Source organism: Amia ocellicauda, chromosome 6 (assembly GCF_036373705.1).
Source record: "Amia ocellicauda isolate fAmiCal2 chromosome 6, fAmiCal2.hap1, whole genome shotgun sequence".
In the NCBI taxonomy this organism is placed as follows: domain Eukaryota; kingdom Metazoa; phylum Chordata; class Actinopteri; order Amiiformes; family Amiidae; genus Amia; species Amia ocellicauda.
Window position 1 is genome coordinate 46566407 of NC_089855.1, and position 143846 is coordinate 46710252.

At 44.3% G+C, this 143846-nt stretch overlaps 8 protein-coding genes across 16 annotated transcripts in view; 5 read left to right on the plus strand and 3 right to left on the minus strand.

The window, feature by feature from the left end:
- Positions 1 to 7781: 7781 nt before the first annotated feature.
- ccdc134 (coiled-coil domain containing 134) lies at positions 7782 to 15962 on the minus strand. Its single transcript, XM_066707318.1, has 7 exons — positions 15768 to 15962; positions 14681 to 14803; positions 14287 to 14408; positions 10649 to 10733; positions 10347 to 10528; positions 10175 to 10246; positions 7782 to 9867 (listed from the first exon to the last, which is right to left on the minus strand). Exons 2-7 carry the CDS (start codon positions 14772 to 14774, stop codon positions 9742 to 9744), a joined length of 681 nt encoding a protein of 226 aa, XP_066563415.1. The 5' UTR covers positions 14775 to 14803; positions 15768 to 15962; the 3' UTR covers positions 7782 to 9741.
- Positions 15488 to 34920, minus strand: mei1 (meiotic double-stranded break formation protein 1). Its single transcript, XM_066707641.1, has 33 exons — positions 34655 to 34920; positions 33200 to 33323; positions 32793 to 32843; positions 32483 to 32556; positions 31840 to 31957; positions 30296 to 30328; positions 29995 to 30219; positions 29674 to 29810; positions 29382 to 29496; positions 28796 to 28912; positions 28304 to 28403; positions 27985 to 28119; positions 27503 to 27623; positions 26760 to 26839; positions 26247 to 26388; positions 25505 to 25616; positions 25280 to 25340; positions 24304 to 24324; positions 23931 to 24006; positions 23595 to 23797; positions 22610 to 22757; positions 22122 to 22442; positions 21619 to 21790; positions 20158 to 20262; positions 19937 to 20047; positions 19541 to 19743; positions 18776 to 18860; positions 18106 to 18284; positions 17766 to 17847; positions 17477 to 17583; positions 17214 to 17345; positions 16568 to 16683; positions 15488 to 15527 (listed from the first exon to the last, which is right to left on the minus strand). The coding sequence occupies exons 1-33, from the start codon at positions 34868 to 34870 to the stop codon at positions 15488 to 15490; spliced, it is 4062 nt and encodes a 1353-aa protein (XP_066563738.1). The 5' UTR covers positions 34871 to 34920.
- A 2478-nt stretch (positions 34921 to 37398) lies between these two features.
- On the plus strand, positions 37399 to 56023 carry LOC136751584 (ankyrin repeat and fibronectin type-III domain-containing protein 1). Of its 2 annotated transcripts, XM_066707306.1 has the most exons (18): positions 37399 to 37666; positions 40411 to 40627; positions 43198 to 43417; positions 44082 to 44285; positions 44494 to 44607; positions 44735 to 44832; positions 46168 to 46258; positions 46863 to 46970; positions 48106 to 48205; positions 48654 to 48783; positions 49399 to 49518; positions 49710 to 49925; positions 50118 to 50284; positions 50599 to 50749; positions 51104 to 51263; positions 51444 to 51610; positions 51910 to 52096; positions 52187 to 56023. In XM_066707306.1, the coding sequence occupies exons 2-18, from the start codon at positions 40466 to 40468 to the stop codon at positions 53134 to 53136; spliced, it is 3345 nt and encodes a 1114-aa protein (XP_066563403.1). In that variant the 5' UTR covers positions 37399 to 37666; positions 40411 to 40465; the 3' UTR covers positions 53137 to 56023. The 2 variants fall into 2 exon arrangements, with proteins under 2 accessions (XP_066563403.1, XP_066563404.1); XM_066707307.1 differs by lacking the exon at positions 40411 to 40627.
- A 561-nt stretch (positions 56024 to 56584) lies between these two features.
- Positions 56585 to 59610, plus strand: LOC136751593 (barrier-to-autointegration factor). Of its 2 annotated transcripts, none has more exons than XM_066707319.1 (3): positions 56585 to 56740; positions 58336 to 58482; positions 59330 to 59610. In XM_066707319.1, exons 2-3 carry the CDS (start codon positions 58357 to 58359, stop codon positions 59474 to 59476), a joined length of 273 nt encoding a protein of 90 aa, XP_066563416.1. In that variant the 5' UTR covers positions 56585 to 56740; positions 58336 to 58356; the 3' UTR covers positions 59477 to 59610. The 2 variants fall into 2 exon arrangements, with proteins under 2 accessions (XP_066563416.1, XP_066563417.1); XM_066707320.1 differs by having other exon boundaries at positions 56601 to 56740; positions 58333 to 58482.
- A 12456-nt stretch (positions 59611 to 72066) lies between these two features.
- Positions 72067 to 89853, minus strand: LOC136751585 (GTPase IMAP family member 2). 4 transcript variants are annotated; one of them, XM_066707309.1, is made up of 3 exons: positions 89730 to 89853; positions 83340 to 83443; positions 72067 to 73946 (listed from the first exon to the last, which is right to left on the minus strand). In XM_066707309.1, the coding sequence occupies exons 2-3, from the start codon at positions 83389 to 83391 to the stop codon at positions 72337 to 72339; spliced, it is 1662 nt and encodes a 553-aa protein (XP_066563406.1). In that variant the 5' UTR covers positions 83392 to 83443; positions 89730 to 89853; the 3' UTR covers positions 72067 to 72336. The 4 variants fall into 4 exon arrangements, with proteins under 4 accessions (XP_066563406.1, XP_066563405.1, XP_066563407.1 ...); XM_066707308.1 differs by having other exon boundaries at positions 89726 to 89853; XM_066707310.1 differs by lacking the exon at positions 83340 to 83443 and having other exon boundaries at positions 89726 to 89853.
- Positions 89854 to 118569: 28716 nt separating this feature from the next.
- On the plus strand, positions 118570 to 121876 carry LOC136751890 (uncharacterized). Its single transcript, XM_066707642.1, has 2 exons — positions 118570 to 118684; positions 120024 to 121876. Exons 1-2 carry the CDS (start codon positions 118666 to 118668, stop codon positions 121874 to 121876), a joined length of 1872 nt encoding a protein of 623 aa, XP_066563739.1. The 5' UTR covers positions 118570 to 118665.
- A 4730-nt stretch (positions 121877 to 126606) lies between these two features.
- srebf2 (sterol regulatory element binding transcription factor 2) lies at positions 126607 to 140695 on the plus strand. Of its 4 annotated transcripts, none has more exons than XM_066707301.1 (19): positions 126607 to 126946; positions 128948 to 129622; positions 129764 to 129945; positions 131068 to 131229; positions 131394 to 131657; positions 131814 to 131928; positions 132238 to 132395; positions 132570 to 132774; positions 134631 to 134803; positions 134905 to 135157; positions 135537 to 135706; positions 135836 to 136007; positions 136102 to 136213; positions 136377 to 136486; positions 136582 to 136714; positions 136889 to 137060; positions 137800 to 137976; positions 138221 to 138332; positions 139000 to 140695. In XM_066707301.1, exons 1-19 carry the CDS (start codon positions 126859 to 126861, stop codon positions 139218 to 139220), a joined length of 3654 nt encoding a protein of 1217 aa, XP_066563398.1. In that variant the 5' UTR covers positions 126607 to 126858; the 3' UTR covers positions 139221 to 140695. The 4 variants fall into 4 exon arrangements, with proteins under 4 accessions (XP_066563398.1, XP_066563399.1, XP_066563400.1 ...); XM_066707302.1 differs by having other exon boundaries at positions 136585 to 136714; XM_066707303.1 differs by having other exon boundaries at positions 131068 to 131223.
- A 3140-nt stretch (positions 140696 to 143835) lies between these two features.
- Positions 143836 to 143846, plus strand: part of nol12 (nucleolar protein 12) — a 6853-nt gene continuing 6842 nt past the window's right edge. The window contains exon 1 of the mRNA XM_066707316.1: positions 143836 to 143846. This exon is cut by the window's right edge and continues 161 nt beyond it. The gene's annotated coding sequence lies outside the window, so the exon portion shown is untranslated.

The window sequence follows — 143846 nt, forward strand, 5'->3', positions numbered from 1 at the left end:
GTCACCCATGAAGCCATTCCTGTCAGAGATGAAGCAGCCGTCCTGAGTGCAGGACATCCCGGGCTGCTCTGGACTGGTGTGCAGGGTTGTGCCTCACTCGCCTAAGACAGAGCTGTGCAGCCGGTTTCGTTCTGGCAAGACTCTCTTGCAGCCGGTCACGCAATATGACGAGCATTCGCCTTTCCACTCCCGGCTCCATTAGTTCCTGTATTGGTTGGCTCTGATGTTGTTCGTCTTGCTCATGCACACAGGTAAACGTGACGCAGGGGAAGCACAAAGTGAAGGGGCCGTGACTGCAGTCTGAGACCGAGCTGTCTGCATGTGTACATGGAGAGCCCGCAGTCAAAGAAATCAAACAAGCAGAACCCAGACACATACAAGAAAGAAAACAACAAGCATCGAAAATCAGCATCGACTGAAACCGATATGTTTAGGAAACTTGATTTATGATTGCTTGTTTTGTTCGTCCCAGTATCTCTGTCTCCAAAAAGAGAATCTCGAAAGGAGTCCTATCCCCTCGGACTGGGTTCAAATACTGTAAATATGATGAATATCTGGTAGAAATATATGTTGGATGATAATTGAATTGTTTGTTTATGATGTTGCGTTTGAAATGATCCTTTTTTATTTTTGTCTATTTCTACCAGTGCATGGTGAATGATGGCTTCTAACGCAACCCCATAATTACCCAATCATAGGAAGTGGACGAGCATTTCTTTTTTAAATACTGCAATATAGACCATAGGATAAATAGTGTCCAGATTTGATTCAATAACCTTTGAACAACATTAATTTACTGCGTATATTTTCCTTGTGTTCCCTTGTTGATTCAACGTGTGTCTTTGCATTGCGATGCCGTCGCAGTTTGTTGAAACTGTCGACCAACAGTGACATCAATTGGAATAGATGGTTGCTTATTCCATCTGGATGTTTGAAATATGATCCAAGACACCACAAATATCATTATGACCAATGTCAGTTCCGACAAAGTGCTCAATTTGTGAAAAAGGACAGTTCGTTTTCAATGAGTGACGATTTTCTCTGCATGTCTTGGAGAGCAGCCAGTTGTCACATTCTGAAAATCAGTATTTTTGCCAACATTTCTGATATGAACATGGCAATCATACATTGAACATCATACATAAGTTCATAGGTGATGCTCTCATATGAGGGCTGCTTATGCCTCCTGGTGCATCACACTGGTGCAGCAGCTCCTTGCACACGCAGCACCAGTGTCCTCTCAGGCACAATAGTATGAGACTTGAATGCAGGTCAAGTTTACACTACGATGTCGTGTCAGATTGAACAAGTGTTTTAAGGTGTCTAGCATTTTCTCTTCAAGTAATATGTAACAGTATTTGTGAAGGCAGTTCAAAAGTGCTTCATTTTAAAATAGTCAATTAACAGCCAGAGAAGGTCAGTGAAAAAGAAACCCGGGTAAACCAACTCTCAGCTGTACAGTTGATTTGTCCAAATGGTGTATACAGTGAGGGAAAAAAGTATTTGATCCCCTGCTGATTTTGTACAGTCTCCCTCGGTCTGGGGCTCCATGCAAGATCTCACCTCGTAGAGTTTCAATGATCATGAGAACGGTGAGGAATCAGCCCAGAACTACACGGGAGGATCTTGTTAATGATCTCAAGGCAGCTGGGACCATAGTCACCAAGAAAACAACTGGTAACACACTACGCCGTGAAGGACTGAAATCCTGCAGCACCCGCAAGGTCCCCCTGCTCAAGAAAGCACATGTACAGGCCCGTCTGAAGTTTGCCAATGAACATCTGAATGATTCAGAGGAGAACTGGGTGAAAGTGTTGTGGTCAGATGAGACCAAAATCGAGCTCTTTGGCATCAACTCAACTCGCCGTGTTTGGAGGAGGAGGAATGCTGCCTATGATCTGCAAAGAGGAGTGGGACAAAATCCCTCCTGAGATGTGTGCAAACCTGGTGGCCAACTACAAGAAACGTCTGACCTCTGTGATTGCCAACAAGGGTTTTGCCACCAAGTACTAAGTCGAAGGGGTCAAATACTTATTTCCCTCATTAACATGCAAATCAATTTATAACTTTTTTGAAATGCGTTTTTCTGGATTTTTTTGTTGTTATTCTGTCTCTCACTGTTCAAATACACCTACCATTAAAATTATAGACTGATCATTTCTTTGTCAGTGGGCAAACGTACAACATCAGCAGGGGATCAAATACTTTTTTCCCTCACTGTAGGTGTTGGACAATGCTGAGCGACTGGGAGCTGAGGGAGGTGAGAGAGAGGGCACTGGGTTTTGAGGAATGTGGAATAACAGATACATGGCCAAGTTGGAGAAGTGACAGGTGCCAGCCAATGGGACTGAATCTCAATAGGAAAGATAAAATAAAGCTGTACTCTTCAAGCATTCCAAGATTAAAATCATTGCATTTTATTAGGCAAAAAGAAAAAGAAACCCACCAGCGTTTCAGCTAGGAAGCCTTCATCAGAACATGAACATAACGCACAGATGAAGACTTCCTAGCCGAAACAGTGCTTTAAAAGTTATTGGGTCACACATTCCAATAATGGGCACCAATTCTAAATGTATTGATGAAAGAATACATACCTTGTGCAGTACTGCTGTTAACAGGGCTCTACGCTTACTTTTTTCCTAAGGAGCACTGTGCCCATAAATTGAAAAAAATAGGGGCACAGTCCAAAATTTCTGGGCCCACTAAAAAAAAAAAAAAAAAAAAAATTGTGACACATCATCATAAATGCTTCATATTTAATGCTATATTGAAAAACAAATATAACCATGTGCAAGACATTTAAATACAGTGCTGTACAGTCGTTTCTAGGCATAATCGACATAAGCAACCGCTTAGGGCCCCGGCCGCTAATAGAGGGCCCTCAGCAACCCCCCTCTCCGCCCCCCCCACAAAAAGGCTAGAAACGACGCTGTGTATAGTGGAGCCTCGTGGGGTGCAGTGGCTAAAACCACAAGGGGCGACTGTAGCGAAGTGGGGCCCGGGGGTGCACACGGGTCATATAGGGCACTTCGGGCATGGGAAAGAAAATGGGCACCCCTGCCCCTCCACTGACCCCCCAGCACACCCCATGGTAGATACATGCACACACAGCAGCGCCGTTGCAAACTCAAAACGAAACTCAAACATTTTCCATTTGTTTTTTCATTTATGATTTATATTTATATTTTGAATTGAATGTGTATGGCACTAGTCTGATCATATAATATAATGTGCCACAGCTGTGTGGCGCGCCCTACACATCTAAAGAAATGTCTTAATCACTTTTTGGAAAAAAGTTTAAGGATCTCTGTTAGTTACAAGTTTTAAAATGATCTTTTCAGACTTTTTATTGCTTGCTCTCCTTTACTGGCTAACCTAGCGGCTTGTTTTCTTGCTTATTTTGCTGTGTCTGTGTGTACTGCACTGCTGTATTGCATCTGTGTCCTGTGTGTGTCTGCTCGGGCTGTTACTTGAGTGTAGCGTGTGGGTATAATAAATAATGTGTTAATAATGTGGTTGAGGAGGTAAAGAAACGGGAAAGGCCGAGTACTTTGTGCAGGTTAAACGGATGCAATGTGCCGTGCTTGACGGACAGCTTTTCGGATCCAGAGGCATCAGTCTCTGCGGGCTCTCAGCAGCAAACTGTCCTCGCCGGCATTCAGTGTGAAGGGCTGCTGTGCTTTGCACGGCTGTGGCTGCTGCCCAACTGGTAGACCCAACTAACATTGTATTGGATTTGAATGAACGCATTTCCCGCGCTGTGGCGGAGTACTGTATTGCATCTGTACGCGTGTTTTAATGACGAGGCGCTAACGCAATTAGTAGCTGATTGGATGTCGTGCCTAATGAGCCGCCGCAACACTGGGGCATGAACGTCATTCACGGGACTTGTAGTTTTCGTTGCCTTCTCGGGTAATTGCCACAATCCAGGACCGAACTACATTTCCCACGTTTGGTACCGTAATAACGATTCGTTTAAAATATCGTTATTATCATAATCATGTCAATGTAGTATTTCCTTCAAGTTCAAATATTGTATTTCACATTCACACAACATTATTTTTACACTGTAGAGCCCTGTGTTAATCACATGTATAAAGGTGAGGGTCAGGATTAGGTTTGGGGTCAGAGTTTATACATGTGATCAACATCAGAGCTCAGTGGAAGTGCACGAGGCATTCATGTGCTATTCCTGTGGGATTCATACATCCAGGGATACGTCAGGGATTCTGACTTCACACAAATCTTTTGGATCAGTAAAACACTTTTCAGTGGCATCAGGCCACGTGTCCCCCCAAATAATTTATATTGTTGTTTTTTATTACAAAACTATGTAGAAACATTTCAGAAATGGTGATTTCTTTTAGATGATCGATCGGCCTTAATCAGCGCATGCGCGTCATCGAGTGCGTACCTGGAGCCGCCGGTATTTAAATTGCACTTTGTGTTGAACCTGCCGCCTCGTTCACATCACACACACTGTACAACACGTTGATTATTACAACAGGTTTGTAAAAAATCCCATTTGTAATTACCTCCCTCCACTCTGTTAAGGATGCATTTATATTTTTTGTAAATTAAAATGTACCAGTTTGTATATCAGATTGAGAACATGACCACTTCAAATCCAATGTACTTTGATGTAGGTATGACTTGTGACGCCGAGTGGCTCCCAGCAACCTCATGTGGACAGTAATGGCACACATAATTCCCACAACTACAATAGAGCTCCATACAGGTCTGACAGATCAGCTGCAAGAAAGCAGATTTTATTATGATGATGATGATGATGATTATTATTATTATTATTATTATTATTATTATTTCTTGGCAGATGCCCTTATCCAGGGCGACTTACAACATGAGTGCAAAACAAAGTGCAGAATTACAGTTAAGTAAAGGCAACAATCATTACAAATTCAATTTACATAAAACATAGCAATTCAAAATACATTTTACAAATTCCAATTTACAATTTACTTGAATATCTCAAGACTTAATTGTCTGCATAGTGTAGTTGATAGATGGGTCAATGACCCTGACCATCACAACCGTTAACCAATCGACTACGCACCACCCTCCCAGGATTAATTAGGCAGATCCGCCCAAAATGGAGAACAATTACAAAGTATTAATTATCGGAGAAACGATTTGTTTACATCGTGTACTTCCTGGTTTTGGAAATTCAATGCGCAGTGCAGTACATGGGGCTGGAGTTGCCCAATGGAGAGGATGTTACTGTGTGTGTCATAGAGATCTGCTCATTATATTAGCCAATCCAAAATCCCTGTCTCGGGCAGCTGGAATAGATCAGACACTGAGCAGAGCCAGAGAGGAGGGAGGGAGATTTATAATTCAGTTTCTTTTCTTTCTTTTTTTTAACTTTAATACACATTGTCCACTCACATACTGTCTTATAAGTACATTGTACGTGAAACATTAGATTAGCAGAGGTAGTCTGAAACAATAGATAAACAATATGCATTTGCTTATTTGATATCGGCTAGAATTCAAAAGTAGTAAAATGGGAAAATGGGCTCAGTCCTCTGAAGGTTAATATAGCTAACGATAGCTAATGTTACAAAAAAATGTATTCTGACAATTTGAATGAAAATCCTTAGAAAAAAAATAGAGAGTGCTCATTTCAGTTGGCTTGGATGAAGGACTCTGACTTTATGCAATGGATACGTTTGGACAAAGATTACTGTAGAAATGCTTACTGTGTGTGGTGCAGAAAGTTAGATCTACAGTGGTTCTCAAAAGTATTCACCCCCTTGGACTTTTCCACAATTTATTGAAATCAGAATGGATTTAATCAGGAATGTTTGCCACTGATCAACACAGTCCATAATGTCGAAGTGTGAAATATAGTCTGCAAATTGTTCTAAATTATTTACAAATACAAAACAGAAATAACCCCATGTTGGCTGCTCACATTGTTACACACTCCCCCCCACGCTGAGCAGGCACAGCCATTGCTGCACGGTGGCCGATGATGCGCCTTCCACGTCAACTCCTCCTGATCCTGCCTGTCCATAAAGGCGTGTTCCTACGGAGTGACCCCTGCATGGAGCTCAGGTATTCCCTGCAAAGGAAATCTGGACAATATCAGACCAGCAGCAGAGTGATTCGCTGTCAACGGCACTGTATCTGTGCAGCGCAGAACACAATGCTGTCAATCATATGACACTCACGGGCACAAACTGATATCGCACCTCCTTCGCCTGCTCAGAGTTTCTCTCCAGTAGATCACGGTGTCCCTGTGTCATCCTCACTTGGTTCGGTCCCCTCTTTCATTTGTGCCTCAGTTTCCCACAGTCTGATCGCATTGTGAACCAACACTATGTCCACTATTGCAGTCTCTTGTTTTGTCATCAGCAGAGGGTCTCCTGTCCACTCTGTAAACATACAGGATAGACAGTCCGCAGCTTGACATACAGGGCTATGAGTTCCATTTGATACAAACATGAAGAATATACCCACACTTCATTTCAGCATCACTTCCATACTGTATGATACTGCACTGTAAGTGTCTGTAGAGAGCGCAGCTGAGGACTGAATGGCTCAAAGCCTCCACCTCCAACCCACGGCTGATGACCTGATCTACGAGTTGCACTGATTTAATTAGAAATACTGGGTCCTCTTCTCTTGCTCTTCCCTATATCTTCCTCTCTGCGCTGCATGGGGGTCCAGTGTCCTCCAGCAACGGAGAGTTAATCTGTGGGCTCTTTTATTCGTGCTCAAGCTCTGACGGGTGAGTGACAGGTCAGCAGGGTGGGGGTGCACAGTGAGGCGTGACTGAGCTCCACTGGGAATGAGAGCTGTGTTTTCCATACGAACACCGGAGATTTCATTTTGAAAACTGTGCTGAAGGTAGAGCTGTGTGGGTTTTATTGGCCACAGAGTGCAGTGCAGATGCAGTGTGAGTGAATAGAGCGCAGTGAGCCTGGGGTTCTGCAGACGGGTTTAGGGTTCAGACACGTTTAGAGCTTTTGTTCTTTGTGTCTGTAGCTTCAGAGTGTAAACAACTGAGAAAAACTGAAATAATGATGAAGTGTGTTTCTGTCTGAAATAGTCATCACCTTTCAAACAAAGAAATATTACTGAATCAACTCTGAGCCTGTATAATAATAATAATAATAATAATAATAATAATGTCAATAATAATAACCAGTTGGAACATCAGTAATACAGTAGGGTATAGAGTTATAACATTTTTATACCTTTAGCTCCATTACTCTGAGAAAGTATGAGCTCGTTTGGTGATTTTTTCATCTGTCATCTTTCATCTTCCATCTGTCTGCTGTGATTTCACACCATTCTTATATCTTTAGCACTAACGTGCAGGCGCAATATTGCTTCAAAAACAAGGAGGCAGATGCTACCATTGACCCCATTCCCAGGATCAGCTGTAACAGTAGCCAGGGTCAAATGTAACATAAAAACTCAGACTTTCATCTTTAATTTGAGGGTAATTACAGCTGGGTTTCTTCCACACAATTTGGATGTAATTAAATTAAATATGAAAGTCTACACTTAAAGCACATCTTGATTGCTTCCTTTCAAATCCATTGTGGTGGCATACAGAGCCACAATGATGAAAATTGTGTCAGTGTCCAAATACTTATGGACCTAACTGTAAATATTTGCCAGAATCTGTATGAAATAATATTGAAGATGTTCAATAATAATAATACATTTCTAAAGTACAGAGATTTGCTGTGTATCTGGAATCAAATGAGTGAACAAATCAGGGAGAAAACACAAGCAATCACACTGCATTGTCATTTAAACATTATTTAATAAGATTTGTTTCTTTCTGCTTTAAATTCAAGTAAAACAATACAATCCCACAAAGTACATTGTATATAGTTTTGTATTTAAATAACAGTCGAGGTTACAAAACAATCCTGTTATTACCTTCCTTTACTGTCCCCTTTAAAAAATAAATTTAAAAAAGAACTGTTTGTGTATCAGTGAGAACAGGAACACTTAAAATAAAGCCCAGCACCCCTTTGAAGATATCAATGACTTGTGATGCCGAGTGGCTCCCAGCGATCTCTTGTGGACAGACAAAGCAATGGCACACACAAGCCCCACAACTACAATACTGCTCCTGTAATACAGATTTAAAACCCTGTGAAACACAAATAAGCAGACCTGTGCACTTGTAGCTGTCAGATCAGCTGCAGGAAAATGTGTTTTACTCATTTAAAATGTTATGATGGGGGAAATAATACGAAAGAGAAAATCGATTCTGAGTAACTCTGACACACTCATCTCGGTCCGGTCCAGTCAGGTTAAGATTTTGACAAAGGTTTTTCTCACCTGTGAGTGAAGTCACACAGACAGACAGAGGGACGGGTATACTGAGAGGTGGACAGAAAAACTGACAGAGACTGACAGACAGCAGCCTACAGGAGACCCCCTGCAGCACCAATACCAGCTGACATTTTTAAAGTGATTCCAGTCACACTGATGAGGGTATAAACACGCGTCAGGCAGTGAAACCCCAAGAGCCACAGATTGCAAACACATTAGCAACCAGTTAAAAGATACAGAAACCTCACGGCTTATTTTTGGGCCTGGAGGGACATTTAATTGATCCACTTCATTGCTGTTAATTAGAAAGTCACAGTTCTGTATTTTAATTCTAACTGCATACAAATAAATAATTGAAACCAGATGCTGGTGGTAGAATGTGACCAAGCAGCAGGAATTCTGGCATTAAAGTGAAAAAAAAAGAAAAAAAGATACAAGTTTGTCTGTTAAACAATTGAAGTGCAGTCGTCCTGTAAGTGTGGCCTTGGGTTTGAGGTAAACACTGCCCTCTAGAGGCGACTGAGGGAAGCGACGCTGCTGCTATTGATGTGGTAAGATCAGTGTGTTCAGTGCAGCTGCCCCAGTTATATTCACTGCAACCTCCAACCCAGATTAATTCAGTCTCCCTGTCCCCCAGCTTCATACACACACTGTCCCTCTGTCCCCCAGCTTCATACACACACTGTCCCTCTGTCCCCCTGCTTCACACACACACTGTCCCTCTGTCCCCCAGCTTCACACTGTCCCCTTGTCCCCCCTGATTCACCCACACGGTCCCTCTGTCCCCCTACTTCACACACATTGTCCCTCTGTCCCCCAGCTTCATACACACACACTGTCCCTCTGTCCCCCTGCTTCACACACACACTGTCCCTCTGTCCCCCAGCTTCACACTGTCCCCTTGTCCCCCCTGATTCACCCACACGGTCCCTCTGTCCCCCTACTTCACACACATTGTCCCTCTGTTCCCCAGCTTCACACACAAGCTGTCCCTCTGTGCCCTCTGCTCCTTCACTGTGCTGAAGAGACTACAGTACAGCCCCTGCAGGACTCTACACTGTGTACTGGACAGCTCTCCTTCTCTCCCAATCCTTCCCTCCCTCCCTCCCTGTCCTAGTCCCTTACATGTTTTGCTTCACCTCCCACTCCCCCCCTTCCCTTCCCTCTTTCCCAGTCCCTGTGGAATTCTTTATAACCATACCCCCCCTCTATTCCCAAGCACTATGAACATCACCCAGCACCGCTCCCCTCCCCCTCTCCATCCCTCAGAGCCCCTACACAGTACCCTGTACCTCTGTTCCCCCTCTCCCCTAGTTCCCCTCCCAGTTTACTATACCCCATCCCTGTAGACTACCCCCTGCCCCCTGCCCCTATGCACCCCCCACCACACTCCTTTTCCCTCCTCCTCGTCTCTGTGTGCTATAGCTCAGAGCGGGAGCGGGAGATGCGTGGCCCCTTCCTGATCTCTTTCCTCTTCTCTTCTTTCCTCCGTCGCTTCTCCTCCTCCCTCAGCACCTTCTGGAACGCCTCTGCTGTGTGCAGCACCTGGGGGCAGAAAGAGAGAATGAGAGAGTGAGCGAGAGAGGGAGAGGCATGGAGAGAGTGGAAAGGAGGTGGAGAAAAAGGGGTAAAGGGTGGACAGAAGGATAGAAAGAGAGATTAGGGATGTTTATCTGTCTATCTCCACACCCTGGCACACACTATTGTGGGAGCGTTTTCTCTTCACAGCAGTTCAGACCAGCCTGTTCACTGTGAGCGTCTCTCCAGCTCTGGGCTCTCAGCTGATCTCATAAAAGGACCTGCGTTACTGCGCTGATGATGATGATGGCTGTGATGAAGAGTGTTTACTCACGTCATCTCTCTCGGTGCGGTAGGGGTTGATGAAGTCGGCAGATTTCTCTGTGATGCCCAACTCCTGCGCCATCTGAGAGGCGAAAGAATGAGAGAGAAGACGGGTTTAGAAACACAGCAGCTAATTAAAAAGGCAATTTTCCCCAGCCTCCGTCCAGTCTCCCCAGTCTGACCAGTGTGAGGACGTGTTGGTGCGCCCCCCCGGTGAAGACGCCGGTCTGGTTGCAGAAGCTCAGGCCCCAGCGCAGCAGCAGGCTCCACTGCGCGTTGCTGTCATAGTAGTGATGCACGATGCGCGGGAACCGCAGCGCCACGTCACCGAAGAAAGCCGTGTTCTCCACCACATGGGAGTACGCTGGAGAGAGAGGGGGAGAGAGTGAGAGGGGAATGGTTAATACAGATATGCTGACCACAGCATTGCACTGAGAGAGAGGGAGGGATAGAGAGCTGTGTGTGTGGGGGGTTGGTGTCTGACCTTCCTTGAGCTTGTCATCCAGGGGGAAGGGGTCGTCCGGCTGCAGGTTGGCGGCGACGAGGACGGCCCGGGAGTCCTCCAGCACCTGCAGCACAGCAGCCATGTACACTCAGCACAGCACACACACACATATACATACAACCCGCCCCCCCCGTCTTTATTACACACCTAGAGAGCAGGGAGCCTGTACAGTGTGAGTAAAGTGTACATAGTGTGCAGTGTGTAAGTAAAGTGTACAGTGAGTGTGAACAGTGTTACTGTATAAATAGTGTACAGCGTGTATTTAGTGTACAGTGCATGAGTGTACCTTGAACAGGCCCTTGAGCATGATGACATATTGTGTCTGTAAAGTGTTACGGTGTATAGTGTACAGCGTGTATATATTGTAGTGTTAGTGTGTATATGGTGTACAGTGTGCATATAGTGTAGTGTTAGTGTGTAGTGTACAGCATGTATATAGTGTACAGTGTTAGTGTGTATATATAGTGTACAGCGTGTATACAGTGTGTATATAGTGTACAGTGTTAGTGTGTATATGGTGTACAGTGTGCATATAGTGTAGTGTAGTGTTAGTGTGTAGTGTACAGCATGTATATAGTGTACAGTGTTAGTGTGTATATATAGTGTACAGCGTGTATACAGTGTGTATATAGTGTACAGTATATATAGTGTAGTGTTAGTGTGTATATAGTGTAGTGTAGTGTATATAGTGTACAGCGTGTATATAGTGTACAGTGTTAGTGTGTATATATAGTGTACAGCATGTATACAGTGTGTATATAGTGTACAGTATATATAGTGTAGTGTTAGTGTGTATATAGTGTACAGCGTGTATATAGTGTACAGTGTTAGTGTGTATATATATAGTGTACAGCGTGTATACAGTGTGTATATAGTGTACAGTATATATATTGTAGTGTTAGTGTGTATATAGTGTAGTGTAGTGTATATAGTGTACAGCGTGTATATAGTGTAGTGTTAGTGTGTATATATAGTGTACAGCATGTATACAGTGTGTATATAGTGTACAGTATATATAGTGTAGTGTTAGTGTGTATATAGTGTAGTGTAGTGTATATAGTGTACAGCGTGTATATAGTGTACAGTGTTAGTGTGTATATAGTGTACAGCATGTATACAGTGTGTATATAGTGTACAGTATATATAGTGTAGTGTTAGTGTGTATATAGTGTAGTGTAGTGTATATAGTGTACAGCGTGTATATAGTGTACAGTGTTAGTGTGTATATATAGTGTACAGCATGTATACAGTGTGTATATAGTGTACAGTATATAGTGTAGTGTTAGTGTGTATATAGTGTAGTGTAGTGTATATAGTGTACAGCGTGTATATAGTGTACAGTGTGTATATAGTGTACAGCATGTATACAGTGTGTATATAGTGTACAGTATATATAGTGTAGTGTTAGTGTGTATATAGTGTACAGTGTTAGTGTGTATATAGTGTACAGTGTGCATATAGTGTACAGTGTTAGTGTGTATATATAGTGTACAGCGTGTATACAGTGTGTATATAGTGTACAGTATATATAGTGTAGTGTTAGTGTGTATATAGTGTAGTGTTAGTGTGTATATAGTGTACAGTGTTAGTGTGTATATAGTGTACAGCATGTATACAGTGTGTATATAGTGTACAGTATATATAGTGTAGTGTTAGTGTGTATATAGTGTACAGCGTGTATATAGTGTACAGTGTTAGTGTGTATATAGTGTACAGCATGTATACAGTGTGTATATAGTGTACAGTATATATAGTGTAGTGTTAGTGTGTATATAGTGTAGTGTATATAGTGTACAGCGTGTATATAGTGTACAGTGTTAGTGTGTATATAGTGTACAGCATGTATACAGTGTGTATATAGTGTACAGTATATATAGTGTAGTGTTAGTGTGTATATAGTGTAGTGTAGTGTATATAGTGTACAGCGTGTATATAGTGTACAGTATTAGTGTGTATATAGTGTACAGCATGTATACAGTGTGTATATAGTGTACAGTATATATAGTGTAGTGTTAGTGTGTATATAGTGTAGTGTATATAGTGTACAGCGTGTATATAGTGTACAGTGTTAGTGTGTATATAGTGTACAGCATGTATACTGCGTGTATATAGTCTACAGTATATATAGTGTAGTGTTAGTGTGTATATAGTGTAGGGTAGTGTGTATATAGTGTACAGCGTGTATATAGTGTACAGTGTTAGTGTGTATATAGTGTACAGCATGTATACAGCGTGTATATAGTGTACAGTATATATAGTGTAGTGTTAGTGTGTATATAGTGTAGGGTAGTGTATATAGTGTACAGCGTGTATATAGTGTACAGTGTTAGTGTGTATATAGTGTACAGCATGTATACAGCGTGTATATAGTGTACAGTATATATAGTGTAGTGTTAGTGTGTATATAGTGCACAGCGTGTATACAGTGTGTATATAGTGTACAGTATATATAGAGTAGTGTTAGTGTGTATATAGTGTACAGTGTCTATTGTACAGTGTTAGTGTGTATATAGTGTACAGTGTCTGTAAAGTGTTAGTGTGTATATAGTGTACAGTGTGTGGACAGTGAGTATATAATGTACAGTATTAGTGTATATAGTGTAGTGTTTGTAAAGTATTACAGCGAGTATTTAGTGTACAGTGTTAGTGTGTACCGTGTGTAGTGTACAGTGTTAGTGTATATAGTGTAGTGTTACAGTATGTGTACAGTGTGTATTTAGTGTACAGTGAGTATATAGTGTACAGTATGAGTGTGTATATAGTGTAGTGTCTGTAAAGTGTTACAGTGGGTATTTAGTGTACAGTGTGTGTACAGTGTTAGTGTGTACCATGTAGTGTACAGTGTTAGTGTATATAGTGTAGTGTTACAGTATGTGTACAGTGTGAATTTAGTGTACAGTGTTAGTGTGTATATAGCGTACAGTGTGTATTTAATGTACAGTGTGTGTAGTGTTAGTGTGTACTGTGCGTACTGTTAGTGTGTATAGTGTACAGTGTTAGTGTGTGTACAGTATTTAGTGGTGTGTGCACAGTGTGTATTGTACAGTGTTAGTGTATATAGTGTACAGTGTGTGTACAGTGTTAGTGTGTACCATGTAGTGTACAGTGTTAGTGTATATAGTGTAGTGTTACAGTATGTGTACAGTGTGAATTTAGTGTACAGTGTTAGTGTGTATATAGCGTACAGTGTGTATTTAATGTACAGTGTGTGTAGTGTTAGTGTGTACTGTGCGTACTGTTAGTGTGTATAGTGTACAGTGTTAGTGTGTGTACAGTATTTAGTGGTGTGTGCACAGTGTGTATTGTACAGTGTTAGTGTATATAGTGTACAGTGTGTTCAGTGTACAGTGTGCGTACAGGGAGTATATAGTGTACAGTATGAGTATGTACATAGTGTACAGTGTCTGTAAAGTGTTAGTGTGTATTTAGTGTAGTGTGTATATAGTGTACAGTGTGTTCAGTGTACAGTGTGCGTACAGGGAGTATAGTGTACAGTATGAGTATGTACATAGTGTACAGTGTCTGTAAAGTGTTAGTGTGTATTTAGTGTAGTGTGTATTGTACAGTGTTAGTGTGTATATAGTGTACAGTGTGTATTTAATGTACAGTGAGTATACCTTGAACAGGCCCTTGAGCATGATGTCAATTATCTTGTACTGCTGGTTGATGTCGTTCAGCTCCACCAGGTTCTTCAGCGCCGTCAGCTGGTCCTTCCGCTTCGTCTCGAACAGACGCTTATCTGATAGGCTGGGGTAAGGACAACACTGACACACACACACATATTGTACACTCCGTCAGTGTGTCAGTCTATCAGTGCATAAGTAAGTGGTCAGTCTAATATACAGTATTACAGTGCATCAGTGTGTCAGTCTGTTAGTCAGTCAATATATAACAATGGATTCAGTGTAACAGTGTGTCAGTCAGTGTTGCAGTGCATCAGTCGATCAGTCAGTGTAGCAGTCTGTCAGTGTAGCGGGTGTATCAGGCAGGCAGGCAGGTCCAGCAGGATACAGATCTCCAGGTTGGAGTCGTGTCTGTGTGGGTCTGAGGAGAGCGACGGCCCCGCCAGGCCCAGCAGCACGGCGCACACACACAGCACGGCCATCAGGGGGCGCCACAGAGCTCACGAGAACACTGACACATCGACAGAGATCAAACAAAAAACATGAACTTCACTGGGAACACTGGTCAGCATTGTGCACTTCAATATCGCAGTAGTCTCAGCCCTGGATGTGTATCATATCAAATCATGTTAGATTATAATAGCATGATACATTGTATTAATTATATCATACAGTGTCAGATATACTAGATCCTACAGCTATTGGTAAAGCCAGGTTGTATATTAGATTGTGCTATGGGAGCCCTAACATAGAAATATATGAACTCAAAGCAGTGGGAAGATAACAGATGTCTCTCAGGCGGAGACTCGCAGTTACTGAGCCAGGGACAGCCCGGCTGGGGGCAACATGCACAGCACTGCAATACCCAGACAGCCTGGCCGGCCATAGCGGGGTGTGTGACAGATGCCCAGCTGTGTCCAGCGGCTCCAATACCTGATCACTCACCCGACACGACTTGGGACTTGACTTCCCAACACCCCACATTCGCTCACAAGTCGTATTCATGTATTACTATTATTCATGATCTGGCCCTTTACTTTTAATACATCAATGTGAGATCAATCAGAAAAAAACAACCACCGCGTCCAGCGCTGGAGCAGCCCGCACGCAATGCAGGCGCAGGCAGCCCTGCGGGTTTGATCGCATCTCGGTGGAGCTCTGACACCGGAGCAGCCCCCCTCTCCCCCTCTCCCCCTCAGCGCAGTCCCCGGGGATCCCGCGGCTCGGTGCCGTGGCTGTGGGCATCGTGCACAAGGTGCACAGGCACACCTGCTGCGCTAACCCTGATCAACAGGACTCCACATATAATCCGGGTAATAATGTGTACCAGACGCTCGCAGTTCTGCCACGGTCTGCCCATTGCGCTGCCCTGCACGCTGTCATGCAATGGATGCTGCTGTAATGCGGTGCGCGTCCGGGAGCGACGCACAGCCCATCGGACACCTGTGTGTCACAGCAGCGGACCGGCCACTCACCTTAACAGACACTCAATACCGAACAGCAGAGCTGAACACCGCCAACATCCACCTCCAGCGAGGCACGACGTCACTGTGCCGCACGCTGTGTTATAACGCCTGAGCGCGGTATTAAATGGGTATTTCGGGTGTTAATCCCCGTGCTGCGCCGCAGACGGAAGGACAGCTCACTCGCGGAGCGGTGACGCGGCGGACAGCACACGGGGAGCCGGTGCGCAACCAAATGCGTCCCCAGGAAACAATCTCTTTCAGTGCCAAATCTGATACCTTAGATCTCCAACTAGAATGATGAATGCGCAAGCGAATAAACTCTTCTATTGATTTGTATTGCAACAAACACCTTCCAATAGTAATACATATCTGTACTCTGTTGTGGGGCAGCTGGTTATCTTAGAACAAATGAGAGTTATTATTGTATTTAAAGAACAATACAAGAAAATCCAGCTCATTAATGGGGCAACTCATAAAATGTCTGTCAGTGTATCAGTCAGTCAGTGTGTAAGTCTGTCAGTCAATTATATTTGATTCCACTGGTCGCTGTAACTGAGTGTCCAACGGCCTCTACAGTTCTCTTCAGTGTCCACCAATCTTCATCTCAAAGTCAGATGGACAGACAGACACTCCCCCAACACAGCTGTCAGAGAGGGCTAAGGAAATACAGGGGGATGATGTTGCTGCATTGATGAAGACACACAGACAGGCAGACAGAGTGGAGACAGTAAGACAGACAGTGACAGACTGGAGACAGTAAGACAGTGACAGACTGGAGACAGTAAGACAGACAGTGACAGTGTGGATACAGTAAGCTCCAGTGCTGGGTCTCAGGGAGGGGGCGGCTCTGCAGTCTCTCCTGCAGGCTCTGGGCTGCCTGCCTCTCTTTCACACTGGGAGGCTGATGGGCTCCAGAGCTCTGCAGCTGGACACACATACAGTTACACACTCACTCTCTCACACACACATTGTTACTATTATATACAATACCAGTCAAAAGTTTTAGAACACCTCCATTTTCCAGTTTTTATTGAAATTTACGCATTTTAATGTCTCAATGTACTAATTTAAAGCATAGCACAAATAAACAATTGGAGATAAAAACGAAATCATTGAATCGTTGTGTTTAACAAAATGTAACCCCTTAAACTGACAAATCCCTCTAGTACCCTTAAAAGGGCACCAAACCCTCTGATGTGAAACCAAAACCAAAACTTGGTAACCAAAACTTTTTTTAACCTCTGGCAGTTTACTGATTACATTTGTACCATTTCAGGTTATTCACTGGACTTTAAGTTCAATAAAAACTGGGAAAATGGGGGTATTCTAAAACTTTTGGCTTTTCAGACACGAACTACACAGATACACACACACACACACACACACACACACACACACGCTCTCACTGTCATCACAGTGTCCACATCTCGCCCTGCTCAGTGCCCAGAGCTGTACCTGTACCAGGAGGACAGTGAGAGCCCGTGCAGTACCCTCTCCCAGCTCCCTGACGTCCCTCCTCTCTGCCGCCTGCAGCACCTGGGCCAGATCAGGCTCCCAGACCACGGTCCTGCTGCCATACCGTACCAGCTGGGGCAGGGGAAGAAATACACATGTAATGCAAAATAAATAGTGCAGGAGGGACAGCTCTTATTGAAGACTAGCGAGGACACAGGGAGCGCAGGAGGGACAGCTCGTATTGAAGAGGCACAGGGAGTCACCAGTGTGAGCAGCGTCAGCAGGGCGGGGTGCAGCAGGCTGTCGTCCCCGGGGCTCTGCAGGGTGTAGAGCAGGAACCGCGTCCAGGGCTGGGACACTGTGTGCAGGGCTGGGGGGAGAGGAACACACACAGACATCCTTCAGTGCAAACTTATCAGGCAGTATAGTGTTCATGTAGCGTGTGTGTGGTGTGTATGTAGTGTGTGTGTAGTGTGTGTGTGCAGTGTGTATAGTGTGTGTGTGTGTAGTGTGTGTGTGTATTGTGTGTAGTGTGTGTAGTATGTGTGTCACCTGTGGGGGGGCTCTTCCGGTGCAGGAAGCCCAGCAGGGAGGCCAGGCAGCTCACAGCAGCACCGAGCAACAGCTCCTGCCTCTGAGAGAGAGAGAGAGAGGGAGGGAGGGGGAGAGAGAGTACCTTAATGTGTATATTATCACATTTTACCAAACAGTACAGTATATTATACAGTACTATAGTGCAGTGCAGTATAGTATAGTATAGCATAGTATAGTATAGTATCTTTAATAGATCAGTAAAGGACACCTGTTGCTACTTTGTAGAAAGCTGACGGTGTGAGCTTTGATGTAACCTGCGCCGGCCTGGGGTCCGAGCCCCCTGTGTGGAGTGACTGACCTGCAGCAGCAGGCCGTGCAGGGCGGTGAGGAGACGGCGCCCCCTGTGGGAGCCCAGGGGGAGCAGCGCGGCCTCCGTCCTGCCCAGGACCCGCTGAGCGCTTGGGGACGGCGGGGGGGACAGCAGGGGGGACCGCAGGTCCTGGTCCAGCAGCGTGTGCAAGAGCCGGAGACAAGAGGCTGCAGAGACGCAGGGGGACAGACAGTGGACACGGGCCTGCAGCTCTGAGGACAGAGCGCTGTGTAGTGCAGGCCTCCAGTGAGCATGAGATGAGCAGGAGAACCCGTGGTGAAGCACAGAGAGGCCAGTAGTGTAGTACAGTTATAGTACAGTACAGTATAGTATAGTGTAGACCAGTGCAGTACTTTAAAGTGTGATGTAGTATAGTGTACTTTAGTATAGTATATAGAATAGCATGGTATACTATTGTAAAGTGTATTGCACTATAGCACAGTACAGTGTAGTATATTGTCATGTATAGTAGTATAGCACAGTACAGTGTAGTATAGTGTCATGTATAGTAGTATAGCACAGTACAGTGTAGTATAGTGTCATGTATTGTAGTATAGCACAGTACAGTGTAGTATAGTGTCATGTATTGTAGTATAGCGCAGTACAGTATAGCACAGTATGATCTGATTAACGATGCAGATCATATTCCTGCTCATACCCAGAAGCAGGTTGTCTGTCTGCTGTTTCCTGAAGCTGAGCAGATGGAGAGGCTTGTCCAGACTGAGAGAGATACTCCTGTGCACCTGGGAGAGAGGGGGTGGGGAACAATGATTTCAGTCACAGTGAGCCAGGCCACAGACACAGTGAAGAGGACACACTGAGTCAGGCCACAGACACAGTGAAGTGGACACACTGAGTCAGGCCACAGACACAGTGAAGAGGACACACTGAGCCAGGCCAGAGACACAGTGAAGAGGACACACTGAGCCAGGCCACAAAGACAGTGAAGAGGACACACTGAGCCAGGCCACAGACACAGTGAAGAGGACACACTGAGCCAGGACACAGACACAGTGAAGAGGACACACTGAGCCAGGCCAGAGACACAGTGAAGAGGACACACTGAGTCAGGCCACAGACACAGTGAAGAGGACACACTGAGCCAGGCCAGAGACACAGTGAAGAGGACACACTGAGCCAGGCCAGAGACACAGTGAAGAGGACACACTGAGCCAGGCCAGAGACACAGTGAAGAGGACACACTGAGCCAGGCCAGAGACACAGTGAAGAGGACACACTGAGCCAGGCCAGAGACACAGTGAAGAGGACACACTGAGCCAGGCCAGAGACACAGTGAAGAGGACACTGAGCCAGGCCAGAGACACAGTGAAGAGGACACTGAGCCAGGCCAGAGACACAGTGAAGAGGACACTGAGCCAGGCCACAGACACCAGTGTGGTGCACAGGCTGGAGAGGACAGTACCTGGGCAGAGTGGCGGCGCTGCAGCTTGAGCAGGGAGGCCAGCAGCAGCCAGGCACAGCACAGCTGGGTGGAGGGAGAGCAGAGCGGGGCTGGGGGGTGGGAGGAGAGCGGGGCCAGAGGACAGGGGCGGGCAGCAGGGGGCAGCTCCAGCACGGCCTGCAGCAGCAGCATCAGAGCCGTGTTGCACAGAAGCATGGACACGGCTGGAGAGAGGGAGAGATTGCAGCTGACCAAGGCAAGTTATGACAAAAGGACATGTGTCTGTGTATCTGTGTGCATCTCTCTGAGTATCTCTGTGTAGTGTCTCTCTCTCAGCTGTGTGTGTGTGACCTGTGTGTGTGTCAGTCACCTCTGTTGGCGCAATGCTGAGTGTGTGTGTGTGTATTTGTATGTCACCTCTGTTGGCGCAGGGCTCAGGGGACAGAGCCAGGCTGCAGTACAGGTAGTTGAGCGCAGGCTGCAGGGCCTCAGAGTGGGATGGCTTCAGCCTGACAGCCAGGTTAGCCACTGCACACAGAGCAGCACGGAGCTGTGAGACACCACTCTCCACAACACAACAACAACAGTACTAACAGCAGTATGAGGTGCTGAGTGCCGTGGCGCTGTGAGCCGCTCACCGTGGTACAGCAGTCTGAAGTCAGTGTCGTCCATCTCTCTCTCCGCAGAGCCACTGCTCTGGACCACACACAGCAGCTGCAGCACCAGGGGCAGGGCACTGAGCGCTGAGAGAGAGAAGGAAAGGTAGAGGGAGAAAGAGATGTTAATACAGATGTATGACTGGACACCACCATATGTTAACACTGCCCTGAGAGACAGACACCAAATGACACAGAGAGAGACGGTGTAACAGAGAAACAGTTTGACAGTGAGAAACAAAGGAGGAAGTGAAACAGTTAAATGGCAAAAATTGAAGTTTCTTGGAAAACGAACAAGATGTGGCAAATGTTCTAAATGAGTATTTCACAGAGGTTTTTACTAAAGAAAAAACAGATGACATGCCACAAGTTAACAATCAATCCAGTCAAACCCTAAGAGAGATCAGGATAAATGAGGAGGAGGTACTAAAGGGACTAGCAGAATTAAAAACCAACAAATCACCTGGGCCAGATGGGATATTTCCAACAGTACTTAAAGAAATGAGGGAAATTATTTATAGGCTGCTAACTCAAATATTCCAAATGACACTTAGAACAGGGGATGTGCCAACTGACTGGAAGACAGCAAATGTCATTCCAATCCACAAGAAAGGGGACAAAACTGAGCCAGGAAATTACAGACCAATCAGTCTCACATGCATTACTTGTAAAATGTATGAAAAAATTATTAGACAGAAAATAGAGGAGCATCTTAATGAAAACCATATTCTTGGAGATAGTCAACATGGGTTTAGACGAGGCAGATCATGTCTGATCATGTCAGGGACTTTGAATAGCCGATATTCAGGGGTGGGCCGACACCTGGCAGATGTAATTCAATGTGGTATTATATGCAGGTAATACAAATGTCCACTATAATTACACTATGGGAGGAATATAACTTTCTATATATATCTACAGTGGCTCTCAAAAGTATTCACCCCCCTTGGACTTTTCCACATGTCATTGTGTAACAACAGGATTTAATCAGGAGTAAGGTCAAAGTGAGAAATATAATCTGCAAATTTTTCTAAATGGGGTGAATACTTTTGAGAGCCATTGTATATACAGAATAAAATAGGCATTCAAGACAGAAAACAGGAGACACTTCTTTACACAGAGAGTAGTCACAATCTGGAACAAACTCCCCAGTGATGTGGTTGAAGCTGAAAATTTGGGAACATTTGAAAATAGACTGGATAGGATCCTTGGATCACTTAGTTACACCAAATGAGCACAATGGCCTCCTCTCATCTGTAAACTTTCTTATGTTCTTATGTAACAGTCTGACAGAGAGACAGACAGAGAGAGCTCATTGTCTTGTGTTTGTGTGCTCAATTGTGATGACAGCCAACCTATTGTCACACACACTATGACAGTATAAGGACACAGAGACAGTGCAGCAGCTCCTGTGTGGGGTCAGAGGTCAGAGGTCAGAGCTACCTCCCAGGCTCTGAGTCTCCTTCTCAATGGCGAAACGCTGCAGAATCTGGAGCAGCTGGGGTCGCAGGAGGTCAGAGGTCACGGGGTTGCAGCGGTCGTGACCCTGCAGGTAGGCCCGCAGCACCAGCAGTGCATTGTGGGCCAGCTGAGCCTCTCCGGTACAGAGGACACCCTGGAAACAGACAGGAGACAGGAAGCAGACAGCAGGAAGCAGCACACATCAGCCACAGAGACAAGCCGGATATAATGTGTTCTCTAAAGCGCTCCGTCTCAATTTTCTCACTCTTTCTCTCTCTCATCCCTTTCTTCCATCCCTCTCTCACTGTCACCTCATTCCTTCTCTTCTCATCCCCTCGGCCCCCCTGTCCACTTCTCTTACCTTGCCTATCTACTCTCAACACACACATGCTCTCCTCCTTTCTCCCTCTCCTCTTTTTCCCCTCCCTCTCTCCTTCTCCTTCGCTCTGTCCCTCTCCCTCCCTCCCTCCCTCCCTCCCTCTCACCAGCACAGTGAGCACTGCAGTGGGGCTGCTGTCCAGCACAGAGAGCAGCGCTGTCACACGGGGGCCGTGTTGCTGCTGCTGCTGCTGCGGTTCTGGCTGCCGTGGCGGTTTTGTCTCGGTGGGGTCCGGTTCGGCCTTGGGCGGCCCAGTTCTGGTGGCAGGTTCGGGGAGGCGGGCCAGCCAGCACTCCAGGAATGGCAGCCCGAAGCGGTCACTCAGCTCTGGGTACAGGAACAGGAAGTGCAGGACGGCGGGGTGGGGGGAGAACAGGGAGACAATGGGAGACACAGACAGGGCCTGGCAGACTCTGTGCACTGGAGCCTGTGGGGGGGCAAGAGACACACAATCACACATGAACCAATCAGAATGAATCAATCAGCCCCAGCCCCCCCACACTGTGCCCTGCACCCTGAACAAATATGACTGCGTAGCGCAGGGCAGTGCAGTAGTAGTGCAGTAGTAGTGCAGTAGCAGTGCAGGACAGGTACCCGGTCCAGGTGGGGGCTCCGGTCCTGGCTGACTGCCAGCAGGTAGAGAGCAGCCCTGAGCACGCCTGTGGGGGGGCGGTCTCCCTGCTCCTGCACTGAGCACAGCAGTGACACCACTGCCTGGAACAGAGCCGGCCCCGGGACTAGCCTGCAGAGAGAGAGGGAGAGGGAGGGATATTTACAAATGTACTGAATTACAGTATAATACAATGAGATAAACTGACACTGTGTGTGTTCAGTGTGCACTGTATAATGTACAGTGTGCAGTATTCAGTGTGGTGTGCACTGTTGTGTAGTGTGCACTGTATAATGTGTAGTGTAAGTACTCAGTGTACAGTGTGCAGTGTGTGTACAGTGTGTGTGCAGTATTCAGTGTACAGTGTGCAGTGTGTGTGCAGTATTCAGTGTACAGTGTGCAGTATTCAGTGTACAGTGTGCAGTGTGTGTGCAGTATTCAGTGTACAGTGCGCAGTATTCAGTGTACAGTGTGTGTGCAGTATTCAGTGTACAGTGTGCAGTATGTGTGCAGTATTCAGTGTAGTGTGCAGTGTGTGCAGTATTCAGTGTACAGTGTGCAGTGTGTGTGCAGTATTAAGTGTACAGTGTGCAGTGTGTGTGCAGTATTCAGTGTACAGTGTGCAGTATTCAGTGTACAGTGTGTGTGCAGTATTCAGTGTACAGTGCGCAGTGTGTGCAGTATTCAGTGTACAGTGCGCACTATTCAGTGTACAGTGTGCAGTGTGTGCAGTATTCAGTGTGCAGTGTGTGTGCAGTATTCAGTGTACAGTGTACAGTGTACAGTGCACAGTATTCAGTGTACAGTGTGCAGTGTGTGTGCAGTATTCAGTGTACAGTGTGCAGTGTGTGCAGTATTCAGTGTACAGTGTGTGTGCAGTATTCAGTGTACAGTGCGCAGTGTGTGCAGTATTCAGCGTACAGTGCGCAGTGTGTGCAGTATTCAGTGTACAGTGCGCAGTAGCCTGACCTGTCATGGTGCTGATGAGACAAGCACAGCAGCGTGATCAGGCTGTACTGAGTGGCCCTCAGCCCTCCCTGCCCGGGGGTGGGCTCCTCTCCCAGCAGGGCCGGCCACTCGGACAGCCGGGCGCTCAGACCAGGAACACCGGCCCTCAACACACTGCACACGTCAGCAAGGTCTGCAGAGACACACACACACACACACACACACTGACTTGCTGTCCACACACACTCCCTCACTGTAGACACACAGCTCCTCACACTGACTGTGAGACTGACTGAGGTACTGGTATATAGAGCTGTGTTCAGTGTAACCCCCCTCACCGTGTTGAGTGGCCTCTGCAGTGTCCAGGGTGTCCAGCAGACACAGACTCATCCTCTGCAGGAACTCAGAGCAGGTAGCATTCAGGAGGGGATTCCTGGACTCACACAGAGAGCAGAGACACAGTGTTCATAACACACAGAGAGCAGAGGGACACAGTAGCCCAGTTTCCATAACACAGAGAGCAGAGGGACTCAGTAGCCCAGTGTCCATAACACACAGAGAGCAGAGGGACACAGTAGCCCAGTGTCCATAACACACAGACAACAGACAGACACAGTACCACAGTGTCCATAACACACAGAGAGCACAGACAAAGTAAAAGTGTCCATAACACACAGAGAGCAGAGAGACACAGTGTCCATAACACACAGAGATAACAGAGACACAGTACCATACAGTGTCCACTAACACACTGAAACACAAAGAGACACACTAACACTGACACACAGAGAATACTACTGGTGACACCCCCAGTGTCCAGTTCCCACAGTTTCCACACCCAGAGGGAATGGGCTCCAGTCAGTCAGGTGGGTGAGCAACACAATCGAGAGACCCAGAGCAGCTGTCAGACTGTCTCTTCCACAGACATACTGTCTTTCAGATGAATGTGATGCTGTGTCATGAATCTGTACTTGAGTATTGTCTTTCAGTTTGATGAAACACACTGATTCAGCCCCACAAGAGAAAAAACTACTGATTCCACTGTATGGTAATGCAGTCATTGGACCAGCAGGGGGGCTAAAGATGTGTACATATTATAATTTTTTACCCAGGGTCAAAAACATAAATGTTGTAAATGAGTTCATATGGAATTATTCTCCCATTAAATGAGCTAGATTGAGTGCAGTGATCACTGTTTTAATGTATTTTAATGAGGAGATCTATGATTTTCAGATTTTCAACTTCAAGGCTTGTTATGAAATCTAGCTGTAGGTGTTAAATCCTATGACACAAATAATGTAGTTGTTATGACAAATAAATAAAACAAGTTTGATCTATAAACATACACACATTAAATTAAGCTTTCAAGATAAACATTACAATTAATCCAGTGACAATATATATATATATATTAATTTCACATTGAGTAACTTACAGCTGCAGTACACATAAAACTACCCACACAAGCACACGTGCACACGCACGCACACACACACAGACACACACACACACACAGACACACAGACACACACATACACACACAGCCACACACACACAACACACACAGACACAGACACACACACACACACAGACACACACACAGACACACACACACACACACACAGACACAGACACACACACACACACACACGCACGCACACACGCACGCACACACGCACACAGACACACACACACTGTGTACCCACCTCTCCCCAGCACAGAAGGCAGACTTCAGCTCCAGAGTCAGCCTGTAGAAGCAGGACGAGGCTGCGGATCAAATCCAGACGGGCAGTCAGAGTCGTAGGAGCAGCTCTGGAGCCTCCAGTCTCTCTCACTGCGCCTCATCAGCCTCCCAACATCATCACACAACTCTCAGCCTCTCTCTCACACACCCTCAGCAGCCCTGTGTCAGGCAGCCCAGCCCCACTCACCCAGTTTGGTGGAGAACTGGGGCATCATACTGGGAGTCAGGGTGTACTGACAGCTCAGGATGGCGTAGAAGACCTGCAGCACGGCTGGGCTGAGCCCTCTCTCACACAGCTTCTGCAAAACACACAGACCTCCTTCAGTCCTTAATTGGTTAATTGGACCCATCATGATATACAAACACCTCTGAAGCAGTGTAACCCCCCGGTGTGGTGAGGGTTTACAGAAGCCTCCTGCGCATATAGGCGATTTATATGTTCATGATATATATGATGAGGTTTAATTTCTACTATATATTCAAACTAAACTAGACTCACAGACTACAATTTATTTGAACCCCGTGTAAATATCCCTGTGTATTTTAAATACACAAATATAAGGATCTCATTCTGGTGTATGCAAACTATAAGCACCACACATTTCCACCACAGATTAATACTATGGGTTTGTGCTGAAAGGGTAACCGGGGCTACAGTCGTCACATGACACACTTCTCAACTGCATTACAGCACACTGTAAAATACAACGACTGTAGTGTGAAGTGTGGGTGTGAAGCAGGACGTCACCCGATACAGCGCAGAGCCTTTCATAGTCAGTGTTACAGGAAGAGAGCCTCTGTGGAGCTTCAGTGCAGTTAAAGTTGCCCAGGCACAGATGTGCAGTGCTGAGAGCAGGGCTGGGGGGCAGTGCTGAGAGCAGGGCTGGGGTGCAGTGCTGAGAGCTGCGGAGCTGCGGCGCTGCGCTCACCGTGACCGTGGGGATGCAGACCGAGTCACAGATGTGCAGCAGGCCCAGGCTGAAGGAGGCCAGGCTCTCCTCGCCCGGCCGGTCCGGGGCCGTGAAGGCGTTGTCCTGCAGACCGGGCTCACTGGCACACTGGGCCGCCAGCCTAGGGACACGCACACGGGCATACGGATTCATTCAGCAGTTCAATTGGGGTTATTTTTCGGATTGGGATGGTTCAAGAAAAATGCCACAATAAAATGAGAATGTGACCGGCTCAGTTTTATTAAAGGCTAGAACTGACATGGAAGAGAATGGTTTTCAGTAATGCAGTAAAACGTTGCACTGAAATTAAGCTTGGTGATCAGATTAGTTTGAGGTTCAGGGTCAGGGGCCACAGTGAGCGCATGTTGAGGTTTATGTTTCTACTGAGCCGACTGGAGTGGCTGTGGATCTCTACAGGCCGGGCCTGACATTGTGGTGGCCAGTGTGGTTCTGTGCTGCGCTGTATGCACACTGTGTAGCGCCATGCTGTACCTGCAGGCTGTGTGGAGTGTGACCAGGGCCTGGAGCAGAAACCTCCCCCCTCTGGAGGCCTGGCTGCTGGGCTCTGCCTCCTAGGACATAGAGGCGCAACATCAGGATGTCACATTACTACAGACAGTGACAAGCTTCCACAAGCAATGATATGTAAGAATAATAAATACAGCTGCCAGCAGCAGTGTAGGGGCCACACATATCTGTATGGATATGGCACATGGTAATGCTAGGTTAAACATAAAAATAATAACTGATGTGTGATTTATGATGAGTCTAAATATAATATGTAAAGTGGCAGTAGGTGTAATTTGATTTGCATAGAGGTTTCAGAGAAGATGCTTGAATACTGTGTAATGAATCCAATATGGCCACCAGACCATAGAGCTCCATCGTGAGTTTCTGTTCAGTGGTTTTCATTTTATGCTCATTTGTAAAACAAATGCAGAAAAGGTGCCACTGTAGGTCAGTTGCAGCGGATCCTGTACCAAAAAGATTTAGAGGGAGAGAAGATTGTTACATTTAACAAAAATAAACTTTTTTTTCCCACTGTAAATATATCTGTGTCTAATGTGTGTCTAATCCTGGTGTGTGAAGGTGTCTCTTACTGTATAAGGGGTCATGTAGCACAGTTTGTGTAGCTCAGCTTCGCAGGCCTCTCACCCACACAGCTCCAGATGGCATGTCTTATACAATGAGAGACACCGGTCACTGATAGTGCAGTAGCAGCAGTGGAGAGAGACACTCACGGCTCTGCGTTGTGCTCCTGCAGTCACTAGGGGCAGATCCTTACACCTGTCCATCGCCGCCTCCAACACACCCTGCAGAGCCCTGTACTGCACCGGGCTGGACAGGTGATTCAGCCTGGGGTCAGAGAGAGAGACAGAGTGAGACAGAGGGACAGAGAGAATGAGACAAGACAGAGAGGGGCACAGACCGAGACAGAAAAAAAGACAGAAACACGGAGAGACAGAGATAGATGAAGGAACAGAGAGACTGGGAGAGTAAAAGAAAGAAACACAGCAAGAGAGAGAGAGACAGTGAGATGCATCGAGACAGAGAGAAAAAGGGAGACAGACAGAGACAGGAACAGAGACAGATACTTACAAAACTTCAGAGTCTTCAGGAAAAAATGAAGATTATGAGGAAGCAAAGCAGAGCAAAGGGAAGGAGATGCGCTCAGGATCACACTCGGGACACAGGGCCGCCGGTCTGGCACACCCACCTGAGCAGAGCCGAGGCAGCGCAGGCCGCCTGGGTCGCCACCTGCAGGCAGGGAATGCTGAGGCCCAGCTGCACCGCCTCTGCCACCTCCCTGAAGCCACTGGCACTGGAGAACAGCTGGATACCCACCGGCTGCCTGGGGGAGAGTTGGGCTGTCATCAGTGCAGTGACACAGAGAGAGAGAGAGAGAGAGAGAGAGAGAGAGAGAGAGAGAGAGGGGAGGGATACAGAACGAGAGAGAGAGACTGTTGCCTGTGTCACACAGAGAGAGAGGGAGGGAGGGATACAAAACGAGAGAGTCACACAGACTGCCCCCCCACCTGTGCAGGACCTCAGTGAGCAGCTGCAGCCCCTGTCTCTGCACCTCCTGGTTACTGCGCCTCAGAGCCTCCTTCACACTGCGCACCAGGGACTCCAGCCCTGACCCAGCAATCATCACCATCACAAGCACAATCACAATAACAATAATAATAATGGTTTCTGAGCCTCAGAGCCTCCTGCACACCAGGGACTTATAATTATTGCATTAATAATAATAATAATAATAATAATAATGATAATGATAATAATAATAATAATAATAGTAATAGTAATAATAATAATTAGTAATAATGAATAATAATACTAAATATTAATAATTAATAATAATATTTAGTAACATTAATAGTAATAATAGTAATAATTAGTAAGTGCTGTGTAGAAAAGTGACAATATCTTGATTTTGTGGAGACCACAATTTAACAGCTGCTGCTACTACTACACTACTACTACTATCAGTACTACACGGGTGGTGAGCGGAGGTGCAGTCTGACCGTAGACCGCGTGGCACTTGGTGAAGAACAGCGTCTCCTGGGTCAGTAGCAGCAGACAGGAGTACACTGAGCACAGCAGCATCTCACTGGCACAGCACACCCGCTCAAACAGGAACTCTACAGAGATACAGCACACTGACACACTGAGCACAGCACACTGACACACTGACACACTGAGCACAGCACACTGACACACTGACACACTGAGCACAGCATACTGACACACTGAGCACAGCAGCATCTCACTGGCACAGCACTCCCACTCAAACAGGAACTCTACAGAGATACAGCACACTGACACACTGACACACTGAGCACAGCACACTGACACACTGACACACTGACACACTGAGCACAGCACACTGACACACTGACACACTGAGCACAGCACACTGACACACTGAGCACAGCAGCATCTCACTGGCACAGCACACCCGCTCAAACAGGAACTCTACAGAGATACAGCACACTGACACACTGAGCACAGCACACTGACACACTGAGCATAGCATACTGACACACTGACACACAGAGCGACAGACATGCAGCACCTCACTGACACTGTGTGCCAGTGTCTCTGTCTCACCGGGTATGTCTGCCTGTATGAGCTGGGTGCCGTACTGGCTGGGCGAGTGCTGCAGTATGGCCACCATGCACTGAGAGCTGGCCATCTGCAGAGACTCGTCCCCACTGAGCAACAGCTGCAGGACACACATATGGACAGAGATAGGAAGACAGTCAAATGGACAAACACAAAAACAAAGACAGATGCACGAAGACATGTAGACAAACATGAGCAGTATTTCATAATAATTCCCAATAATAACAATAATAGTAATGATGATGAGGAGGAGGAGGAGGAGTGCCAACAGCGGTACCTTCTTCAGGGCGAGGGGCAGGGAGCAGCCGGGCAGCGTGAGCTCGGTGCTGCAGTCGTGGTCGGACTCGGCGCAGAGCTCGGGGCTCATCAGCACAGACACAGCCTCACTGCAGCGCAGCAACTGCCTCAGAAACCCTGACACAGCACAGTACAACACAGCAGAGTACAGCACAGTACAGTACAACACAGCAGAGTACAGCACAGTACAGTACAACAGAGCACAGCACAGTATAGTACAACATAGCATAGCACAGCACAACACAACACAACACAGCAGAGTACAACACAGTACAACATGGTACATACAGCCCAGTCCCGCCTAGCTCTCCTCCTCCCTCACCCAGGCAGTTGAGGAGCAGTTGTGCGCTGTGTCCGTGGGACAGTGTGGAGAGCAGCAGCCGGCAGAGTCTGTGTGTGAGGGGGGGGGGCAGCCTGGCCACGGCGGGGGGGCAGCTCCACAGCCGGCACAGCACATACACCACAGCCCCCTTCAGGGCCTCGTCTGGGAAGAGCAGCCCCGCGCACACACGCTCAAGCAGGGACCCTACAACACAACACAACACTGACACACATCCTTGCACACGGGCACTCCAGCAGGGAAACTACAACACAGCACTGACACTTATCCTCGCACACGTGCTCCAGCAGGGACCCTGAAGCACAACACAACACAACATTGACACAGATCCTCGCACACGCGCTCCAGCAGGGAAATTACAACACAACACAACACTGGCACACTGCACAACACTGACACACAGCCCTGCACATACACACTCCAGCAGGGACCCTACACCACAACACAATACTGATGTATTGCACTGACACACAACACAGACACACACTAACTCCTTTATTCTACTTAACACTAGATATCGATGAAACAGTTCACGCACACTGACTGAAAACACACAGCACTATGACATCCTGGCTGCGCTGCCCCTGCTGGACACTGCTGCCCTCAGTGCTCTGGTCACTCAGCAAAACCAAGGGGGTTTGGCCCACTGCCAGCACAGGGAGCTTTTAAAAGAGACTGATAATAAAGCTGTTGAGGGTTTATTATTTTAGCACACATTGTTCCAGAGGAGCAGCCGTCCTGCCCCGCTGTAATCTGTCCCAGCACTGGGCCGTGTGTACAACTCTGTGCATTCCCTCAGCAGGGCCTTGTGATGCGACAGCAGCACAACACTTTAACTCCAAACACGCCACTGTGTCACACACACACACACACACACACACATACCGTTTATATATACACACAAATGTACACTCAGACACTCAGTAACGCATATACAAATGCACAACCACACAATAGTCCTCACTCACTCTCACACATGCACACTCACTCTCAAATACAATCTTTTGAGCTCAACAAACAAACACCCTCCCTCACAAACACACTTACTCTCACAATCACACACACTCTCTCACAGACTCTCACTCTCTCTCTCACACACACACACACACACACACATGCATACTCACTTTCATATACTTTCACAATCTCACTCACTCTCTCTCACACACACACACACCCTCCCTCACAAACACACTTACTCACTCTCACAATCACACACACTCTCTCACACATACACACACTCTCTCACACACACACATGCACACTCATTTTCATATACACTTTCACAATCTCACTCACTCTCTCTCACACACACACACACACTCTCTCACACACTCCTGCACATGGCTCTGGCTGAGGACGCCTGACTTCCTGCTCCAGGTTTAATTCCCCTGGGAACAGGGCTGAGATCCCAGTGCTGAGGCCCCCTGCGCTGCTGTAACCCCCACTGTGGGCAGCTAATACTGTAATCCACCGCACACGGGACCCTCCCTGCAGCTTAATAAGAGAGAGAGGGAGGAGGAGAGGGAGAGAGAGGGGGATGGGAAGAGAGAGGGAGAAGGAGAAAGAGAGAGAGACAGAGAGGGAGAGAGGAAGACAGGGAGAGAGAGGTGGGGAGGCCAGGGCTCAGGGACCTGTGAGGTGGGTGGAGAGGCCCTGCAGACTCACTCCTTCAAATCATTAATTAATTCATTCATTCATTAATCCATCCATCCATCCATTCATCTACACGGCACTCTTTCAGTAAGCCTTCCGCAGCTCTGGGTAAAAGTGCATAGAAATGGCCGCCCTGAGCTGCACACTCACCGTGATGAGCGACCAGCATCTCAGAAAGCATCTCGGCCACCGTCGGCACCGTGTCCAGCAGCCTCCCCAGCAGGATGAAGGAGGGCAGGCAGCTTCTCAGACTGGCCTGACTGCACAGCTATATGGAGCACAACGCAAACAAAATAAAAACAACACAAACACACAGGTACTCAATACACACAGACAGACACAGAGGACAGGGCCGCAGAGTCACTGGACAGTGTGTCTTCTGAAGCAGCTGCACTCTGTATAAAGATATCAAACACGCACAAGTCTTTACCTAGATGCCCAACTTCAAACCACTGTCGAAGACCCACAATGTGACCAGTTCATTACTTTTCATTGCATTACAGTTTAATGACTTTATAATTTCTCCAGACCACTGTTTTCTCCCCATAGCCTCATTTGATTTTCTTTCAAGATTTTAAATTTTCCTGACTGACAAACAAAGGCAGTCTGGCTTTTCTCTGTGAGTTTCTTGACAATTTTCCCCAGAGTGCTAAATAGTCCTGCTATGTCTCAGGGTGTTGTCCCTAGGCCACACTGACCCCTGGTCCACACTGACCCCTGCTGAGCCACACTGACCCCTAGTCCACACTGACCCCTGGTCGACACTGACCCCTGGGCCGTAGGGCTCCCTCACCTGCCTCTCATTCTCCTTCAGAAGGTACTGCAGGAACTCATCATTCTTCAGCTCCAACACCAGCTGCAGCAGCACTGCAACATACACACAGACACGTGCACACACACAAGCACATATATACAAACACACAGACACAGAGAGATACACAGAAACAGCCACAGCCACACACACCCACAGTGCGATATGAGTATTATATGTTTATTGTTTATTAATCTTTCAGCATTATTAGAGGTTGTTAAAAACAGTTATATATGTGATGCACTGCAGCGTAATACCATGTGTCACAGGAAGCCATGCCGTTTTTCCCTACCTTGAATCGCCTGCTCCAGCGTGGCCGTGTCCTCCACCGTGTGCAACATGCCTGGACAGAACGACAGAGGCCCAGCTGTTAACAGCAGCTCTGTGTTGAACTGGCCACCCACAGCCCGGTCTGTGTGGACATAAAGAGTCGCCTCTGCCTGCCTGTCAGCCTGTCCCTCTGTCTGTGTTTGTCTCTCTGTCTCTCAGTCTTTCCGCCTGCCTGCCCGTCTGCCTGTGTCTCATTGTGTATCTGCCTGTGTCTCAGTGTGTATCTGTCTGTGTCTCACTGTCTCTCTGTCTGTGTCACAGTGTGTCTGTCTGTGTCTCAGTGTCTGTCTGTCTGTGTCTCGGTGTCTGTCTGTCTGTCTGTCTGATTCTGTGGGTGTGTGGGCGTGTGGGTGTGTGTGCATTTCATACCAAGCAGGGTGCCAGTGAAGTGCAGACACACCCTCTGGTCCTGCAGCAGCAACTGGGCAGTGACAGAGGGAAAGTGCTCAGTGACGCGGCGCAGACAGCAGAGGGCATGTCTCTTCCTCAACACCTGCACACAGAGCACAGACTGAGACACACACAGAGCACAGACTCACACACACACACAGCACAGAGACTCAGACACACACAGACGCACATTCTTTGTATCCATATGAACACTACTGTGTAATATGTAGCAGTGCATGTTGCAAGTACAGCATTGCCGACGCTCATTGATTACACTGCACTCCTTCAAACCTTGTGAGTCTCTTCCTCCTACACTATCACAGTATTATTATTACAGTACTATTATATTCATATTGCTGTCACTAACATTACATTTTTCACAGTAAAGTATCTACATTTTGGGCAGCTTTTTTCTACATTTCGCAGGTGTTAATGTAATGTGTATTTTGAATGAATTCCAAATTATACATATTAAAAAAAGGAATGTGGCAGAAACACTCTCCGTTGTTGTTTTCACTAATGTTGCTAAAAGTCTTGCATCCATGAATCTCAGATGCTGTGCAGCCTCTGACTAATGTCCCCCCTGATCTGCTCAGAGAGATGTCTGTGAACACAAGACTCCACTGGTCTGCTTCTGCACAGAAACTCAGGGTGTGACTAAACTGTGTACCAGCCCTACCTCACGCTCTAGTTTAGCAAGTCTGTACACTCTTCGCAAGTTTCTTCATCAGGGCTGCTGATTTAATACAATTACAGGTACATAGTTTCAATACAAAAACATTTACACGAAAGAATGGGAGAGTGGGTCTATTTCTGTACAGGTAGTGGAGAGTGGCAACACCACACATATTGAATTACTTTGGCTTTGTCACAATACACACTGGGCTGGTTTGGGGCTAGATTTGTATTGATTGTGGGCTACAGTGCATTTTGATTTCTGGCAACACTGTCCCTTACACTTAATTGTCGGTTTTAAAATGGCTCCACTTGTGAACTGGCTTTACACTGGTAGGGCAGTCTGCTCTGGTAATGAATGCTGTGATTAATGCACACTTCAGTGCAATGAGGAAACAGGCTGTCAGTCTGAACGTGTTTCCTGGGCGGATGGCGGCTCTCGGAGGATGCGCGTTGCGCGCAGGTTCTGCTATCGTGACGACAACACCCGGAAGTGCGTGTGCGTCTCCGTCACACTCGGCAGCGACGGGACAGGAGGTTTAAAACCAAACGACGGCGCCTTCGGGCTTATGTTACGAGCTTTTATAATAATGACACGTATTATTTCAACTAATTCAAAAGTCAGAGATCCTTGTATATTATGTGATTAAATATAGTATAGGCAGGTCAGCGTTCCAATTCTACCAAAGCATTACAATTATAGAAAGCAATTACCACAATCATACAAATAACTCTAATCATGATTATTTTAATATATGCTGCGGTTTTATGTGGAAGTTGCCCAGTTCTCTCTCTCTCTCTCTCTCTCTCTCTCACCGACACCTCGCTGTCCTCCAGGATCTCGATGACGCACGCCACGCACAGGACCGGGCCGAGCCGAGCCGAGCCGAGCCGATCCGAGCCGAGCCGAACCGCCCAGCGCTGGTCGTGCCGGTAGTGCGTCTTGTCGTAGAGCAGCTCTGCGTCCGCCATCATTGCCTGAGGTCACATCACCCGCTGTTACACAGTGATTACGCATATTCTCCCCATTATGTGTTTTATTACATTACAGTACAGCGAGATGGCTTAGTAAAACATTGTTCGTTACCGATATTCTGTAATACTAGTCGGTATACATGCTGATATAGAGAGCAAGTGAGAAGCTCAGGGAAGTTATTGGTTCAGTTACGATGTAGCCTGACTTTATATTTATGTACAATAGTTACAGTACCTTTGTAAATGTGTGTAATATTTGGAAACTGGTTTACCCGCTACTTCCTTGATTATTACTTGTATTATTTATTTGTATCAATGACTAATATTCATTTATATTATTATGCTGTATCATCTTCTGTTTCCAAGCATCTGTCCGCACGTCGCGCACGCAAACGAGGCCGGATTGGGCGGGAAAGTGAATCTGACCAATCAGAGACGAGATGTGTGACGGGCTCATTCAGACGTCACAGGTCACTCACTGTACAGAGTTCCATGTTGACATGTTGAGCTCTACGGGGGTTTTGCTTCTACCAAAACGTGCATGGTCTTGTTTTAATCAATAGATTGTCTAAAAAAAACATTTTCAAATCAGAGAATGCTTCTCATCGTTAGAAAGCTGAGAGTCTGAGCTTTCATGGGATACCAAATACTTGGCAAACAACACAACAGTGAAGAGCACACCTGGGATCAAAGAGAAGCACATGGATTCGGTGCCCTTTTACCAGAGGGGTACCAGAGGGGTTTGTCAGCTTGAGGGGTTAAATGTTGTTAAACAAAACAATTCCTTGATTTATTTTTTATTTCCAATTGTTTATTTGTTCTATGCTTTAATTTCAGATTACATTGAGATTTTAAATCTTCTACATTTCAATAAAAACTGGAAAAATTGAGGTGTTCTAAAAGTTTTGAGCGGTAGTGTATGTCTATGGGTTAACCTGGCCCTTGTCCATTCAGATCATTAACAAACAGCATTATACATCTATTAACAGCATGTGTGTGTTTGTCTGCTTACATACAATGGCTCATTCAGCATTAAGGTCACAATTTGTTTATCACCATGACATCCCTATCAGATGCACAAGACAGGAGAGGGGCCTGTTTTACTAGAAAAACCACAGCAGCACAATGAGCATGCAAACGCAGAACACACTGCGCAGGATTGGACTGGACCTGTGCAGAGCCACCGACTGGACTGCTGTGGAATCACTGTCCATATGGAACTGCTTTACCAATCTCATTGTGCTCATTTTGCAAGTGGCCGAGATGCAAGGATACTGAAGTACAATTTTACATCATCTTCCAGTCTGTAGTGGTGTTCACCTCATCCAGACCACAGAGCCAGATACACACCAGGCTTCAGCACAGCGCCAAACAAGCAGACCAGAGCCAGTATCAGACAGCGCCTGCATGCACTAATTCTGCTTAGCAATGGGAACCACTTCCTGACACACGCATCACTGGCTGATTTCTTTAGAAGTTATTATGTGTGTGTGTGTCTGTGCATGTGTGTATGTGGTTGTGTGTGTGTGTGTGTGTGTGTCTGTATCAGAGGTGGTTCTATAAATACATTATTTGAGGTGCACCCTCACGCTAGCACACACAAACTCACAGCAGCAGTAAGACTCAGACTAATGTCACACTTTTTTTTGGACTGTGTGTGTGTCTTTGTAAGTGTGTATAGTGTACATGAGTGTGTGTCTGTGTGAGAAAGAGGGGAGATCTGTTGTCTTGTACAATGGAAACCACAAGCACTGTGAAATGTCACAGAGTTTCAATCTGATTTTGGCTGCAGGGTTTCATCCCCCCCTTACTCCTTATGACATAAATACACACACACCTACATATATACAGGCACAGAATTCCCACCCAACAAAATAATACTGATAATAATACTAAAACTGAACATGGAAGTGTTATCACAAAACAGGATGAAAAGTGAGAGACAGAGAGGGATAAAGAGGGTGTGCAGATGCAGAGAGAGAGAGATGGCTTTTTACATATATTAGTACATGTTTGTGTGCGCATAAAAGGGGATTTTGGAGAACATACATCAATCATAAATAAAACAAACACCGTGTTGTGGTTTTAATGTAATGCATGCACCGTTTTAAGCCGGATGTCGTGTATGGCAGCATATGGCAGAGAAGGTATTAGAAATGTTGTTTATTTTGACTTTCAATAATTTCAATGTGTTTTGTTTTTTAACAACAACAAACACTAATTTTCATAATGATCCCAGGGCAAGCTGTCATTCTCCCGCAGACACTGCACAGCCGGGGCAGTTGGACCTGTGTGTGAGCCGGGCTCTGCAGGTATAACCCGCACGCACACCCCGCTCCTCTGAGCCGCAATTACCGTAATGTCGGCATAAACGTGCAGCTCAAAGCATCCAGCGTTGTGTGCGTGTCAATTACTGTAAAACTAATTGTGAGGGTAGCGCGCCTCGGTTAGTCACAGCTATTGTCTGGAAGTTTATTTTTGACACCCACTCCCACTTGCGCCGCGTCAGAGAGAGAGAGAGAGAGAGAGAGAGAGAGAGAGAGAGAGTCGGGTAATTCGCCAGTCCGTTAGACTTCTCTTAAATGAAACTTCGCTCTGGGTCCGACTTTTCCTAAAATTGGACCTTTTACTATAAGACACTACAGTTTAGACATACATAGCAATAGCAACAATATTAGTCCTTGCATTTGTGCATTTGAACAGGTTTTGCGTCGTCTTTGCCGACCCCCCGGCGCCGCGGAGGCGTGTCTGCGGGCGGGAGCTCGGAGCCGGGACACCCGTCTGCAGGACACCTCGGTAACTGGAGTTTTTATTATATTATTATTTCAGCTGATGGGCGTCGCGATCGAAGGGGCCCTTGTGATAAGAATCGATACATTGTATCAGTCACTTTAGAACCGTTTTGAATCTGTGCCTGGCTAAAAGTCAAACTTACTTTTTAATTTAGTTTTATTTTCTCTTTTATTGGAATTGAAGTGGCCTGTCTGACGGCCACACGTGTGTCATTGCACGGTGTGAACGGAGCCGGTCCTGTGCCTGTGCTGCGGCGCATCTGTCCGCTGGGTCAGTGTGTTGTGATGCTGTGCGCTGTTGCGCTGCACTGTGTTGCTGTGAACTGTGTGGTACTGCACTATATTTACTGCAACACACTGTTGCATTGTGCTGTACTTAACTCTAATGCACTGTACTGTCCCATGTTGTGTTTTTCTGTACTGTACTTTAAGCCTACTGTGTTATGTTGTGTTGTATTGTGCCGTGTTGTGTTGTGCTGTCTTGTGCTGGACTGTACCGTGCTGTATTGCGTTGTGTTGTTCTGTACTGTACCATGTTGTATTGTGCTGTATCGTGCTGTACTCTACCGTGCTGTACTGTGTTATACTGTGCTGGACTGCTCTGTGCTGTGTTGTGTTGTGCTATTCTGTACTGTACTGTGTTGTATTGTGTTGTGTGGTGTTGTGTTGTTCTGTACTGTACCATACCGGGTTGTGTTTCGTTGTGCAGTACTGTACCATGCTGTATTGTGCTGTATGGTACTGTGCGTGCTGTATGGTTGAGTGCAGTGCAGTGTATTCTCCAGGGTCAGGTGGCTGTGGGATTAATGACAGGAGCAGCACACAGGGATTTGCACAAGCAGGCCAGGCTTACTGCAGGGCAGACAAATACAGACTGCCGGCACCCAGTGGCACTCACACAGAAACAGTCACACACACACACACACACACACACACACACACACTGTGTGGTACTGCTGTAGAGTACCTGACTGTACTGTACAAAACAGAACACATCCACTGGTCATACTCAGTATTATAGCACAATTCAACGAGCCTGCAAGTGCACTGTGAAGGAAATGTCAGGCAGCCAGTGTGCGTGTTATTATTTATAACAGCTCCCAGCGAGAGAGAGAGCACAGTCATCTCCAAACTGCTCCCCACTATCAGATGCTCTGCCTGTGGTCTGGACAGCAGATGAGTGGGAGAGAGAGAGAGAGAGAGAGAGAGAGAGAGCGTGGGACACTAGTTTGTCATTTCTTGCCCAGCTCTGAAGAGCCCTGCTATGGTTTCAGATACATACTCAGACTCAGTGAGAAACAGAGAAGTGGAAGGGAGTAATAACAAAAAGTGAGAAGAAGGACAGATGGGAACAGACGGGAAGAAAGAATGTAACAATCCCAATTTGCTTACATAATTAACGAGCCGCCACTTTGGATTCCCTTCAATAATTTATCACAGTTTTGTTCTTTGTGTGTTTAATAATGAAGGTGTGTGCTGCAGACAGGTGACAAGTGTGGGGAAGTGGCTTGTTATTGGACAGCTGCCAGTCCGTCTCCCACTGACTGGAGAGCAGTGGCATAAATACTGGCACAGTTAGGAACAGCGCACACACATAACTGGCAGATACACAGCCCTGGTCCTGGAGAGAGACAGTACAGTACAGCAGGGATCAGACTATATAGCGCCTTTCACCATGCACACTACCTCAAAGCCCTTTACAGTCAGGCGACAGCACACGGTGTGATATTCCTGCTAATGAATGTGACTCAGTGTTCGGCGAGGACTCTGCAGTGTTCATTGTGTCCCTTTACCTTATTAGCAGACTGGTGCGATACATCTGGGTTCACAGCTGGAAATCTATCAGCGGAGCCTCTGTCTTTTGGAAAAAACATAATCTTTTATTCAACACTGTTAGTGACAGAACAGACAGCTTTACAATGGAGAGATGCTTTGTAGTGGGGGGTTTATTATTATTATTATTATTATTATTATTATTATTATTATTATTATTATTATATATATTTTTTAAGAATATGAATAGATTAATGATTTGTCCACTGTCGTAGAGCTGCCACCTATGGCTCTGTCACTGCTAGTGTGCCTTTGTCCTCCTGCAGCTTCTGGTGGAAACTTAGTCAGTCAGCCTGTGTATCAGTCAGTGTGTCAGTCATTCAGTCTGTGTCTCAGTCAGTCTGTGTATCAGTCTGTGTGTCAGTCATTCTGTCAGTCAGTCAGTCAGTGTGTTAGTCAGTCTGTGTCAGTCATTCAGTCAGTCAGTCTGTGTATCAGTCACTCAGTCTTTGTGTCAGTCAGTCTGTGTGTCAGTCAGTCAGTAAGTGAGTCAGTCAGTGTGTCAGTCATTCAGTCTGTGTGTCAGACAGTCTGTGTGTCAGTCAGTCAGTCTGTGTCAGTCAGTCTGTGTGTCAGTCAGTCAGTCAGCCTGTGTATCAGTCCCTCAGTCTTTGTGTCAGTCAGTCAGTCTGTGTGTCAGTCAGTCAGTAAGTGAGTCAGTCAGTGTGTCAGTCAGTCAGTCTGTGTATCAGTCAGTGTGTCAGTCAGTCATTCAGTCAGTCTGTATATCAGTCTGTATATCAGTCAGTCAGTGTGTCAGTCAGTCAGTAAGTGAGTCAGTCAGTGTGTCAGTCAGTCATTCAGTCAGTCTATATATCAGTCAGTCAGTGTGTCAGTCAGTCAGTCAGTGTGTCAGTAAATAATTGTGTCAGTCAGTCACCAGTGTCCAGTACAATGACACTCTCTATATCGTAGACAGATACGGCACACCACAGTGACCCCTGTGACCTCTGTGACTTTCGCCCCATCCATGGCCCTGTCGGTCCGGGAGCCCCCCCAGCGGCGGCGGTCCCTGGGGCCGGTCTCCCCTAAACGCATCTACAGGAACCTGTCCGTCAGACTGAGGGGTGGGGATTCGACTCAGAGCGACCAATCACTGAGCTCTGCCAGGCAGGGAAAGGCGGCGGCCTCAGTAAGCATAGCTCTCCTCATTTAAGCTTTTTTCTTGTTTTTTCTTTCCCTCCCATCAATCTCTCTTTCTGTGTGTGTCAGTGAAGTGTTAGTATGCTGTAGTGCTCAGTCAACCACTCAGTCAGTCAGTGTAAAATTACTGTAGTGACAAGTCAGTGTATCTATATTAACCCCTCTATCTCCCTCACTCTCTCTCTGTTCGTCCTCTGTCAATGCAGTATTAGCAAGACAATTAACACATGCTTCAAATGTTAATAAATCCATCAATGAATAAATCTTTGTCACCAAAACAAAAGGTTCCTTTATCATTGCCTAAACCAAAACAGTCAAGACATATCGTCAAATAACAGTGTATTCTATAGTGTGATAGTTGCCCACTATAAAATACTGTCAAATTATTAAAACATTGTCTATGTAGCCAAGTGAATAGTATTGCTGTCAATACATGTCAAAGTCATGGCACACACTGTACACATTTCTCATTACTGTATGTAGCTGCCTTTACAGCAAACAGAATTAAAAACACTTTTACAACACAGAACAGAAATATAAAATAGCAAAAGTATTTAAATTAGGAACTGCAGTATATGTAAAATAAAAAAATAAAAGATGCTACAAGTTCATCAACCTTATGAGTCACCCAGTCTCTCCTGTGTGTCTGGCCACAACATCTCATCTGCATCACACTTGATATCCTCCCTTGCAATGCAATGAGGGGAAAATCTTTTGGCATGATGCAGCCACCCCTTACAACAATCTGCTGAGATGCTCACAACCAGCATCCATTGCACCCAGTAAGGACAGCTGGAGGATGATGATCATGTACCATCCATCTCCATGCAGAGGGATTGAGGAATGGGCAGTATGGTGGGAGAAACTCCATCAAAATACATTGGTGGGCGACAAACCATTCCCTGATTGTATTGTAACTTTGAAAACTTACGTTGTCCCAAACTATAACAGTTGGCATGTAATTTCTTACCAACCCCCTCTCATTCTCAGGAATGAGATCCCTGTAAAGAGTGTCCGGGAAATTGAGGAGACGTTGTGTTATAGGGCCCAATCATGGGAATGTGGGTGATGACACCACTTTCCCATATGGCAGCACACACTGTAGTGTTCCTCCACGCTGGCCTGGCACAGCAACAGTGGCTCAGTGACCAAGGATATTACAGCCACATCTCCTGACTTTGGTCAAGTTGAGTCCTGCCTCATCCACATGTATGTGTGGGGAATCATTAGCCTCCAGCTCCATCACTCTCTATAAGAGATACAAAAGCCATTTAGGAAATAATTTACAGTAGACATGGTAAATCATACAATTACAGCAAAACATCCCACATTGTGCAATATATTCTGCATATACAGATTGTGCTTGTCAATACTGAGTTGACAGCACTGTGTAGTGTACAATGATTCATTCTTACCTGTTTTACTGGTACCTCAGCTCCTTCACTCTCACCATTCCTCTCAAAAGCTACCTTGTAGAGTTGCTTCATTCGCATGTGATTTCTCTTCAGCACCCTATCAGTTGGATCTTGTATGACAGCACTTTGAATTTCTGTTAGCATTGTTTGCTATGACTATATTACATATTTCAATTTCTTGTTGAGCAGTGAGAACTACTTTTCTGCCACCACCATGGGGTAGACGCTCAATCCCAGATCGTAAATACAGCACATAAAGTCAATGTATTCCTCATTAATTCTGAAACATGCATTGGCTGTGTTTACAGCAGAAATATTGCAGTACAATACATGATTACACACCTGTTTTCTCTCCTGAATGTCTGGATTATTGATCACACAGTGGACCGGCACACATTGTGCTGCACTCTCCGACCCGCCTCTGTCATACTTAGGCCATGGTTGATTACATGGTCTATAATTGTTGCCCGTACATCATGTGAGATTGCTCTGTGCCTTTGCCTTCCTCTTTGCCCCCCTCTCCACACCCCCACGCACTGTAATGCCCCTTCCTCTTGCACCCGCAGGCTCTTGCCCCTGTCTGTCTTCTGCCTGTTCCATATTCCACAAATGTAAAATTCAGTCTTGACCTCGCAGTATAAATGGGTTTGAGAACTAATAGGTTAAGAGTTGCAGCTGTAAATTTGACAGCATATGCAAATGGTTGCTCTGAAATGTGAGAAAATGTAATTGATTCCCATCTAGTCAATCCACCTGACAACTATTACAACAATACCAAATAACTGCTATTTATCTCATATATTTTTGACAGGTTATTGTGACTGTTGATTGATCTATTGAGCATGTAAGGATTTACACAATGAACACGTGTATAATTGCATGTGAGAGTAATGTCATTCAACAGAAAATGAAAGTAAACAATTTTGATCAGCAAGGCTTACTCAATGCATTTTGTGTGAAAGCAATGAGAAATGACTAGTCATGTGAGCAAATAACCTAATGGTGTGAATGCTGTGATTTCATAAACTGTTAGACACATTTTGATAGTCATTCAACGATTGTGCCAAAGCGATTGATAAAAAATGTAATGTACTAGACTGCCCAGTCAGTATATGTATATTAACCCCCCCTCTCTCTCTCTCAGTACCAGTCTTTGTGGGAGGCAGTGGAGAATGAAGACAGCCTGGCGGTGCAGGAGATGCTCTCTGGGGCCAAGGTGGGCACGGCGGGGCAGCGGGGGTGGAGGTCGGAGGTCAATGCGCTGTCTTCGGACGGGCTGGTCCCGCTGGACGTGGCGGCTCTAACCCTCAACTCCGCCCTCCTCCGGATACTGAGCCGCGCGGGAGCCAGAGAAAACCCCCACTGTGAGACTCCCTGTGTGTGTGTGTGTGTGTGTGTGTTAGTGTGCAGTGTGTATATTAACCTCTCTCAGTGTGCAGTGTGTATATTAACCTCTCTCAGTGTGCAGTGTATATATTAATCTCTCTCAGTGTGCAGTGTATATATTAATCTCTCTCAGTGTGCAGTGTATTTATTAACCTCTCTCTCAGTGTGCAGTGTATATATTAATCTCTCTCAGTGTGCAGTGTATTTATTAACCTCTCTCTCAGTGTGCAGTGTATATATTAATCTCTCTCAGTGTGCAGTGTATTTATTAACCTCTCTCTCAGTGTGCAGTGTATATATTAATCTCTCTCAGTGTGCAGTGTATTTATTAACCTCTCTCTCAGTGTGCAGTGTATATATTAATCTCTCTCAGTGTGCAGTGTATTTATTAACCTCTCTCTCAGTGTGCAGTGTATATATTAATCTCTCTCAGTGTGCAGTGTATATATTAATCTCTCTCAGTGTGCAGTGTATTTATTAACCTCTCTCTCAGTGTGCAGTGTATATATTAATCTCTCTCAGTGTGCAGTGTATATATTAATCTCTCTCAGTGTGCAGTGTATTTATTAACCTCTCTCTCAGTGTGCAGTGTATATATTGACCTCTCTTAGTGTGCAATGTATATATTAACCTCTTTCTCAGTGTGCAGTGCAGCGCAGTGGTCGATGAAGCTACAGGAGGTGGTGCGCAGTGCGGGGGGACGCGTGGGGGAACTGCGTCGGGTGGTGTGCGAGGGGCCGGGGCCAGCCGGGGGGCCACAGGTGGGGGACCACCAGAGGGAGCTGCGTGTCTGGACACTGAGACACCAGCTCTACAGCAGGATGAGAGACAGCTTCCACTGCACAGGTACGAGAGACGACTGGACTGGACTGGACCAAACTAAACTGGACTAGCTGGACTACACTGCACTGGGCTGGGCTGGGCTGGGCTGGGCTGGACTAAACGGGTCTGGACTGGACTATACCAATCTAGACTTGACTAGATTTGTGTGGGCTTGAGTGGACACATTGTCTCACTGTATCTCTACACCTTCTTTCTCTCTCTCTCTCCCAAGTGCTCCCAGGCCCTCCCACTAACGTGTGCATACTGGTGTCCAGTGCCACCTCTCTGAGCGTGTCCTTCAGGGAGCCCAGGGGGACCAGCTTCGGACTCATCACCCGCTACCGAGGTCAGCGACCCCCCAGCATAAACACACACAGCCCCCCTATCAGACACACTGCGCACAGACACCCTCCATGTGTCTCACCCTGTGCCTCAATGCTAACTGTCTCTCTGTCCTCTGTCCTCCCCTGCAGTGGAGTGGAGCAGATCAGCTACCTTTGACCCCCCGAGCAGCTCGGCGCTGGTACATGACACCAAGAACCTGTACTTCACCATCTCTGGGCTGTACACCGTAAGACACTGACCACTTACACTGACTACTACACTGAGCTGTCAGATACATTGACCGTTTTGGGTTTAATTTAAAATGCATTGGACTTTTTTTGTTTGTTTTTTATTTTTTCCTTTTAATTGTTTTTTTAATTTGTTCAATGCATTTTCAGTTATTTTCAATGTATCTGACTCTTTTGTTGGTGTGCAATTTTTTGCTTTTATCACGTTTTGTTTATTTGATTTGAGCACGTTTATTTTAAAGTTAATTGTTTTAGTTAAAATCACAAAGATTTTAATTTTTTTTAAGTGATTTTAATGATTGATATTTTAAATGATTTTAATCATAAGTATTAAAATTGGAATTGTTTTATTTTAAGAAATGTAAAATACTCAACCCAATAAACAGTATTTTACTACACTGAGCTGTTACTGCTTGCTATGCTGACCTACACTAACCTGTTTACTAACCAAAACACTGACCATACATACTGCTGGTTTCACTGACCAGTGCACTGAACCCTAGACTGACTGACCTGAGTAACGAAAGGGAATGTAAGCTTTGGACCTTTTGAAATCTCGGCTGTTGTGTTTGGACAAACTCTTTGTAGACACCGGCCGCCCAGCACTGCCCAGTTAGACACTGACCGCCCAGCACTGCCCAATTAGACACTGACCGCCCAGCACTGCCCAATTAGATACTGACCACCCAGCACTGCCCAGTTAGACACTGACCGCCCAGCACTGCCCAGTTAGACACTGACTGCCCAGTACTGCCCAGTTGGACACCGACCGGCCCTCACTGCCCAGTTGGACGCTATGCCAGTGAGACTGCCGTGTTGCCTGTGTCTGAGCTCAGGCCTGTTGATGTTTTGCTGAGCTCCTATCTGCACAACTCACAGACCGCAGTGACTCAGACCCTGCTTTAGAGAGCGAGGCCTGCTAACCACAGCGCAGGCCTGGAGAACAGGGGGCCTCTTGAGAGTTTCAGTGCAGCATGATCTCAGAAACCCTGTGCCGTGTGCACACCGCGCTCTGCTGACGCCTGGGCTGTCAGTGTGAGACAGGGTCACACAAGGGGACAACTGTGTGTGCGTGTGTGAGAGAGAAAGTGTGAGAGTGAGTGTGAATGTGTGTATGTGTTTGTGGCAGGGTGTGTTTCTTTGCTGTGTTGTCTTATGCTCTTTCTGTGTTTGTGTTTTACTGTGTGTGTGTCTTTCACTGTCTCACTGTGTGTGTCTCACTCTGTGTGTGTGTGTGTGTGTGTCTGTCTTAATGTTTGTGTGTCCCAGTCTATGTGTTTATCACTCCTGTGTGTCTCACTCTGTGTGTCTCACTCTGTGTGTGTGTGTTCCAGGGAGTGCCTTATTTCATCAGAGTCTCTGCCTACAATGTGAGGGGATGGGGCCCAGCTCAGCCCTGCAGCCCCCCCTGCGCTGCCCCCTCCAGTGAGTACTGGCTCCGATGAGTCACACACTCACAACCAACTGAACTGCGTCTTTAAACACTAAATACAAACGGCAGCAATGACAATGAACTGGTGTTTTAAAGCAAGGTGTCATACTGTAGCCAACCTGCCGTGCCACATCCAGGCCAGTGAGCAGCACGTGGACTGTATCAACAGTATTCAAAACAGTATATTTATTTATTTATTTATTTATTTGCGTCCTTATCCAGGTCAACCGACATTTTACACAAGCATTGCAAAAGTGCAGTCATGCAATGCAATACAATTTTCAATTTAAGCATTAATACAATTACAGTACAATTTAAGAACCATAAAGACAAAATTCAAAGCATACATACTTATATATATATTTTGTAAGTCGCCCTGGATAAGAGCGTCTGCCAATAAATAAATAATAATAATATAGTATAAGTATAGGGATCTATAATACTATATAGATGCTGGTGGTCTGTTAACAGAACATGGCCTGTCTGAACATCAGGGGGGGGGCATTGAGCTGTACTTACTCTGTATGATAGGAGCCCTAACAGTGCGAGAGCGATTTCCTATTGTGACTGTCCTGGGTTCTCTGTCGCCCCCTGCAGGCTGGACACAGTGCAGCAGCGTGAAGCTCAGGAGCCGAGAGGGGGCGGCCGCAGTGCGGAGGCTGCTGGAGCAGATCAGAGACCCACAGTACAGTGGCTACAACATAGGTAACCATAGAGACACACTGTTCTATACTGGGCCAACTACACAGGTAACCATAGAGACACACTGTTCTATAATGGGCCTACTACACAGGTAACCATAGAGACACACTATTCTATACTGGGGCTACTACACTGGTAACCATAGAGACACACTGTTCTATACTGGGGCTACTACACTGGTAACCATAGAGACACACTGTTCTATACTGGGGCTACTACATAGGTAACCATAGAGACACACTGTTCTGGGCCTACTACACAGGTAACCATAGAGACACACTGTTCTATACTGGGGCTACTACACAGGTAACCATAGAGACACACTGTTCTATACTGGGGCTACTACACAGGTAACCATAGAGACACACTGTTCTATACTGCAGATACTACACAGGTAACCATAGAGACACACTGTTCTATACTGGGGCTACTACACAGGTAACCACAGAGACACACTGTTCTATACTGAGGCTACTACATAGGTAACCATAGAGACACACTGTTCTATACTGAGCCAACTACACAGGTAACCATAGAGACACACAGTTCTATACTGGGACTACTACACATGTAACCATAGAGACACACTGTTCTATACTGCGGATACTACACAGGTAACCATAGAGACACACTGTTCTATACTGGGGCTACTACACAGGTAACCATAGAGACACACTGTTCTATACTGGGGCTACTACACAGGTAACCATAGAGACACACTGTTCTATACTGCGGATACTACACAGGTAACCATAGAGACACACTGTTCTATACTGGGGCTACTACACAGGTAACCATAGAGACACACTGTTCTATACTGAGGCTACTACATAGGTAACCATAGAGACACACTATATTGTACTAGGGCTACTACACTTTCTTCTACAGTACAGGGACAACTACATAAAAAAACATAGAGACACACTTTATATTGCATCATAGGGGCTATATCTGCCAAGAGAAAAAATAAATAAAAATAATAATATATATATATATATATATACACTGTATAGACACTACACTGTAAAAAAATTACTGACTGATTGTTCCATCTTCCTATCTATCTCTGTGTCCTTGTGTCTGTCTGTGTGTTCCTGTGTGTTTCTGTATGTATCTGTGTGTGTCGGTGTGTCTTCAGAGGCAGCCAAGGCCCCGAGCCCCAGCAAGAGGGTCTCAGTGTCCCGCAGTCTGAAGCTGCTCTTCCAGTCGGCAACCAAGTTTGTCCGCAGCCTGCAGAGGTGAGTGTCCCAAAGCCCTGACCCAGCACCCTGACTCTGCACCTGGACCCTGTGCTCTTACCTTGTGTCCTGACACTGTGCACTGACCCCGTTTTAACTTTTCAAGTGTTTTTTCTACCAGAGTTTTTCAACATTTTTCTGCATTTTGGCTTTCAGACACTTCTTTTAATACATGACCGTGTGTCTGTATGGAATGCCACAGTTTCCTGATCTGCAATTGTTGCTGAACTCAACACCCTCATGAATACAACAAACACACTCTCTCTCTCACAGACTCACACAAACACACACATAAGCACACACACACTCTATGTCAAGCCATCCACTTCTCTGCACACAGCGCAACCTGCCGAGCTGGGGCATTGTAAGGCAGGACAGTGTGAGCTTGTGCTGTCTTGTCTGTCCCCGTTTTCCCAGTCGCCGTGACTTCAGGCTCTGTGTCTTCCAGGGGCGTCTACCTGACCACTGTTTTCTATGACAAAGACAACGTCCTGGTCACAGCTGAGGAGCAACTCCCATTGGTGGAAATCCATAGCTGTTCCACCTCCGTCACCCAGGACTTCCTGTGGTTTGCCAAGGTCAGCTGTCAATCAGCCCAGGAGAGATGCTGGTGTTGGATTTGTTGGCTCAGTCTCTGCGGCTCCATTTTTCTTTCTCTCTTTGTAGACCAGTCAGTCAGTGTTAATGTGCTGTAGTGTCCAGTCAGTCAGTCAGTGTTAATGTGCTGTAGTGTCCAGTCAGTCAGTCAGTGTTAATGTGCTGTAGTGTCCAGTCAGTCAGTCAGTGTTAATGTGCTGTAGTGTCCAGTCAGTCAGTGTTAATGTACTGTAGTGTCCAGTCAGTCAGTCAGTGTTAATGTCCTGTAGTGTCCAGTCAGTCAGTGTTAATGTGCTGTAGTGTCCAGTCAGTCAGTGTTAATGTGCTGTAGTGTCCAGTCAGTCAGTGTTAATGTGCTGTAGTGTCCAGTCAGTCAGTCAGTGTTAATGTGCTGTAGTGTCCAGTCAGTCAGTCAGTGTTAATGTGCTGTAGTGTCCAGTCAGTCAGTCAGTGTTAATGTGCTGTAGTGTCCAGTCAGTCAGTGTTAATGGACTGTAGTGTTCAGTCAGTCAGTGTTAATGGACTGACTCTTCTAATGGACCTCTCTTCCTCTCCCACTCCCCATCCCTCTCTCTCTTCCCCTCTCTTCCTCTCAGCTGTCCTGTGTATGGCAGTTTGTGCCGTGGCTGCAGCAGGCGATGGGCTCGACTCTGTCCTCCTCCTCCTCCCTCCTGCAGACCAGACAGAAGATCCTGCTGGCTGTCTCCCAGCTACAGGTCAGAGAGAGACAGAGTGCGTGTGTGGATGTGTTTGCATGTATGAGTGTCTGTTTCTCTCTTGTGTGCACTTCCCCATGTGTTTGTGTCTGTGCTTGTGTGCTTGCAGACTCGTGTGCTGGTATGTTTGTGTGTCTGGAGGAGTGTCAGTGTCTCTGTACCAACACCCCCTACCCCTCTGTCTCACACAGGGCTCTCTGGGCGTGGTGGACCTGGGCCAGGTGTACCATGAGCCCATTAAGGATCGCCAGGGCAACCTGCTGCTGGTGACACTGAGGGAGCACGGGGGGGGTGCGCCCCCGGACCCTCTGCACTGGGCCCCCCTGTCCCGCCTGCACCGAGAGCGCCACCACAACCACCTGCTCCATGAGCCCACCGCCATTGACACCCTCACTGAAAACATCAGGGTGAGGCCGACTGACACACTAATACACCAACTGACTGACACACTAATGTACTGAGCCACTGACTGACTGATATATTGACATTCACTGATTGACTGATTCACTGACTGACTGTTAAAACGAATACACTGACTCATGCACTGTTACTCACTCTCACATACTGACTGACCCTCTCTCTCTATCTCCCTCCCTCAGGATCAGCTGTGCTATCACAGGCGCAGTGTGCAGTGTGCCCGGCCCGGTCTGTACGTGGGGGTTCTGAAGCTGTGCAGCTCGGTGGATCAGATCCGGGTCCTGGTGCCACTCAGACTGCCCAACCTGCTGTGCCACTCCCGGGTCCGGCACAACCCACACGTCTCCCGGTATTGTCAGCGGTCCAACCGCTATTTCATAATAATAATGACAAGGATGACAAGGAACACAACCACACATCTCTTTGTATAATAATAATAATAATCTGATAATGATATTGACGACCCCGTGGTACAGAGAGCACTGTGATACGCACTATAATAATCTCATCACAATGATAATAATAGTGGTGATATTAATGATCAAGATAATGATAATAAGGATCTCAAGAAGAAGATGAACCTACAACAACAATAATACTAATTATTATAAAAATTAATAATCAGAATGATGCTAATAATAACAGTCTCTCTCTCTCTCTCAGGGAGGAGTGGGCGTGGCTGCAGGGGCTGTGTGTGAGTGACCGGGCGGAGGAGGGGGCTGGCCAGGCGGAGGGGGTGCTGGCGGAGTTCGTCAGGTCGTTGAGGGCGGCCATCACTCACCTGCTGACGAAGCTGAGCATCCCGCTGTGCCAGGTGAGACCCTCTGGACCAGAGACACACTGTTCAGTGCAATAATGTGAACACAGAGCTCTGCAATGTGAACACAATGCCATACAATGCAGTGTAATACAGCTGAGTACAGTAGAGTACAATACAGTATAATAGTACTACTAATAATACTGCTACCACCACCACTACCAATAAGAATCAGCTCTCTGGCTTCAACAGACAAACAACTTGCTTTCACTTTGTCATTTCTTGCACCCTCGACACACTCCCCCCCCCCCCACCCCACCCCACCCCGTCAGCGCTCAGTGCTCAGAGAGGCGGTGCGGACAGACAGTGGAAAGTGTGGTTTTGATGTTTTGCCTTGTTCTGCCCCCCCAGGCACAACACTACCGGCTCTACACACAGGAAGTGCTGCAGTTCGGGGAGCAGGTGTCCTTCCTACTGCTGCTGCCCCCCTCTGAGGAGTTCTGTGCCTCCCCCGGGGGGGAGGGGGCACCCAGTGGCTTCCTCACACTGCCCCTGCAGATCTTTGAGCTGGGTAACACTGGGGTGGAGAGGGAGAGGGAGAGGGAGAGGGAGAGGGAGAGGGAGAGAGAGAGATTGATTGATTGATTGATTGATTGTGTGTGTGGGTGTGTTTTGGTTGCTTCAGTGAGTCTGCTGTCACTGTGTCAGTCTAACAGTTTTCTCTCCCCCCCCCCCGTCTCCGTCTCCGCAGTTCATTTCTCAGTCTATGATCCAGAGTTCTTCTCTCAGTTCTGCCAGGCTTCCCTACTGCTGGAGCTGGAGGCCCAGCTATCCCAGCAGGCACTGCGGGAGGCTCTGGACAAGAAGGAGGTGTCAGAGGCCAGAGCGAGGCTGGAGCAGGTGCAGCAACTCAGCCAGGTCAGACAAGGGCCCTGGATAAGGGCGTCTGCTAATAAATAAATAATAATAATAAAAACACATAATTATTATTATTTGTATTATTATAACATTTACATCCCTCACATGGGACACTGGGGAGGCAGCAGTGTGTGTGTGTGCATGTGTCTGTACTGTCTCAGTATGCCTGTGTGTGTTAGTGTTAGTGTGTGTGTGCGTTTCTACTCTACAATATTCTCTCAGTATGACTGTGTGTGTGTCAGTGAGCGTTGATGTGTTTGAATGTCTCTCAGCCTGTCTCTGTGTCCCGTGTCCCTCAGCGTGTGGACGAGCTGTGGCGGGGGGTGCGCTGGATCACAGACGCACTGCACTGCGCACGCTACAAACACGGCGCCCCCGGGGCTCCCCTCGGCCGCATCCTTGATGAGCCTGTCACCACAGAGACCACTCCTGCCCCAGAGGCCCCGCCCCCCCAGACCTCCATCCCTCTCCCAAACAACAAGATAGGTGAGCTATAACACACTAGCATTTATACACACTCACACATTTACACACACTCACACACACATTTACACACACTCTTCTCCTCTCTCTCAGACTGCAGGGGCTCGGAATCGGACAATGGGTGCTGCACTGGGAGGGCCGAGGGCTCTGACCCACCGGAGCCATGGACCTGCGATGTGGGAGAGCCCAGGAGAGAGAGGCCAGGGCCACAGCCCAGTCACAGGGGTCAGGCAGGTGTTGGAGATGGAGCTATACCAGAACCAGGGACCAGTGGGAGTACACATTCCAGTTACAAAGACTGGTCTCAGACAGAACTGCAGCACAGTGACAGCAGAGTGTCCAGTTGTAGAGACTTGGGTCACCTGGAACCAGGCAGAAGTAAGAGTGGACAGTCAAGGACAGAAGACTGGATGCAGGCTGAACAAGAGAGTACTGAACACAGCCAATCCAGACTCAAAGATGCTCGGCCAGAACTAGGGAGCAGTGATATTAGTGGAGAGTCCAGTTGTAGAGAACTAGGACAAGCAGAACCAGGAAGCAGAGACGGTGGAGAGACACAGCAGCTGGGAGGGCAGAGCCAAGTGCAGCTGGGACCAGAGACTACTGACCACACCAAGTCCAGTATCAAGGGCTGTGATTGGCCCACCTTGGGGAAACGGCCCACAGTCAGCCAATCAGAGCTGGAACCCAGGACTGTGGGGGCCTGCGGGGACTGTGGTCCAGTGTTGCGACTCACCGGCTTCCTTGTACCAGAACCAGCAGCAGAAACTGGGCCCAGACTGGGCAGGGAGGCTGGGGGCCTAGATGTGTGTGTGCAACCTGTGGGGCAGGACCGGTACAGAACACAGTCTAATAAAAGGAGCACCCAGCCACCCCTCCCTACGTCTCCTCTTCCTCCTTCTTCCCCCCCAGCCCCTATGCCCAGCTCCTGCCCCACCACCCTGCCCCGCTGTGACAGCCAGGGGGAGCCAGTGACCTGCAGGGGGCGTAGTCTCCCCGAGAGGAGCCTGGTGGAGTGGATCAGCTCCCCTTCACAGTCCTGAGCCAAGACACTTGCCCACACCGCCCTGCGACTCCCACAGAGAAAACATGTACCGTGTGCTAGGTGAGGTACGGTCTGCCATCGATTCAAACTACAGGTATACCCTGCTTTGCATGACCCAGCTATGCACAGATTAATTATAGCACAATTCATTAATTAATTTCAAAATAAAACACTCAAAATCATTTAAATATCACGTTAGCACCTGCCTCACATAGATAGATGGCAACAGATCTCAGTTATGGTGTCATTTAAAAGCAAAATTATTTGAATCCCCAAAATGAGTCAAAAATCTAACAAACGCTCCAAACATGCTCCTTCACGGCAGTCAGCCTGACCCCCTTGAATACAGTGTTGACAACAGCACATCCATTCAGCTTCATTATTTCAGTTCTGAAACGAGAGAGAATGCTCATGAGCAGCACATTAATACTAGTATTGAACTCGTTTTCATGTTCGTTTTCGTGTTCATTAATTCAGTGTATTTGTGGCCCCTTCTAGCACAAATTGTTCGGCAATGTATTTCTGGTTCTGGTGCAAAGCAAGGTTTACCTGTATGTAATTGATCCCTATTGGTTGCACTGATGGGCCCAGAGTTCTGGTCCAGATAGACTCAGTCCAGCTATAGGACACGATCATTAGAGTTATGGGTTGAAGAAATGAGATTTTATCCAATTATGTAATTTACTCTCAGGATTTTTCACTGTGAAGAAATCTCTACGCAGAGACCTGTTGTGTCTGTGTGTCTATGAGTTTGAATCAGTCTGGACTGTATTGTAGTGTCTATACTGTAGTCTATACTGTAGTGTATATACTGCAGTGTCTATACTGTACTGTACTGTAGGGTGTATTCTCCAGCCCACATCCACTAATTAAACTATACAAAATGAATAAATACAGATATGTAAACAAAAATATTCCTGCTTTCAAAACAAACCCATTTTTTTTACTTATTTTGTTGTGTTTGAGTTTCTAAATTCCTTTTAAAACCATCCACTGGTTGGTCATCTGCGTCCACATCAGACTGTAGTGTAACATTTGTGCAAAATGAAGCATTTCCTTCAAAACCATCTTAACAATCAAATATTTTAATCAAAATAATACACACATCAATATATCAAAAGCTCTTACACATCTAACATATCAAGATGATATTGAAGGTCATATACGTACACCAATCAGCCATAACATTATGACCACCTGCCTAATATTGTGTAGGTCCCCCTTTTGCTGCCAAAACAGCCCTGACCCGTCGAGGCATGGACTCTACTAGACCTCTGAAGGTGTGCTGTGGTATCTGGCACCAAGACGTTAGCAGCAGATCCTTTAAGTCCTGTAAGTTGTGAGGTGGGGCCTCCATGGATTGGACTTATTTGTCCAGCACATCCCACAGATGCTCGATTGGATTGAGATCTGGGGAATTTGAGGCCAAGTCAACACCTTGAACTCGTTGTTGTGTTCCTCAAACCATTCCTGAACCATTTTTGCTTTGTGGCGGAGCGCAATATACTGCTGAAAGAGGCCAGTGCCATCAGGGAATACCGTTTCCATGAAAGGGTGTTCATGGTCTGCAACAATGCTTAGGTAGGTGATACGTGTCAAAGTAGCGTCCACATGAATGGCAGGACCCAAGGTTTCCCAGCACAACATTGCCCAAAGCATCACACTGCCTCCACCGGCTTGCCTTCTTCCCATAGTGCATCCTGGTGCCATGTGTTTAGTTAAGCGACGCACACGCACCCGGCCATCCACATGATGTAAAAGAAAACGTGATTCATTCACTTTTTCAGCAATTTGAGCTACAGTAGCTCGTCTGTTGGATCGGACCACACGGGCCAGCCTTCGCTCCCCACGTGCATCAATGAGCCCTGGCCGCCCATGACCCTGTCGCCAGTTCACCGCTTTTCCTTCCTTGAACCACTTTTGATAGGTACTGACCACTGCAGACCGGGAACACCCCACAAGAGCTACAGTTTTGGGGATGCTCTGACCCAGTCGTCTAGCCATCACATTTTGGCCCTTTGAGGACAAAATGTTCACTTGTTGCCTAATTTATCCCACCCACTGACAGGTGCCATGATAACGAGATTATCAGTGTTATTCACTTCACCTGTCAGTGGTCATAATGTTATGTCATCATCTTTCAAACAAAAAAATAATATTACTGAATCAACCCTGTACCTGTATTATAATAATAAGAATAACAAATAAGAATAATGCTAATGGAAATAATAATAACAGGTTGGAACATCAGTAATACGGTAATGCTCGATTACTCTGAAACAGTTTGAACTGGTTTGGTGATTTTTGAATGAATACAACTTCTGTCTGCTGTGATTCCACACAATTCTTATGTCTTTAGAGCTAACGTGCAGAGTGCTGTATTGCTTCAAATCCAAGGAGCCAGATTCCACCCCATTCCGGGTCAGCTGTAACAGTAGCCTGGGACAAATGTAACAAGTTTGTGAAAAATCATAAAATAAAATAAACACCATATATTTAACTCAGAAGTTCAAATCTTAATTGATATATTGTTTTATTTAAAAATGTATATGGTTCATTATATTCCTTAGGCTGCATATCCAGTGTCTTGCAGCCTTTGTTCAGCTGAAGCAGAAGCAGCAACTTTTCAAGCTGTGAATGTGAGAAACCTGTAGGTCTCACTGTGACTCAGCTCCTCTGTTCATCTCGCTGCTCCGGTGCTTCACGGGTCCAGAGAGTGCAGGACCCGCGCTGGACTCATCCTTTCTTCACTGTCTTTATTTATACATTTGTTTCCATTATTCATTATGTTTTTTTCATTGCACTATATCAGAGTTTAACACACCTGGAGACTATAGACTCATATGTATCTGATTTTTAATTGAATTGCTTTTTTCTTTTAAAATATGTTCAAACACACTTCCAACTGTTCAGTTTGAATAAATTAAGGAAATACCAATTGCTTACACCATTGTGTCACAGAATGAAATGTATGATCCTGTGCTGATCTAATGGGGACTCAGACCATAATACAAATCTGCAAAAAATAAAAATAACGTGTTACAACTGACCCCCACCCTTAAAGCCAGGACTAAACTTCATTTGTAGACAAGAGACAAAAACACTCTAGCAATCTAGCAATTATGTAACTAGAGAGTACAGATATTAATGATCAAAATAAAAATAATAATAATAATTTGTGAGAATGTGAACTGGGGGCACAGAACTATATCACAAAAATAACATTGGTTAAAACAAAGCTAACAAAAATGTTCTTGGGGGGAGAAATGCAGTCAGCTCATCCCTCACAGGCAGGTAGGAACCCGAACTGTGCGACTGACTGAATGACATCAGTTTAGGGAAATTCAAGGTGTTACAGCCCACCATTGTTACTGTCCTCTGCCGGCCTCCCTGTAGACCCAGAGGTCCAGTATGTCTGATGCAGTCTGCCACTGCTTCACATCGTGGCACAGAAATCAACGTCAAATGGCTGAAACGAAACGTAAGGAAAGCTGTGGAAACTTAGGTTTCGTTTATTGTGGAAATTCCCAGTCAGTACCAGCGAGGGAGACAGAGGAGTCACTGTAGACCGGAGAGACTTCATTGTGTTCACTGCACTAAAGGCAAGTACACCTTGATTCAATATTAACATTGTCCAAAACGAATGATTGTGTTGTTAAATGTAATTGTGGCAAAATGTCCATTCCTCTGGAAAGTGTTCATATTGAAACCCATACAGACTAAATCAAAATGAGCGACCCGCTATAGGGAACTCCAGCACCGCGCTCAGCTGGGCTTCATTTCAGTCAGATGCCACTTTCACCGTCTGCGCTTTGCTAAGAGCTGTGGGTCAAAGTTTTCATTTAATCCGGCCCTTATTTATTATTGTTATTATTATTATTATTATTATTATTATTATTAATAATAATAATAATAATAATAATAATAATAATAATAATAATAATAATTTATTAGCAGACGCTTGTCCAGGGCGACTTACAAAATAAGGCCCTTGGTCTTAAACAAGCTAATGTGACTCAGTAAACCAAACTTTACAAATATGCTTTACTATTCACGTTTAGTTTAAATGTTCAATTCTGAACAACAAACGAAATATTGTATAAAAAATGTGCTCAATCAGCTGCAGACGCGCGCGAACCCGCAGTGCAATTAAGCTTTTTTTGTTTTTTCAATTGTTTTAGAATTTAAAGCACGTTTGAAAATTCAAACTATCCATTTGAAATAGAAAATGAACAGAAACAAAGCTAGCCGGTCCGTGTAACGCGTATCAATTACATATTGTGAAAGTTCCGTAAAAATGAAGAATTTGAATAGTGGACATATTTACATTTTTTATTTTTTTTAGTAAATTGAAAATTTGGAATAAACGTTCATAATGATTTTATTTGTGTTAGTTTTCTGTAAAATAATATTCAGTATGTGGTGCAATTTCTATTTGATCAATGTTTTCACTTGCTGCGAATGAGACGCGCCTTTACTAAACACGCTGCTGAATTGATGAGCGGGACCCGGACCGGTGTCGCTGCGGGAGGGAGGCTCTGAGGGGCCGGGGAGGGAGGCTCTGAGGGGCCGGGGAGGGTGACTCTGAGGGGCCGGGGAGGGAGGCTCTGAGAGGCCGGGGAGGGTGACTCTGAGGGGCCGGGGAGGGAGGCTCTGAGGGGCCGGGGAGGGAGGCTCTGAGAGGCCGGGGAGGGAGGCTCTGAGGGGCCGGGGAGGGAGGCTCTGAGGGGCCGGGGAGGGAGGCTCTGAGGGGCCGGGGAGGGTGACTCTGAGGGGCCGGGGAGGGTGACTCTGAGAGGCCGGGGAGGGTGACTCTGAGGGGCCGGGGAGGGTGACTCTGAGGGGCCGGGGAGGGAGGCTCTGAGAGGCCGGGGAGGGAGGCTCTGAGGGGCCGGGGAGGGAGGCTCTGAGAGGCCGGGGAGGGAGGCTCTGAGGGGCCGGGGAGGGAGGCTCTGAGAGGCCGGGGAGGGTGACTCTGAGGGGCCGGGGAGGGAGGCTCTGAGAGGCCGGGGAGGGTGACTCTGAGGGGCCGGGGAGGGAGGCTCTGAGGGGCCGGGGAGGGAGGCTCTGAGAGGCCGGGGAGGGTGACTCTGAGGGGCCGGGGAGGGAGGCTCTGAGAGGCCGGGGAGGGAGGCTCTGTGGGGCCGGGACCGCAGCAGCTGACGAGTCTGGGTTTTGGCTTGTATTTGCACAGCAGAAATCGAGCCGCGCAGCCGCAATGAGCTCCACATCCAAGAAGTACTCCAGCTTCGTGTCCGAGCCCATGCTCAACAAGTCCGTGCGCGCCGTGCCCGGGGTCGGGGACACGCTGGGCCGCAGGCTGGAGACCAAGCAATACTCCCAGGTACAGCACGGGGCTCGTACCCGCCAGCGCAGCACCCAGCATCCCTCGCATGTGTCCGTTGCCTCCTGTGCAATTATGGAGGTTTCACTAATGAGAAAACAAACATGAAAATAAGTTAAATACTAACATAAATGTGCTGTTCATCAGATCATTTATTGGAATTTAAATTTGAATGTGCCAACGATCTGGCTGTTGAGTGATGCTCTTTTGCTTCATATTAGATTATTCTGTTTTGCTAACATTCTATGTTTTAATGTTTTTTAAATATATATTTTTAATCAGTTCATTCGTTTATTTCATGATTCCATGCATAGTGGGGTTGTGCAAAGGGGGGAGGGGGGTGCACCCAGAGTAACTTGTGCCCTATGGGGACTGCCACCAAAGCACATGATATGCAGGGTAAAATCCTGTGATATTTTGCCCATTTTTGGTGCCTTTAAACAGAGGAGCCCTAGGCAGCAGTGTAAGGTTGCCTAGTGGTAGCGCTGGCCCTAGGTTTACATACATGTCTGCTTACAGCCATATAAACAGGAAAAGTAGCAAAAACCAGGTGATCATTAGAGATTTTGAAGACTATATAGTATCACGCAGCTGACCTTGGCCAGGAAGCCACAGCTGACACACTGATGCCAGTCTGAGTGTGAACGTGACACCAGACCCTGGTGCGTGTATCTCACAGAACTGGGTTATAATCTGCAGTATGGGAGGGATGGGGGGGCACAGTTTGTCCCACTGTGGGGTAGCTTTGGGGAGAGATATTCTCGCCCACCTTAGGAGAAGAAAAGTCATGCTACATCACTGCTCAGACTGCCCTGTCTCTCACATTCCCTTCCCCCCTCCACCCCAGGCTACCAACATGCTGGGCGCCTACCTGCAGAATGGCGGCAGTGAGGAGAAGTTCACCCAGTGGATGAAGGACACCTGTGGGGCCAACAAGAGTCAGGCCGCTCGGTCCCACCAGGCCCTGTCCGAGTGGAGCAACAACAACCTGTGAACAGCCAATCAGCAGAGGCCTGCCCAGGAGTCTTTTCATGCCGGCGATAGACAAGCTCATGTTCAGTGTTTTGTTCTCGGGCCTTTGTAAACAATTGTACGGCAAATCTGGCCTGAATAAATAGTTCCTACCTACTGGTTTTGTCGTCCCTCCGTTTTGTCTTCTTGCTGCTGCTTTTGTAATCTCGTATCACTGTGTTCTCTGCCCCAGCGCCTCTGCGTCTCAGTGCCCAACTGTACAGGGCGAGTGTGTTGATGTCTCAGTGCGTGTATAGAAGTGCATGTGTGTATTTATACGTGTGTGTGTGTGGGGTGGTGCATTGTGTGTATATACTTGTGTGTTTGTGTATGTGTATTGTGTTTGTGTGAGTCTGTTTCAATTCCTATACCTGCACTAGTAGTGGAGAGCAGTTAGTGACTCAACATACATGCAGTTTCACAGTTCAGAATTAATACAGGTTTCGACTTTTCCTTTGGCGTTGGGCTTATTAATAGACATTTGTGTAAAGGGTAGAATTGGATGTCTGAGGTCAGATTCAGCATAACACAACACAAACACAGCAAATTAGAAAACTTGGCAAAGGGAAATATTAATTAGGGATACAGGTGTCAGTAAAGATGGTGTGACAGTTATCATTAGGGTGATGCAAGAGGAATATCAGATTCATCTGTGCACAACCATGGCTAATCTCTCTGCTCTCCACTATGACACTGCAGGCAGCACAGGTAGAGAGAAGCTGTACTGAAGTGAGGAACGCAGCACAAGCGAACAGTGCGCCTCTTATTCAGTAACAACACAAACTCCATTTATAACATGAAGCACGACAAGAACAATAACACTGACTGCTGCTTAACGTGCAGTCTTTGTTATGTAATACAATATACATTTTCAATAAAATGCTTTTTAAAAAGTTTACTTCAAATAATGTATAGTAAAATGTCAGTAAAATGACTATATTCCTTTGATATACTAGTTTTAAGTTTAAATTAGGTCCCGAGAACTGCTCTGGTAAAAACCTCCATCAGCTGACGTCATTGACTTCCTCATGAACTTGCCAAGAGGTCAAGACAATCAAGCTACATCCGGTTTAACTCGCTGGTCAGACAGCCAATCACAGCGGCTGTTACTGGGCACTGAGTCCGAGTCCCTCCCCTGCACGTGCATGTCCAGAAAGTGACAACTTCCACATGCGAAGATGATGCACGTGAGCACTGTACAGGTGGCTGTGTCCAATGGGAAAGCGGCTTTGTGAGAAATTTTGATCTGTTAAGAGAGTCGACTTCAATCTACTGTCTTTTCAATCTGGACTTTTCCCCCTCCATTTAAATGGGTCATTTTTAATGATGGAGAAGCAACACCATAAATAAGAACAAAAAACAAATTATATACTTTTGAAAGTTGCATTCCTTATTATAGTATTATAAATATCAATGAAACATATGAAACAAAATGTATTAACTGCAGACAAATTGACATCCAAACAATACACACATCATTATATCAATAGCTCTTGCATATCTAACATGTCAAGAAGATATTGTGTTCAAAACATTTCTATGCAGACACAGCAAATGAAGCCATAAAGTATCTGTAAGCAAAAATAAAATCTCAAGGTATAAGGACCCCAACCCCCCACCTCAAAAAATAAAAAATCTCTCTCTCTATATATATATATATATATATATATATATATATATATATATATATATATACTCACCTAAAGGATTATTAGGAACACCTGTTCAATTTCTCATTAATGCAATTATCTAACCAACCAATCACATGGCAGTTGCTTCAATGCATTTAGGGGTGTGGTCCTGGTCAAGACAATCTCCTGAACTCCAAACTGAATGTCTGAATGGGAAAGAAAGGTGATTTAAGCAATTTTGAGCGTGGCATGGTTGTTGGTGCCAGACGGGCCGGTCTGAGTATTTCACAATCTGCTCAGTTACTGGGATTTTCACGCACAACCATTTCTAGGGTTTACAAAGAATGGTGTGAAAAGGGAAAAACATCCAGTATGCGGCAGTCCTGTGGGCGAAAATGCCTTGTTGATGCTAGAGGTCAGAGGAGAATGGGCCGACTGATTCAAGCTGATAGAAGAGCAACTTTGACTGAAATAACCACTCGTTACAACCGAGGTATGCAGCAAAGCATTTGTGAAGCCACAACACGTACAACCTTGAGGCGGATGGGCTACAACAGCAGAAGACCCCACCGGGTACCACTCATCTCCACTACAAATAGGAAAAAGAGGCTACAATTTGCACAAGCTCACCAAAATTGGACAGTTGAAGACTGGAAAAATGTTGCCTGGTCTGATGAGTCTCGATTTCTGTCAGAATTTGGCGTAAACAGAATGAGAACATGGATCCATCATGCCTTGTTACCACTGTGCAGGCTGGTGGTGGTGGTGGTGTAATGGTGTGGGGGATGTTTTCTTGGCACACTTTAGGCCCCTTAGTGCCAATTGGGCATCGTTTAAATGCCACGGCCTACCTGAGCATTGTTTCTGACCATGTCCATCCCTTTATGACCACCATGTACCCATCCTCTGATGGCTACTTCCAGCAGGATAATGCACCATGTCACAAAGGTCGAATCATTTCAAATTGGTTTCTTGAACATGACAATGAGTTCACTGTACTAAACTGGCCCCCACAGTCACCAGATCTCAACCCAATAGAGCATCTTTGGGATGTGGTGGAACGGGAGCTTCGTGCCCTGGATGTGCATCCCACAAATCTCCATCAACTGCAAGATGCTATCCTATCAATATGGGCCAACATTTCTAAAGAATGCTTTCAGCACCTTGTTGAATCAATGCCATGTAGAATTAAGGCAGTTCTGAAGGCGAAAGGGGGTCAAACACAGTATTAGTATGGTGTTCCTAATAATCCTTTAGGTGAGTGTATATATATATATGATAAAACAAAAAACATTCTGTCTGGCCACAGGTGTTCATCGACATCAAAAGCTGTGTGTTCCTGGGCAAACGACGGGGTAATATTAAAACAACAGAGTCCTTGACCTCCTTCGGTGCTTACTCAAGACACATCTTTTCAGACAGTACTTGTAATATTAGTCCTTTTAATCCTTGTTAGATAGCACTTCACAGCTTTTTATCATGCTTCTTGCAATATTGATTGATTTCCTCCTTGCTCCCTTTCCCGTAACCCTTGACTGTACCTTACATCTTGACGGCACTTAGCTTTACTTTCCAGGATGTATGTCCGCACTTACTGTACTTAACTGTATAAATTGGAAGTTGTAAAATGTATTATATCTTGAATTGCTTTGTTTAATGTAAATTTGAATTTGAATTTACAATGTTTGATGCCTTGTACTTAACTGTATTTTTGCATTTTGTTTTGCACTTATGTTGGATATGCCCTGGATAAGGGCGTCTGCCAAGAAATTAAAAAAAAAATAATAATGTGCCTGGCCAAGCAGATCCCCCCCTGGCATGCATCATGCCCCGCTGTCCCCACAGGCCTCCTCCACTGCCTGCAGTTGGGTCCCTCACTGGTTGATTCCAACACCCAGCTGGAAATAACTCTTCCATTGGATTGAGAAAGGGACAATATAATGGAAGAAAACTTATCTGTATAAAACGGATGATTGTGGAACTAATTGAGGATTACACATGTATATAATTAACTACTTTAGTCTAAACGGCAGTTTATAATCTTCTCTTAAGGAAAGGTCTACCAGCTAGCAGTCTATTGATGTAGCAGAGTCCACCAAAAACATTTAAAACAGAAGGTGATTCAAGCAGCCAATAGCAGGACAGGAATGAGAGCCAATCGTAATTCAGTTCCTCCTGGCCAATCAGAGTGAAGTGACGTCTGAGTCCTGGCAGGGATCGTCCTGACAGGGATAGTTCATGGTACCTTTCACATGTGAGCTTCCCAATCAGAGTCCCAATGTCCACAACATATAATAACAAATAATTAGTCTGCTACATTGAGGGCACAATATTATTATACAATGGTAATCTTGTTACTGTATGTTTATCATTATTATATTACAAAACCATTCCAGATTCTACCTTTATTTTTTATCCCCGAGAAGATAAAAATGGAAGACGACTGAAAATCCAGAACTTTTCAAAGCAGCTCACAGTCCGGCTACTGGGTCTTATGCATCATGGACTCCCTCCCTCATGAACTCTTGCTGTTATGTTTATGAGAATGCATGTAAATTTAAAAACCCGGCTGGGGCTGAATTAGAAGGAGAAAAGTATTACAAGGAATACACAGAGGTACAACTTACTAAATCAATAACTCTGAAGAAGAACATACTGTTCAGAACCGCCAAAGACGACACATTCTGGAGCACCCAAAATATACGCGACCAGTATTTGTCGGAGTGGAGAGACGAGATGAAGTCCAAGCAGTACATTAATGTCTTTGTGTACAGGTAACCAGTTTGCCCTAATCCACATATTACTAATTGAAAAATGTGTAAATGGAGATTAAGTAAATATATATATCGCGTAAATCTCGAATTGTACCTGAAAGTTCTAGAAAAGTCCTGTAATTCTGTCAAATTCTCCTCTCCATAGGACCGCTTTTCCCATGTGTTTGTGGGTCAGCAGACTCTGCACTACAGTGTTTATGTGAAATAACTGATCATTCTGGGTCAAGCACAGGATTTTACAGTCATTGTTTTTATGACCTCCAGTTGAAGTCTCCTAACTGCTTCAGTAGCCTGTTACATAGTTTGTTGCTCAATGCCTGCTCACATCAGCAGGAAAGTATGTATGTAGATATGTATATATTTGTTTATTTTGTTTCAGAGCTGATAAGGAAATGACAGATGCCATTGAGACGGAAATCAAACTGCTCTTTTGTGATTTAAAGGAACTTGCAGGTGACAAGAAGACGAGTCTTTTCTTGAACTGTATAACAGTGTGCTTTGTTTTTTGCTACAAAGATGGTTTTTGTATCAAATGAATGTAGAAAACTCAGATATTTAAAACTGATACCTCTTATCACTAGTTCACAGTAAAAATTGTCAGATTACATTGTCAGTCAGCATGGATGTAGGTTTAGTGAGGAAAAGCAAACAAAGAGAACTGACAATAAAATCTGCTTTTCTGATTCTGGTTTTCCAGGCTCATATCCCCTCATTGTGCTGACAAAGAAAAATCTTCAGTCAACAGACAAACTGACAGATTTTTTCCTCAGTCTGGGATGTGCTCATGTATTTTCAGTACACAACTACACAATCCACAACTCTTTGAGATGTGCTCACAGGGATGAGGATTTCTTGGACTTTCTGTGCTGCTGCCTGCGTGAAGCCCAGTCCCAGAGTCCATCAGAAAATCTTCCTTCTGATAATCAATCACATCCACTTATCACATTGTAGCCAGACTGTAGTGTAGAGGGGTCGACTATTAGGGGTTATAAAGGTTTGTTTAATTGGGTCATGATCAACAGATGAGAATGCTTGAATTGATTGTTGCTTAAAAGCAGGGAGGAATGTTTTGGAAGAGAGAGAGTGTCAGGGAAAGCAAAGACAGGCAGGTTGCGGGACCCCAGAGACGCACGCCAGGACTGAGAGGTGTCTGCAGCGTAGTTAACTGTTCTATGTGGTGTGGTGAGTTGTAAAGCCACTACATCGCTGCATTATTGTAGGAGTTGGGTAGAAAACTATTGATAGCCTTGAGGAGGCAACTGGGGTGAGAATAATATGATCCAGGAGTTAGACTGGTGGGGTAGTGTATGTGCTACCCCTGATCTGAACTTGTAGTCCCGTCAGCAGCAGACGTGTGTGTCTGGGTTCTCGCAAACCCCGTTGTGGGATGGGTTTATGACTGTAAATTTCTTAATATTGATAGGAATATGTGGAGAGGTTTTTATTAAGCATATAACTTATAGAATATAACTGGGATTAAATAAGAGTTCAAACTGCAGTTTCTTAGGAAGAGTTTGTATTGGGACATTATATTTATAATGGTGTGATTTATTTATTGTGATATGAAATGATTATTGTTCTCTTCACTATATTAATTAGTTCCAGTGTAAGGGTAGTATGGGTGATTTAAGGACTCTTTAAATGAAGTGTATCTTTTGAGGTATCCCAATTGTGTGTTAATGTGCTGTGCAGTGCAGTACATGGGGCTGGAGTTGCCCAATGGAGAGGATGTTACTGTGTGTGTCATAGAGATCTGCTCATTATATTAGCCAATCCAAAATCCCTGTCTCGGGCAGCTGGAATAGATCAGACACTGAGCAGAGCCAGAGAGGAGGGAGGGAGATTTATAATTCAGTTTCTTTTCTTTCTTTTTTTTAACTTTAATACACATTGTCCACTCACATACTGTCTTACAAGTACATTGTACGTGAAACATTAGATTAGCAGAGGTAGTCTGAAACAATAGATAAACAATATGCATTTGCTTATTTGATATCGGCTAGAATTCAAAAGTAGTAAAATGGGAAAATGGGCTCAGTCCTCTGAAGGTTAATATAGCTAACGATAGCTAATGTTACAAAAAAATGTATTCTGACAATTTGAATGAAAATCCTCAGAAAAAAAATAGAGAGTGCTCATTTCAGTTGGCTTGGATGAAGGACTCTGACTTTATGCAATGGATACGTTTGGACAAAGATTACTGTAGAAATGCATACTGTGTGTGGTGCAGAAAGTTAGATCTACAGTGGTTCTCAAAAGTATTCACCCCCTTGGACTTTTCCACAATTTATTGAAATCAGAATGGATTTAATCAGGAATGTTTGCCACTGATCAACACAGTCCATAATGTCGAAGTGTGAAATATAGTCTGCAAATTGTTCTAAATTATTTACAAATACAAAACAGAAATAACCCCATGTTGGCTGCTCACATTGTTACACACTCCCCCCCACGCTGAGCAGGCACAGCCATTGCTGCACGGTGGCCGATGATGCGCCTTCCACGTCAACTCCTCCTGATCCTGCCTGTCCATAAAGGCGTGTTCCTACGGAGTGACCCCTGCATGGAGCTCAGGTATTCCCTGCAAAGGAAATCTGGACAATATCAGACCAGCAGCAGAGTGATTCGCTGTCAACGGCACTGTATCTGTGCAGCGCAGAACACAATGCTGTCAATCATATGACACTCACGGGCACAAACTGATATCGCACCTCCTTCGCCTGCTCAGAGTTTCTCTCCAGTAGATCACGGTGTCCCTGTGTCATCCTCACTTGGTTCGGTCCCCTCTTTCATTTGTGCCTCAGTTTCCCACAGTCTGATCGCATTGTGAACCAACACTATGTCCACTATTGCAGTCTCTTGTTTTGTCATCAGCAGAGGGTCTCCTGTCCACTCTGTAAACATACAGGATAGACAGTCCGCAGCTTGACATACAGGGCTATGAGTTCCATTTGATACAAACATGAAGAATATACCCACACTTCATTTCAGCATCACTTCCATACTGTATGATACTGCACTGTAAGTGTCTGTAGAGAGCGCAGCTGAGGACTGAATGGCTCAAAGCCTCCACCTCCAACCCACGGCTGATGACCTGATCTACGAGTTGCACTGATTTAATTAGAAATACTGGGTCCTCTTCTCTTGCTCTTCCCTATATCTTCCTCTCTGCGCTGCATGGGGGTCCAGTGTCCTCCAGCAACGGAGAGTTAATCTGTGGGCTCTTTTATTCGTGCTCAAGCTCTGACGGGTGAGTGACGGAGTGAAGAACCCAGTCTGGATGCATAGATGGTAAATGTATTTATTTAACATGCCAGGCCTGGAAGGGGCCTGACATGGAAGCACTCTACCTCAGCAGAGACTTATTGAACAGCACAAGTGGTCAGCCTTATATACTGTTTTATTGTTTGATGTATTTTACATTTTACGAATAAAAACATTCAAAATTTTAATTCTTGTGATTAATTTTTTTTTAAATCAATTACTAAAATCACTTAAAAAAAATAAAAATCTCAAAGTGATTAAATTCAAAATAACTGAACATGTGCATAAAAGAAAAACAAATGTGCTAAAAGCAAACCTGCTAACCAACAAAAAATGTCAAATACATTGAAAATAACTGAAAATGAATCGGCCTTATATACATTGCAGGACATGTGTTTCTGTGGCCGGAGTCTGCCAGAGTGTTATCTCAAGGTCAGATTTCTAACCCTGGTAATGTTCATGGTAGTCATCCTCGGAAGAGGTGTGGGATCCAAAGAACAGATGTCTTCCTTTGATATACTAGGAAAGGTCCGTTCCCATGGATCTTATTTAACAACTGTCAATCGCACATTAACAAAAACAGTTCCTGCCTATCTGGAGAAAAGATTAAGTCCACAGATTTTTAACAAAGAAGTGTGGGCCCTCTCTCTCTCTCTGCAGTTTGATCTTTTCTATTATTGACAGGAATGTCTAGAAGGTATGCCCTGAACAACTTGCAAAATGGTTGTTGTTACCATAATACATTACTTTGCTTGGTCTGCATATTATTATTATTATAAAACATAATACAGTTTATATAAAACATTAATAACGGCTCTTCAGGTCAGCAGGGTGGGGGTGCACAGTGAGGCGTGACTGAGCTCCACTGGGAATGAGAGCTGTGTTTTCCATACGAACACCGGAGATTTCATTTTGAAAACTGTGCTGAAGGTAGAGCTGTGTGGGTTTTATTGGCCACAGAGTGCAGTGCAGATGCAGTGTGAGTGAATAGAGCGCAGTGAGCCTGGGGTTCTGCAGACGGGTTTAGGGTTCAGACACGTTTAGAGCTTTTGTTCTTTGTGTCTGTAGCTTCAGAGTGTAAACAACTGAGAAAAACTGAAATAATGATGAAGTGTGTTTCTGTCTGAAATAGTCATCACCTTTCAAACAAAGAAATATTACTGAATCAACTCTGAGCCTGTACAATAATAATAATAATAATAATAATAATAATAATAATAAAAACTCTTTGAAGTGGACGAGAGCCGAAATCCCGACATAGAGCTACGAACCCGGGCCAACCGGCATTTCCAAAAGATGGCATGGATTGACATCAGTCATAAATCAAGCCCCCCTCCAATAGGACACTGGGGGCTGAAACCGAAATCCAATCTCAAGAACTCAGGGACCAATCACATCTGACAGACTATAAGGAACAGCGCAGCGTCTCTCTCTCTCTCTCTCTCTCTCTCTCTCTCTCTCTCTCTCTCTCTCTCTCTCTCTCTCTCACCTGAACCAGTAACTCGCTGCCACAGCTCAACCTGTAGCTCTGTTGCCCGAACCGGAACCAGAAACCAACCAAGTCTTTGCCGGCAACAGAAGAGTTAAACTGGGAGAAGGAGATTGAGGCGTACGGAGAATTCTTTTAAAGGACTTTATTAAATAAAGAACTTTACAGACTGCGCTGCCCGCCTGTGCCCACCTGATCAGTGGAGTTTTACAGCTGGACAATTGACTAAGTCGACTGTATACGAAAGTGTTCAGTCATTTAAATAGCTATTGAGTTTTAAGAAACTTGACCCTTGGAACAAACAGGGCCCTGCTTTCCTCAAAGACTTTGTCTTCAAGTAACTACGGTGGAAACCCTGCTTGCCAAGAAGATTTTGTGCACAACCTTGGAGCCTTCAAACCAGTGGAAAATCTGTTTGGAAAAGACTCTACATTCGCGAAACCCCAACTTCCAGGTGCATCGACTGAGTGGAAGTTCTTGGACAAAGCCGAACCGGACTGCCTTTGTTCCAAACCACACGGACCTCGTGCCGTGTGCTGTTATCTGAGCCCGAAGACAGAGAGGCCTCTCTGCGACGAAGTTCACATAAGTTTAACAGTTTGGAGTTTGTGATTCATGACATTTGAGAAATCAATTAGAAATGTTAATCTGTGATTCATAACTCTAGAATGTGTAATATCATTTAGTTTTCTTAAATATAAATGTGTGTTGCATTCAACTGTTTTGTTGATAATTTTAGAAATAAAATCTGTCATCGCTGAGAAATATCTTCTCATTCCTGTTTAACTGTTTAGTCTGAGATTGACACAAGTTAACAGACATTAGATTATTGGTGGCCCTGCCTATCCTTAATCATTGAATAATAATCAGTTAAGGGAAATTGTGGTAACAAGTAATGATAGGATCTTTCTCGGCACCTAAACGTAAATGAGACTGATATATACATATATATATAACGAGAAGTTACCTGACATAAATACTAACCTGCGTAGTTATTTAATGTCTGACTAACAATACTAATGAGAGACTCACCTTCGTCTTACTAATCGGTATTGTAGTCAATGTGTTTATAACTTTTTTTGTTTAACGATTTGTGTGTTATCATATGCGATCCCATGGTCTTTGATTTGGTCACGGAAGTGATTTGTCTTTGATTTGTTGATCTAGAGTTGAATTTTAATTAGTTTTTCCCTTTTGTATAATGAGTGTAGTGCTACATTTAGTCTTTGTTTTGAATAAATTTGACAATTTATATCTTTGGCATTGGTGTCTGCATCCAATTATTACAGAAATTGAGTTCTACAAGATTCCAGGATTCGTGATAAGGTGATACTATAAATTCACTTCTTTAATTGAAAATTATAAGTGTACCTTATGCTACATCGGCTTGAAGTTGACAAAAATGTCCATTATAATGACACTATGGGAGGAATAGGATGCATGAGAAAGACCTAGGAGTCTACGTGGACTCCTCACTTTCTCCATCCAAACAATGTGGGAAAGCAATAAAAAAGGCAAAAACAATGCTAGGGTATATTGTCAAAAGTGTAGAATTGAGAACAAGGGCAGTGATGTTCAGACTGTACAATGCACTAGTTAGAGCTCATCTGGATACTGTATGCAGTTCTGGGCTCCACACTTTCACCCTGGAACAGAGGAGACTATGTGGGGACTTGATTCAAGTCTTCAAAATCATGAAGGGCAACGACCACATCAAATCAGAGGAGCTTTTCCAGATCAGCAGGGACACACGCACCCGGGGACACAAATGGAAATTGGGCTTCAAGACATTCAAGACAGAAAACAGGAGACACTTCTTTACACAGAGAGTTGTCACAATCTGGAACAAACTCCCCAGCGATGTGGTAGATGCTGAACATTTGAGAACATTTAAAGTCAGACTGAATAGGATCATTGGATCAATCAGTTATTAATGGACACAAAACAACATGATGGGTCAAATGGCCTCCTCTCATTTGTAAACTTTCTTGTTCTTGTTCTTATGTTCTTATGCATTTTTCATTGATGTTTGTATTTAAGGTGAGTAAATAAGTGTACCTTCAAAGCACACTTTGGTATTGTGTATTGTGTACATTTTTGTTGTAATTGAGTTATTGTCAATGTTTGACTATATGTTTATTAAGTGTCACAAGTGTGCACGTCATTCCTGTTAGGCTAATGCTACTCATATGCTGGTGCCAGTTAAGCTAACAGTAGCAGTGCTCTTATTATACATCCATGGTAGATACAAGCTGTGGTTCTTTTTCATTTTCTTGGTTGTAAATTGAAGAGCCGTTATTCATGTTTTATATAAACTGTATTATGTTTTATATTGATAATAATATGCAGACTGAGCAAAGTAGATTCATCAAGCTAGCAACAGGCAGTTGTTTAGGGTATATACTCTGGACATTCTCCTTTCCACTTTGACTTCTGTTTACTATGATATGAGGAGCACCCAAACAGATAAATAGCCCACAGATTCCAGTTTGCTTAGTGTTTGTTTGGGGTTTCCTGTTCTCCTCTCAAGGATGAAGATGCTACATTATGGTGATTGATTACCTCATTGTCCATTGTTAAAGAGAAACTGTGAGATCGGGCAGTTTGTATGCCATAACAGGAAACATCTGCTTCCATGATGACTCCCTCCCTTCGGAAGAGTGTCCTACACAACATTCTACGTCATCTTCCTATAAAGCTGCACTCATGTTTGTAAACAGTCTCTGTTGGAGAGCTTCCATGTTGGGCCTTCCAGGCCTGGCATGTAAAATAAATCCATGTTATCCTCTGTGCATCAAGACTGGGTTCTTCATAAATGGTAACTTGTTGAGTATTTAAAATGAATTACTAAATCCATTATTGTGACAATAACGTTTTCTTTTGTAATTGTAATTTGTTTTTATTTCATACATTTTTCATACAGTTTTCACACTGCTAGCTACATTTTTCTTTTATGATTATTTCAGAATAAAGCAACATATTAATGATTAATCATGCCGTAAACATGTAAGACATAGATTAACCTATATTTTTTACATCTTCAATACTGTAGGGAAAAATGAAAATGAAATTTAAAAGTGGGGACATTTCCAGCTACTTCCTTCCCCTAAAACAATGTAGGGAGCAGAGTTTAGGAGGAAGAGTTGGAGAAAGATGGAGAGCAGAGCAAGAGAGAGGAGAGAGATTGTGAACAGAGATACATAAATTAAGAGAAAAGACATGGAGATGGAATCAGCAGAGCCAGAGAAGAGAGAGATTCATAGACAGGCAGTGATCAAGGCAGTAAAAGACAGTAAAAGTAAAAGGTCAAAAGCAAGCTCTCTTAAGAAAGGAAATTAAATTAGTAATGTTTCTTGTGGTTCTATGAAGTGAAGTGAAGTGTTAATGGGGAAACAGCACAAACAAAGGCTGGAGATCTTTCTCTGTTGAGTTTATTTTGCCATTCTGTGATGATCATTGTCAGTGTGACAACGATGTTCACTTGTCACACACGTGAGTTGACAGTATCAGAGCACCACTAGGCACACAGTCGTGAGAGTCTCAAACCAATAGATCACCTTCCTCTGATAGACAGGTACAACAGATTCTTACATATGTATAATGTGAACCAACACCAGGTGATACATTTGAAGCACATATGTCTCTTTGTCAGCTAAACTATGACATTAAAAGTGGAGACCAAATCTTAATATGACATTGAGTTTTTATATCTGCTATATCCCGTGGGGGCCTGCCTGAGTATTAATTGCCTTGGTAGCTCTAAAGCTCCTCTCATGATGTCTTTTCCCTTTATCAATACAGACGTGGCTGCTAGGTCTGCTGCCTCTTTTGGTGTTTCTGCTTCTAATCCTGCTTTTCTGCCCAAGATACCCCCTCCCACTGCCCCTGCTAAGGCAAACACTGACAGAGTAACTCCTGCCCCTATACCTGCTGCTGCTCCTGCTGTTAATGCCCCTGCTGCTGCCGTCTCTGCAACAGCTGCCCCTGTAACTCCTGCAGCCGTGGCTGCTGCCCCTGCTGCCTCTGCCCCCACTGCCACTGTCCCTGCAACTGCTGCCCCTGTCCCTGCTGCTGCGGCTGCTGCCCCTGTCCCGGCAGCTGCTGCAGCTGCTGCCCCTGCTGCCTCTGCCCCCACTGCTGCCACTGTCCCTGCAACAGCTGCCCCTGCTGCCTCTACCCCCACTACCACTGTCCCTGCAACTGCTGCCCCTGTCCCTGCAGCTGCTGCGGCTGCTGCCCCCGTCCCTGCTGCTGCTGCGGCTGCTGCCCCCGTCCCTGCAGCTGCTGCGGCTGCTGCCCCCGTCCCTGCAGCTGCTGCGGCTGCTGCCCCCGTCCCTGCAGCTGCGGTTGCTGCCCCTGTCCCTGCAGCTGCTGCTACTACTACAACTCCTGTCCCTGCCAGTGCTGCTTTTGCTCCCATTGCCGCTGCTGCCACTGGTACAGCTGCTTTGGCTAGTATTTTATCATGGACTGCTTTCACTCCAGCTACTACCAGACCCCCCAGTAAAAGTACTGTAGCACTAATGCCTACTGGGACACCGAGTAAGGCCCCCAACAGAACCCCTGTTGCCACCCCAGCTGTCACATTCAGAATTTTCTTTCTAACTCTGTCTTTGGCTTGTTTTCTGGCTTCAGATTTGAGGAGCGCTTGATCATCTCCCATTATATTCCACATTTCTTCTTCAATGGCTGCTTCCACTTTTTGCAACATCTCATTGGTGTAACAGTCCCCCCCATTCATTGTCACCATGATGTCTATCTTCTCTAGCAGCTCAGAGACCTGAGCACAGTTGCTCTTGTCCTTGTTATTGAAGACGTGATACCCGCCTCCACACTTCCTCACCAGCTCCAGCAGCTGCTGGTTCTCCTTAATGAGCACCTCAATGCTCTGCCCTTCCAACCTGTCGCCATGGGTGAAGAGGACGGTGCAGAACCTCAGAGCCTCATTTCCAAACAGCTCCTGGATTTTCCTCACTGCTGCTCTCTCCTGCTCTGTGTATCGATCCACCTTCAGCATGATGAGGAAGGCGTGGGGCCCTGGGGAACACTCAGTAATGCAGTTGATTAGCTCCTCTCTGATAGTTTCCTCAGAAACATTTGTATCAAAGAACCCTGGTGTGTCGATCACAGTGACACTCCTGCCATTGATTTCCTTAGTTCCTGTCTTACACTTCTGTGTTACTGAGATGAAAGACGGTTTGGCATTGAACCTCTCTTCTCCCAGGATGGTGTTTCCTGTGCTGCTCTTCCCAACACCTGTCTTCCCCAGCAGTACAATCCTCATCTCGGATGACCCTTTAAGACACAAGCATGAAGACAAAGATGGGCAAAGACATTTTTGACATTTTCTATAGTTCTCAAAGATGCTTTTATTACACTTCATCAACGTTACATAGAGGGCTCAGCCATCTAAAGAGGATATAACAAGCCAATAGGCCAGGATACAGAAAACTATGGAGTACAACTTTGCCAGCATGGATATATCAAAGCCATTAGCTGCAAGACAAGACACTAACAATTTACAAGACAATGGCAAACTTGGCCAGCACCAAGCAAAGTCAAAATTGTTGAAGTGATGCTGGCTGTTTGCCTCTGTGTACATCTGTGAAATTTGGGGTGCCTGTTTGACCCACAGAGCTACACCAGCAGAGCCAGCTGGCACAGTTAGTTGGAATAACGTTGCATACACGTCAGAATCCGACATCAGAATTTGGTCATATAATGGTTGTATGTGAAAATTGAATTGACGTTAGAATAATGTAATTGTTATAACGTCAGAATCTGACATCATTCCAACTTTCACATACAACATTATATGATCAAAATCTGATGTCAGATTCTGACTTCTGTATAACATTATTATATCAATCATATCAATGTTGCAAGTCTGACTTTAAGTTAAACAATTATTAAATTAAAGAATGCTATTAGTACACCACTTGAATTATTCATAAAATTGAAATAATGCAAGGCTTTTGAAGAAATAAACTAAATTCAAGTCATAATTTATTTAATACAATTTTTCATTAATAGTAAAATCTAACCTGAAATTTCAGAAATCAGAATTCTGACTCTGACAATATATCGCAAATCATTATCATTATGTCCTGACTTTCTCCACATCACTCTGTCTGCTTGTTCATGAACATCACTTCAGTTTCTGAGGACTACAACTGCGTCTTTTTGTTCCTCATTCCTGCTACTGACTTCAGCAAGCGCTCTGACTTCATCATGACATTTTGTTCCTCGTTTCATATATGCCATTTTTCAGATGGGGGGCACTGCAAATATAAGGTCAATTTTTGTTGTCACTGAAAAATCTGGTAATGTGAATTCTTGATTGAATCCCGAATATGATCAGCAATAAACACATTTTAAACAACTACACCAGCTGACCTATTCAAGATTCAATATTCTAGTCGCAACTTTATTAATATAACACAACACAACCTACAAGACCTGGAGCCAGGTGCATTAAACCATAACAGACTTAACTCCCAAGCAGGACTTAAAATTGGCTTCAAAACTACATTTCCCATCATGTTTTAACTAGAATGTAGTTTTGAAGTGAATTGATTTCAAATCCTGCTTGGTAGTTAAGTATGCAACCTGCTCCTATTTGGTTATCCCGTTATAAAATTGATAAAAAAATGCATTGAAAGAAAAAAAATCCTTTATTATTAGTATTATTTAAACGGACAATTGTATTATATTCTTCAGCTTTGGATAACATTTTCTTCCACCAGACAATGTCAAACTGGAGGTTTTCAACACAACAACAAATATAATATGCTACAATTATATCTCGGTCAGGATTACAATGTATACATGCCATGAGTGTTGATATTGTGATGAGTCAGACCATCTTTAACTTTGGACTGAGCACTGTGACCAATAGTAGGGAGGTCGACCGTTCCCTAACAGCATTTATCACAGAGTGAAGAAGCTCTCCGTGAAGAGGTTACAAGCATTTACGTTCGCTGTTTTCAAATTACTTTTATGTTTTCTCAAAGAAAAAATCTAAGAAACATCCGGTCCAAATACTACATAGATTATTAATACAAAATCCATCACATACAGTAAACATAAAACTGTGCGTCAAAACTAAGAGCTTTTTTCTCTGCACACCAATGTGAAAAGCCAGCCTTTCCTATTGAGTGACAGGGAGCAGTGCCTCTCAGGGCGCAGTGGTACAGAGATATTAACAGGGCTGCATCCCAAATGGCTCACTTGCTCCCTACACCCTTCGACAAGTGTACACTCATGTGACTAAAAGCGCTCAATGGGCCAGCATTCAGCGCCTTTGCCTTTGACCGAAAAAGTACCTACCTATTTATTTTGAAATACATTGCTCATTAATATCACCTCCTTTTATACGCTACTACTTCAGTAATTAATTGATTGCTGCTGAAACATTTTTTGGCTGAACTTTCTAATCGTATATATAAATCATGATTATATAATCATTTTATATTATCTATGTATTATTTCCTTGATACATAATTGAACAATTTCTACAACTGTCTAGCTAACAAAGGCTCTCGCTCAACTCCAGATGGAGCCGGGGGTGGGGGGCTGTGGCCAGGCTGTCGTTCCCTCCGCCAAGTGAGTTCAGCCCAAAATACCATTACTTCAATCACTACATCTTCTGCTGACTTCTATAGGGGGCTGCCTGAAGTAAACAATACTGTACCTTACTTTTTATTAACAATAAGTAAGTGTCCTTAAACTGTGAAATGAAGCATTACTCATTGATAACCTCATTACTTTGTGTCTCTGTCAGCTCGTGAAGTATTGTCATATGTTATTGTATTGATGTGTTTGTAATTGTCACGGTCACTTGGACCACAGTGCATGGGAACTAGGGGACCCAAGTGCAATACTTGTAGAGGTGGCTGATAAGGGCAAAAAGGGCTAGGCAATGATGTAGTCGAGTTCACAGGCAAAGGTCATGAACAAGTAGACAGAGAGAGAGAGAGACACACAGGTGCAAGAGACAGGCTGAGCTGATGAAACTTTGCCTAGACTGAGGGAAGTGAGGGGAATATAAAGGGAACAGTAAACTAGGTGGGGAGGTGCAGGGCGAATGGGAACAGTGGAACAGCTGGCTCGCAGTTCGTGGCAGGTAGGGCCAGGCACTCGGCTGGGTGGTGGCCAGGACCGGGACCGGGACCTCTGGCTGGGCGGCCGGGACCAAGACCAGGACCTCTGTTTCATCAGACATGGACGGGACCAGGAACTCTGGCTGGGTGGCTGGGGCTGGGACCTCTTCTACTACACCCAGAGTGTAGGTCGAGCCACTCAAAACGAGAGCAAAGTCAATGAAAGTGACTAAAGACCAATCACATCTACCACCAGGTAGCAGGAAGGATATGGACTCGTTTAGCCCAAAACAAAAAATGTCCTCGAGAGCAACATCATTGAAGCCAACCTTGCTGGCCAGAGTGCAGAAATCCTCTACATACTCCTCCAAGGGACATTTTCCCTGGCATATCCCAAAGAGGAACGCTGCCGGGTCTATTTTTTTGCAACGTTTTCTGTCACGGTTACATGGACTGCAGGGCACTGGAACTAGGGGACCCAAGTGCAGTACTTGTAGAAGTGACTGGGGCGGGGCCATGGCACAAGAGCCACAGGCACAAGAGACAAAACTTCACCTAGACTGAGGTGAAGAGAGGGGAATATAAAGGGAACAGTAAACTAGGTGGGGAGGTGCAGGGCGAATGGGAACAGAGGGTGGAAGCAAGAGTGCACATGGTGTTAAGGAATGTTAATGGGATGATTGGAAGGATGAAAGCAGGGAGAAGTGAGAGAAAGCAGGGAAACAGTGGCCTCTAGTGGTGATAGAGGGTATAGGCTGAGAACCATGACATTAATGATGTTGTCCTACATGTACTAAAGAAAATTACAACAGGTAAAATACGTTGCTACAACATTGTGGCAAGGTTGTGTGTTAGCAGGGAGGGAAATATGACATATGAAACCATTACTTATTTCGTGATAAAACTAGAAATAAAAAAACAGGCAAACTGAAAAAGTAACCAACAGCGAAAAGTAAAAATAAGTAATTATACTTATATTTCGAAAACAGTGAAACAGAAATAAGGAACCATTACTTAGTTTTCACAAAAATCTGAAATAAGGAATGAGCCCATTACTAATTTTTCGAATACCACAAATCAGTAAACATTACTTATTTTGCAGAAAAACTGAAAACAGTAACAAGAAATAAGTATGCACTGTTAATTTCTCGAGAAACAGTGAATAAATAAATAAATAAATAAATATGTAATCATTACTTATTTTGATAAATCAGAACCATTACTTAAAAAAAGGGAATAAGGAAAAAGGAATAAGGAATCAACTTTACACAGGTATATTATTTTCTGAACTGTTTGCAATTACATTGAAATCTATTTACAATCAATGTTCTTGGTACTTGATCATGTTACAGTAATGTGCTGCAAACATATTGCCATTCTCCTGGCAATAGATACGCGGTTTACTATTGGTAATCACAGGGCACGATTATTGATCAGTTCAAAAGATGAACTTGCGTTGCACTTCACACTACTTAACTGAAAATGAATATGCACTGAATATAATATTGCACATTATATTTGACTGTATTGCCTAACTCAACTATACTGTAGGAACGTTTTATCGTGTTGTATGAATCGGTATTTTTGGCGCAGCGGTGTGGTCCGCAGCGATGCTCAGTGAACGGCGGCGGCGGCTGCGCTCTGCTGCGACAGTCCAGTCAAGTGTTTGTCCAGCAATTTGATAGTTCATTGGGGAATTCATCAGTTTGGCCATATAGTAGTAAATTCATCCAGGAATCTGTCAAGCAATTTGTCCGTTTGTGTGTAAATTGATCAACTATGTAATTAATGTGGCTATTAATTAATATACACAGACAGACTTACAAACCAATGAACTTCCAGACGAACAGACCAACTGTCAATCATGCTCTGTGCCAAACCCACTTGAGTCTTCCTAGCCAATAGGAGCAGACTCGCCTATTTTAACCAATACAACATATTTAACCAGGCTCACATAAAACGTCTTCAGCCGTAATGGTGACCCATTTGACACTGCTTTGAGGTGTAGGTCACACAAATCGATACAAATGCATCAACTATCACGTTCAAACGTTGGACAAAGGTCTTGTACTATGATACATATGGTGGTTATTGTTATGTTGTGTTATTGCTCAGAAGCTTAAGGGTTAACTGTTACACGTAGCTGACGTAAGCACCGTCTACTATATCAGAGCATGCGCAGATAAACACAGCGTTGTTCCAGTTAAGTACGTTCTGTTATTACATTAAACGAGTTTAACGTCATTTCGTATTGAGTTAAATATATTTATGAAGATACATACACAACAGTTATTAATATTTTTACTTTTATTAAGATTTAAAACATATTTTTAATGACACCACGTAAAGAAAATCCAAGATGCTTAAAACTACATTTAGGGTTAAAGTGACAATTTCGTTTTGTGTTTTTTGTTTGGTATTGCACATATCTAAGTTAAGGCATAATCTAACCACTTAAGTGTATAACAGCTTTAATTGATTATTTTTCTTAAATCGATCGATCACTCGACCAAGAGCAGGATGCTGTTGTTATTGTGAAAGATGGGGTAAAAGTAATGCTCTGAAGGTATATGGGAGCTTTTTCGGACTGTAATTTGTGTTTGGGTTGACTTGAGTGAATCAGGGAACGAACTGAATCAAATGAATCGAGTCGGATCCGCCTGTATTATTGAACCGAACTGTGCGCCTGCGCGGTGTGTGAGGGGGCGGAGTCTCATTCAAGTTCCCACGGAATGAAACACAAACAGGGAGCACAATGTAAAATATTCAGCATTATTGCATGTCACCCGTGTGAACGCACATTGCTTCCCATACCTTCCTGTGTTTACTGTTTATATGAGGCCCGTTTCATTTATTTTTTCCAATACTTCCCCCCTAATCAAACACTTCTGATGTTAATAACAAATTCGATGCAACGTTAATATCACAAATACAATTCCCGTCACTAATTTAAATAGTTCCGTTTTTTATTTTGCACTTCTGTAAGTAATTGATGGTTTGGTTGCCAGACGTTGTGACTCAAATACAGCCACTAAAAGACGTTAAGACAGACGTCAGCAATAAGACGTTGTGTGTTGGTTGTATTTTGGTTGCCCGATGTCACGACTTAAATACAACCAAAAAACGATGTCTTTGTAAGGTTGTATGCCCAGTGGGGAGTAACACACTCACTATGCCAGTAAGACTGGTCCTGACATGCATTTCTTAATTTTTTATATTTACTCTGTTTATTGCTATAGTGATTTTGTGCTTCATATACTACTACTACTACATATAATAAGAACAACAATACTAATACTGATACAAAATTATTTATTAGAAAACAATTTGGCAAGCACACACTAGCACTGATAATAAAAACTATGGCTAAATTATTAGTTAGCTCTGTGTGTGTAGTATGTGTGTATAGACTACCATTCAAAAGTTTGGGGTCAATTAGAAATGTCCTTGTTTTCGAAAGAATTAAAATAACATCAAATTGATCATAAATACAGTGTTAATTGTGAATGTTGTAAATGACTATTGTAGTTGGAAACAGCTGATTTGTAATGGGATATCTACATAGGCGTACAGAGGCCCATTATCAGCAACTATCAGTCCTGTGTTCCAATGGCACGTTGTGTTTGCTAATCCAAGTTTATCATTTTAAAAGGCTAACTGATCATTAGAAAACCCTTTTGCAATTATGTTAGCACAGCTGAAAACTGTTGTGCTGATTAAAGAAGCAACAAAATTGGCCTTCTTTAGACTATTTGAGTATCTGGAGCATCAGCAATTGTAGGTTCGATTACAGGCTCAAAATGGCCAGAAACAAAGAACATTCTTCTGAAACTCGTCAATCTATTCTTGTTCTGAGAAATGAAGGCTATTCCATGCAAGAAATTGCCAAGAAACTGAAGATCTTGTACAATGCTGTGTACTACTCCTTTCACAGAACAGTGCAAACTGTCTCTAACCAGAATATAAAGAGGAGTGGGAGGCCCCGGTGCTCAACTGAGCAAGAGGACAAATACATTAGAGTGTCTAGTTTGAGAAACGGACGCCTCACAAGTCCTCAACTGGCAGCTTCATTAAATAGTACCCGCAAAACACCAGTCTCAACGTCAACAGTGAAGAGGCGACTCCTGGATCATGGCCTTCTAGGCAGAGTTGCAAAGAAAAAACCATATCTCAGACTGGCCAATACAAAGAAAAGATTAAGATGGGCAAAACAACACATACCCTGGACAGAGGAAGACTGGAAAAAAAGTGTTATGGACAGACGAATCTAAGTTTGAGTTGTTCGGATCACAAAGATGAACATTCGTGCAATGCAGACCAAAAGAAAAGATGCTGGAGGAGTGCTTGACACCATCTGTCAAGCATGGTGGAGGCAATGTGAGGATCTGGGGGTGCTTTGGTGGTGGTGGCAGATTTGTATAGGGTAAAAGGGATCTTAAAGAAGGAAGCCAAATATATATTTTAATTCCTGGAGATAACAACAGCATTTGAAGTATTAACATTATTTAGCCAACATGATTAATCTAATTCAATTTAATATATTGTTTGGACAAGGTCGTCTGCTAAGAAATGTCTTACTCATGGGTGTATCTCTATTATAATTAATATTTATAATTATTATTATTGGTAATTTTATTTTGTTGATTTAACTCAAGATTACTTGCAAGTATTAATAATAATTTGTGCAACAACAGGACAATGACTCAAAGCACAGCTCCAAACTGTGCAAGAACTATTTAGGGAAGAAGCAGTCAGCTGGAATTCTATTCTAATTCTAACCCTATTGAGCTGTTGTGGGAGCAGCTTGACCGAATGGTACATAAGAAGTGCCCATCAAGCCAATCCAACTTGTGGGAGGTGCTTCGGGAAGCATGAGGTGAAATCTCTTCAGATTACCTCAACAAATTGACAACTAGCATGCCAAAGGTCTGCAAGGCTGCAATTGCTGCACATGGAGGATTCTTTGACAAAAGCAAAGTTTGAAGGACACATATATAATTTAAAATAAAAATCATCTAACCTTATCAATGACAATATTTTCTATTAATTTTGCCATATAACCTATTCAAACTCATTTCATGCATATTTTCATGGAAAACAAGGACATTTCTAAGTGACTCCAAACTTTTGAATGGTAGTGTATACATAAGGCAGAATTTTAAATATATATTTAAAAAAGAATGCAATGGAAATAACTTCTACTTAAATTGTCAATACATCAACAGTTATAAACGTGAACACACGTTCATAAACTCAACACACAATTAATTAATTTATTAACAATTAACACTCAGATAATTATATTTTCTTCCACTGATTTACCATTGAAGTTGAACAAAAAACTATGATCGAAAACATTTTTAAAAAGCTAATTAAAATTAAAGATAATTGAATTAAACTTTCAGCAAAACCAGGTTATCCAGCATCTTAAGAATGAAGTATAGTGGAATTACTTTCTAATAATGTATTCATCATGAAACTTGGTCAGTATTTAGATAAAACATAATATTAAACACCAATTTACCTTTTTATAGTGTCCAAAACTTATTTGTGACAGAAGAAGGTGGAAATACACCGATATTTTAAAGGAAGCACAAACAGAATAAAACAATCAAAAGCGAGGCAGTAAAAGGAGATTTATCCTATGATATAGCCAGGAATCACAGAGAAACACTGCCACACAAGGCAACAGAAAGCCTGTTTTCTGGGAAACAGCTCTGCCACAGACAGGGCCGCTGATCGCATAGATTTTGTCAATCCAAGATCAGCTAAACTAGCCTAAATGGTCATGATGACACACCTCTGTTTTGAGTTTAGTTTTTCCCTAATCCCTTGATTATCTTTATTTTTCACCCCTGTGCACCTGACAGTTTCGATTATCTTTTCATTGTTATTCTCTGTGATTACATTGTGAACTGTCTGGCATTACAATGCAGGCTGCTCAGTCATGTTGAGAATGAGTAATATGTAGAGAAATATTATATTATATTATATTATATTACACATTATATTATTAATACATTGTTAAATTTAAAGTCACAAGGAAGGGAGAGAGGGGCGACAGATGGTGCCAGGAGCCGACCCTGCTTAAACATCATCAGCTCCTTGCTTATCAGAAGTCACATGGTTCACAGTAAGAGAAGACGAATTACAGGTTTTCACTCATTATACAAGACACAGTACAGCACTCTGGCCTTTTAGGAAGAACAACCAGAAGGCTGAAAAAAGGAAGACAAGATTTGAATAAAAAAAAAACTGAATGCAAAAAACAATCACAATCATTAAATCATCTCTGCACAAGACATCAGCCAGCTCTGTGCTTCTTGGAAGTCATGTGATTTACAGTAAGGGAACTGGCCATGTCAGCTGACATTGCATGTTTCTAAGCTGTGACTGTGTAAACACTATCACTGAGACAAAGTCAAACACCACACACACATGTTAACACTATTACAGATATACATAAAAACAGCTGTGTAACACTGTATCACTGACACACTGGTGCACACACCACTGTGTAACATTGTATTACTGAGAGACACATTCAAACACACTATCACTGAGACACACACCGCTGTGCACACACCTGTGTTCCCAGGGGATTGTCGACGCACTGTCTTTGAGTTGTCTGAACCCATGTTGCTCGATGGACTGAAGTGGAAGCTGCTTCAGTTTATGAACAGGACTGTCCTGAAACAGATGGAAAGACAGAGATGTCTCTGCTGTATACTGACTGTACACTGTTCTACACTGACTCTTTTTTTCACTCATTGCAGGGCTCTGTGCTTACTTTTTTCCTGAGGAGCACTTTGCCCCTACATTTTTCAATTAAAAAAAACCAAATGCAACTATGTTCAAGACATGTAAATACAGCCTCATTGGGGGAATGGCTCAAACCAAAAAGGGGCGTCCCTGGGGGGTGGTGAGTGCCGTTGTTGTTTATTTATTTCTTGGCAGACGCCCTTGTCCAGGGTGACTGTCAGGTGTTCTGACAAACTCAGATACTCAGATAAGAATGAGCTACCTAGCAAAAGTACACATGCGCAGTGAACAAGCCCATAAATCTACTGGTAATTATGTACTTTTAAAATGATTTTGCCCCTGTTATTTCACATAGTGACTAATTTGCTATTTACACATAGATGACAGGTTTTGAAGGCTTCCAATACATTATGAGTGTTGAAGCCCATTCTGACAGGTCCTTTCTGTCTGACAGGATGAGCTTCCTAATGTTTTCAATTGGGGCCGCTCATTCCAAGCGGTAGCCCATTTTTTTTAAGACTACTGGGCAGCTCATCCTGATAGAGAAGCTCATCAGTTTGTCAGAACACCGGCGAAGTCGTGTTGCAAGGGGGAAGTGCCATATAGGGCACTTAGGGGAAAGAGAAGGGGCAATGGCTCATGCCACCCCTACCCCCCGCCCCGCTCTGCATATCCCTGTGTAAATATATGCACACACAGCAGCACCGTTGCAAACTCAAAACTAAACTCAAACGTTTTCCATTCATGATATATGTTTATTTTTTTTAATTCAATGTTTATGCCACTAGTTTGATCATATAGTCTGAGCCTTCTGTAATAATGCACCACAGATGTGCAATGCACCTCCAGAAGCTCTGAGAAGTGTCCCTACACAGGATAGTTTAAAGAAATGTCTTAAATCACCTTTTTTTTAAAGTGAAGGATCTCTGTTAGTTACAAGTTTTAAAATCTTTTCAGCCTTTTTATTGCTTGCTCCCCTTTATTGGCTAACCTAGCTGCTTGTTTTCATGTATTGTACTGCTGGCTCACCTGTCTTTGCTGTGTCTGTTTTGACTCTGCTTTAGTGTAGCGTGAGGAGGTAAAGGGGACAGACACAGCGTGTGAGACGCACACCAGTTCAAGAACTACTTTGTGCGGTTTTAACGGATCCAATGTGCCGTCCTTGATGGACAACTTTTCGGATGACGGACTACAAATGACGTGTTGGATCCAAAGGCAACAGGCTTTGCCGTGCTGGCCACTTCAGCCCTGTCATTATGGCTCCAGTGCATCTCTCTTCAGTGCTCATGCATCATTGCCATGCTCACGCCATGCGAGTTCAGCTGTGCACATGTTCAGCAAACTGTCTTCAACGAAATTCAATGTAAAGTGCTCCTATACTTTCCACTGGTGTAGCCTTTGCCATCTTTCAAGTTTTAGGTTTACATTTTTTGTAGCTGCACCCCAGGTAGACCCAAATAATCGATGATGAATTACATTAAGATTTTAGTAGATTTTAATAATCCACGTTATCGATTAGTTGTTGCAGCCCTATTGTCGCTGAGTACTATTGTAGCTGAAAGTGTGTTTTAATGACTAGACGGCTAACGCCAGCTAGAAGGTCTTTGGATATTGAGCCTAATGAACCACTGACACACTGTCATAAACGTCACTCACAGGACTTCATTGCCTTCGGTTAATTGGGACAATCCACAACCGAACTACATTTCCCACATTTGCTACCATAATAATGATTTGTGTAAAATACCATTATTATCATAATCATAATAATAATTATCATTATTTCCTTATAGAGTTCTAATATTGTATTCGCACTGTGCGCCCAAATTGTATTTCACACTCGCACATTATTTTTACTCGCAAATGTGAGTAAAATGCTCGCACCGAGCCCTGCATTGATGACTGCTGTCCCTTGATCTCATAAATTAATTAATTGTTTACTAATTAACTATTAGAGATGCCATATTTAGCAGGGTTGGAGTCAATTCCACTAATTCAATTCCAATTAAATTATTTATCCCTTTAAATTCCATAAAATTAATTCATTATCCAAACCACTTTCAAAAATTCCTTTTCAATTCAATTAATCTCAATTCCAAATACAGATAAATTCCGCAAATGCAATTCCAATCCGATATTCCTTCCACACCAATTCCTTTTTCTAATTCCAATTTAATTTTAATTCCATTTAATTTGGTGGCATCCCTACTTCCAGGCAATTATTTAGTACTAGGGCAAAACTGTCTTGAAATCTGTGTATATCCAGTGCTCTGGTAGTTAGTTTATATTACCATATTAATTACTTCAATAAACAAAGAAAGGAAGGACAAACCGATAACTGAAACCAAAGAAAAACAATATTGTATACAAAAAATGCTGTAAAGTAAGAATACTTTCAAAAATATTAATCATTTATATTTATCAAGTAACTACATGCAAAGTGAGTGAACAGAAGAAAAATCTACATCAAATCCATATTTGGTGTGACCACCCTTTGCCTTCAAAACAGCGTCAATTCTTCTAGATACACTTGCACAAAGTCAGGGATTTTGTAGGCATATAGTCAGGTGTCTGATTAAACAATTATACCAAACAGGTGCTAATGATCATCAATTCAATATGTAGGTTGAAACACAATCATTAACTGAAACAGAAACAGCTGTGTAGGAGGAATAAAACTGGGTGAGGAACAGCCAAACTCAGCTAACAAGGTGAGGTTGCTGAAGACAGTTTACAGTCAAAAGTCATACATCGTGGCAAGACTGAGCACAGCAACAAGACACAAGGTAGTTCTACTGCATCAGCAAGATCTCTCCCAGGCAGAAATTTCAAGGCAGACCGGGGTTTCCAGATGTGCTGTCCAAGCTCTTTTGAAGAAGCACAAAGAAACGGGCAACGTTGAGGACTGTAGACTCAGTGGTCAGCCAAGGAAACTTGACACATGAAAGACACATCATGCTTACTTCCCTTCACAATCGGAAGATGTCCAGCAGTGCCGTCCGCTCAGAATTGGCAGAAAACAATGGGACCCTGGTACACCCATCTACTATCCAGAGAAGTCTGGTCAGAAGTGGCCTTCATGGAAGACTTGCGGCCAAAAAGCCATACCTCCGATGTGGCAACAAGGCCAAGTGACTCCACTATGCATGGAAACACAGGAACTGGGGTGCAGAAAAATGGCAGCAAGTGCTCTAGACTGATGAGTCAATTTGAAATATTTGGCTGTAGCAGAAGGCAGTTTGTTCGCTGAAGGGCTGGAGAGCGGTACACAAATGAGTGTCTGCAGGCAACAGTGAAGCATGGTGGAGGTTCCTTCCAAGTTTGGGGCTGCATTTCTGCAAATGGAGTTGGGGATTTGGTCAGAATTAATGGTCTCCTCAATGCTGAGAAGTACAGGCAGATACTTATCCATCATACAATACCATCAGGGAGGCATCTAATTGGCCCCACATTTATTCTGCAGCATGATAATGACCCCAAACATACAGTGAAAGTCATTAAGAACTATCTTCAGTGTGAAGAAGAACAAGGAGTCCTGGAAGTGATGGTATGGCCCCCACAGAGCCCTAATCTCAACATCATCGAGTCTGTCTGGGATTACATGGAGAGAGAAGCAACTGAGGCTGCCTAAATCCACAGAAGAGCTGTGGTTAGTTGTAAAAACTGTGTGCAAGTGTATCTAGAAGAATTTATGCTGAATTGATGTTGAATGTTATGAAGGCAAAGGGTGGTCACACCAAATATGGATTTGATGTGCATTTTTCTTCTGTTCACTCACTTTGCATTTTATTAATTGATAAATATCATCTATTAACATGTCTATTTTTGAAAGTATTCTTTACATGTCTTTTCCCACCTCCAAGAATCATGACGCAAGGAGGAAATACAAGGATGTCAAAATTTCAAAAAGGAAATATATTTCGATGCATTTACTTTTTATATGTATTTATTTATTGATTTCATATTTTATTTCCTATTTTATTTATTTATATTTAAATTTTGCCATGGATTACCCTCCATATGGGTATACCTGTATATACATTAATGCCTACAGCCATATAAACTGGAAAAGTAGCAAGAACAAGGTGACCATTAGAGCTTTTCAAGACTATAAAGTCACCATCATGCAGCTGACCTTGGCCAGGAAGCCACAGCTGACACAGCGATGCCAGTCTGAGTGTGAAAGTGTGAAAGTGACACCAGACCCTGGTGCTTGTATCTCACAGAACTGGATTATAATCTGCAGAATGGGAGGAATGTGGGGGCACAGTTTGTCCCACACTCATAAGAACATAAAAGCTAAAGAAAGTTTACAATCGAGATGAGGCCATTTGACCCATCATGCTCGTTTGGTGTCCATTAATAACTAAGTGATCCAAGGATCCTATCCAGTCTATGTTCCCAAATTGTCTCTTCAGCCACATCGCTGGCGAGTTTGTTCCAGATTGTCAGAAATCTCTGTGTGTCTCCTGTTTTCCGTCTTGAATGTCTTGAAGCCCAATTTCCATTTGTGTCCCCGGGTCCGTGTGTCCCTGCTGATCTGGAAAAGCTCCTCTGGTTTGATGTGGTCGATGCCTTTCACGATTTTGAAGACTTGAATCAAGTCCCCACGTAGTCTCCTCTGTTCCAGGGTGAAAAGGTTCAGTTCCTCAGTCTCTCAGTAGGACATTCCCTTCAGACCTGGAATAAGTCTGGTTGCTCTCTTCTGAACTGCCTCTAGAGCAGCGATATCTTTCTTGAAGTGTGGAGCCCAGAACTGTCCACAGTATCCAGATGAGGCCTAACTAGTGCATTGTACAGTCTGCACATCACTGCCCTTGTTCTCAATTCTACACTTTTGACAATATACCCTAACACTCTGTTTGCCTTTTTTATTGCTTCCCCACATTGTTTGGATGGAGAAAGTGTGGAGTCCACATAGACTCCTAGGTCTTTCTCATGCGTTACTTCATCTAGTTCTATTCCTCCCATAGTGTAATTATAGTGGACATTTTTGTTACCTGCATGTAATACCTTGCACTTGTCCACATTGAATTTCATTTGCCAGGTGTCGGCCCACAACTGGATATGATCTAAGTCCCTCTGAATAGCCTGTGCTGCCAAGATTGTAACTGCTGAGCCACCTATTTTAGTATAATCTGCAAATTTGACAAGTTTGCTAACTATCCCATAGTCCAGATCATTAATATAGATTAGAAAAAGCAAAGGCCCTAGTACTGATCCCTGTGGAACTCCACTAACAACCTCATGTTGTTCAAATAATGCATGTTCAAATAATTATAATAAATTAGTAAGACATGATCTGCCTCGTCTAAACCCATGTTGACTATCTCCAAGAATATGGTTTTCATTAAGATGCTCCTTTATTTTCTGTCTAATAATTTTTTCATACATTTTACAAGTAATGCAGGTGAGACTGATTGGTCTGTTATTTCCTGGCTCAGTTTTGTCCCCTTTCTTGTGGATTGGTTTGACATTTGCTGTCTTCCAGTCAGTTGGCACATCCCCTGTTCTAAGTGTCATTTGGAATATTTGAGTTAGTGGCCTAAAAATAATTTCCCTAATTTCTTTAAGTACTGTTGGAAATATACCATCTGGCCCAGGTGATTTGTTGGTTTTTAATTCTGCTAGTCCCTTTAGTACCTCCTCCTCATGTATCCTGATCTCTCTTAGGGTTTGACTGGACTGATTGTTAACCTGTGGCATGTCATCTGTTTTTTCTTTAGTAAAAACCTCTGTGAAATACTCATTTAGAACATTTGCCACATCTTGTTCGTTTTCCAAGATACTTCCATTTTTGCCCTTTTCCTGTTTCACTTCCTCCTTTATTGACCTCTTGCTGTTGTAGTATTGAAAAAAGCTCTTTGCATTAGTTTTGCTTTCTCTTTATATTTTTTTGCATATTTCTGTTAAACCATTTTGGCCAGTGTTTTTTGGTCCTCAATTTGCTAAGCTTTGGTACAAATTTCTCCTGAGCCTCAAGTAGTATATTCTTAAAATAAAACCATCCATTTTCAACGGAATCTGTATCCAGTGTGCTCCAGTCTACCTCTTCTAAGTGCCGCCTCATGGTTTGCCACCAGTGGCGTAGATTTGGGGAGAGAAATTCTCGCCCACTGGGAGATGACAAATAACACTACATCACTGCTCAGGCTGCCTGACTCCATCCCCAAGTGTACGGCAAATCTGGCCTGAATAAATAGTTCCTACCTACTGGTTTTGTCGTCCCTCCGTTTTGTCTTCTTGCTGCTGCTTTTGTAATCTCGTATCACTGTGTCCTCTGCCCCAGCGCCTCTGCGCCTCAGCGCGCAACTGCAGGGTGAGTGTGTCGATGTCTCAGTGCATTTGTGTGTGTGTAGAAGTGCATGTGTGTATTTATACGTGTGTGTGTGTGGGCGGGGTGTGTGTGTGTGTGTGTGTGTGTGTAGAAGTGCGTGTGTGTATTTATACGTGTGTGTGTGTGTGGGCGGGGTGTGTGTGTGTGTGTGTGTGTAGAAGTGCGTGTATTTATACGTGTGTGTGTATATTTATACTTGTGTGTGTGTGTGTAGAAGTGTGTGTGTGTATTTATACTTGTGTGTGTGTGTGTGCGCATGATTATTTACGTGTCTGGGTTTTGACAGAAACAAAGACGGAGATTAGGCTCATCTGTTTTTTTTTAGGTGTACGTATGTGGCAGTTTTTCTCCTCATTATGTTTCTTCCGTGGATGAATAAATAAATAACACAATAAATAAATCAATGTAACAGTTATAATTTAATAAAATAGATATCCAGACTATATACAGTATTTGTAATCTACACCCGTCTCATGAATACCATATGTATATTACAAATACTGTATATTCAACACTCGAAGTAGTTTAAAAAAAAAACAAAAAAAAACGATAATTGAATATCGTTAATAACACATTGCATATTTACGCAGAAAGAGCATTTGGATATACACCCAGTAACGATCCATAGTTGTCGGTGCTCATGTATGTCTATATTTATTGAGTGTTGTATTTTGGAGTGAAGTCTCCGAGCTCTCAGTCTCTTTAATGAGTCTCACTTTGCCGAAAGGAAGCGCTTCTCTTGAATGAAGATAAATCTGATAAAAACATCTGATTCTTCTGGATGAAATATATTAAAAACGTAAACGTAACTGTTTAAATTATGCATTATATATTACGTATTACATGTCTGTTCTCTGAGAACATGTCTCCTGAATTGATTGAATTAACTGTTAATCTGGTCTAGTTTATTTTTTCATTAGAAATAACACAAGGGGAAAATCCAGAACAGGCGATCAGAAAGCAATCAAAAGTGGAAAATCTAACGGTATGAAGGAAATGGGTATTTTAGAAAATGTCCAGTATTGCGCAACAATATCATCACTATGGAAACCCGGAACGCCGGAATAGTGGAAAGATTTACAAAGACGTGCAACAATGAAAAATACTTATTCTGGGCTTTCAGAAACTTGTGTTTGAAAATATTGTTTTACATAGTGTAAATAATATGAATACTTTAACTTTAATACTAATAACAACAACAAAAACAACAACAACAACAACAATAATAATAATAATAATAATAATAATAATAATAATAATAATAATAATAATAATAATAATAATTAATCCAAATGTTCTACAATTTGTTAAACTGAACAGAATTTGTAAAAGTAATAGTGGCATTAAGGTACAATAGTGCTACAATACTTTCATACTGGGGAATTGTTTCTGGATTGGGGATAGACACCCAAACTGGTGACCCACATGCCACAATGTCATATTTGTACATGCAATGTACATTCCGAGGCTTGCTTTCTCTCATTTAAAAGAATTGCTCAAAAATAATTTCCATTGATTTACCATTGAAGTTGAACAAAAAACTATGATCGAAAACATTTTTAAAAAGCTAATTAAAATTAAAGATAATTGAATTAAACTTTCAGCAAAACCAGGTTATCCAGCATCTTAAGAATGAAGTATAGTGCAATTACTTTCTAATAATGTATTCATCATGAAACTTGGTCAGTATTTAGATAAAACATAATATTAAACACCAATTTACCTTTTTATAGTGTCCAAAACTTATTTGTGACAGAAGAAGGTGGAAATACACCGATATTTTAAAGGAAGCACAAACAGAATAAAACAATCAAAAGCGAGGCAGTAAAAGGAGATTTATCCTATGATATAGCCAGGAATCACAGAGAAACACTGCCACACAAGGCAACAGAAAGCCTGTTTTCTGGGAAACAGCTCTGCCACAGACAGGGCCGCTGATCGCATAGATTTTGTCAATCCAAGATCAGCTAAACTAGCCTAAATGGTCATGATGACACACCTCTGTTTTGAGTTTAGTTTTTCCCTAATCCCTTGATTATCTTTATTTTTCACCCCTGTGCACCTGACAGTTTCGATGATCTTTTCATTGTTATTCTCTGTGATTACATTGTGAACTGTCTGGCATTACAATGCAGGCTGCTCAGTCATGTTGAGAATGAGTAATATGTAGAGAAATATTATATTATATTATATTACACATTATATTATTAATACATTGTTAAATTTAAAGTCACAAGGAAGGGAGAGAGGGGCGACAGATGGTGCCAGGAGCCGACCCTGCTTAAACATCATCAGCTCCTTGCTTATCAGAAGTCACATGGTTCACAGTAAGAGAAGATGAATTACAGGTTTTCACTCATTATACAAGACACAGTACAGCACTCTGGCCTTTTAGGAAGAACAACCAGAAGGCTGAAAAAAGGAAGACAAGATTTGAATAAAAAAAAAACTGAATGCAAAAAACAAACACAATCATTAAATCATCTCTGCACAAGACATCAGCCAGCTCTGTGCTTCTTGGAAGTCATGTGATTTACAGTAAGGGAACTGGCCATGTCAGCTGACATTGCATGTTTCTAAGCTGTGACTGTGTAAACACTATCACTGAGACAAAGTCAAACACCACACACACATGTTAACACTATTACAGATATACATAAAAACAGCTGTGTAACACTGTATCACTGACACACTGGTGCACACACCACTGTGTAACATTGTATTACTGAGAGACACATTCAAACACACTATCACTGAGACACACACCGCTGTGCACACACCTGTGTTCCCAGGGGATTGTCGACGCACTGTCTTTGAGTTGTCTGAACCCATGTTGCTCGATGGACTGAAGTGGAAGCTGCTTCAGTTTATGAACAGGACTGTCCTGAAACAGATGGAAAGACAGAGATGTCTCTGCTGTATACTGACTGTACACTGTTCTACACTGACTCTTTTTTTCACTCATTGCAGGGCTCTGTGCTTACTTTTTTCCTGAGGAGCACTTTGCCCCTACATTTTTCAATTAAAAAAAACCAAATGCAACTATGTTCAAGACATGTAAATACAGCCTCATTGGGGGAATGGCTCAAACCAAAAAGGGGCGTCCCTGGGGGGTGGTGAGTGCCGTTGTTGTTTATTTATTTCTTGGCAGACGCCCTTGTCCAGGGTGACTGTCAGGTGTTCTGACAAACTCAGATACTCAGATAAGAATGAGCTACCTAGCAAAAGTACACATGCGCAGTGAACAAGCCCATAAATCTACTGGTAATTATGTACTTTTAAAATGATTTTGCCCCTGTTATTTCACATAGTGACTAATTTGCTATTTACACATAGATGACAGGTTTTGAAGGCTTCCAATACATTATGAGTGTTGAAGCCCATTCTGACAGGTCCTTTCTGTCTGACAGGATGAGCTTCCTAATGTTTTCAATTGGGGCCGCTCATTCCAAGCGGTAGCCCATTTTTTTTAAGACTACTGGGCAGCTCATCCTGATAGAGAAGCTCATCAGTTTGTCAGAACACCGGCGAAGTCGTGTTGCAAGGGGGAAGTGCCATATAGGGCACTTAGGGGAAAGAGAAGGGGCAATGGCTCATGCCACCCCTACCCCCCGCCCCGCTCTGCATATCCCTGTGTAAATATATGCACACACAGCAGCACCGTTGCAAACTCAAAACTAAACTCAAACGTTTTCCATTCATGATATATGTTTATTTTTTTTAATTCAATGTTTATGCCACTAGTTTGATCATATAGTCTGAGCCTTCTGTAATAATGCACCACAGATGTGCAATGCACCTCCAGAAGCTCTGAGAAGTGTCCCTACACAGGATAGTTTAAAGAAATGTCTTAAATCACCTTTTTTTAAAAGTGAAGGATCTCTGTTAGTTACAAGTTTTAAAATCTTTTCAGCCTTTTTATTGCTTGCTCCCCTTTATTGGCTAACCTAGCTGCTTGTTTTCATGTATTGTACTGATGGCTCACCTGTCTTTGCTGTGTCTGTTTTGACTCTGCTTTAGTGTAGCGTGAGGAGGTAAAGGGGACAGACACAGCGTGTGAGACGCACACCAGTTCAAGAACTACTTTGTGCGGTTTTAACGGATCCAATGTGCCGTCCTTGATGGACAACTTTTCGGATGACGGACTACAAATGACGTGTTGGATCCAAAGGCAACAGGCTTTGCCGTGCTGGCCACTTCAGCCCTGTCATTATGGCTCCAGTGCATCTCTCTTCAGTGCTCATGCATCATTGCCATGCTCACGCCATGCGAGTTCAGCTGTGCACATGTTCAGCAAACTGTCTTCAACGAAATTCAATGTAAAGTGCTCCTATATTTTCCACTGGTGTAGCCTTTGCCATCTTTCAAGTTTTAGGTTTACATTTTTTGTAGCTGCACCCCAGGTAGACCCAAATAATCGATGATGAATTACATTAAGATTTTAGTAGATTTTAATAATCCACGTTATCGATTAGTTGTTGCAGCCCTATTGTCGCTGAGTACTATTGTAGCTGAAAGTGTGTTTTAATGACTAGACGGCTAACGCCAGCTAGAAGGTCTTTGGATATTGAGCCTAATGAACCACTGAAACACTGTCATAAACGTCACTCACAGGACTTCATTGCCTTCGGTTAATTGGGACAATCCACAACCGAACTACATTTCCCACATTTGCTACCATAATAATGATTTGTGTAAAATACCATTATTATCATAATCATAATAATAATTATCATTATTTCCTTATAGAGTTCTAATATTGTATTCGCACTGTGCGCCCAAATTGTATTTCACACTCGCACATTATTTTTACTCGCAAATGTGAGTAAAATGCTCGCACCGAGCCCTGCATTGATGACTGCTGTCCCTTGATCTCATAAATTAATTAATTGTTTACTAATTAACTATTAGAGATGCCATATTTAGCAGGGTTGGAGTCAATTCCACTAATTCAATTCCAATTAAATTATTTATCCCTTTAAATTCCATAAAATTAATTCATTATCCAAACCACTTTCAAAAATTCCTTTTCAATTCAATTAATCTCAATTCCAAATACAGATAAATTCCGCAAATGCAATTCCAATCCAATATTCCTTCCACACCAATTCCTTTTTCTAATTCCAATTTAATTTTAATTCCATTTAATTTGGTGGCATCCCTACTTCCAGGCAATTATTTAGTACTAGGGCAAAACTGTCTTGAAATCTGTGTATATCCAGTGCTCTGGTAGTTAGTTTATATTACCATATTAATTACTTCAATAAACAAAGAAAGGAAGGACAAACCGATAACTGAAACCAAAGAAAAACAATATTGTATACAAAAAATGCTGATGTAGATTTTTCTTCTGTTCACTCACTTTGCATGTAGTTAATTGATAAATATAAATGATTAATATTTTTGAAAGTATTCTTTACATGTCTTTTCCCACCTCCAAGAATCATGACGCAAGGAGGAAATACAAGGATGTCAAAATTTCAAAAAGGAAATATATTTCGATGCATTTACTTTTTATATGTATTTATTTATTGATTTCATATTTTATTTCCTATTTTATTTATTTATATTTAAATTTTGCCATGGATTACCCTCCATATGGGTATACCTGTATATACATTAATGCCTACAGCCATATAAACTGGAAAAGTAGCAAGAACAAGGTGACCATTAGAGCTTTTCAAGACTATAAAGTCACCATCATGCAGCTGACCTTGGCCAGGAAGCCACAGCTGACACAGCGATGCCAGTCTGAGTGTGAAAGTGTGAAAGTGACACCAGACCCTGGTGCTTGTATCTCACAGAACTGGATTATAATCTGCAGAATGGGAGGAATGTGGGGGCACAGTTTGTCCCACACTCATAAGAACATAAAAGCTAAAGAAAGTTTACAATCGAGATGAGGCCATTTGACCCATCATGCTTGTTTGGTGTCCATTAATAACTAAGTGATCCAAGGATCCTATCCAGTCTATGTTCCCAAATTGTCTCTTCAGCCACATCGCTGGTGAGTTTGTTCCAGATTGTCAGAAATCTCTGTGTGAAGTGTCTCCTGTTTTCCATCTTGAATGTCTTGAAGCCCAATTTCCATTTGTGTCCCCGGGTCCGTGTGGCCCTGCTGATCTGGAAAAGCTCCTCTGGTTTGATGTGGTCGATGCCTTTCATGATTTTGAAGACTTGAATCAAGTCCCCACGTAGTCTCCTCTGTTCCAGGGTGAAAAGGTTCAGTTCCTCAGTCTCTCAGTAGGACTTTCCCTTCAGACCTGGAATAAGTCTGGTTGCTCTCCTCTGAACTGCCTCTAGAGCAGCGATATCTTTCTTGAAGTGTGGAGCCCAGAACTGTACACAGTATCCAGATGAGCTCTAACTAGTGCATTGTACAGTCTGAACATCACTGCCCTTGTTCTCAATTCTACACTTTTGATAATATACCCTAGCATTGTGTTTGCCTTTTTTATTGCTTCCCCACATTGCTTGGATGGAGAAAGTGAGGAGTCCATGTAGACTTCTAGGTCTTTCTCATGCATTACTTCATCCAGTTCTATTCCTCCCATAGTGTAATTATAGTGGACATTTTTATATAGTCCCTTTCATATTCATATACCAGCAAAAAGCAGGCAGTGTTTTCTAGCATTTTTCCTATTGCACCCCCATACTGATTTTGAATGCTGGAAAATTCTGGGAGGTACCCTTTCACACACAAAACAGCCGGAAAAAGCGGATATGCGTTACAGGATGTAACATGTTTCATGCTTCCTTTGTTGGCTGCAACTCAATATACAGTTAGGTCAATAACTATTTTGACAGTGACACAATTGTCATCATTTTGGCTCTGTACGCCATTCCTTTAGAATGGATTTGAAAGGAAAAAATCAAGATACCATAACACTACCTCCACCATACTGTAACAGTTACAAATCTGTTAACATGTTTTGTTTCACTGATGGCTAGTATGCCATTCATCCTCCTGGCCTCTGGGGGCAGAAGGGAGGAGGTAGTCTCCTAGTTACTCAGTATGAAAAAAGAAGTGGTGAAGGAAATGGTATAGGAAGGCAAGTGTATGCTCTGGTTGGGAGACAGTTTATTCGGCAGTCCTATGCCATCAGATGTCGTAAAGTTGGGAAACGTATGTTTTATGCTCAACAAAAGTGAGTATCGAACTATAATATCTTATTTTGAAGGTATTGGAAGAAATGTTAGTTTTTTTGGATACCTCAGGCTTTGTTTGTTGTTGCTTGTAATAATGTTACATGTTTATGCTGATGGGGGAAATGTTTGTTTTCTTTGTATATGTGGTTGTTTGTTGATGTCTTCTTTTGTTTATGATGGTTATTTTTATTGTGATGCAGAAGGACTTTTGGGCTAGGCTCGGCCTACTAGTTGGGCTGCATCAGGGCCGGTTTGTCAACACCAGATTGTGATCCTGCCCCTTGACTAACAGATTTCTAAGTTCTTCACGTCCAACATCTTGATCATCTTACCCTCAACTGGTTCACTTAATCCCCATTCAGCTTTCCCAGTGAGACGCTATTTACAACAAACCAGAAGCTGCACTGGACTCTACCTGGTATCCCCGTTGTAGCGTAAGGTACACTTATTAATTCAATTAAAGAAGTGAATTTATAGTATCACCTTATCACGAATCCTGGAATCTTGTAGAACTCAATTTCTGTAATAATTGGACGCAGACACCAATTCCAAAGATATAAATTGTCAAATGTATTCAAAAACAAAGACTAAATGTAGCACTACACTCATTATACAAAAGGGAAAAACTAATTAAAATTCAACTCTAGATCAACAAATCAAAGACAAATCACTTCCGTGACCAAATCAAAGACCATGGGATCGCATATGATAACACACAAATCGTTAAACAAAAAAAGTTATAAACACATTGACTACAATACCGGTTAGTAAGACGAAGGTGAGTCTCTTATTAGTATTGTTAGTCAGACATTAAATATCTACGCAGGTTAGTATTTATGTCAGGTAACTTCTCGTTATATATATATATCAGTCTCATTTACGTTTAGGTACCGAGAAAGATCCTATCATTACTTGTTACCACAATTTCCCTTAACTGATTATTATTCAATGATTAAGGATAGGCAGGGCCACCAATAATCTAATGTCTATTAACTTGTGTCAATTTCAGACTAAACAGTTAAACAGGAATGAGAAGATATTTCTCGGCGTTGACAGATTTTATTTCTAAAATTAACAAAACAGTTTAATGCAACACACATTTATATTTAAGAAAACTAAATGATATTACACATTCTAGAGTTATGAATCACAGATTAACATTTCTAATTGATTTCTCAAATGTCATGAATCACAAACTCCAAACTGTTAAACTTATCTGAACTTCGTCGCAGAGAGGCCTCTCTGTCTTCGGCCTCAGATAACAGCACACGGCACGAGGTCCGTGTGGTTTGGAACAAAGGCAGTCCGGTTCGGCTTTGTCCAAGAACTTCCACTCAGTCGATGCACCTGGAAGTTGGGGTTTCGCGAAACAGAGTCTTTTCCAAACAAATTTTCCACTGGTTTGAAGGCTCCAAGGATGTGCACAAAATCTTCTTGGCAAGCAGGGTCTCTCACCGTACTTATTTGAAGACAAAGTCTTTGAGGAAAGCAGGGCCCTGTTTGGTTCCAAGGGTCGAGTTTCTTAAGACTCAATAGCTATTTAAATGACTGACACTTTCGTATACAGTCGACTTAGTCAATTGTCCAGCTGTAAAACTCCACTGATCAGGTGGGCACAGGCGGGCAGCGCAGTCTGTAAAGTTCTTTATTTAATAAAGTCCTTTAAAAGAATTCTTCGTACGGCTCAATCTCCTTCTCCCAGTTTAACTCTTCTGTTGTCGGCAGCGAGTTTCTGGTTCAGGTGAGAGAGAGAGAGAGAGACCATGCGCTGTTCTTTATACGCCTGACAGATCAATGATTGATTGGTTCTTGAGTTTGTGAGATTGGATTTCGGTTTCAGCCCCCAGTGTCCTATTGGAGGTGGGGCTTGATTTATGACTGATGTCAATCCATGCCATGTTTTGGAAATGCCGGTTGGCCCGAGTTTGTAGCTCTGTGTCGGGATTTCGTCTCTCGTCCATTTCAAAGAGTTTTTATTACCTACAGGCCCCCTTCCCCAGACATCTCACAGCAGGATTCCAAACTATTTGGCCTATTCTTGGTGCCATCCTCCCAAGACTGTCACTTTGATGCAAACGCTTTATTGAAATCTGATAACTTTGGGGGGGAGAGGTCTTTAGATCAGTGCTTCAGCTCAGAGCTACAATGCTCTTATCAAAATACACCCATCATAATGCTACACCATTTATACTGGAAATGATCTCTATTTGACTATGATTGACTTTTAGTATGATATGTGATATTGTGTAATGGGGTGATGTTTTGGGATGGGATTACTAAAGTAAATGACGCTCATAGTATGGTGTTTAGTTGTGCATGTTAATTTGATTTGCGACAGGAATGATTAGTGCTGTAGGACCCCCCTTGTTGTTATAACTGTACCTTTGGGAAGTGCATTGTAGAAGGTTATAATGCTTCACAGATGAGGTGGTATGCTTCGGATCATGAGCAGTTCCTTCCCTTCTCCATACTCTTCTCTTCCCATCATTCTGGTAGAAGTTGATATTTGTCTCACCTGTCCATAGGATGTTGTTTCGGAACTGTACAGGGTTCTTTAGATGTTTCTTGGCAAACTCAAATCTGGTGTTATGGCATGGGCATGTATGGCTGCCAAGGGAACTGACAAAAGCAGCAGGATGAATTCTGAAGTGTTTAGGGCTTTATTATCTGCTCAGATTCAGCCAAATGCTTCAAAACTCATTGGACGGCGCTTCACAATGCAGATGGATAATAACCCGAAGCATACTGCGAAAGCAACCCAAGACTTTTTTAAGGTGAAGAAGTGCAATGTTCAGCAATGGCCAAGTCAATCACGTGACCTGAATCCAATTGAGCAGCATTTCACTTGCTGAAGGCAAAACGCCCCAAGAACAAGCAGGAACTAAAGACAGCTGAAGTATAGGCCTGGCAGAGCATCACCAGGGAAGAAACCCAGCACCTGGTCTATATGGTTTGCAACCAAGTTTTGAGCCCCTAAAATTGGGAGGACCACATATAAAAATGTGTGTAAATCCTACACTTTTCACCCAATTTGGATGTAACTACCCTCAAATTAAAGATGAATGTCTACACTTTATTGTTTCCTTTCAAATCCATTGTGGTAGCATACAGAGCCAAAATGATGACAATTGTGTCACTGACCAAATATTTATGGACCTAACTGTATAAAGCATGCAGACATGGTCAATAAGTTTATTATTGTTTGACAAAACATTAGAATATAATAGCTGTAGGTGCATTGAAAGAAAAGGCATGCAGGGCTTTTTATACAATACAAAAATTACATTACAACATAAAACCCCCAACAAGAATCTGGCTCCAGATATTTGATAGTATTATATTCCCAATCTTCTTGTATGGTATGGGGTTCCATAACTTTTTTTTGTTCCATAACTACAACAAGTAGGACAGCAGCCCGACTGAAGGCCTGCACCTGGAGATCTGCAGATACCTGCTTTGGCTTCACTGGAGTGCAAGCCAACAATGCATGCAGAGCTGAATTAGGCTGCTTTCCACTGCTGCTCACTGTGCACAAGAGGGCATCATCTTCACTCATAATGCCACACTGCACTGAGGAGCCAGGAGCACGCCCCTAAACCGTGTGCCATCCATACACTGGCACTGCCCCTCACTGAGCGGAGTCACCCCAACCACGATGGGCAGACAGTGGACACCAGGATCAACACAGGAGATGAAAACATATTTGTACAGACCCCATGCCCACAGCCTGGAGATAGAAGTGGGATGACATAGGCAGACCTAGCAGTCCAGAGACTGTGTGGGCAGTGTGGGCAGAGGGAGGTGGAAGATGAGACGCACTTCCTGCTGCACTATACAAAATACTCCACAGTCAGGGACATGCACCTGTCCAAATCCTCAGCCCAGGTCACACACTTCCAAGAGCACAGAAATGAATGCAAAATAAAACAGGCCCATGACAATTCTTCCCTGACAATTCACCCCTGTGACAATTCGCCGTTGCGACAATTCACCCCATGATAATAGGTCCCAGCAACAATTCGTCCCCGCGACAATTGGTCCCCACGTCAATTCGCCCCTATAACAATTTGTCCACGACGACAATTCGCCCCATCATTATATGTTCTCTACTTTCTCCAGCATTTGCAACCATGAGTGCATTCACTTATTACAGAGCCATAGAACACACACATGTGTAAATATAGCAGGCAGGCTACAGACCTTAATCCCATAGAAAATCTGTGGAGGGAGCTGAAGGTTCCAGTTGTCAAACATCAGCCTCGAAACCTTAATGACTTGGAGAGGATCTGCAAAGAGGAGTGGGAAAAAATCCCTCCTGAGATGTGTGCAAACCTGGTGGCCAACTACAAGAAACGTCTGACCTCTGTGATTGCCAACAAGGGTTTTGCTACCAAGTACTAAGTCAAAGGGGTCAAATACTTATTTCACTCATTAACATGCAAATCATTTTATAACTTTTTTGAAATATGTTTTTCTGGATTTTGTTGTTGTTATTCTGTCTTTCTTTTTAAAATACACCTACCGTTAAAATTATAGACTGATCATTTCTTTGTCAGTGGGCAAACGTACAAAATCAGCAGGGGATCAAATACTTTTTTCCCTCACTGTATATACATGTGTGTGTTCTATGGCTATGTAATAAGTGAATGCACTGATGATTACAAATGCTCAAGTGGAGAACGTATAATGATGGGGGCAAATTATGGTGGGGACGAATTGTCGTCTGGGATGAATTGACATGCTCCCAAATAAAACTGCTGCTAGGAGAGGATGAACACACTGCAGAGCTGGCTGCTGACTATGTGCTGATCTGCCATAGACTGAGAGAGGCAGTGTATAGACATTGTATTATATGTATACATATGCATAATATCAATGAATGTAGTTTTGTTTCATAAATGTTGTGTTTGATGTATATTAATTAATGTATGTTATGTCTAAACTTCTGTATTTGCACTGGAACCCCCTGTAAATGATTTGGCAAACAGGTGAAACTTTTTAATGCCAATAAAGCTCTATTTGAGTGCTATGTGAGTCATAGCATCAGCAATCCAAAAACAGCGAGACAGGATCACAAAGTAGAGAGCAGGAGCTATAAGGTATGAATTGAGAAGCTGAAAACAGGGGGAGGAACTGGATAAAGCCATGACAGATCTCTATAAGGAAGAGCTTGATTAGGCCAGAGAGCAAGCTGAAATTTTGAATCCATTAATTATAATGACTGGAATAGGAGTAGGGGCAGCAGGATGAGGAGCAGTGACAGGAGGAGCAATGGGAGCAGCAGGTGGGTCACTGGGAGCAGGAATGGAGGAAGCAGTGGGAGGTAACTGTAGTAATGCATCTTTTCAGACTGTACCTGTAATTTCGTCATTTATTCTCCTATAAAATTGCACTTATACAAAGTTGTCATACTCTTGCCTTTGCATTACTAGTACTCATATTGTTTATTGTTTATTTTGATTTCCCCATGCCCCCTTTCCCTTAGTTTAACATCTTATCTGCACTTATTATCTTTTACAATTTAGGATGTAAGACATATATTGATTACTGTATATCTCCTATACACTTGTGTTAATTGTAAATTGCATTATGCCTTGAACTGAACTATATTATTGCACTTTGTATTGCTCTTATATTTTGTATATTCTTATAAGGGCATCTGCTAATAAATAAATAAATAAATAAATAAAAATAATAATAATAATAATAATAATAATAATAATAATAATAATAATAACAATAATAATAATGGGAGTAATAGGGGGAAAAAAACAAAAGCAGAGAATGGCCGTGTACTGTCATAAGAGGGGGGCAGGGATGTAGAGCATGGTCTTGCACAGCAGGAACAGATCCTGAGGTATGTTTTGCATAACATTTTTTTACTTTCATTTTGCAAATTGATTTTCATTTCTGCTCCACTAAAATGTAATTTTCATTATTTTGAAATGATTACTTGCATTATTTTTTATTTGTTTTGTATTATTCCCTGTAATGTATTTTTATTATTGTATAACGGGTATTTTTCAAAGGTTTTGAAACATCCTCTGAAATCTAATAAAGCTGTGCTGCCATTCTTTGTTCACTTTAATGTTGCCAAAACGTTGTGTAGTTCCTTCCTTCCTTCCTTCATCCTATTCAAGATGGAACAATTGAAGCATGCACAAAGTTCGCTGTCCAATAATCCCTATCCTTCATTAAGGTAACTAGCTCAGCATCAGTTAGACCTGTGTCTTGTTTAAGCTGTGACTTCAAGGTGATGTTAGGGTGGCCAACACGATGCTTGGAGTCAGGGGTCTGAAAGAGGTGTTTGCCAGCTGGTTCATCATGTCGGGAACAATGGCCTGCTAGAGCAAGGCTGCGATGTTTGATGATGGTTGTTATATTCGGGACCTTGCCATATAATGACTTATTTGTGGGATGCAACTTCCAGGAGGTGTTAAAGATAGTTCTTAGTGTCCGAGTATACATGTGTGGAAGAACAATCATCTTCAATCAGGTTGGAACGTTAGTTGCAATGCTTTTAATACATGCAGCGTGGAGAGAAACAGTGAATCAAAAAGATCCCAAAGTCGCTCTGCCTTCATTTTAAAAGTCAGAGGCTTTTATACACAAAAAACAAAGATCTGGTTACAATCACAAAGTCATTACTATATTATCTTAGAGAGTTAGCTAAGCAGAATATATATCATTATAAGACAGAGTTCATAGGTCAACACATGGATTAGGGAGCAGGCACTTCAATCATACTGTTTGACATTGTCTCCAAGATTCTCATCGTAAATAACAATCAGAAATCAAGCTTCCTTCTGGCCTGTCCTTCTGGCTTGACCTTATCTTTCTTAAGTATACAAGAGAGTAAAACAGGTATGAGAGAGAGAATTTCTAACTTTCCTTCCACATCAAGCTTTTTACTGAGAGCACTTGTTAATGTCCAGGAATCATACCCATGACAAAGTAGTACTTGAAGTTCTGCTATGCAGAGAGTATATGGCACTCCAGGCCAATATGCAGTTTCATGTCATAGCCGGTGTTTGGTGCTCCAAATAATCCATACACATCCACCACCAATTCAACATCCACAGTACAATCCCAGGGCCACATCAAAATACATATACAGGTCAACATTGAGAGATATTTTATATTTAGTGCACTGTTCTTGTCCTTGTTTGCTGAATGTTAAATGTTTGCAAATGTTGTATGCATGTTATGTGAGCTCACATTTTAATATAGGCTCTATAATTCTTTTTAAATTGGGATCCTTTGGGACAGGTAAGTCAATATGGTTTGTTCATGTGAATTGTGTTCTCTGAACCACAAATATTACTATATACGTGTATTTGAATAAGGTTGAAATGTTTAATTTAAGTTGGGGTAGATGTTATTTCAGCCCTCATTTCCTGTTAAATTGTGGCGATATTTCAGAAAAAAAACATAGGAATAACTAATATTCGTTTTCCCATGTAAAACTCTAGTGTACGTGTGTACAACCCCAATTCCGAAAATGTGGGACAGTATGGAAAATGCAAAAAAACTAACAAAAAGATTCATTTGAAAATTAAATTCACCCTGTACTATATTGAAAACACATTATTAACATATTATTTTATGTTTTACTTTGTGAATTTAATTTATTTTTGAAAATATACACTTATTTCAAATCTGATGACTGCAACACACTCCAAAAAAGTTGGGACAGTCAACTGTTTACCACTGTGTAACATCACCTTTTCTTTTAATAACACTTATTAAGCGTTTGGGCACTGAAGACACCAGTTGGTTAAGTTTAGCAAGCAGAATTTTCCCCCATTCATCCATTATGCATTTCTTCAGCTGTGCAACTGTACAGGGCCTTCGTTGCCTTATAATTCACCACACATTCTCAGGTCAGGACTGCAGGCAGGCCATGCTAACACCCGCACTCTCTGCTTACACAACCATGCGCTTGTAATCCGGGCAGAATGTGATTTGTCGTTGTCCTGCTGGAAAATGCAAGGATGTCCCTGGAAAAGACGACGTCTGGATGGCAGCATATGTTGCTCCAAAATGTGTACATATTTTTCTGCATTAATGGTGCCCTCACAGATGTGCAAATTACCCATGCCATGGGCACTGACACACCCCCATAACATGACAGGGGCTGGCTTTTGGACCTGCAGCTTGGATGGTTCTTTTCCTGTTTGGCCCGGAGAAGAAAACAGCTGTTTTGTCCAAAAACTATTTGAAATGTTGACTCGTCGGACCACAAAACACAATTCCACTGTGCTATTCTATATTAAATATTTTAAAAGACAGTTTAATACAATAAATAAAACAATTAAAATGTAGCTCATGGGTCCCCTATGATACAGAGCAGGGATTGCCCCTCGAAACAAGCCAGCCCTAATGGGTGGCCTGCAGACACACTGCCCCTATGTTCATAGAAAAACAAGAGGGGGCAAGGGACCCTCTCAAAGCAGATCAATTTCCCTGATTGTCCAAATCACACCCACCCAAACATCCGAGCCAATAAGAAAAGGGAATTGGGCTCTTCCCAGTAATGTTCACAGCGAGGAGTGAATAAAGTGCAGACAGTGCGAAAGAGTCAAACCAACTCTTAGTCTGTAAAAAAAAGCACAGCATTAATACAATAAATCATATTAATATTCAATTGTAGGTTCACTACTCTTCCGCAGCAACTTAGTTTATGAGGGAACACAGGGTTACACACAGCTAACTTATCTTGTTTACTTTGCGTTACTCAGAATCAGTGCTGCACTCAGCCCGCAGATCGAGCCCTCTCACACGGCTCCTTCCGACACACCCAACGCACTTCTGCTCTCATCTCCAGCCTTGCCCTCTCATTGGCCCGCACAGCCACAGCAGCTCCACCTGCAACAACACCCATATCTGCCCCCCAAAAAAGCACAAGGGCTTCCCAACTTCCTTCAACTTCACCTTCACCTTCATCTCTCTCTCTCTCTCTCGCAATTCAATTCAATGCAAGCTTTATTGGCATGACATTTGTATATAAGTATTGCCAAAGCATGTGATATAATTGATACATATAAACAGGAACATATACACCGATCAGCCATAACATTATGACCACTGACAGGTGAAGTGAATAACACAGATAATCTCGTTATCATGGCACCTGTCAGTGGGTGGGATATATTAGGCAGCAAGTGAACATTTTGTCCTCAAAGTTGATGTGTTAGAAGCAGGAAAAATGGGCAAGCGTAAGGATCTGAGCAACTTTGACAACGGCCAAATTGTGGTGGTTAGACGACTGGGTCAGAGCATCTCCAAAACTGCAGCTCTTGTGGGGTGTTCCCGGTCTGCAGTGGTCAGTACCTATCAAAAGTGGTCCAAGGAAGGTAAAGCGGTGAACCGGCGACAGGGTCATGGGCGGCCAAGGCTCATTGATGCACGTGGGGAGTGAAGGCTGGCCCGTGTGGTCCTATCCAACAGTCGAGCTACTGTAGCTCAAATTGCTGAAAAAGTGAATGCTGGTTCTGATAGAAAGGTGTCAGAACACACAGCGCATCGCAGTTTGTTGCGTATGGGGCTGCGTAGCCGCAGACCAGTCAGGGTGCCCATTGTCCACTGCCGAAAGTGCCTACAATGGCCACGTGAGCATCAGAACTGGACCACGGAGCAATGGAAGAAGGTGGCCTGGTCTGATGAATCACGAGTTCAAGGTGTTGACTTGGCCTCCAAATTCCCCAGATCTCAATCCAATCAAGCGTCTGTGGGATGTGCTGGACAAACTAGTACAATCCATGGAGGCCCCACTTCGCAACTTACAGGACTTAAAGGATCTGCTGCTAACGTCTTGGTGCCAGATACCACAGCACACCTTCAGAGGTCTAGTGGAGTCCATGCCTCGACGGGTCAGGGCTGTTTTGGCGGCAAAAGGGGGACCTACACAATATTAGGCAGGTGGTCATAATGTTATGGCTGATCGGTGTAGATTGATAGAAAATAAAGTAAAAAATAAAAAATATATAGATTAAACATAATTAAAATAATGAAATAAATAAATAAAAAGAAAATCATTGATGATAGTATGATTAGGTACATTTCAATAAATAAAAGTAATATATATCATAGTAAATAATAGTAATAATATTCAGAAGAAAAAAAACAAGACATCAATAAATCATTCCTCATTCCTAGTAAAGTCCTTCCTCCCCCACCTTAGAAAGCAGCTCTAACATTGCCCTCTCTCTGATACGCTGATCCGATATCAGAATATGGGCTGTGTTCCTGCCCCCCCTCCCTGTAGCAGTGGGCACGTGCGGTTGCAGGCTGTCCACCCACTGTCCACACTGTCCACCCACTGTCCACATTGTCCATCAGGCTGTGGCAAACAGACACATATTTGGCTGCTATATCAGCTGTGTTCTCTTCCTCTCCCAGAAGGATGAGGACCTTTTCAGTATCTGGGAGGAGCGTGAATTCTCTGATATGGTTCAGAAATTTGGGGGTGTATTCTTTTCATCTGTGCGTGTATTCCAAGCAGGACAGCAGGAAGTGTGTCTCTGTTTCAATCTCTCCCTGCTCACATTGGCCACACAGTGCTCCTCTCTGATGAGCCTTGTCAATGTCTGCCTTTCTTTTGGGTTTTTGATTTTTAGGTATTCTGCGAATTTAATATTATTATTTATTATTATTATTTCATTCTTTGCAGACGCCCTTATCCAGGGCGACTCATATATAAGCACAATACAAAGTGCAAAAATACAGTGCAGTTCAAGGCATAACATTACAAATTCCAATTTACATAATATATGAGGTCTTACTTCCTGGATTGTAAAACTGATAAGTGCAGACAAGATGTTAGGTCACAGTCAAGGGCCCGGGGAAGGAAGCATAGGGGAAATCAAAATAAACAGTATAATTACTAGTAACGCTAGGCAACTAGTATGATAAACGTTGTATAAGTGCAATCTTACAGGAGAGTAAATGACTAAATGACAAGTACTGTCTGAAAAGATGTGTCTTGAGTAAGCGCCGGAAGGAGGTCAGGGACTCTGCTGTCTTGACTTCGGTGGGAAGGTCGTTCCACCACTTAGGGGCCAGGGATGAGAAGGAGCGGCTCTGGAGGAAGAGGAGTGGAGAGGAGGCAGAGTTAGTCTTCTGGTGCAGGAAGACCCCAGTGGTCTGGAGGGAATGTATGAAGGTAGCTTGGTGCAGTGTGGTCGAGACAGCGGTAGGTGAGGGTCAAAGTCTTGAACTGAATGCGTGCCGCTATCGGGAGCCAGTGGAGGGAGCGCAGCAGTGGAGTAGCGTGTGCGAATCAGGGCAGAGAGAATACCAGACGAGCCGCAGAGTTCTGGATGAGCTGCAGTGGGCGGGTAGTGGATGCAGGCAGGCCGGCCAGGAGGGAGTTGCAGTAGTCCAGGCGGGAGAGGACCAGTGACTGGACGAGTAGCTGAGTCGAGTAGTCGGTGAGGAAGGGACGGATTTGGCGTATGTTGCTCAGGAAGAATCTGCAGGTGCATGTCAGCGTGGTGATGTGCTGAGTGTAGGAGAGCGCAGGATCGAGGGTGACTCCTAGGTTCTTAGCAGAAGAAGAGGGAGAGAGTGTGGTGGATTCCAAGGGGATCGAGATGGAGAGATCAGCAGAAGGTGAGGAAGAGTGGGGGAAAAACAGGAGATCTGATTTGGAGAGGTTGAGCTTGAGGTGGTCCGAGTGCATCCAGGTGGAGATAGCAAACAGCAGGAGGAGATGCGAGAGAGGATGAGAGGGTCAGAAAGGATCTGGGCATCATCAGTGTAGAAGTGGTAGGAGAAACCATGGGATGCAATGAGGGGGCCCAGGGAGCGAGTGTAGAGAGAGAACAGGAGGTGGCCCAGGATGGAGCCTTGGGGTACGCCTGTGAGGAGAGGTTGGGGGGTGGATGAGGAACCATGCCACTTGATAGATCTGGTCGTTGAGGTAGCAGGAGAACCAGGTGAATATTCCTATTTAGGGCCCGATAACATTCAAGTTTTTCAAATAATTTTAATTTGTTTTCCCAAATTTAGTTGTATTTCTCCTTTAGGTTAAGGTCAATTGTTTTGGTTGTTGTGGAGATCTGGCCCTGAGGCTCTCCGGTGTCCATGCAGCTCGGCATCGTGAGCCTCAGAGCCAGCTGGCCCAGAGGGTCCCACTCCGGGGAGAGCTGGTTGCTCAGTAGTGCTTGGGCCTGCAAGATGTGCTTACAAAATTCAAGTTGTAGATTTTCTATCTGGCTTTTGTCCCAGACTGTATAGGTGGGGTTTGTGAGCGGACCCCACACCTAACTCCCATAGAGTGGCTGGATAATTGATTGGAAAATTTTCAGCCAGATTTGAATGGGTATTTTTGTTTGGCCAAATTGTGTTTTTATGGCGTAGAAAGCCTGACATGCATTTTTTTTTGTGTGTGTGTTGGTGGCCTGATTGAAACTCCCTGAGGCAATAAGATTTTCAGTGATGCTGACCTAATCAGAATTTAGTATTTCATAAACTGGATGGTACACATTTTCAAATTAGTTTTTCCAACATGTATGAGGGTTTGAGTTTAATTAGTTTGTTGGGGGGTCGTGGTTCTTGTTTGTGTGTTATCATTTCAAATGGAGGACTATTTGATTGTGGTCAGAAATGGGCATTTGTTGCTTCACTATGAAATAATGTATATTGTCAGAGTCCAAATCTGATACAGCATAGTGAACTACACTGTTCCCCAGGGCTGAGCTGTAGGTGAATCTCCCAAGAGTCCCCCCTGGTCCTGCCATTGACAATGTACAGACCCAGGCCTTCACAGAGACCCAGTACCTGCTTCCCGCTCTTGTTGACAATGTTGTCATGGCTGTGTCTTCGGGAGGTTACTGGTGTGTGGTAAAGAGAGGCACTCCCCACTATGTGTCCATTCCCCTCTGCACTGATGTAGTCCTGGCATTGAGGTCTCCACACAGTAGCACCGAACCCTCGGTCTGGTAGTGACTCGTTTCAGTCTGGAGGTTGTGGAATTTAAAGTAGGGGGAGTCTGAGGGGGGAATGTAGATGTCACACAGGTATGTGTTGCTTTGTTGATGCAATATTTCACCTGTGATTTTTTTAAATAATTATTTATATTGAGTTTAGGCAATAGTTCACACAGTACCAAGCAAGGATACATGAATATAATATAAAATACAGAAACATCATAAACTTGTCAAGCTGTAATGTACCGCGGGGCATGGGAACAGGGGACACAGTTGCGGTGCATAGTAGAGGTGGTCAGACAGGTGTGGGTCGGGTACCAGCAGGACAGGGCAATCAAGGGCAAGGCAAAGACGTGGTCGTGGTCACAGGCAAGGGTCGGGCGATCAGGCAAACAAAGTCAAGAAGAAGTCCTAAGTCGTGGTCGGGAGGTCAGGCAAGGAATCGAGGGAACAAGGCAATGATAAGACACGGGGAGTAATGCTTGGAGATGTAGATTAGACTGACAAAACTTTGCGTTGAGGGAGTGTTCATGAGAGGTCTTTATAGGGAGCAGAGAACCAGGTTGGAAGGTACAGGACGAATGGGAGTAGGGGTAAATTGGACAAGTGCACATGGTGTTCAGGAATGTTGATTGAAGGAAGCTGGGGGAAGTGACTGGTTAGAAAGGTTGATGGGGACATCTAGTGGGGAAAAGTGGAAGTGCTAGATGGTGCTGTGACACAAGCACAGTGTGCTTTTTAAGACAAAAGATTAATTATGGGATTTATATACATTATATCTCCATTATATAGCCATTTTTTCCCCAGTTAATATTATTATTATTATTATTATTATTATTATTATTATTACTTTTAATATTATTTATTATACACCAATCAGCCATAACATTATGAACATTGACAGGTGAAGTGAATAACACTGATAATCTCGTTATCATGGCACCTGTCACCTCCCCTATACCTGTCTGCACTATCTTAGGACCTGAATCACACTTTTGTCCCACAGCGATCGGCTGAGCTGATCTTCCATCCAGGTCACAGCACCAAATGTAACCCACATCCTTCGTACTCTGCGTTGAAACTTTTTTTTCCTCTCTTTTCATGTGCGCTGATTTCCATGTAAAGCAGACAGGACAATATTTCATAAATCAATGGCTTTTATTGCTCTGCGCATGCAGTGTCGGGTCTGTAAGAAGCAAGCCTGGAGTCACTTCAGATAAAATAAGTGTAATACAATATTAACACGTGCTACCCACGTTTCGCCGCACTCAGCATACAATTTTATTTTTTCTTAACACATAATGCTCTATACGTGTATCTTATAACATAAACATATATGTACCAATCAAATACATGTAAAAATCTAAATGATAATATTACAATTCAGAGCACCTCAAATACGCAGCCTCACCTGTAAGAAGCAAGCCCGGAGTGATTTCCTATATCATAGGATCGCTAGTAGTATACAGGTTAAATTGTTATCATTTTTAGCAGACGCCCTTGTCCAGTTAATGATGTGGGTTATGTATGGTTATTGTGTGCCACTATGAGTTTGCAATATGAATACGTTTTGTAAAGGGGGTTCAGGTGCCACAACGAGATCCGAATCAAGGCCCCTTAGCGAGGCCCCAGGATCGGTACAATATAAATACATGGTTTTGTAACTTAATTATAACATGTTAAATGGCTTTACTTTTGTTTGGATTATTTAATCAATTTAGATTGCATTGTATACATGCTAACTATGTGATGCTGTTGTATCTTGTTCCTGCACATTCCAGGCTTGAGCTCCTCTGGTTGATTAATTCAGTTAAGGTATCTGATTATAGTTGAACCTAATTTGGGCATCACAATTACAGTATTTGCACTAAACAGTGGACATAATCCACTCTTTGTTGTCTGTGTGTCTTTTTTAACTGTGAAGGACAATCTTACTCAACAGAAGTGTTAGGTTGGAGAATGGAGAGAGATTTCTGGCGTTTGTTTCTGGTTCCACATGCTCTTGCTGGGTGGGGTTTGCTATTGTGCCACCGGTCTGTTACAGAATGAACCCTGGACTTCAGCCTCAGGTCAGTAATTCATATTCACCCACGACTGGGAAAAAGAGAAGACGTGTGTTTGAATCATTCATATCTAGTTTACATTGTTTAACATGTGTGTTAAGTTGGCAGTAAAATAACACCCTTTTCCTTTCGATGTCATGTTTGTTTCCCGTCTTATTTGTATTGCTTTCGTGTCATATTAAATGCGATGAACTGTTTGGACTTTTTCCCTTACGGACTAGAAAATGTTATGACCTCTATAATCTGCGAATTGATGTTGTTCCCTGAGTGTTTGATCAACTGCTATAATTGCTGAGAGGCAGTGGGGATGGATTACGGGGATCTGGACGTGCTGGTGAGCCCCGGTCAGAGCGCAGACTCGGCCGCTGTGAATGACGTACTGTACGCACGTCTGCACGTCTATAGGCAGGAGTCGTGACTCTAACATGGGCTGTCTTTGCTTCCCAACCACTCATCCCAATGGGACACCGGCGACAAATCTCCCATGAGCGACCGTGCAGCGGAGCAGCGGTGTGACTGAAGCGGCGCGGCTGCGCATGCGCGGCGCCACTGGACAGCAGCTGTTCTGGCGCAGCTGGAGTGTCCAGGTGAATGGCAGTCTCCTGTTGGGATGCTGAATTCATCAATGACATCATCATCAAATAGTCTGAGGTCCTTATTCAGGTGCGCCCGGACCACAAAGTATTAATTCCGTCATAGTGGAGCGCAAATATGTATTGAATAAGTTTTAGCGCACTGAACATAACTTATGATATGAGCACATTAAAGTGACATAACCCCCCGCACACATAAGTACAGTGTTAACCGCCTGCACCAACAGTAACAGTGCTTCGGCATTTATTTTCCAACCCCCCGACGTCCCCGTGTGTAACAGCAAGCAGCCGCAGCAAGCAGGAGGGATCCGGCGCTAAAGCTCTGGACTGACTGTGCGGCGCAGCAGCCTTTTAACAGCGCCGAGCCGCCGCGTCACAGGGGCTTCAGCCAATCAGACGCGAGAAGGACCTGTTCTCCTCGGAGACCATCAGACAAGAGGCTGCATTTCACACTGGCTGTGTGGACCAAATGTAAAGTAAGACTTTATTTATGTTTGTATAGGCTATTGAAAATGTTGGAATGGGCTGCTTAAATCTTTAACTGCTTACTACTGTCAAAAATGACACAGGGAAAAGTAGTATTTAAGCACATTATAACAATTTGCAAAGCATTTGTTAATTTAAATAAGAAAATACAATGTGACATACACAAATGTTTTCATTCTATATTCATCCAACAGCTATTGGTTGCATTTTAAATTGATGTTGATCAAACGTTGACAATTCAAGGTCGATTCCATTTGCACATCCAATCAATTTTCAATGTGGATAAAACCCGTTGAAACAACGTTGTTTCTATTAATTTTGCCAACTTGCATATTTTTTCAACCGAAGTATTTGAAATAAATATACAAACATTTCTAACATTTGCTAACATAAAATAAGTTATGTTTCGCAGCCTAAATATTTTAAATTAACATACAATTACAATTTTAACATACCATTTTATTTATAATACGGGAAGGGTTTCTTATCTGATGCACGTCTGCCTCCTGCCTTTAAAACAAACGTCGCCGCACTAGATTGAAAGTCCAGAATTAATTATATGTATACATTAAATTAGTCCTTCAGAGCACAGAGTCTTTATCTCGTTACAAATACAAGTAATACCAACGGACGTCTATTTTTTAACAACCGAATCATGTTAAATACAAATGCAATTATATATTTTTGTTTTCATCAAATAACAAGCCATTTACTGTTAATTTTAACTATTTTATTAGTAATAAGAGAAGTAGGGAAGGGTTCCCTTATCTGCTCCACTGATGCGAAGGGTGTCTGCCCTGCCTCTAAAGCAGTGGTGAGCAACCTAAATTAATCAGGTCTCAAATTACTGCCTGGGCCGCAAGACCCCTTTTACAACAACAACAACAACAACAATAATAATAATAATAATAATAATAATAATAATAATAATAATAATAATAATAATAGCAATATAATGCAATATATTTATTTATATAAAAATATTTGTTTTTTATTTTTTGGGGGGTGGGCCACAAGTTTTGTATTTTATTTTTAATATTTTTGATTGATTGAGTGAAATCACTCGTTTGTACTGTGTTTGTAGTCCTTTTTTGTGCGTTTTATCCCTATAATCACTTTATTCATCCAGGGAACGCGTGTGACGCCATTCCCACAGACGACGTCATTGAGGTGGCGAAGCTCCTGCTCAGAGGAACCGAAAACTTGCTGCAACGCTGAAGAGGATCTGAAATGGCCGAAGTAATACAGTTATCTGAAATCGGTGAGTTATAATGACCACCAGAACTTCAGTATGGCAACAGTGGTAATTGTGTAAAAAAGAAATAGATCATTTCTCGTTTTTTTTAATTACTTGATGTTTTCACTCCTTTATGCTCATATACAAGGGGAGAATGCACTACTTGTAAAGAGGCAGATTTTATGTATGTTTAGTGCCTTACAAAGTTAATTTATTTTCTATTGCGGGGAACACCTATTTATTTGCAAAGTAAAAGCATCTGGAAAAGATGCATTAGAAATGAAAATCCAACAACTATGAAAATGTGACATTGTGTGTTTATATTAAAAATGCAGTAAATTAATACAAATATAAAAACATTGGATTTATAAGAATTTATAAACTATTGAAACACCAATGGATGCAAATACATTTCTCAGTCTCTGTTCCTGTAAACCAGGGGTAGGTAACCTTTTTGGCCATTTGAGTGTTCACAAATGTATTCACGGGCTGCAACCTTAATTAATACACCTATCAAAACATGAGCAAAAAGCTTAAAAACGGCATACAATAAGATAATGAAACAAGTATAAACATAAATATTGGAATAATGCTCAAAAGTTAAAAAAACTGCATTTATATGGCATTTATCAAAACATAATTGTACACTAAAGTAAACATTTTTAACACTGTGTAAACTTTGTTTTCAACATACAAAGCTACAGTGAATAAAATCAGTGTATTTCAATAAACTATTTACTATATATTTAGCTTGCACACCTGACAGCTCGTACAGTCACACAGGACACGTTTCTGCACTTTCCCTGCATGAGCTCGTACCTCACACTGCATTTTGACAGCCTCTCCAGGTGAACACTTTTACTCTAAGAAAATATAGCTTCGCAATAAATGCTCCTCAGCTGATAATATCCATTAATCATTATTGTGCTGGATGTGCTGCGCTATTGCTCTCTGTACTGTGCAGTAGCATCGCGTATTGATCAGTGGAGTAAAAGCACTCGGTGCCATTTGGACCTGGTGTATCACTCGCAATGTTTTCACAGCACTGGCACAAACCCACCAATGATCTGTCATTGCCAGTATCACTGATCCCCTGAATCAGTCATGTTCATATACACGGCACGTCCAAAACCAGCTCTCTTCAGTTTCGAATCCATGTTTATTTGCGGGTAATCACTGTATCAGCTCAATCTGACTACAGTTGTAAGAAAACACCTGTAATGCTGTACAATGCGTGTGTTTTTCAAGCACATGAAAGACTGTAGACAGCTAGAGATCACCACTAGAGTGCCATACTGACTATATTGTAAAGGGCAGGCAGAATTATGGGTTATATTTGAGTTATTATGTATTTTAATGACCGGTGAAAATAACCCCATTTTGGCTACTTATTTCTTTTTGTGTTTATGCAGTTAAAACGCAGTAGAGATGTTTATTACATAAGCTCAGTGCTTCTAGTGTTAAGTGTATGTCACAGAAATTATTTTTTTCAAATGGACTCTATGGCCGGAGCAAACAGCCCCAAGGGCCGTATGCGCCCCAGAGGCCAGACGTTCCCCACCCCTGCTGTAAACAGTCATGTGATAAACTTCCTTTTGGTAGAATTAATGAACCAGAAAGGGAAGCTTGTGTACTGTGGGGCTCACTTCTTGTAACAATATAGAGTAAATGCTATCCATTTATATAAGTAATGTTATCAATATATATAAATATGTACATATATGTGCTTTTCAGCATCAAACAGTGCAGGAGATACTGAGTTGAGGCTGGTACTGGTGGGCAAGACCGAGGTGGGCAAGAGCGCTACAGGAAACTCCATCCTGGGCCGAGAGGCCTTCGAGTCCAGGCCCACCTTCAGCTCCATCACCAAGCAGTGCAAGAAGGCCAGGGCAGTGGCGGGTGGCGCGAGACTGTCTCTGATCGACACCCCGGGCCTGTATGACACCTGCATGCCCCTGGAGGCGGTGAAGCAGGAGGTGGTGCGCTGTATCACCAGTCTGTGCTTCTCACATACTGCTTATCTGGATGACGGTGTGGTATCTGATATACACTGTATACTATAGCCATTATCCAGATGTTATAGTTTACGGGTGTGAATGCAAAAAAAACGTATATACTATGTGAAACGCCCTGTAGCAGCCTTGCAAAGGGCGAAATACCCAATACAAATTGATGTATTGATTTCACTGATAATATAACTTAAAGTGACATTAAAACTTTAATCTCACTTCCTCCATGACTCGCTTCTTAGAGTACACCTGAAGATCACTAAATGCAAAACAGTGCCCAGACTGTTTTAATATCAAGTATAGCACCTCCCACAACTCCCATTACACCAGCTTTAGAGGATACTTATGCTTGGTATAGGGTGGAAGTCAGCTGTGAGATTGGGGCTGTCCTCCTCCCACACTTCGGTTCGAAACTCCATAAGTGCTGCCATTTTCATGCACTTCCATCCAGAAATGAAAGACATAATGAAAGGCTTTCTGCTCATCTGCGTCAGGGGGTCAGTGTTTAGGGTCTTTAGTAGGCCTGCAGGGGATGACACACACTGAGCTCTTAACCAGACTAGAAAGACGGAGCAGCACTCAACATCAGTGCCCAACAGACCTCACTAAAGGATCTCAGACACTGTGTGTGTTCAGTGAACGTCTGCTTATGACTAACAGTACTTGATTGATAGTGTTTATTACAGGGTTTATTAACTTGTCTTTTCCTGACTCGCAGCGTATGCGAAACACCGAATGGTAATGAACTCCATACTGTTCAGTTTGCTTGCCAATTGGCCAAGCTGGAGTGAGATGGATTTATGTGTACATACTGACACCTACTGAATCAACTGAGTATTGAAATGTGCTTCACCAGCTTGAAGCTGGGACCTTTGTTGTAAGACCTGTCTAACCGACCCGACCCCAACGGGACCCACATATGTCTGTTGGGTTCGTGTTGGGTGTATAATTTGTGTAAAGCATTCAGGCTCAGGTCGGTTTTATGAAAGAATGCTTTTTAAATTGGGATATTTTTCCTCTGAACCAAAATGTGACTTCCATTTCCTTAGAATAGTCCTACCTGTGTGAAGCATGAAGTGAGAAGTGAGATGAGTTATTTAAAATCGGTTTATACAAAAATCCAGGAATTTGGCATTATTAATAGTTTAAATGATGTTTAACCAGCAGGAAAACACAACACAGATTGGCTACTGTCAGTCACTATGGATCCTTTCCCAAAACATTTTTAGGGGGAGAGAAATTAAATATAAGGAAAATAAAAAAAAATTCTAAAGATATGTATGTGTCTAGTCCTGATGTGTGTGATTTATAATGAGTTAATAGGTTGTGTGAAGGTTGTCTGGTTTGTATAGCCTGTGCTCTCACTCAAACTGAACAAGATGACATCTCTTAAACAACCCTTCACAAGACCTGTTAACTAATATTAATGTTGAATTGTTACATGAGCCAGCACCTATATGAGTAGTACTGGTATGGGCTGCTCACATAGCACTTAGCTGGACAACATGGTGTGGTATATGATGTACACTGTACTCTATAGCCATTTTCAGATGTTATAGATCACAGGTGTATTTCTAAGTCTTTGTGTTCTGTTACGCATCAGTGGCAGTGGCTGTGTCTCCTTAGCAGTTTCTTGGATCGTCTGTGTAAGACATATTTCGTCCATATGTGCTCTGTGTGATTTTGACCTAAACCTGCTCTCTGTGGCTTAATGTTTAATAATGAAACAAGGAAAAGCTATTTTCTGTGTGTTTTCATTTTACACAGAAACATAGAAAAATAAGATAAATTCACAGGTTAGCTAGAATATTAAAATTATCATAATTTCTCACCTATTTTTGTTGAACTGTGCTGCACAACAACAGCTTGATCTAAAACGAATTATTTACATTGCTAAAATATTACTACAAGTGTTATGTCACTTACTAGCTCACTGTTATAGGAATTATGTTTATTTTCTTTTGAACTGATTGTACTACTGCACCGTCGTACTGCTTTAAAATGTTTCTTGTGTCAACTGTAAATTGCACCTGGATAAGGACATCTGCTAATAAAGAAATACATTTATATAATAATAATTATTATTATATTATACATTAATTATTTAGGTATTTATTTTTAAATCACATTTTTGGCACAGTAAGTTTACGGTGCTTTACTGCTGATCAGAGTTTGTCCAAAAGGTGGCGCCCACCTGCTACAGTCCCAGTCCCAGTGGACAATTTTAGTTTCTTTTTCCACAGCGACGTGAAGTCAGTGTGCAGGCTGTGCAGACTGGGCGGCGGGATCGCCATTATTTACCCACAGAGACAGAGGACAAGCCGGCGCTGAAACAGGCTGAGAAATGAACCCTGCCGATTCAGGTGATAAATTAACGTCTACAGTGAAACCACGTAATTTCGTTAATCTGTAACTGTATGAGCTGTACCAGGATCTGATATTGTGTGTACAGACTTTATGAAAATATTCTCCCTCATTTCGCTGCCAACGCGTTCACAATGAGTCGGTCACAATGGGATGGACGCAAGAGCTTTTAAGATGCCAAACGTCACGCATTAAGAGTCCGGTTGAGCTCGTCTTGACGTTGGACCTGCAGGGTCTGTTGACAGCTGATGACGTAATAAAGGCGACGCGACGTAAACATCCGCTTGCTACTGCACGAGCCAAGACAAACCACTTTACATATTCTGTGACGTTAAAAAGTTCAACGTATTAAATAAACACTTATCGGTCATATACCCAAACGTGTTTGAATCGGTTTGTCATTGTTACATTCAGTTAAAATATTAAAATGCAGTTGGACTGCAATATAGTGATACGTTATATCCAGCAAAAGTGCAACACGTGAACAAACAGAGGCAACACAGCTGCCACGGACATGTGCAGCCAGCGGTGCAGCGGGATTTAACTGATCTCTTTAACCGTCTATGAATTTCAATCACAACAGCATGATTCCCTTGTTGTCTGAGTGAGGGGAACGGAAACGGGCTCTTCAGTATAGGCTATACTTTCCCAATAATCTTCAGCAGAGGTTCTCAAAATAAAGTCACACTATAACATATTATTTATTCTACCTTGCTGTACATTACAGTTACGTTATAGTTACATTCCCATTAAAAGTATGCTTGTCTCAGTGTTTGTTTATTTATAGCCTATAGGTGGGTGTGTACAATAGTGTAGTAATAATGCAGCATTCAAGACTTCCTGTTTAAGGTCCTATCACTGGCAGTCCCAGCACTCTGAAAACACCAGTAAACAATTGCAAGTTATTACAACATTTTAAGGTCAATAAAAAAACGATATGGCAACCACACAGAAGAGGAACTTCCTCAACTTCCTCCGACATGGTGCCACACTTGAAGACACACTGCAGTGGGAACAGACTGTCCCTAATCATTCACACTGGGAGCCACTAGTCATGGCAGCCCCTCTGTGATTATAAAGTGCTGATTTGCCCACTGTGGTGCTGCAAAGAGAGGTGGAGGAAGGGGAGGCAGAGGCAGTGTGGGAGAGAGAGGAAGAGGAAGAAAGAAGTAGAATTGTCAAAATAGAATGTCTTTGTTTTACTCTCTCATTCCAGGAAGGAGGGAGGAGGAGGAGGAGAACAGCAGGGAGAGGAAGAAGGAGAGGGAGTTGCAGTTCATCTTTACTTCTCATCTCAGCACCAGTATGAAATGTTTTTGTTTCCCTTTCTTGTTCCAGAGAAGAGAGAGGAGGAAGAGCAGGAAATGGATGCGGTCGAGGAGCAGGGAGAGGCCGACGGAGAGGGGGAGCTGAGGCTAGTGCTGCTGGGGAAGACGGGAGCGGGGAAGAGCGCGTCCGGGAACACCATCCTGGGCCGGAGAGGGTTCCGCTCGGAGCCCAGCTACTGCTCGGTGACACGGCTGTGCGAGAAGAGGCGAGGGGAGGTGGTGGCAGGTGCAACCAGCGGAGGGGGGGAGGAGCGGCGAGGGCGCAGAGTGGCGGTGGTGGACATGCCGGGGCTGTGCGACACACAGCTGTCCCCCGAGGAGCTGCGAGCTGAGATCGCCAAGTGTGTGGCCCTGAGCGCCCCGGGGCCCCACGCCTTCCTGCTGGTGGTGCCCGTGGGCCGCTTCACAGAGGAGGAGGCCAGAGTGGCGGGGGCTATCGAGGGGATCTTCGGGGCACAGGCGGCTGCCTACACACTGGTCCTTTTCACCCGTGGGGACGACCTGGAGGGCCTGGCGCTGGAGGGGTTCTTGAGGGAGACGGCCCCCCCGGGACTGCAGGCGCTGCTGGGAAGGTGTGGGGGCCGGTACCACCTGTTCAATAACCGGGATGCGGGAGACAGGGGGCAGGTGGAGGAGCTGCTGGAGAAGATTGACAGGATGGTGGAGGGCAACGGGGGCGGCTGCTACACCAGCGAGATGTTCGGGGAGGCGGAGGCGGCCGTCAGGGAGGAGCAGGAGAGGCTGCTGAGAGAGGAGGAGGAGGAGGAGGAGGGCACAGAGATGGTGGCAGAGGGAGGGGTGGATGTTGGGGTAGGGGGACGGCTGGCCAGAAAGAGGAAGTGGTGCCTGGAGGAAGGACACGAAAGGGAGAGGAAGGAGGAGGAGTTGGAGAAAGGAGAGAGCAGGGTCAGTGGTGCTGTGGGTGGCAGCGTCGAGGTCAGGCCGGCACAGCGACGCTCTGGGTGCCTGGTGCGGCTCAGGCAGCGGGCGGAGCTGTCAGAGAGGGTGCTGCAGCGGGTGCGGGGGCTGGTGGCGGGGGGGGCCTCGGGTCTGGCGGTGGGGGCCCTGTTTGGGGTAGCGGCTCCGCTGGCGGCCGCAGGAGGGGCCTGGGCAATGGGGGGTGCGGCTATGCTAGCAGCTGGGCAGGTGGGGGGGGTGTGGGCGACGGCAGCAGCAGGGGAGGCGGTCGGGGCCGTGGTGGCAGCAGCGGCAGGGAAGACAGCGGTGACGGTGGGTGCGGCTGTGGGGGGGGCACTGGGGGGCTCGGTGGGGGCCATGGCCGGAGTAGAGGCATCTGGGCCCAGAGAGGCAGTGGCGGAGGCGGCGGAAACAGTGGCGAGGATGGGGGCCGTGGCAGTGGGGGCAGCTGCGGGGGTTGGGGGGGCCATGGGGGTAGGCGCAGCGCTGGGGGCAGCCGGGAGCCTTGGGGCAGGAGTGGCAGGAGTGGCAGGGAGGAACATGGTGGGGGCTGGAGCAGCAGTGGGCGGCTCAGTGGTGAATACTGCAGGGACAGCTGGGGCTTCAGGGGCAGTTGGGGCAGCTGGAATTTCTGGGGCTTCAGGGGCAGTTGGGGCAGCTGGAAGTTCTGGGGCTTCAGGGGCAGTTGGGGCAATTGCAAGTTCAGGAGCAGTTGGGACAGTTGGAAATTCAGGGGCAGTCATTGCTGGGAGTACACAGGCCGGGAGGGGCATTTCAGGGGCGCTCCTGACAGCTGCGGTGGAGCTGGGAAGGGCAGCAGCCGGCATGGTGGTGGCAGGGGGGCTGGCCCTGCGAATAGTGAGGGAAACCACGCGCGCGGGCCCCACCTCGCAGGGCGACCCCGCCACCGAGAGGCAGTCCTTCGAGATATACTTGAACAAGTAGTGCGACTGAAAATGCACTTTGTTGATGATGATTTTTCCCCTCTTAGACATGTATAAATGAGCTTTAGCACAGCAGCTATAGGGTGAGCCTGGCTATACAGATTACAGCCCCCAGTCAGCTTTGTAATTGGGTGTAATTCAACTTACATACACTATAGCTGAGACCCCGAGAGCTGACCTGCACTAGATTTCTTGTCAAACTAAGCTTTAGCACTTGGAAGGGCGTGGATGTGAAGCCACACACTGAACCGCCTGTGGAAAGCTCTAGCTCGGGCAGAGGGATCCCTGTTCCAGTGCCAGCAGACTGAGACCGTCTCACTGCCCTGCAGAGCTGAAATATTGTGGAGGTCCATCCTTGTGAAGGCGATTACTCGTAAGAAAACACAGTATTAGCCCAAGACCTTTTGAGACAACGTTAACAATATGGTGAAGAATTTATTATTATTATTATTATTATTATTATTATTATTATTATTATTATTATTTATTTATTTTAAATACTGATCACATTTAATTTGTATTGCCATGAATACATTTCTAAATCATTTGATGGATCTTGTTTCTCACAGAGCACATAGAAACTATGGGCTATTGAACTAACGTGCTACCATGTAATCACAACAGCCTGATATTATTCGTGTTTTAATAAGATGCTCTCACTATCAAAAGTAATGATATTTCCTCAATCAGTGATGGTTTAGAAGACTTGTACCTGCCTTATGTTAAGATTATGTAGTGTGACTTGAAAACGGACAAGGTTGCCTTTTTATAAAAAGAAAATGTATTTTACAGACTGAATTGTTTTCATTAAATGGTAAAATGTAAATTAAAGTAGCCTATTTTGTAAATGCTTTCTTTCAATAACCAAGTTACAGAGATTATAACACATTTTTAGCGGCATATCCAATGGTTTACAATGCCAAAAATACATAGAGGGGGGTCAAAGTATATAAAAATACCAGAAAGTCCACTAAAACACCAGCCGGGTGGCAACCCTAACTACTACTGTCGCATACCACTCCTTACCTAAATTCCACTATTACTACTACGATCACAAACTGTCACTGATATTAACCTGCATCGTAACAAAATAATACATGTTCAGTAATCTGTCACATCTTCAGATGCTTTAAATGTAGTTTACTCTGCTATTACTGTAGCCCCTGGTGTCTAGCTCTGAGTTCTCTTCAGCTGCGAAAAACAGGTAGACCTTCAATTCATCAATATTACTTATGTTCTTATGGTATTTTTCGGTTTCATTTCAGCTGTAAAATCTACAAGCACTGCAATTGCAATACCAATATCATCTAATATCTGGTGTGTGTTTACATGTAGCAGTAGCACATGTATGTATCATATCTGTTATAGCTACCCACCTTTCTCTGTGTACTTTCCTGTGTAGTTGCAGCCCCCATCTGCACTGTGGTGAGAAATGCAGGTAGAGTTGTGAAATGATTAATGAGGACAAAACACATATTTAAGCATTACTTCTGATTCATTTCATTTTTAATCCTTTAAAATATGGTGCTTAAACCCACAATCAATAGTCTGCCACTCTACTGATCCAGTGCTTTATTTTCTACACATTACTGCACTCAAGTACAGCGGCTGGGTGTGTAGTGACAGTCGAGCACAATAATACATGTTACAATAGAGTTGTGGCTGCAGCAGGGAACATACACAACATGTCCCATTGTACAAGGCGTGTTGTAGGGGACAGACAGGCTGAGTCTGCATAGGCCAGTGGTGAGCAACCTAAATAAACCAGTGGTCTGGCGGTCAAATAACTGCCTGGGCTACAAGACCCTTTTACCACAATTACAAGCCATGAATGCTTCATTTTAATTAAAAAAGAGCAATATAAAGCAGTACATACATATTATAGATATAAAAATAATAAGCAGTGGTAAATATACTACTTACTTTATTTTTTAATATTTTTCGGGGTGGGGGGGTGGTAGGCATTATTAGGTATATTTGGCCTTCTTGAGTGTGTGTGTGTACAGCCTATATGTGTATCACAATCCGTGTGTGTTTGCCCTGTTTGTAGCACTTTGTGTATTCTGCATCGGATTATACAGTCATCAGCAAACTATTTCAGTAGTGCCAGTCATCTTCATTCACAAAGGACAACCTAAGGAGGAGGAGGTGTGTGTGTATTGCACTTATTTATCCAGGATAACACCTGGAGAGATATGGTTGTAATTGAGACTTTATAATAATAATAATTATTATTATCTGTATATATCATATGGATGAATTAGCTGTAATTTTATTTTTAGATTATTGAACTACCTGCAGGTGGTAGGAGAGGTTCGGATCCCAGACCCTAGGAGTGCTCTAAGGGTGAACCAAGGGTTCTATGACATCCCATTGACAGCACATAATATGACTTGCCTCTCCTACAGTGAGGGAAAAAAGTATTTGATCCCCTGCTGATTTTGTACGTTTGCCCACTGACAAAGAAATGATCCGTCTATAATTTTAATGGTAGGTGTATTTTAACACTGATACAGGATACAGGATACAAAAATCCAGAAAAACACATTTCAAAAAAGTTATAAATTGATTTGCATGTTAATGAGGGAAATAAGTATTTGACCCCTTCAACTTAGTACTTGGTGGCAAAACCCTTGTTGGCAATCACAGAGGTCAGACGTTTCTTGTAGTTGGCCACCAGGTTTGCACACATCTCAGGAGGGATTTTGTCCCACTCCTCTTTGCAGATCCTCTCCAAGTCATTAAGGTTTCGAGGCTGACGTTTGGCAACTCGAACCTTCAGCTCCCTCCACAGATTTTCTATGGGATTAAGGTCTGGAGACTGGCTAGGCCACTCCAGGACCTTAATGTGCTTCTTCTTGAGCCACTCCTTTGTTGCCTTGGCTGTGTGTTTTGGGTCATTGTCATGCTGGAATACCCATCCACGACCCATTTTCAGTGCCCTGGCTGAGGGAAGGAGGTTCTCACCCAAGATTTGACGGTACTTGGCCCCGTCCATCGTCCCTTTGATGCGGTGCAGTTGTCCTGTCCCCTTAGCAGAAAAACACCCCCAAAGCATAATGTTTCCACCTCCATGTTTGACGGTGGGGATGGTGTTCTTGGGGTCATTCCTCCTCCTCCAAACACAGCGAGTTGAGTTGATGCCAAAGAGCTCGATTTTGGTCTCATCTGACCACAACACTTTCACCCAGTTCTCCTCTGAATCATTCAGATGTTCATTGGCAAACTTCAGACGGGCCTGTACATGTGCTTTCTTGAGCAGGGGGACCTTGCGGGCGCTGCAGGATTTCAGTCCTTAACGGCGTAGTGTGTTACCAATTGTTTTCTTGGTGACTATGGTCCCAGCTGCCTTGAGATCATTAACAAGATCCTCCCGTGTAGTTCTGGGCTGATTCCTCACCGTTCTCATGATCATTGAAACTCCACGAGGTGAGATCTTGCATGGAGCCCCAGACCGAGGGAGACTGACAGTTATTTTGTGTTTCTTCCATTTGCAAATAATCGCACCAACTGTTGTCACCTTCTCACCAAGCTGCTTGGCGATGGTCTTGTAGCCCATTCCAGCCTTGTGTAGGTCTACAATCTTGTCCCTGACATCCTTGGACAGCTCTTTGGTCTTGGCCATGGTGGAGCGTTTGGAATCTGATTGATTGATTGCTTCTGTGGACAGGTGTCTTTTATACAGGTAACGAGCTGAGATTAGGAGAGTCCCTTTAACAGAGTGCTCCTAATCTCAGCTCGTTACCTGTATAAAAGACACCTGGGAGCCAGAAATCTTGCTGATTGATAGGGGATCAAATACTTATTTCCCCCATTAACATGCAAATCAATGTATAACGTTTTTCTGGATTTTTTGTTGTTATTCTGTCTCTCACTGTTAAAATACACCTACCATTAAAATTATAGACTGATCATTTCTTTGTCAGTGGGCAAACGTACAAAATCAGCAGGGGATCAAATACTTTTTTCCCCTCACTGTAGACACAGATTAAAAGGGCAGATGCATTGCCTCCCCAGTGATGGTATTTTTTGTTTCTAAATAGCAGAGACAGTTGAATTAAATTGGTGGATTTATGAATGACAATAAAAAATCATGCAACTCCTGTAGTGGACAATGGTCCACAGAGAGGATCACTGTTTGCATTGCGTGTCTGTTGCACTGCATTGGCTCCTACAGCTACCACTGCCATTGCTGTTACTCTTATCGTGGCTATAGAAACACGTTTTGCTTCTGAGTGTGAGATATTTCTGTTTGTGCCCAGTCGGCTGAAATACAATGTAACTGTATTTTTTTCTTTAACTTATCAATAACAAACTGCGAAATGCACAGGCGTAGTAACACAAGCTAATTCTCCGTGTGTACAAACCGAGATATATTGACTTGCAGGGTAAATTTCACCACAGCTTACAAACATTTTTTTAAGTAAAGTTAAAATGTGTGAACTTAAATATCTCCTGTAGCTCGTAAATAAAGGATAAGGACGACCTTGCTCATGAATAATTAACGCAGCTCCGCTGTGCGTCCGCGGGTAGAGGCGGCGCCTCGCAACAGCTCATGAATAATGCAGCGCTGTGGAGGGTGGGCGGAGTCAATGCAAAACAGGCCGGAGCGTCTGATCGCTGACGTACTATCAGACCACGGCCTTCGCAGCGGCCTGATTGGCCGGAACCGCCTGGTCTCATGACAACAACAGCCGCGGCTCCGCCAATCAGGAGCCCAGCTGGGCCGGCCGGCCACTGTTTGTAAATGACGTCATTGTGGAAAGCAAGATGGAGGCCGGTGGCTCTCAGATGTTTCTCGCCTGCCTGACAGCTCGCCTGTCGCTGGGAAAACAAATATTATAACCTCGTTTTGTGCTTAAACACAGTGACGTCGTGTGCATTTAAACCATCGTGAGCGGGAGACACAACCGCTCCTCTGAGCTGAGCTCGGGGATCCCGGGGTGTTTCCGACCCCGTCCGCCGGGTCCGACATCGCGGAGAATGGAAGCGGAGTTCTTGCCGGCGATGGAAAGCATGGACCCGACCCTGTCCGAGCTGGGGGACGAGTTCACCCTGGGCGACATCGACGGTGAGCGGCTCTGAGCCTGAGCTCCGCCCGGGGGGCGCCGGGGTGCGGGGCGGCAGTGTGTCATTACCGGCGCGTCTCTCGCTTCCTAGACACCGGGGTGTGATGAGTTACAGAGCTTCCGTCTGTCTGTCAACACACGTGTAGACTTCGTCAGTAACTTCGTCTGCATGTAAATTCGTGATTTATAATAATAATAATAATAATATTACATTGTAATATATTTGTGTAGGGTTGTGTCATAATTACATTGTCTAGTGACTAACATTAGCGTATTTCTTAATTTAAAACATGTATTATTGTTTATATCTTATTATCTGATCTGTGTTTATTATCGGATATGTTGTCTTATTTATTTTAAAGTGTGTTAAAAAGTATTGTGTATGTTCTGGATTTGGCCGATGTCTCTTTAAACGAACTCGCGTAACACAGTCTCATTATAAACGCAGTGAAAGTGTGAGAAATCGAGGTGCAGGAGAGAAGTGACACTGGATCACAACTGCACACAGCAGTGAGCAGCTCAGAAACACACTAACACAGTAACGCACTAACACAGTAACACAGTAACGCAATAACACAGTAACACAATAACATACTAACACAGTTGCTGTGTTAGTATGTTATTGTGTTACTGTGTTAGCAGCTCGTAGTGGCCGGCCGCGCGGCGGTGTGTGTAGTGAGTGTGTAGTGAGTGTGTAATGTGTCAGTGCGCAGCCAGGGTGTAGCGCCGCTGCTGTTTTAATAGTGAGGTATAGTGAGCGCATGACGTCACTGGAGATTTCCCAGTGAACACTCCATTGATTGGCGTGACAGCAGTTTAACCCGCTAATCCAGCAGCTCTGACTGCATATAGTGCAGGGGTGTCCCGTTATTACCAGCGTCAGTTAATCGGAAAGTAAACTGAGATAACACGTTATAGCGAGGGGGTTATTAATATCCAAACTTCCCTGAATCGAGGGAGTTGTTTTTTATGACATCTCTGAAGCGAAAAAACACAGAAGTGAATCCCCATTACTGTGTGTGTTTTCAGTTTATTCAAGATAAACAAAATCCTATGTTTATGTCCACAATATGAAATCGCAGTGCAGTACAATTGCTAAAGTACTGCACAGATTTCAGTTAGGTAGATAGGTGGGTGTTAATTCTGTTTAATGTATGTTTGCTTATTTATGAACTTGTTTTTCCTTCCATAAAATAGAAAATTATTCCAGACAAATGCCCACCTGTACTCCCAGACATACAGAGACACACAGCCAGACAGACAGACACACACACACACACACACACACACACACACACAGTCAGAGGCCGAGTGAAACAGGAGACCTGTGTTGTGCTGTAGGGTGGTGTGCAGACCAGCACGGGGGGAGTGGAGGGGGTGTTGCCAGTCTACACTGACTACATTACAGTACAGCACACACTGAGTACCCTGTGGTACCGTAGAGCTCCAGACTGTACTGTACTGTACTGTACTGTCGCTCTCCAGTTCAGAGCTGGGGCTCTCTGTGACAGACAGATAGCCGAGGGGGCGGTTATTTTGCACCAGTGCAGTTAGGAAGCCTGTGCCAGCCCTGAGCTGTTGCACTGGGACCTGGCTGACAGCACTGACATGACTGGTGTCCACTGCCATTGCCAAGACCAGGCTTTTGCCGACAGGCGGGGTCGCTGAGCCCAGCAGAGCAGTGCTTGCGTAACAGTGCGTTTAATCTCATATAGAATAATGGGATTAGAGCTGTTGCCCCAGTCACTCCCCTCCTTCTCTCCCTTTCGATGATCCCCCACTTCAGCCTCAGTCAGACACACACACACACACACACACTTGGATGGTGTGGTGGTTTATTGTCTTAGTATGTATTTTTACTGTTTCTGAAGGAGTCAGGTGTCAATAAGGAAGTTGAACACCGAAGACATTTGTTGACTCTCTCTCTCCACCCACATCTTCCTTTCCATCTCTCCCCCTCCCTCCCTCCCTCCCTCCCTCCCTCCCTCTCTTTCTCCACACAGAGATGCTACAGTTCGTCAGTAACCAAGTGGGCGATTTCCCGGACCTCTTCGAAGACCAGTTGGGCGGGGGTGGCTTCCGTCAGTCCATCCCCCAAACCCCAACACAGAGCCAACACAACCCCCAAACCTCCAACCCTGCCCCGGCCCCAGCCCCTGCCCCGACCCCAGCCCCTGCCCCGACCCCAGCCTCTGCCCCTGCCCCCCAGTCCAGTCCCATATTCCAGAATGGAACAGCGCCCCCCCAGTCCCAGCTGGCTCCCCATCTCCCCCAGGCCCAGTCCCCCCCGGCCCTCCCCCTCACTCCCCCACAGACCCCCATCCAGATCATCTCCCAGCCCCAAACTCAGATCCGCAGTGCCCCCTTCCTGCAGCCCAGGCCGCAGGCGGTGCAGACAGTGCAGCAGATCCAGCAGACCCAGACTCTCCCAGTACAGACCCAGACTCTCGCCATACAGAACCAGACCCTCCCAATACAGACCCAAACATTCCCACTTCAAACGCAGACCCTCCCGGTCCAAACGCAGACCCTCACAGTACAGACCCAGTCGCTCCCAGTGCAGAGCCAGTCACAGACCCAGACAGTGATGTTTGCTCCCAGTTTCACCAGCTCCTCCCAGTCTCGCATCATCCAGCACCCGGTCATCTACCACCAGAGCCCCACCACCGGCTTCCAAGGTGAGGGATCCAGCTGTCAGAGAGAGAGAGGAAGAAGGAAGTAGTGAGGGAGGGAGAGAGGGAGAGAGTGAGAAGGGCACTACGTTCCAAGTTGAGGGCTTCCACTTTCCTTTGATTTTTTTTTTTTTTTTTTCTTTTCAGCTAAGTTCTCCCTCCCCTTTTTCTACCCAGTCCTCCAACCACAGGTGCAGAGCATCGTGACATCACCGCAGGTCCAGCCGATGACCATCCAGCACCAGAGAGTGCTGACCCAGACAGGCGCCCAGACCATCCAGACGCTGGCGTCCCCGGCAGTCCAGGCCATGCCACAGCAGGTCCAGCAGGTACCTCAGGACCTCCCAGCGCCACCAGGGGGAGCTTCAGGACCCTGACAGGGCTGTGTTTTAGAGAGAGGCTGTAGTTTAAAGGCCTTATATAAACCTCACAAGCCTATCCACAATATTCCGAGGGAGATTTGTGCGTTTGGTCTTATGGACAAAGCTTCCGACAAGTGTATTTCGTGTTGTTTGCTACCAGTTTCCTAGCTGGTCAAGTATTTGGTTTAACCGTTGTTTGCTCTACTGACCTGTTTTTCTGTGTGGATAAAGCTTAACGCTAGCACAAAGTGTCTCTAGATCTAGTGAATTTAAAAGTGCAACATTGTTTGTGACTGCCAACACAACCAGGCTAAACTGATCATATGGTGAAGTCAACAGTGCTTTGATCAGACACCCTTAAAAACGTCTGTTCTTGTCCACCTTGGTTGACATGCCATCGTCTACCAACAGTTGAACAAGACAAGCAAACAACTGTCTCTCAGTCTCTTTGAGTCTCACTGTCATCCGATTCTTTGGGATGAAATATACTCAAGACATAGACAGGACTGTCTTATCACCAATAATAAAATATGTTGCGTGTATTTCTGGTCACTGAGAACATGTCACCAGAATACATGGAATTGACCATTTTTCAAATAAAAGTTCTTAATTTTTTATCCAAAAAAAAAAAAGACCCTGTTTCAAATAATCTTCCCGTCCTTCGATGGTAGAGGGGTGAGGGAGAGTAATGTTGTCTTGTTTTAAAGTTGTTTGTGTGCTACATTGTGTAATGTTAAAACAGCATTCTCCGCTGGTTGTTTACACTTTGCCGGACGTTTGTCCCGTAATGCACTCAAAGCATCACAGTACACAGGAATATTGTGAATAGAAAAATTCATAATTAAGAATATGAATGTCCATTAAGTGTAATTGTTACACCTGTACCATCTGATGATTTGCATGCTTCAGATGTTTGCAGGTGAAGGTAGAAATATTCAAACGTTTACATGTAGGTTGTTATTAGAATATTGAGTGTTTTATTTGTGTGTGTGACTGACATTCTGTAGCTGAGTGCGTGTGTGCGTGCGTGCGTGCGTGAGACTCTCTTGACTGTGTTGTGGTGTTTTTGTCTGTGTGTGTGCTGTGCAGGTGCTGGTCCACCAGCCCCAGATCATTAAGACGGACTCCCTGGTTCTGACCACTCTGAAGCCCGATGGGACCCAGGTTCTGTCCACCATGCCAACCCATGTCAACCCAGGCAGCATCACCACCCTCACCACCCCCCTCCAGACCACCGCCCTGCAGGTCCCGGTATACACGGAGCCAGTACCAGTACCAGAACTGCTGCTGTACACACTGACTAACTGAAACACTGACACGCTGACTGACGGACACTGACGGACTGACTGATACACTGACTGTCTAGTGTTGTCTCTATTGACCCCCTCTCTCTCTTTCTCTCCCCCCTCTTTCAGACTCTGATGGGCGGCAACATCCTGACCACTCTGCCTGTGATGATGGGCGGGGACAAGGTGCCCATCAAGCAGCTGTCGTCGAGTGGGTCACCAGGTGGGGGCGGGGCCAGAGCAGGGCAGTGCCCAGATATGGGCATGGGGTGCGGGGGGCTGAAGGAAGGGGAGAGGAGGACCACCCACAACATCATCGAGAAGAGATACCGCTCCTCCATCAACGACAAGATCATCGAGCTGAAGGACCTGGTGATGGGCAATGACGCCAAGGTGAGTGGGGGAGAGACAGGGAGAGCAGCGTAACAATAGGACAGGCTGGCTTGCTTAGTGGGGCCGAGATGCCAAAGAGAGAGATAGGGGGGGGCAATTACTGTGCCTGTGTCCGTGTCTACAGCTGAGTGTAACTGTGTGTGTTGTATTGTGTAGATGCACAAGTCTGGGGTGCTGAGGAAGGCCATCGACTACATCAAGTACCTGCAACAGGTCAACCACAAGCTGAGGCAGGAGAACCTGGCGCTCAAGATGGGCAACCAGAAGAACAGTGAGTTTGTCCTGAGTTTCACAGACGCACACTGATAGACACACACTCACACTTTCTCCACAGTCTGTCTCCAGGTCTCCAGTGCTGAGACAGAGTGAAGGAGGGGGATGCGGCAGGGTTGCAGACAATTAAATTAGTTAATCAGTGCCCCTGTCTCTTCAGTGAGCTAATTGGATAACGAGCTGGCAGTGGCTGTGCTGCAGTGTACAACAGAAGCTCGGTGTCTCTCTGCCCCACCCCCCGAAAATAAATCTGTCAGTTGTCTCCTGTACTTCACTCATAATGTCTCTGTCTCTCCCTCTGCTGCAGAGTGCCGAGTCACCGACGTGAGCGTGTGTGAGGATGTGGAGATGAAGGCGGAGCTGGTGATGATGTCACCACCGGCCTCTGACTCGGGCTCTGCAGGGGAGTTCTCCCCTTACTCCATCGACTCCGAGCCGGGGAGCCCCCTGCTGGACACAGGACCGGTACTGCACATCACATTGCGCTAGTGCAGTCATAGTGTAACTATATTCTTACACACTGTGGCACTGTAACTGGCTTACTACAGGCTTACCACACTATTAATATGCTCTAACTACACACCATTGAAGCAGTTTTGGCACACACTGTCTGTATTAACCCCTCTCTCTCTCCCCCAGGTGAAGAGTGAGCCGAACTCCCCCGCCTCCCTGGGGGTGCTGGACCGCTCTCGTGTGCTTCTGTGCGCTCTCACCTTCCTCTGCCTCTCCCTCAACCCCCTGCCCTCGCTGCTGGGCCCCGGGTTTGAGGGCGGAATGGAGGGGGCGCCGGGGCACGGGCCGGCCAGAACCATGCTGGGCCTGCAGAACAGCCCCCAGAACCTGGGTGAGTCCCATTGCAGCGGCACACAGACTGGGATCATATTGCTCATGACCCTGATATTGATGAAGATATTGATGTTATGACTGAGATGTTCATTATCATACTGATTTTTATATTTTATTATGAGGGAATCCAGTATGTATCTGTATCTACAGTGAGGGGAAAAAAGTATTTGATCCCCTGCTGATTTTGTATGTTTGCCCACTGACAAAGAAATTATCAGTCTATAATTTTAATGGTAGGTGTATTTTAACAGTGAGAGACAGAATAACAACAAAAAAATCCAGAAAAACGCATTTCAAAAAAGTTATACATTGATTTGCATGTTAATGAGGGAAATAAGTATTTGACCCCTTGGTGGCAAAACCCTTGTTGGCAATCACAGAGGTCAGACGTTTCTTGTAGTTGGCCATCAGGTTTGCACACATCTCAGGAGGGATTTTGTCCCACTCCTCTTTGCAGATCCTCTCCAAGTCATTAAGGTTTCGAGGCTGACGTTTGGCAACTTGAACCTTCAGCTCCTTCCACAGATTTTCTATGGGATTAAGGTCTGGAGACTGGCTAGGCCACTCCAGGACCTTAATGTGCTTCTTCTTGAGCCACTCCTTTGTTGCCTTGGCTGTGTGTTTTGGGTCACTGTCATGCTGGAATACCCATCCACGACCCATTTTCAATGCCCTGGCTGAGGAAAGGAGGTTCTCACCCAAGATTTGACGGTACATGGCCCCGTCCATCGTCCCTTTGATGCAGTGCAGTTGTCCTGTCCCCTTAGCAGAAAAACACCCCCAAAGCATAATGTTTCCACCTCCATGTTTGACGATGGGGATGGTGTTCTTGGGGTCATTCCTCCTCCTCCAAACACGGCGAGTTGAGTTGATGCCAAAGAGCTTGATTTTGGTCTCATCTGATCACAACACTTTCACCCAGTTCTCCTCTGAATCATTCAGATGTTCATTGGCAAACTTCAGACGGGCCTGTACATGTGCTTTCTTGAGCAGGGGGACCTTGCGGGCACTGCAGGATTTCAGTCCTTCACGGCATAGTGTGTTACCAATTGTTTTCTTGGTGACTATGGTCCCAGCTGCCTTGAGATCATTAACAAGATCCTCCCGTGTAGTTCTGGGCTGATTCCTCACCGTTCTCATGATCATTGAAACTCCACGAGGTGAGATCTTGCATGGAGCCCCAGAGCGAGGGAGACTGACAGTTATTTTGTGTTTCTTCCATTTGCAAATAATCGCACCAACTGTTGTCACCTTCTCACCAAGCTGTTGGCGATGGTCTTGTAGCCCATTCCAGCCTTGTGTAGGTCTACAATCTTGTCCCTGACATCCTTGGACAGCTCTTTGGTCTTGGCCATGGTGGAGAGTTTGGAATCTGATTGATTGATTGCTTCTGTGGACAGGTGTCTTTTATACAGGCAATGAGCTGAGATTAGGAGAGTCCCTTTAAGAGAGTGCTCCTAATCTCAGCTCGTTACCTGTATAAAAGACACCTGGGAGCCAGAAATCTTGCTGATTGATAGGGGATCAAATACTTATTTCCCTCATTAACATGCAAATCAATGTATAACTTTTTTGAAATGCGTTTTTCTGGACTTTTTGTTGTTATTCTGTCTCTCACTGTTAAAATACACCTACCATTAAAATTATAGACTGATCATTTCTTTGTCAGTGGGCAAACGTACAAAATCAGCAGGGGATCAAATACTTTTTTCCCTCACTGTATATAACATGGACACAACGGATAAGTGTGTCAGTCAGTCAGTGTGTCAGTCAGTCAGTGTACACTGACTGTGAATAAGTATAATTGAAGTGAGTCTGTGTAAATTATAATATCTGCCCCTCCTCTGTGTGCAGGCTGGCTGTGGGGGGTGCTGCCTGTGCTGTGTGTGTGGGTGCTCAGCGGGGTGGGGGCGCTGTGGGGGTGCGTGCGGCTGCTGTACCTGTGGGAGCCCGTCACCCCCCTCCACTCCCCCAAGTCCGTCTCCTTCTGGAGGCACAGGAAGCAGGCCGACATGGAGCTGGCGCGGGTACGAGGACTGTCCATCTTCTCTGTAAATATGGCCATCTCTTGTCTCTCTCTGTGTCACTGTGTGTGTAACCTCTCCCTCTCCCCCTCTCTCGTTCTCAGGGTGACTATCCGGCGGCGGTGGCTAATTTGCAGACCTGCCTGTCAGTCCTGTCCAGGGCACTCCCCTCCACCAACACTGACCTGGCCTGCTCCCTCTCCTGGAATGTCATTCGCTACTGCCTGCACAGGCCCGCCCCCATGCGCTGGCTGCTGCGCCTGATTGGAGGCCGGCGCGAGGAGGAGGAGGAGTCCAAGACCAGCGCCAGGGATGCAGCACTGGTCTATCACAGGCTGAACCAGCTGCAGCTCACAGGTGTGGAGAGAGCAGTCAGTTCTCCCTCCCTCTGTCCCCCCTCTCTTTCTCTTTCTGTTTTTCTCTGTCTCTGTCCCTCTCTCTCCCTGTAGTGTCCAGTCAGTCAGTGTTAATGTGCTGTAGTGTCCAGTCAGTCAGTCAGTCAGTGTTAATGGACTGTAGTGTCTAGTCAGTCAGTGTTAATGGACTGTAGTGTCTAGTCAGTCAGTGTTAATGTGCTGTAGTGTCTAGTCAGTCAGTGTTAATGTGCTGTAGTGTCCAGTCAGTCAGTCAGTCAGTGTTAATGTGCTGTAGTGTCCAGTCAGACAGTCAGTGTTAATGGACTGTAGTGTCCAGAAGTTAATATTTATGTACATTATTAATCCCCCTCTCTCTGCAGGTAAGCTGGGTGCACGGGGCAGTGTGTGGGGGGTGAGCCTGGCGCTCAGTGCAGTGAACCTGTGTGAGAGTGCCCAGGACAGGGTGCCCCCCACCATGCAGGCTGAGGTCTACGTCACCGCCGCCATCGCCCTGCGTGTCGCCCTGGGGCATAGAATGCGCTGCCTGCCGGTGAGTGTCTCTGTGTCCAAGGGTATCTCTGTGTCTCTGTATCTCTCTCTCTCTCTCTCTCTGTCCCTCTCTAGCTGAGTCTCTGTGAAGCTGGATCTCTTAGTGTAGTGCTAATGCTCTCTCTCTCAGGGTTACCTGCTCAGCTGTGCGGAGACAGTGGCCTGTCAGTCAGAGCCCAGGCTGCTCCCCGATTGGCTGCGCTGGCTCTTCACCCCATTGGGCAGGCAGTTCTTTCTGGGCTGTGATTGGTCAGTGAAGTCAGGAGCCCAAGAGGGATTCTACACCTCTCAGAGAGACCCAGGTAACGACACATAAACCACACCCTGCACATTAACCATACACTGCACATAAACCACACACACAATGACACACTGACCTGTCCATCTGTCCCCCAGCGGACCCGATCGCCCAGCTGCACCGTGGCTTCTGTGAGAAGCTGCTGGAGAGAGCCGTCCACTCTCTGATCGAACCCGAGTCTGCACCCGACAGCCGCAGGGAGGATTCTGGGTAAGGCGCTGTCTCTCTTCCTTTTGCTGTACTGCTATACTACTACTGACCCCCACGGTACTGACAGCCCAGCTTTTGCTGCTTTATTTGTATGTTAAAACAAAACGTAAGTACTCATTTAAGACAAGCCCTTGGGCTAAAAGATAAAATCTCTCTCTCTCAGGGAGTTCTCTGGTGCCCTGGAGTATCTGCAGTTGTTGAACAGCTGCACAGAGGAGCCCCCTTCCCCCTCTCCCCCCTTCCCTGTCCAGGCCAGCCAGCCCCCGTCCCCAGGTAAGATACTGAACACAAACAGTGCGCTCTGTCTCTCTGTCTGTCTGTGTTAATGAAGTGATGTGCGTCTCACTCTCTCACCCTGCTCTGCTCAGTAGGAGACCCTGTCTGCAGGTGGTGGGCGTCGGTCCTGAAGGCTGCTGTTCATTGGCTGCAGGGCGATGATGCAATGGTGAAGTCACTGCTGGCTGAGGTGGAACGCATGCCCAAGACTCTGCAGAGCCTGGAGTGAGTCCGTCTGGCCCTCTCTGTCCCTTTGTCCGCCTGTCTGTTCGTCTGCATCTCTGTCAATATTAGGAGTGTGTCTGGGGCCTGTAATAGGGTCTGTATTCATCTTTCCATGTTAGGAGTGTCTCTCTGTATTGACGTGTCTGTCCGGGTCTGTCTCTCTGTGTGTTGCAGTCACCCCTTGCCCAGGGCGGTGCTGGCACTGTGCCGGGCAGTGCAGCTCAGCGTGGGCACCCCGAGGGGCGAGGCCGTGCCCGCCTGCCTGGCACACTGCGACCGGGCCAGCGGCCACCTATGGGGCGGCATCAACCTGCCACCAACCGAGAGCCGGGCAGGCATCAACAAGGTACTGCACTGAGTACACTTACTGTTTATTTGATTTAGTATTTTACATTTACGTTAATAAAACAATTCAATTTTTTTAATACTTATGATTAAAATCTTTAAAATCAATCCTTAAAATCACTTAAAAAAAAAATTAAATCTGTGATTTAACAAGGAACAAAACAATTAACTTAAAAAAAACGTGCCCAAAACAACAAAACAAACGTGATAAAAGCAAAAACTGCCCACCAACAAAAGGGTCAAATACATTGAAAATAACTGAGAATGCATTGAACAAAATAAAGAAACAATTAAAAAGGAAAAAATAAAAAACAAATAAACTTACTCTACACACACACGCCCCACACTCTATTCAGTCTACACACTCTACTCACTTTACGCACTCCGCACACACTGCACACTCTCCTTACTCGGGGGCTGTGCGTGGGCGCTCCCAGGGGGTGGCTGTGGTGCATTGTAGTTGCATTGCATGATCTTGCAGCACACGTGCAATGTGTCTGCAGTGCAGTACAGAGACTCCCGCCAGCTGCACAGGCCCCACACAGCCCCCACACTCCCACTATACACTCAACTGCAGAGTATAGACCTCCTGCCAGTCACTAGACACACTGTATGGACCCTGTCTCTGTACACAGCTGCCAACACACAGTCAGTACAGGAGGGGCGTTCAGGATCGTTTTGTATCGGAGCCCTGCTGTGCATTATTGCCATCTCTCCCTCTACTTGTGTTGCTGTCACAGGGAGTGGAGCTCTTGGTGTGTGACCTCTTGCTGACCCTGAGGACCAGCCTGTGGCAGCGTGGTGGCGGGGCAAGTGGGGAGCCAGGCCCCGCCTCTGGGTCCCAATTGGCCGGTTTCCAGCGAGATCTGAGCTCCCTGCGCAGACTGGGACAGAGCTACAGGCAGGCCCAGCACAAGGTCTGATTATTATTATTGTTATTATTGCTTTTGTTATTATTATTATAGTCCTGCTGATGGTGGTAGTAGTAGATAATAGTAATAGAAACAGCATTTAGAATCTGTCCTTATCTATTGAAGATTCATGTTCGGACTCTTGCTGTCTTGCTGACTCTTGCTAATGCTTGTCTCTTGGTCTCTTTATCTATCTGTGTCTGTCTGTGACTCTCTCTCTCTGTGTCTGTCTGTCCATCCGTGTGCTCAGCTGTTCCTCCATGAGACATCGGTGAGGCTGATGGCGGGGGCCAGCCCCACCCGCACCCACCAGCTCCTGGAGCACAGCCTGCGCAGAAGGAGCCCCCAGGGCAGCAAGACAGGTACAGCCCCGCCAGTACACTGCACACACTGTCTATATACTGCACACACTGCACACAGTCTATATACTGCATTAACTGTCTATAACACTGTAAATATATATTATCTGTAATATACACAGTTTATAACACTGCACACACTATACAGTGGGTCCCTAACTTACACTTTCAACTTACGATCTTTCGAGGATATGAACAAAGCCCTAGCAGTTCTCTTTCTGTTCTGGGGAAACCCAGACATGTAGCCAATCAGTGGGTGCATAGTTAGGCTGTCACTGGGACAGAGGGCTTGCTGGGGGGGCAGGGACGCCCTAGGCTCCACTCCAGGCTTCAGTTGGGTAGAAAAGCACTAGTTGTTTTGAGGTACAGGACGCAAATAATGAAAGCTCTGCTGCAGTTGGCAGCTGTGCAGGATGCTCTCAAGTGTCATAGACAACGAAAAGACAAAAGCCTTTTTATAAAAGAAGCCGCAAGAAGATGCTGTGTCATTCACATCTAAGACATGAAGAATATACAGCATTTCTCGACATTTTCCACTTACAAACAGACCTCTAGAACGTATGAAGTTTGTAACTCACTGGACACTGTATTTAAGACACAGTTAATGACAAGGTATATAACTCAGTTTAACACTGTTTCTAACCCCTCTCTCCCCACCCTCTCGGTGCAGGAGAGGGGGAGTGTGTGCTGGGGGAGAGGGAGAGAGCCCAGGCCATTCTGCTTGCCTGCCGCCACCTGCCCCTGCCCCTGCTGCCCCCACCTGGGCACCGTGCCCGCCTGCTGGCCGAAGCGCAGCGCACCCTGGAGAGGGCGGGGGAGCGGCGCCCCCTGCAGGACTGCCAGCACATCCTGCTACGGCTGGGCGGGGGCACCACCATCGCTGCCTCCTAGTGTCCAGACTGCAGAACTGCACCACACTGCACCTGACGCTCAGTGTGACGCACACACTGACACACAGACGCACTGACACACACACACACACACACACACACACACACACACACACACACACACACACACACACTCACTCACAGTGTGTGTGTCAGGGTGAGTTACTGGGGGACACTGTCTAATTCTTTGTGTGTGTGTGTGTGTGTGTGTGTTTTTATGTGTCGGCCTGTCAGTGGGACGATCACACTGGGACACAACTGAAAGGGCAGCTTTCTGAGATCTTAATAAAACCACATGGATCAGCAGGAACGAGTCCAAGCGGTGGCTGCAGCACAGGGCAGTTCGGAGTCAACAGGCCTCAGTCACGTACTGAACCACATCTTTCCCTCCAGCATCAGTCAGTCACTGCAGTGCCGTACTGTCCTCTCAGCCTGTTGCACAACGCCATACGGTCTGGCTACAGCACAGAGCAGCAGTCTGTGATTCTGCACAGTTTACAGACCAGTACTGACAGCAGTGTAGTACGGTCTCAGTCCACTCACAGACACCACAGTCCAAATTCTATGTACTAGGTGAAAATATAGTTTTATTACTTGGCAATAGTGCAATACCAATAAACTCGAACTCCAGCACCGCGTTCCTAGTGCGGTACAGTAATACATGGCCTGAAACAACACTGTACCTGCAGCTCAAAGCCATACAGACCGGTCACAGTAAAATACAGCGAATGAGTGGCTGCAGTTAAATAAAGAAGTGAGCCACAGCCCAGTGTAGTGCGGAATGGCTGTGGCTCAATACAGGGCTGTCTCCAAATATAGGTGACCTTACAGTACAGGGGTGACACTGCAGTAGAGTTCAGTGCAGTTGACTAGCTCTAGTGCAGGATGCTGGCTGCAGTGCAGGGCAGTACAGCAGACTTTGGCAATACTATAGCACAGTGCTGTCACACTCGATTGGTTTCATACAGTACAGTGCTATTCCACACCCATTCCATAAAGAGACCTATTTTGTACACAGGCAGCCAGTGTTTGTATATGACTGTATATAGAGCCGGTGTTAGACACTGTATTCTCTGAGGGAATTAGTCTAGACGTCTCACTTCTCTGTGCTTTATCATGGTAGCTCTGTCTCAGTGACTTTAATTTTGCTTTGTTTTTTTTTCTGTCAATGTGTCTGTGACTGTTATTATTATTATTGTTGTTGTTGTTATTCTGTTTTGTTTTTTTGTTATCTTGTGTTCTGAGAGCAGCCACAATGTAATTGTTTTTGCTATTTAATTGTTCTTATTTTGTTTTTTAAAGGTCGGTTTTAGAGTGGGATAAAAAATGGGCTGATTTGTAATTCTTTACCAGTGATATCTTTCTGGAGGAGGGGAGGGACTATTACTGTATACAAATGTAGAACTTTCTGACTCTTTCTGGGTTCATTGTGTTTCCCTGCGTCAAACGGGAATAAAGAGACCTATGAAATACCAACCGCAGTATGAATTCAGTTGCTTTCCTTTGCAGTACAGTACAGATTCTCAGAGATCAGTTCATTTTAATTGTTATATAGGACCCCCCCCCCCAATTTAAAAAAAATTAATAATACATGGCTTACACGATCTTGGTACAACAATTGTGCAAGTGCAATATTATGGACATGTAGACAGGCCACTGTCCCACATCAGTTCAGACAGAAGAGTACTGTGACTGACGCTACACGCCCTGGGTCTAGTGTCTATTCACACTGCAGGCACACAGAGCAAAGGTGTAGTGTTAACATAATTAGCAGTTTAACTATATGTGCCAAAGATGAGGCTGACCTGCCTTCTATTACACACCCATCACCTAGGACACGCCTTTCTCCTGTACAGTTTTGTGAGGCACTGATTCACTGATACGCTGCCAGCCTGTGTGTGACAACACACAGTGCTGCTCAAGACTGTCCTAGCTGGTGTTGTGGCATTATTGTGTAGTAGAGTTCAGCACAATATAATGTTATAATAATATTGTACAGTACCATATAGTGGCTTACAGTACAGTATGTCAGTACTGTAAGACATTGTTTGATCAAGTATGACACCGTTTAATACTGAATTACACTTTTTGTCCTGCACACTTTGTCATTTCCTTATTGTGTTCATATTTACATATTAAAGGAGATATGATGCAACAATCGCTTAATTAGTCTTGAGGGCTATTTCCACTATAACTATTATTATTATAATTATTATTATTCCTACTAGCTACTGCTATAGCCACCCTTCTGGAAGATTCCTATGGAGTTTAACAGGGTATCTTGCTGTGGTTCTGCAGTTTACCCTTCTCAAACCACACTACACACCACACACAACCTTCAGGCTTGCTATGGTAACTCGCTATATGTCTTGGGTCAAGGTTTCTGTCTGATAAACTTTATCTCTCTGATTCAGTGTATCATTGTCTACATTCCATATTCTACACCAAGGAAAGCTCCCTCTCTCTGTCTGTCAATATATCTGTACAGTAGTAATAGCTTTCAGTCAAGGCAGCTGTAGGACATATGTCTGTTTTATAAGTGTCTCCGTCTTACTCCACAACAGAAAACCGGTCCAGTTGTCTACTGGTGCCAACTGTGTGTGTCTAGGTTACTGTACTGTATCTGTGTGTGTGTGTGTCAAGGCTACTGTACTGTATCTGTGTGTGTGTCAGTCAAGGCTACTGTACTGTATCTGTGTGTGTGTGTCAAGGCTACTGTACTGTATCTGTGTGTGTCAGTCAAGGCTACTGTACTGTATCTGTGTGTGTGTGTGTGTGTCAAGGCTGCTGTACTGTATCTGTGTGTGTGTCAGTCAAGGCTACTGTACTGTATCTGTGTGTGTGTGTGTGTCAGTCAAGGCTACTGTACTGTATCTGTGTGTGTGTGTGTGTCAGTCAAGGCTACTGTACTGTATCTGTGTGTGTGTGTCAGTCAAGGCTACTGTACTGTATCTGTGTGTGTGTGTGTGTCAGTCAAGGCTACTGTACTGTATCTGTGTGTGTGTGTGTCAAGGCTACTGTACTGTATCTGTGTGTGTGTGTGTGTCAAGGCTACTGTACTGTATCTGTGTGTGTGTGTCAGTCAAGGCTACTGTACTGTATCTGTGTGTGTGTCAGTCAAGGCTACTGTACTGTATCTGTGTGTGTGTGTGTCAAGGCTACTGTACTGTATCTGTGTGTGTGTCAGTCAAGGCTACTGTACTGTATCTGTGTGTGTGTGTGTGTGTGTGTCAAGGCTACTGTACTGTATCTGTGTGTGTGTGTGTGTGTCAGTCAAGGCTACTGTACTGTATCTGTGTGTGTGTGTGTGTGTGTGTGTGTGTGTCAGTCAAGGCTACTGTACTGTATCTGTGTGTGTGTCAGTCAAGGCTACTGTACTGTATCTGTGTGTGTGTGTGTGTGTGTGTGTCAAGGCTACTGTACTGTATCTGTGTGTGTGTGTGTGTGTCAGTCAAGGCTACTGTACTGTATCTGTGTGTGTGTGTGTGTGTGTGTGTGTGTCAAGGCTACTGTACTGTATCTCTCTCCCTCCCTCTGTCTATCAGTGTGCCAGTCAAGGTGAATGTGCTGTAACTGGTGTGGCAAGAAGGGAACAGGTGTTTCTTGTTCAATAGAGACAGACACAGAAACTGTACACTACACGCACTCTGGCATGCAGATAGAGACAGTTGTGTAAAAAGTAGTCAGAAGTTATGAATAGTGGAAGAAAAAATACTCTTATCAAAAATATCAAAACATACTGCTATAAAATGATTCCCATTCAAACAGTAATTGTGTATATATATATATATATATATATATATATATATATATACTTAAGTACACTTGAAAGTAGATACTTTATATATATATTCATTCAAGTATGTATCTACTTTCACGAGAGATTGATTTGAGGTTTTAATCCAACATTTTATTTAAACAATCGAGGTATTTTCACTGTTCCTCGGTTTTAGCTTAGAGAAAACCACGTCCAACACTGGAAATGTATGTCATTTGTATTCAGTCTTAACAAAGGGGAACGAAACCTAGATGTCAAATCAGATTATCGATTGAGGTAATCGATTAAAATGAGTCATTTATTTAGTATGTTGTTTCTTTCCGCAGCTCAGTGTTGACGCTCCGCACATGCGCCGCGCGGCTCGCGTTCAATGTGCTTCACGCGCTTCATTTATGAGCCGGTAGGACCTGAACCAAATTCGTGAGGGTGGACTGATCTCTTTCAACCCCAAACAGCCTTGCTGGCGAATACCATTTTAATTCATGTTTGTATCAGAGCGCACAGAAATGAAGCTCCTGAACCGCAGCGGACCGTGTCCGTCTGAGCGACAGAAAGAAACAGCGGCGAACAGGCGCTTCACGGCCGACGCAGGCAGCACACTTGGCAGCAGGAGCGCAGACGGTGACGCTAGTGACAGGTCAGCGTGCTATCTAGCCGACCTGAAACATACTAATTCCCTGAGGTCTGTGTAATTGTAGTGTACCTGTATCTGCAGTATTATGCTGTGCTGCACTTTTATAATGCTCTAATGTTATGTAAGCGCGCGGCTGACGGGTTTCTTCTCTGCACAGCCACAGTGCGGCTCGCGCGCTGCTGTGACGTGGGAACGGAAGGGGCGGAGTCAGCGGA

Coding starts and splice junctions, on each gene's coding strand:
- srebf2 (XM_066707301.1), top strand. CDS start 126,859: ATGGAAGCGGAGTTCTTGCCGGCGATGGAAAGCATGGACCCGACCCTG. Junction 132,775..134,630: donor GAACAGCCCCCAGAACCTGG/GTGAGTCCCATT, acceptor CTCTGTGTGCAG/GCTGGCTGTGGGGGGTGCTG. Junction 135,707..135,835: donor ATAGAATGCGCTGCCTGCCG/GTGAGTGTCTCT, acceptor TCTCTCTCTCAG/GGTTACCTGCTCAGCTGTGC.
- ccdc134 (XM_066707318.1), bottom strand. CDS start 14,774: ATGGCCGTGCTGTGTGTGTGCGCCGTGCTGCTGGGCCTGGCGGGGCCG. Junction 10,247..10,346: donor ACCAACACGTCCTCACACTG/GTCAGACTGGGG, acceptor TTCGCCTCTCAG/ATGGCGCAGGAGTTGGGCAT. Junction 9,868..10,174: donor ACCGCACCGAGAGAGATGAC/GTGAGTAAACAC, acceptor TTCTGCCCCCAG/GTGCTGCACACAGCAGAGGC.
- LOC136751585 (XM_066707309.1), bottom strand. CDS start 83,391: ATGGGTTCAGACAACTCAAAGACAGTGCGTCGACAATCCCCTGGGAAC. Junction 73,947..83,339: donor ACAATCCCCTGGGAACACAG/GTGTGTGCACAG, acceptor TGTGTCTTAAAG/GGTCATCCGAGATGAGGATT.
- mei1 (XM_066707641.1), bottom strand. CDS start 34,870: ATGATGGCGGACGCAGAGCTGCTCTACGACAAGACGCACTACCGGCAC. Junction 30,329..31,839: donor GATGCTGGTCGCTCATCACG/GTGAGTGTGCAG, acceptor GTTGTGCTTCAG/GGTCCCTGCTGGAGCACGTG. Junction 20,263..21,618: donor GGAGACTCAGAGCCTGGGAG/GTAGCTCTGACC, acceptor TCTCTCTCTCAG/CGCTCAGTGCCCTGCCCCTG.
- LOC136751584 (XM_066707306.1), top strand. CDS start 40,466: ATGGCCCTGTCGGTCCGGGAGCCCCCCCAGCGGCGGCGGTCCCTGGGG. Junction 44,833..46,167: donor CCATCTCTGGGCTGTACACC/GTAAGACACTGA, acceptor TGTGTGTTCCAG/GGAGTGCCTTATTTCATCAG. Junction 51,264..51,443: donor CCTGCAGATCTTTGAGCTGG/GTAACACTGGGG, acceptor CCGTCTCCGCAG/TTCATTTCTCAGTCTATGAT.
- LOC136751593 (XM_066707319.1), top strand. CDS start 58,357: ATGAGCTCCACATCCAAGAAGTACTCCAGCTTCGTGTCCGAGCCCATG. Junction 58,483..59,329: donor AGACCAAGCAATACTCCCAG/GTACAGCACGGG, acceptor CCTCCACCCCAG/GCTACCAACATGCTGGGCGC.